Source organism: Tamandua tetradactyla, chromosome 2, assembly GCF_023851605.1.
Source record: "Tamandua tetradactyla isolate mTamTet1 chromosome 2, mTamTet1.pri, whole genome shotgun sequence".
In the NCBI taxonomy this organism is placed as follows: Eukaryota; Metazoa; Chordata; class Mammalia; order Pilosa; family Myrmecophagidae; genus Tamandua; species Tamandua tetradactyla.
Genome location: NC_135328.1, coordinates 159,950,404 through 160,094,582, shown reverse-complemented (window position 1 = coordinate 160,094,582; position 144,179 = coordinate 159,950,404). Strand labels below are relative to the sequence as shown.

General features: G+C 36.6%; 1 long non-coding RNA gene across 1 annotated transcript; it reads left to right on the top strand.

The window, feature by feature from the left end:
* Positions 1-57,979: 57,979 nt before the first annotated feature.
* On the top strand, positions 57,980-120,048 carry LOC143662890 (uncharacterized). The gene is made up of 3 exons (XR_013165662.1): positions 57,980-58,091; positions 69,988-70,047; positions 119,935-120,048. It is a non-coding gene; the product is annotated as an uncharacterized LOC143662890 (long non-coding RNA).
* Positions 120,049-144,179: the final 24,131 nt, after the last annotated feature.

Below are 144,179 nucleotides of genomic sequence, written 5' to 3'. Positions count from 1 at the left end.
ACCAACTTTGACTCAAGAAGACATAGATGACCTCAACAAACCAATCACAAGTAAAGAAATTGAATTAGTCATTCAAAAGCTTCCTAAAAAGAAAAGTCCAGGACCAGATGGCTTCACATGTGAATTCTACCAAACGTTCCAGAAAGAATTAGTACCAATTCTCTTCAAACTCTTCAAAAAAATCGAAGTGGAGGGAAAACTACCTAATTCATTCTATGAAGCCAACATCACCCTCATACCAAAACCAGGCAAAGATATTACAAAAAAAGAAAACTACAGACCAATCTCTCTAATGAATACAGATGCAAAAATCCTCAATAAAATTCTAGCAAATCGTATCCAACAGCACATTAAAAGAATTATACATCATGACCAAGTAGGATTCATCCCAGGTATGCAAGGATGGTTCAACATAAGAAAATCAATTAATGTAATACACCATATCAACAAATCAAAGCAGAAAAATCACATGATCATCTCAATTGATGCAGAGAAGGCATTCGACAAGATTCAACATCCTTTCCTGTTGAAAACACTTCAAAAGATAGGAATACAAGGGAACTTCCTTAAAATGATAGAGGGAATATATGAAAAACCCACAGCTAATATCATCCTCAATGGGGAAAAATTGAAAACTTTCCCCCTAAGATCAGGAACAAGACAAGGATGTCCACTATCACCACTATTATTCAACATTGTGTTGGAGGTTCTAGCCAGAGCAATTAGACAAGAAAAAGAAATACAAGGCATCAAAATTGGAAAGGAAGAAGTAAAACTATCACTGTTTGCAGACGATATGATACTATACGTCGAAAACCTGGAAAAATCCACAACAAAACTACTAGAGCTAATAAATGAGTACAGCAAAGTAGCAGGTTACAAGATCAACATTCAAAAATCTGTAGCATTTCTATACACTAGTAATGAACAAGCTGAGGGGGAAATCAAGAAACGAATCCCATTTACAATTGCAACTAAAAGAATAAAATACCTAGGAATAAATTTAACTAAAGAGACAAAAAACCTATATAAAGAAAACTACAAAAAACTGCTAAAAGAAATCACAGAAGACCTAAATAGATGGAAGGGCATACCGTGTTCATGGATTGGAAGACTAAATATAGTTAAGATGTCAATCCTACCTAAATTGATTTACAGATTCAATGCAATACCAATCAAAATCCCAACAACTTATTTTTCAGAAATAAAAAAACCAATAAGCAAATTTATCTGGAAGGGCAGGGTGCCCCGAATTGCTAAAAACATCTTGAGGAAAAAAAACGAAGCTGGAGGTCTCGCGCTGCCTGACTTTAAGGCATATTATGAAGCCACAGTGGTCAAAACAGCATGGTATTGGCATAAAGATAGATATATCGACCAATGGAATCGAATAGAGTGCTCAGATATAGACCCTCTCATCTATGGACATTTGATCTTTGATAAGGCAGTCAAGCCAACTCACCTGGGACAGAGCAGTCTCTTCAATAAATGGTGCCTAGAGAACTGGATATCCATATGCAAAAGAATGAAAGAAGACCCATCTCTCACACCCTATACAAAAGTTAACTCAAAATGGATCAAAGATCTAAACATTAGGTCTAAGACCATAGAACAGTTAGAGGAAAATGTTGGGAGATATCTTATGGATCTTACAACTGGAGGCGGTTTTATGGACCTTAAACCTAAAGCAAGAGCACTGAAAAAGGAAATAAATAAATGGGAACTCCTCAAAATTAAACACTTTTGTGCATCAAAGAACTTCATCAAGAAAGTAGAAAGACAGCCTTCACAATGGGAGACAATATTTGGAAATGATATATCAGATAAAGGTCTAGTATCCAGAATTTATAAAGAGATTGTTCATCTCAACAACAAAAAGACAGCCAACCCAATTACAAAATGGGAAAAAGACTTGAACAGACACCTCTCAGAAGAGGAAATACGGATGGCCAAGAGGCACATGAAGAGATGCTCAATGTCCCTGGCCATTAGAGAAATGCAAATCAAAACCACAATGAGATATCATCTCACACCCACCAGAATGGCCATTATCAACAAAACAGAAAATGACAAGTGCTGGAGAGGATGCGGAGAAAGAGGCACACTTATCCACTGTTGGTGGGAATGTCAAAGGGTGCAACCACTGTGGAAGGCAGTTTGGCGGTTCCTCAAAAAGCTGAATATAGAATTGCCATACGACCCAGCAATACCATTGCTAGGTATCTACTCAAAGGACTTAAGGGCAAAGACACAAACGGACATTTGCACACCAATGTTTATAGCAGCATTATTTACAATTGCAAAGAGATGGAAACAGCCAAAATCTCCATCAACAGAAGAGTGGCTAAACAAACTGTGGTATATACATACGATGGAATATTATGCAGCTTTAAGACAAGATAAACTTATGAACCATGTAATAACATGGATGGACCTAGAGAATATTATGCTGAGTGAATCCAGCCAAAAACTAAAGGACAAATACTGTATGGTCCCACTGATGTGAACGGACATTCGAGAATAAACTTGAAATATGTCATTGGTAACAGAGTTCAGCAGGAGTTAGAAACAGGGTAAGACAATGGGTAATTGAAGCTGAAGGGATACAGACTGTGCAACAGGACTAGATACAAAAACTCAAAAATGGACAGCACAATAATACCTAATTGTAAAGTAATCATGTTAAAACACTGAATGAAGCTGCATCTGAGCTATAGGTTTTTGTTTTGTTTTGTGTTGTTTTGTTTTGATTTTACTATTATTACTTTTATTTTTTTCTCTATATTAACATTCTATATCTTTTTCGGTTATGTTGCTAGTTCTTCTAAACCAATGCAAATGTACTAAGAAATGATGATCATGCATCTATGTGATGATGTTAAGAATTAATGATTGCATGTGTAGAATGGTATGATCTCTAAATGTTGGGTTAATTTCTTTTTTTCCGTTAATTAAAAAAAAAAAAAAAAAGAGAAGGGATAATTGGAGATGAAGGGATACAGACTGTACAACGGGACTGGATATAAAAACTCAGAAATGGACAGCACAATACTACCCAATTGTAATGCAATTATGTTAAAACACTGAATGAAGCTGCATGTGAGGTATAGGTTTTTTGTTTTTGTTTTTTTTGTTTTTTTTTCTTTCTATTACTGTTTTAATTCTTATTCTGTTGTCTTTTTATTTCTTTTTCTAAATCGATGCAAATGTACTAAGAAATGATGAATATGCAACTATGTGATGTTATTAAGAATTACTGATTGTACATGTAGATTGGAATGATTTCTAATTGTTTTGTTAATTCTTTTTTTAATTAATAAAAAAAATAAATTAAAAAAAAAAAAAAAAAAAAAAAGACAACCCAGTTCAAAGTGGGCAAAAGATTTAAACGGACACTTCACAAGAGAAGATGCATGGATGGTCAATAGGCAGATGTAAGAAATCCAAGGTCATTGGTTATCAGGGATATACAAACTAAAAAAGTACAATGTGATAACATTACACATCCACTAAAATGGCCAAAATTTTAAAAGAATGATACTACTAAGTTTTGGCGAGGGTTTAGAGCAACCGGAACTCTTACGGATTGCTGTCAAGAGTGTAAAATAGTGTAACTGCTGAAGAAATGGTTGGCAGTTTTTTTATAAAGTTAAACATGTGCTTACCACTTGCCCTAATAATTCTTCCCCTATTTTCTAAAGAGAAATTTAAAAATTTTGTTCACAAAACATTTAAACACAAATGTTCTTAGAATTCTTATTCATAAAATCTCCAAGCTGAAAATATCCCAATATCAACAAAACACAAAAGGATGAGAAATAAATTGTGGATCTAGTCATACACTATAATACTACTCAGAAGTTAAAATGAGCATGTCACAGCTTGAATGACTTTGAAAAACATGTTGAGCAAATCTATATACAAAAGAGGGCATACAATAAGATACCATGTATATGAAATTCTAGAATAAGCAAAACACACAGATCAGTGGTTGCCTAGTGCTTGGGATTGGACGTTGACTGCAAAGGTTAATGAGAGCATTTCTTGGAATGTTGCAAATGTTCTGTATCTTAGTGAAAATGTGGTTGGTTATTTTGCTCTGTGTCTTCTTTCGTTTGTCACACCTCACCAACTTGTACAGTTAAAAGGATTGCAATTCATTGTATTAAATTATACTGCAATAAAGTTGATTTTAAAGTAAAATAAAAAATTACTACATTGACAGATAAAGTGATAAACCTGAAAAGATGAAAAGCCTTAAAAGGAATCTTCTAAAACAGACATTAAACATAAAGGTTTTATTATAATTCCTAATAAACATTCAATGATTAAATATTTCCTACATCACATAAAAACTTCAAGATCATATAAAAGATATAAAACTAACCAACTTGTTTTATGAGCCTAATAAAATCCTGATGCCAAAAAGGAACAAAAATATAGAGGAAAAGAAAGATAGATCAAACTATTTTAGGAACATAAATGGAATAACGCCGACAAAAATATTAGAATATTGAATGCACATTTAATGATAATAATAATAACATTATGGTTTATCACAGATATGCAAGTATTGTTTAACTTATTAGAAATTTCTTTTCAATATAACTTACTCCATCAAACAACTTAAAAAAAAAGCAACCAAATCAATCATGTTATTGGATAACTGAAAATTTGATGAAATTTAACACAGCCCTGATTTTAAAAAATTAGTAAGCTTCCCCCAATATCTTAATATAATACAATAAGACAAAATAAGTAAAAAGATGTTTGCTTATAAATAAAGAATAAAACTTTTATTAACTACAGATAATGTGATTATCTACAGTAAAAGTTTAAGGGAGCCAACTGAAAATCTATTAGAAATAAAAAGGAGTTCAGTAAGTTAACTTGATATGTATTAATAATAATTTAAAGAAACATAGCTTTCTTATAACCAGCAAAACAATTAATAAGCTTTGTAAAAAAATGCATAAAAATCTCAAAAGTAAATAAAATCTAAAATACCTAGGATTTAACCTGATTAAAACATATGAGAACCCTCTGAAGAAAATCATAAAGTTTTAATAAGCGATATCTAAGCAGAACTGAATAAATGGAGAGGGATTTATTCAATTTTGTAAAGCTATTAATTGTCATTAAATCAACTAATCTCTATTTTAATGTTTCTGTTGAAGAAATATTAATAATATTGAAAAATTTTTAAATGTGTAAAATTAAAATTTCCATGCAATACACACACACACACACCTTTACATAGATCTGATTAGTTGCAAACTACATTTCCCAATCTCTCTTGCAGTTAGGAGTCACCATGTGTCATTGTTCTGACCAATATCACTAGGCAGAGCCTCTGGGAAAACTCCTTAAAGAAAGCATGTTCAGCTGGCATGCACGTCTTTTGCTTCTTCACTTTCTTATTCTTGCCCGGAACAGAGGTGCAATGCTGGAGATGAAGCAGTCATTTTGTACCCATAAAGTAATGTGTCACCATACTCTGAGGATAGTTGAGTTAAACATGGGAAGCCTCTGTCCCTGGTTGTAATAGGGACAACTTGGACTCTCTACTGGGGGACTTCCCATTATATGAGAATTATAAACTCCATATTTAATTAAGTCACTGTAGTTCATTTTCTGTTACACAAAGAATGCAATCCCTAACCGATAAAATGCTTTAAAGCTACAGTAATTAAACTACTTTGATATTGTTGCTAGAATAGACAAATACATAAATTGGCAGTATTTTTTGATAAAGTAGTCATTTCAAATCAATACCATGTGTGGGGCAGCTTGTTAAAGTAGCTGATAAGTAAGGAAAGATTTCAGCAGATATGGCCAATTTTGAAATTATACACACACTCTGACTGCTGCTGCCTCCTGCTGCACAGCCTCACAGTGCTTCCGCGTTTCTGACTGTGGCTACTCTCTCTAGACTCTGCCTCTCGCATCACACAACATTCTCAGCTCATTACCATCCATTCCTGAATCTGCTCATCCTTGGTTTTCATCACTACCTGCCCCACGTGGGTCTTTGCCCTACCCTACTACAAGTTGGTGCCACACACTCCTAACCATTGAACCTTTCACAATTGGGAAATTCTTGCTGATTGACACCTTAACTCAAAAGTCAATTTTCCTCATAATGTTCAGTATTCCATCCTCTGCAATCCCTTCTGCCATCCATTTATGTTGATTGATTAGGTCAGGAAGCCCAAGCTTTTCATTTAGTTCTTCTTAACACCCTTGTCATTTAAGTCCATTAGTATTTGAATAGTGGATTTTAAAATATTGTATTAACTTTTATTGCTTTTTAACAAAGGCAGCTCAAGAATAATTTCGGAATATCTTTGAGAAACCATAAAATGTCAGAGTTACAAGGGCCCTTAGAGATCATCCACTTGCCTCTTATTTTACAGATAGAAAAGCTGCAGCCTAAAGATGTGGCCATTGTGATGAAGACAAAACTCTAGAACATTTATCATTTTCATTTTAATCTTTGGTTGTTTAGGTTTCCTTTCTTGCGGTTGAAGGAGCCACCATTATTTACCTACCTGTTACCATTAAGGGATTCCTGTTCTCCCCTTATAGGACCGTGTACTATTAAAAAATCACTCCAGTTTTCCTCTCCACCTCTCCCTATCTCACTGCAGGGAAGGAGGAAAAGCATCCTATTGTAGAGGTGGCAAGAATATGACAACTCTGCAACTCCGAACTAGGAACAAAGTCATTGAAAAGGCATCAAGACAGTGTTGGTTCATCTTTCATTCCTTGAACAACCTGGTCACACACCCACTGGGCTCCTGGGTTTCTAGTCCACATCCTATAAAAGGACCAGTCGGAGAGTTGTCTTTGCTTGGACACTACCAGCCACAACCGGGAGGGAAAGTCAGCTTCATTCAGGTTCCAACGTGTAACTTCAGGTATGGAGGTAGGAGACCTTCCCACAATTCTCAATTCAACTTTACTAATAATAAAACTGATACTGTACTATAGACCCAGTTTTGTCCTTTTATCTGTTCCTGAAAGGTATAAAACTCAGAGGGGAGGAGAGGTGATGAATCAGGCTTGCCATAATATCTTATATTTGTTTCTATGTTTTGAGGACCTACCATATTCCAGGTACCACTGAAGTGCTCCTGTGGCATTCCAGGCCCTAGAAGAGTGTCTTCCACGTGGGTGTGAACACCCTAGAGTGTGTGCATAATATGGTTCCCTGTGGGACAGGAAGAACACGTTAGTATATCAATTTTTATTTATTTTTATAGCATGCCTTCTAATTTCTATTTTGCATATTTTATAACGTATATCATCTATTAGCAGAGCCATGCATGCAAATTTATAATTTAATGAATGCACATATATTGGGAGTGAAAACTCAAAAACATTGATTCATAAAGGTAAGTGATACAAGTTTGAAGACCATTCACCTTGAATTTCAAATTATTTGTGTGAATTATGAGTCTATCTACAATCAGATTCCCATTTAACACTCACCTTTCTCCAATCCTCATCTTTGCAATCATTATTTCAGTTAGTATTTATGAAGGCTTATTCTGTTCCAGGCACAGTAAGGTACCTGTTGAACAAGAGAGACAGAGTCCTTTCCCTCAAGGAATTTGCTTTCTGGCTGTGGTTTTTCAGAGGGAATTTGTTCTTGCCTGGGGGATAAGGTAGGCCTCCTGAGAAAGAGGTATTTGAGATCTGAAGGATGAGTTCTTTCCAGTCCTAAAAAATTACTAGAAGTTCCTGGAATTTGTCTGTCTCCACTCAAGAAACCTTATACCAGTTAACCCTGCTGGCTTAAGACTTCTTTCAGCCCTGTTACTAGTGCTTCCGTCTAACTTCTCATTCTCATCTTGGATCCTGTTGGAAGCCTGCTCCTTCTTTGTGCTCCTTTTATTATGACACTTATCTGATACATTAAATTCTGTATGTGTTTATTGACCTTTCATGCTAACCTGTGCCTTGTTCTTATTTCCCATTCACAGGACATTGCTTGGTGTATAGTATGTCAAATTGAATAGCAGCTTCCTTATGTTCAGTCACACAAACTATTTTCTATATTATTCATTTGTACAAAATGTTTTCTGTGGCTAGAAAGTTCCTACCCATTTCTTTACCTGCTTAAAACTGAGTTACCCCACACAATTTCATTCTCTTGGAGAAGCCTCTCTTAGGCCACTTGAGGTTGTCTTCTCTTACTCTTGTCCTAGCTTTTCTAGGTTTCCAGAGCATTTGAACATTCCAGAGAACAAGAAATACATGATATTATAATTTTGATTATGATCTATCTCCAATACAAAATCACTCACAAATTGATGGGAAGATGTGTATTATTACTTCCTCATTCCTTCCTGACATCCGACATTATGGCTAGCACATATGAAATTTGTCTGCAGAAATCACTGTTGAATGAAAGAATAATAGAACAACCAGTACCATACGTCAGTATTATCATCACCTATAAAGCAACATTAACACCACGCTTCATGTCTGAGAGAGTAATAAGAGCACATTAGGAACAGGGTTATCCGTGTGTGCATGTATATTTGTTCATATGTCAGTACTTGGTACCTCCATGTTAGTATGTAACTGTTGGTTAATGGAAAGGAGAGAATCAACTAATAAATATCAACTGTATTTATTTTTACTTATTTGCTATTTGTCTCCCTTACTAGAATTTAAAGCTCCCTGAGGTTGAGGCTTTGTTTTGTTTATTGCTGTTTCTTCAGCTTCTGGCCCAAAATAGGTGAATGACAAAAATCTATTGCATGAATAAATCAATACTTAAGACCTAATACGTGCAAATAGTTTGTCAGTCATGGTGCCTATGCTTCCTCATCAAATCCTCACAATAACCTGGTGCTGGTAATGAATAAACTGAGGTTGAGGGAGGTGAAGGAGCAGGTCTAAAGTCCCATTGGTCTTAGGTGCTGAAGCAAGCACTCAAACCCAGGACTCTCTGGCTCCAAAGTCTACATTAAAATGGAAGCCAAATAACCCTTACATTTTGAAAATTGTCTTTCGGTTTATTTCTCAATTATCCCCTATTCTTGTTTGTAAAAGAAAGAAAGCTTTGAATGGAGAGGAAATTATATTGCCTTGTAAATTGAACTGCAAACTAGTAAACTGAGAGTAAATTAATTGTGACCAGCCAGGAATGGATCTCACAACAACTTGGAGACGACAGAGGATGAGAAATGTGTCCACACTGAGACCAATCTTTCTATACTTTATTTCTGAGGGACTGACAGCAGAACAGCTTTTCTCATGCAGCTGGCTAGACTGGGATCTTGTCCAAATGCTTGAAGGTGATGCTGACTTTGATTTTTGGTTGTTTGGCTTCTATGGGTGTTGAGGGAGAGATGGGCAAGAGCAGGCACCTTGCAGCACATGGTTCAGACTCTTTCTGACTTTAGCACTTTATCCAAGCAACTTTCCCTTTCCAAACAACACAAACTCCTCTAGACTCATGTCCAGAATTAGTTTTGTTCCAGAGCAATAACCAGTCTCTTGATGCTGTCTTGGCTTTTGGCTTTATAACCAAAGACAAATGTTGAAAGAAAAATGGATCCTGGGCAAAGTATACTGTTATTTTCATGGCTGTAGACAATGGATGAAGTGAGGTTTTTGTGGTTTCCTTGGCAGCCTCTGAGCCAGTACTAGGGTGATGGAATTGGAAGAATGAATAATTATGAACATTTACACATATGTGTACTGAGGAAGAAGAACTTTTGAAACAAAGGAAAGGACTAGAATTTTTTCTAACCATCATTACATAGGTTTTCTGATTCTAATACATTTCATGTATTCATTTATTATACTCCTACTACAGTGTATGTAGGTATACTACATCTGAGAGCATTTTGTTTCATTAAAATCTTAATTGGGTGAGCTGCATCAAAATCTGGGGAATGATTTCCAGGTAGGGGCAAATGTAAAGGTTCTGAGGTTAGTGCATGCTGGGATGTCCAAAGGATAGCAAGGAGTCCTGTGCAATTCAAAAAAAAGGCAGTGAAGAGGACAGAGATAGGAGAGGAGCTCAGACAGGAAACAAGGAGTTAGATTATTAAATTTTATAGTCCATGCAAATAGAAAAGCCACAGAAGAAGGAAAGGGGCATGACTTGACTTTTGTGATAAAGGGAGCACTCTGGTGGATAGTGGAGAATAAACCTTGGAAAGGTAAGAACAGAAGTAGGGAGATGAGCAGAGAAGCTACAGCTGCATCCCACGAGAGAGATACAGTGGGCTTGGACTAGAGGGTGGAGGTAGGGGTTTATGGTGAGAAGTAGTAAGATGTAAGGTTTATTTTGAAAGTGAAGCCAGAGGATTTGCCAATATACTGGATTTAGAGTGTCAGGGTAAAAGAAAGGCTGATCTTGACAAGGTTTTTGACTTGAATAATAGTATATTGAGATTCAGGAAAGAGAAGGAGCAATTCTGGTTTGTGGTAGGAAATCAAGAGCTCTTTGAACATGTAAGGTTTGAGATATGTATTAACCATCCCAGGGAGATGTCAAATAGGCAGTTAGATAGACAAGTCCAGAATTCACTTAGGGCTAGAGAAAAATTTAAGAATTGGCATCATATATTTTAAGTGGTGGAACTAGGAAATGAATGCAGGTGAAAAAGAGAAATCCTAGAAAAAGAAAAGGATTGAGCCTTAGGGAACTCCAATAATTTATTTTAAAAGACGTTATTCAACCCCCAAATAATTCCATCTGCCCTTTGCAGGACTATTTTCTATGGCATAATAAGAATTTAAAAATGTATAAGACAAAAACCTTTCCCTCAAGGAAGAGAGTTTTGGTGCATTGCAAAGAACACTGCCAAAGAGCACTAAACCTAACCTGAGCTCTAAATAGATGTGTGATATTGGAGAAATTACATTTTTAAATCTCAGTATTTCTAATTTTTAAGTAGGGCACTAAGAATCTATGTCATAGAGGATTTATGAGAATTAAATAATGTATCAGTGCATGATATTCTATAAATTCCATCTTCCTCTTTCTCTTCCAAGACTCTCAATCTGGTATACGGTTCCCTCATACTTCTTCCACCTAGTCTAGGGTTTTAAATTGCGTGAGGGCAGGGAACACTTTTAACTCATTTCTGTTACATTAGCAATTCCTAGCATTGCAAGTTCTTGATAATTATCTGCAGGATAAACAGAGTGTGCAACCAGTAGTTGCATTTGGATGGTGTCTGGATACTTATATGAGTCAAAATAAATGCAGTTTACTCATCTTGCAATGCCTAGGCATGCAATACAACAATATTCAGAGAGAAATGACAACAGAGGTGAAATACTGACACTCAGATAACAGTATTTTTCCAACATTGTATTTGTACATAATTCAAATATGTTGGATTGACTTTAGGTCATTTAGAACAAAGATGAAACAGATATCTAATTCAAAAAGTACTGCAGAAATAAACTATTGAAATATTCTTAAACATTCAGTGGTGGGGGTATACATCATACAGTACACAACAAAATTTCTAAAATATATGTTTGTATATCTTTGGTGCCCAAGTCTCAGAGCTCAAGGCAGTGGCTCACCTTTTTCCTCTTCCTTGCTTTCTTCTCAACTCTGAAATGCATCTCTTTTGACAAATGTCAGATGAGGGGAGAATTGCAATTGCTTGAGATTTTTTAAAATAATTTTTATAACATGCTAAGAATGGTTGATCACAGTAGGAAAGTCATACTCCTCGAGGAATTGGATCTGAATGAAACCTAGGGTCATGAATGCTAAGAAGTTAAATGGCAGAGGATATGCGAATGTCCTTTTCTCAATGACAAAACTTCTGCACTCTATCTTCTTACCTGCATTCATTTCTTCACCACCATAAGAGGTTTTTCCTACTGCTAACTCCTTCTTGCTCTTCCATCTTGGGAAAACCTGAGATACCCCAAAAGCATAGTAATTAAGGCATGGATTTTTTTTATTTTAATATTTGAGTTAGACAGTCCTTGGTGTGACTACCAGTTGGACACTATAGTGGAAAAACATGGTCTTCGCCCTCAGACTGGTCTTGGTTTGGCCTCCAGCTGAGCCAATTCAGAGTTAAGTGAAGGACAATAGTTAAGTCACTTGATTTCTCTAATGGTCAATTTCCATATATGTAAATTGAAGGCATCTTCTGGCATAAGCATGTTGAGAGGATTAAATAAAATGCTATATTCATAGTATAAGTGGATATTCATAAGCATTACTATTTCCCGTTCTTCCTTTCCTTCTCGTTTATATCATCTTTCTCATATGAGTTATAAGATAAAAAGTTCATAGGATAGTATTGGAGATTTAATTAGATATATATAGTTAATGTTCAATGAATGGAAGCTTTTATCCTTTTAAATTACTGTATGCCAGTGGAATACATTTTTTGGAGTATCCAAGTCAATAAATTCTTCAAGGGAAGTTGGGACTTTCTAGATGTGAAGTCCCGAAGAAGAGCATGGCGTTAAAGAAATTGACTCAGCTCAATAAACAGTCAATGTCTCTTGCTGACTGTTGCAATATTCTTAATGTCTTCTATTTTAGAAACAATTGTCCCTCATAGAACAGTAGTTCTATAAGGCTGGCTGGGCTTGTGAATTGTTATTGTATTGTTATATTTAAGGAAACAGGAACAAAGTAATAAAGCATACAGTCATATGATTCAGTGGTGACAGAAGCAACACCAGACACAGATTCTGAGGTTCCTCGTCCTTCACTTTCTCTACTAGACTCCTGTAGTGGTAGCACTGATAATAGTGATGACTGTAACAGCAGCAACAATAAGATGGCCCCACATTTAAGTAACTCTTTAGTAATGATAAAGTCGTCCACTTCTATGAACTCCTCTCATGGTCACAGAAAAACTACTGAAGTTAATCATAGCAAAAATTATTATTCATCTCCTGCAGATGAAGAAAAAGAGCTCAGAGAGGTCAAATGACTTTCCCAAGGCCACAGAGTTAATATATGTTCACAGCTGTATTTTACTCGAAATAACATTTGTTGAATAAATACGGAGTTGCATAGGTCATGTGAAATACAGATTTTCACTCATACTTACGTAATTCCCCATTTGCCAGAGAAACAGAAGCTTTTTGTGGAAATCACTTAACAAGACAGACCACAGCTGACCATCGAATCAGGGACTATTTGCTATTAAACTAACAATCTTCTTCACTCATTTCCCAAAGCCAATTGGCAAATCTACTGAAGTCAGAAGAATGCTTGAGCATCTGGCATCCTTTTGTAAATCCACCTGCACTTGAAAAGATTACATTGATTTCACCTGAGGGTAAAAGAGAATGGAAAAGAACACACATTCCGATGTTAAATATTATTGGGTACTATGCCAGTTTGAATCTGTGGTGGACCCCAGAAAAGCCATGTCCTTTAATCCTCGTTAAATATTGCTGCCTGGGAGCTTTATGATTGTTTCCATGGAGATGTGACTTACCCAATTGTTGGTGGTAATTTTGACTGGATGGGTTCCATGGATGTGTGTCTCCACCCATTCAAGGTGGGGTTGCTTACTGGAGCCCTTTAAGAGGGAACCATTTTTGAAAAAGCCGCAGAGCTCACATAGCCAGAGATCTTTGGAGTTGAAGAAGGAAGACGTCCCCTGGGGAGCTTCATGAAACTAGAAGCCTGGAGAGAAAGCCAACAGACATTGCCATGTTCATCATGTGCCTTTCTAGTTAAGAGAGAAATCTTGAACTTCATCAGCCTTTCTAGAGTAAAGGTAATCTCTTGTTGGTGCCTTAATTTGGACATTTTTATAGACTTGCTTTAATTGGGACATTTTCATGGCCTTACAACAATAAATTGCAACATGTCAAATTCCCCTTTTTAAAAGCATTTCTGTTTCTGGTATATCACATTCTGGCAACTTGCAAACAAGAACAGGTACCTACTTCAGCTCTACCACCCATTAGCTCCTGAGGCCTCAAATTTCCCATTTGTAAAATAAAGTAACAAATTTTTGGGTAATTGTGAAAGGTAAATGAGATAATGCCTGTAAGATAGTAAACGCTTGAACTTGTGTATTAGTAGTAGTTGTGTGATCTAACATAGGCAAAAAGCAGAGAAATAAAATAACAGAGATAACTGCCTCCACATTAAAGGATCTAGCACATGCCAAGCCCTTAACAAATGTGAGAAATGCTGACAGTGAGGATGGGAACAGTCATGGTGAGCTGATGAGGGTGGCAATGATGAATCTGGTGGCAATGACCTGTCTGGATAGAAGTTTGGAAGTTACTTTAACTGTATTCCTCACCAGGCTGCAAGCTCTGGAATTTATCCTTATGACTCGCAGTTATGAATGGATGAAGGAAGAAAAGAGCCTCTAACTATTCTGCCATATATTTCTAACACAAATTTATTTTTAACCCCATGGACATCAGGAATCTGTTTCTTTTGGGGAGGTGACAAAACATTCCTTATTAAGTTGGAAAATCTCAAAATTAAGCAGCCAGTTTCTTCCCTTTGCCTTGAGAAGTTCTGAGATGAAAAATAGGTCAGCATAAACGAAGGCAATATTTTTAACCTGACAAATTGGTCTCTTTGTGTTCTTTGGCTGTACCCAGTGGCAGAAATTTAAGAACAGTGTTCAAATGAAGGAGGTAACACCCTGTCTGAGTCAAGTTTGGGGTTTGGTTCTGTGTCATTTTTAGAGTGACATTGGCACAGGAAGATATCTTCAGAGGCTGATTGATCAGGATGGGAAAGGGCTAGAAACCAGAATCAATTGAAAATGCTTCACCTGTAAAAAAAAAAAAAAGGACAAAACCCCAAATTATCTCTTTCAACATATTCAGAAGTGTATCGCATGCAAGAGGGAGGAGACCTAGTCTATATATCTCCAGAAGGCAGGAGTAGGACCAGTGTATGGAAAGCTTAGAAAGCAGATTTGGGTTCATGATAAGGAAAACTTTATTTTCTCAATGGTACTTCTAAAGGCGGGAGGAGGGTTATGGTTAATATCAATTTTGCCCTTTTTATGTTTTGGCATTTTCTAGTCTTTTTCGCTAAAGGATATATAATTCATGTTATAATCATTGAAGAAAACAAATAAATACAATAAAATCAAGGGAACCAAGAACTGTTATTTGTTGAAGATGTATTATTTGCCTAGTATTTAATATATGTTATGGGATCAATCACTAATAGTCGCTATATGCATGTGATATTTTTTCTAAAAACTATTCCCAGTTTGCCATATTGAATCCCTTTTTAAACTATTCTTTATCAGTTTATGAGGTGAGTGTTATGACTTTCTGGTCTTTGAACTATAAAAAATTCACTGCCATACAGCATGTTCTAGTTTGCTAGCTGCCGGAATGCAACACACCAGAGACAGATTGGCTTTTAATAAAAGGGGATTTATTTTGTTGGTTCTTCAGAGGAAAGGCAGCTAACTTTCCACTGAGGCTCTTTTCTTATGTGGAAGGCACAGGATGGTCTCTGCTGGTCTTCTCTCCAGGCCCCTGGGTTCCAACAACTTTCCCCGGGGTGACTTCTCCAAAGGCCTGGGCTGAGCTGCAAGTGCTGAGATGAGGAATGCTGAGCTGCTAGGCTGTGCTACATTGCGTTCTCTCATTTAAGCACAAGCCAATTAAGTTAAACGTCACTCATTGCAGCAGACACGCCTCCTAGCCAACTGCAGATGTAATTAGCAACAGATGAGGTTCACATACCGTTGGCTTATGTCCGCAGCAACAAGATTAGGTATGCTCACCTGGCCAAGTTGACAACTGAATCTAACTAACACACAGCATAAAAGTCCAAACTCTTCACCATCCCTCCGACTAATACAACCTTGATCCATGGCTCCAGGGAATTACAGGTGTGTTTGTGGGCGGGGCGGGTGAAGTGGTCTATGCTTTCACACTTTCACTGCTCTTCCTGCTCCCTCTTCTTGTTCTGTCTTCTCAGGGAGGAAGAGATTAGGAGAAATGTAGAAAAACATTTTTTACCAGGCCCTGCAGTTTAATCATCTGTTAGATATAGCTGCTCCTCAGAATAAGACAGATTGATCTGTGTGGCAGGTATCCAAATGCAGGCTTTCTTGTAAGGCTCATAAGTAGTACTTATACAGTTTCATAAGCTGGATATTCCATTTCCACTCAAATTCTTTCACTCATAAAATCTCACCCCTGCCATCGGCAATACACCTCAGCTTCTTGCCGCTAGGTTTCCCATGCCATTCCCTTATCAGGAGTCTCTTGATCCAGGGAAAGTTACCCGTTCTTGCCACAGCAAGTGGTGGACACGCATCTGTTTGATGGAAATCTCCTTTCTTCATCCTGCCATCTCATTCCAACCCTTTTATTTCTTGCTCAAAGAGACATAGCATAGATTTTTTTTTTAATCCACTATCCAGGGAGTGAGATGCAAGTCCCTCATTCTTGCAGGTACTCTCAGAGTTTGCCATTGATTGTCCTGTCACCACCCTTATTGACTCTGAAGTGGGGAGGGGACAGCAACAGCAGTCCCCTCCTAGGTCAACTGCTCATGATGCTCACTTTCCCTTTTGTCAAATTTCTTTCAAAATTCTGGGAAAAGTAGTAGTTGGATAATCATAAGTGTTAACAAAGCTGTTTGTTCACTTCTTAATGAGCACTGAGAGATGGTCCAGTTGTTGGCAGCTCCTCAGTTGCTCTTTCTCTATAATGTTGGGCATTTAATACCCTCTGTTTTGAATTCAGTTCTCCAATTCTAGGACAACAGGAAATTTTCCACTTAACATCTATGATACATGCATGATCTCATTTAATACTCATGAAAAAAAATAGAAATAAATATTAGTGCCATTTTATTGACAAGGAAATTGAATAGCTCCAAAAGCTAAGAATGTAACCAATGTCACTCACACAAAGGGGCAGAGCTAGGGGATGAACTCAGGCTTGGCTGACTACAAAGTAGTATCCACCTTTGTAGCAGAGTTTAACAACATGGCTTTGCTAGAATCCTAATTTTTATCATAGCCAATTAGCTTTTCTGAGAATTAGATTCCTCCTCTTTAAAATGGGGATAGTAACAGTCTCTAGCATCAGAAGTTTATTGTGAAGATTAAATGTGATAATAAATCTAAAGTGTTTAGCTTAATTCTAACATTTTATAAGTACTCGATAAATGCTGATGATTGTGTTCTGCAAAGGGGTCTGAAATCAGGTTTACGGTAGAAAAGCTTATAAATGCAGCACACATGAGGTCGTGGTTCTAATCCCATGGAAAGCTGTGCTCAGGAAGCCAAAGCAGTACTGGATGCACCACAGGAAGTATTCTATTAGATTGTGTTTCATCCCATCAATGAATGAGTGACAGGTATCTGAAGAGCTTCCTTCTTATAAAGGGGTTCAGCCTCTGGCATTTCCTATGTGTAGAGCTCAGGCCTTTTGAGCTGCCTTCATGGGAAGCTACTTACAGGAGTAAAGAAATGAGTTTTCACAGTCATCCTGGATTCATTTCTTCTTGGAAATTACAGCTGTTACTGTAATTTTGTTATAAGTGGTAAATGATACACATGATGATGACAAGAATAGTAAATGCAGAAGTTTATACACAGTGACACTCACAAGCAATGAGCTCCCTATCCCCAAAAAAAGTTCAGTTGAAGGCTGGGTGGTCATCTTTTAGCCATATCAAGAGTCCTTAGAGGTGGAAGAGATAACCTATAGGTTTCCATTCAATTTTGAATTGTTCTCAATCTATGAGTGGCTTGTATTGATTGTATAGATCCAAGGCATTCTTCTTAAATTAAACAACTCCATGCTATTTCCACTTTGAGCCAGCAATGTACCTTGTCCCCGAGGATGTCTGGTCTGTCTGCACCACTGAATGGTAATGCTGACAAAGAAGGAAAACACATTTCATTCCGTAAGCCAAACATACCACATTTGCTTTTCCCTTCCCAAAATATGCAGACAGTTTATTTAGAGAGCCCAACAGCTCAACTTGTGTTATACATTATTCTGAGTAAATGTGCTTGCTCACATCCATGAAACTGTGCTGTAGGGAGCTGTGAGATTATTCCCTCCTTTTCCAGATCATATTTAACACAAATGCAAGCCAGGTTTTTGATGTGTGACATAATCTCATCAGGATGATTAATTCCTTCCGTTCCAGAACGAATGGGTATTCAACTTTCCCTAAAGAAGTGCTAGTTGGGCAACCCTAGATTCCCATATCGCTATTTGTAACCAAAGGAAATTATGCCAGGCCAGAGTCACACGACCTCATTTCTTTGAGTCTACGATGACTTTTCAGGTTGCTTTAGCATGAACTTCTGGGTGAACAACTGCATCTATGAAAGTTAATGTCTTGTACCTTAGCCCAGAACAAATAAATCCTTCTCTTTATTGGCAGCATGAAGAGTTTCCATTTTCTGAACATTTGAAATTACTTTTTTATGCATGGGGAACATTTTTCAGCCAAGAACACCTGATTTCTCAAACAGGGTTCTTGTGTGTTCCCAGTTAAATATAAAAGGCCAAAGATGAAAATTTTTAAAATAAAAAAGAAAGAAAAAGAAAACCAATGAACCACATTGTAAAGCATTTAAATCTTTCTCTTCATGGACAAAATTTCCTCAAACACAGTAAAAGTCAAGAAGTTGGAAGCTTGTTTTTTTTTTCTTTCCTTTTTAAAATATTGCTTTCTTTCAATTTATTTTTATATTGTAGATGATGTGAAACTCATTACATTTTATAGGCCTGAACAAAAATCTTACAATTTCTTACTAATATTATGCAATGACATAATGTCATTTGTAGAGGTGTCACATAAAGCAATTGACTTTTACTGGATTCTGATGGCAGGACTTGCTATTTTATATTCTATTTTATGTAAGCGTTTTCCAAATTTATCGACCTCACAGGATTTCTCAGATTGCTTAATTATGGTAGGAAGAAAACATCTCTGTGACTTGACACAAGAGCCTATTAAATACCCTTTTAAAAAGGGAATGTAAGAAGTGGGAGGTGAATGCAGCTAATACTTAGTGCACAGTTACAATGGGCCTGATACAAAGAACATAGGGATCAAAAGAGGGCACCTACTGTATGCCAGGCACTGCCTTGACAATGCCCTGCAAGATATATTTATTTTCTTAATTTCACAGGTGAGAAAATGGAGGCTCAGTTATCAATACCAATGTTAGGACAGCTATTAGGTGGAGGAGCTATGCTCTCCATTCACTTTTGTCTGATTTCAAATTCATGCTTTGGAAGCACAAAGGAAAGTGATGCCCACATCATGGTGGAACAGCCTCTTGCAGGAACCTTTTGAAAGTAGGTAGGTACTCTCAGAAGGTGGATGAAAGGTCAGGAGTACCTACCTAATGGATTAAGGATTGGAAAGCTTCATTTATACGTGTGATCCCTTTTAGTTTTGTTCCAAAGTTTAACTAAAGAAATTCTATTACACCAAGGAAATGAGGTAACTCTTGGTAGAGTGTTATTAAAAAACAAACATCTATGCAAAATGTGAATGCTTTCATTGTAGCTGGTATTCATCCATCTGTTACTGAGCTCCTCCCCTAGGGAGTCTGTCTTTTTCTTTGCATCTAGTGCTCTAGCCACATCTGGATCAGTCAATATTTCTTAGAGTAGGAGAGAGTGGTATAGTGGAGATACCAGTGGGAAAAGGGATCTAAGTGACAATGAATAATGCAATTGTAATGCTCTCACAGACCTGATATGTTCCCTAATCAAGCTTTGGATTCTTATGCTGGAGGAATTTGAGGGCCTGAAAGGGGAAATGAAAATCTATTTGAAGATTTTGTTTATAATATTTTGCTGATCCACCACTACCGGTTAGAATTAGTGCTTGGTCATTGGAGAAGTAGGTTCTATAGTTATGCATTAATGACCAAGTCACCAACTGTCATTTCTTGGGAAAGGCCATGGTCCCTTAGAATTCTAATCTTGCTACTTACCACAAGGATGTTATGGTTTTGTCTTGCTAGTATCGACCTCAGTGTTTTCTGTATATTCTTCTTGTGCTCTATTCCCTCACTGGTCTCCAGACCATTTTCCCTTCTCCAAGTCTAAAATGAAGCAAAAAAAGGATTCAAAGAAACGTTTTACCTCTGTAGGAGAGGAAAATTCTCAAGTTCTTGTATGCTTGCATGTGGAGTCCCTGAGATCAGATAATTCTGAGACTTGGGGGAATAAAAAAGAAAAAGAGTGATGATTGATACAGGAAAGGAAGAACAGATGAGAGGGGCTGGACACAGATTTCTTTAATTGGGAGGCACGGGTAGCCACTTTTTTTGAGAGCTCAGAGAGAAAATAAAGTTAATACAAGGCAAGCTATCCTTGGGTATGGACACTGTATCAAATGGGCACACTATCTTTCAGCATTATAGAGCATAGTTACCTATCTCCCCTGAACAGATAGATGTTGAATTAGATACCTGGTATGGAGTTAGGGTCATGAGGGAAGATCTGGGCTCCCTGACTAATGTGGGAAAAAAGAAAACAAACACGATGGTGGAAATTATCTATGTCTGGGGCAGTAGTGGACTTGCAAACACCACCACACAGAGCATATGACACTAATCTGTTTTTCTCCTCCTTCTCCATTGTGAGAAAGTAGGAGAACTTATGTCATTCCTTTGTGTACCCCAACCATCTATTATAGTTTCTAGTGCATAGCAGGGATTGGCAAAAGTTGGTTGAATGAGCAAGCCAGTGTATGAAGTAATTTGTCCAAATTAACAAAATGAGTTTAATGACCTAACTAGGATCAAAAGCCAGGGCATCAGATCCAAATTCAATGATTCTTCTAAATATTTTCTGTCTTTTCATAAGCACAGAAGGATGAAAAAATAAAGTAGATAAAGGACAGAGCTGCTCAATTTAAAACACACTTTTCTACTTCAAGTGCTAATTCTGCCTAAATGACAGGACCACCCTTCCCAATCAGTAACTCTGGCTTCCCTGGAAGTATAACTACTTGAGCACAGAATTTCTTTATTCAATTCCTATTGAACAAACAAAGCCTGCATTATGATATTAAAGACAGAGCATAGCAGTGCTTCGAAACCTGTGATTTGAGTTTTTCTTGCTCCAGATTAGAGTTGAGTCTTTATAAGCATATAAGCATATGGCTCTTGAGTTGTAATCATATATAAGTAGCTCCAACATCAACCAGGAGAACTGAAGTTTCTGCTAACTTTGATTTGAATTCAATTTCTAGAAATGAAATGGACATTGAAGACCATATAGTCTCTATTCTCAACAGAGAGCAATTTTGACTCCCAAAGTGCATTTTCCAGTGTCTGGAGATATTTTTGATTGATAACTAGGTCGTACTACTAGCATCTGGTGGGTAGAGGCCAGGTATGCTGCTAAAAATCCAACCATGCCCAGGTCAGTCCCTCACAACAAAGAATTATCTTGTCCAAAATGTTAATAGTATTTCTATGAAGAAATCCTGGTCTAATCCATACTGTGACTGTATTAGCTAGAATTCTCTAGAGAAACATAATCAGCAGGAAATAACTGTAGATATAAAATTAATATAAGTATCTCACATAACCGTGGGAACATAGAGTCCAAAATCCATAGGGTAGGCTGTGAAGCTGATGACTCTGATGAAGGGTCTGGATGAACTCCACAGGAGAGGCTCGCCAGCTGAAGCAGGAAGAGAGACTGTCTCTTCTGAATCCTCCTTAAAAGGCTTCCAGTGATTAGATTAAGTGTCACTCATTGCAGAAGACACTCCCCTTAGATTATTACAAATGCAATCAGCTGTTAATGCAACTGACGTGATCATGATTTAATTCTATGAAATGTCCTCATAGCAACAGAGAGGCCAGAATTTTCCCAACCAGACAAACAGGCACCACCACCTAGCCAAGTTGATACATGAACCTGGCCATGACAGTGCCCAGGGTAGAATTCTTGTTTGGTGGTTCTAAAATGTGATTTTTCTAGCCTGTACCTGAATATATCTAGAGATATACTGCTCACTTTTTCACTGGTAGCTTGTTCAAGTGCTAGACAAATGTTAGCTTAGCTTGCTTGCTCTTGTTGACCCCAGAATGCAGTATGCATACATTTGTATCAGAATTATATTGTATTAGAATAATTTGATTATGTATCTGCCTGATTCATTGGATGAGGATCTGGTAGTTTTTTAAAATCTGGTCCTAGTTCATATTTATTTATGTATTCACAGCTTCTGCACACTCACTGGCCCTAAACAAGTTGTTGGTAAACATTCTGGGACTAAATAAATGAATGAAAGATTAGAAGTCTTATAACTCAAATTATACCATGTTTCAGGACATGAATTATTATGCTTGGGTTCAGCTCTAAGCAATGAAACTTTTCTCCTGGACTGAAGATAGAAGAGAAACCACATGCTGCATCCATCAGGCTCTATGTTTCTTTTTGCTTCTGAGATGTCTTTGGAGTTTTGTAAACTATATATACTCTTACTTTGCACTTTTCTTTCATTTGAAACAAGACTTCCTACAAAAGTGCTGACACTGAGAGCAAATGAAAAATATTTTTATGATCAACAAGTTTAATTTGCTGAGTGCTTTGCCTTAAATTCATTGTAGTGAGTTGTGCTGGCCATTTCCCAATCTCAATTGCTAAGCAGAGAAGCACATTCTCAATCTTGCTTTAAATGACCATAAACCAATATTGGAAGGAAGGACATGAAGAGCATGGAAACCAATTCTCCAGTGTGGTTAAGAAGGCCTAGGTAACTGACTATATTTTTCCAATTACAGTTTCTGAAGTCTGATGATAATAATGGTAATTCACATTTATAAAGTGATTACATAGAACTTTTGCATCTGACTGTTCTTCTCAAGCTATAATACATGTCCACCTAGGAAGTAAGGTGTTTTGGTTTGCTAATGCTGCTGGAAATGCAATATACCAAAAATGGAATGACTTTTAAAAAGGCAATTTATTATGTTGCAAGTCTGCAGTTCTAAGGCCTTAAAATGTCCAAATTAAGGCATCTAGAAAACAATATCTTGACTCAAGTAAGGGCCAATGGCATGCAGGGCTTCTCTGTCAATTGGGAAGGCACATGGCTACATCTGCAAGCTTTTTATTCCTGGGTTCTTTCAAACAACTTCTCCAGGGGTGTTTCCTTTTGCATTTCCAAACTCCTCTGTCTGTGTCAGCTCTAAAGCTTTTTCCAAAATGGTTCCTTTTTAAAGGACTCCAGTAAGTAACCTTGAATGCATGGAGACACATCTCCATGGAAACAACTTAATAAAAAAGATCCCACCCAACAAAATTGAATCAAGATTAAAGAACGTGGCTTTTTTGGGGTACACAACAGTTTCAAACCAGCACATTCCACCCTTTGGACCCCCAAAAGACATGTTTCTTCCATATACAAAAATACATTCATTCCATCACAAGATCATAAAAGCCTCAAATCTATTTTAGTAATATAACAAATATGTACAAATCCAGAAACCATTCAAAATCTCATCAAAGTCAGTTACAGGCATGGTCCATCCTACGGCATAATTCTCCTTTGCTTTTTGACCTGTGAATCTCGGAACAAGTTATCTCCTGCCAACATACAAAGGAGGAACAGTTGTAGGATACATATTTCCATTGCCAAAGGGAGAAATTGAAAGGAAAACAGAAGTCACTGGACCCAAACAGTTCCAAAAAACAGCAGAGCAAACTCCATTAGATTTCAAAGTCTGAGAATCATTTATCCTCGGGATTTTTGATAGCAGCAGTCCCCCTTTCCAAGGGCCTATGCAGTAGCCTTGCTCTCTCCAAATGTTGGGATGAGGGTTGCAAGACTGGAGCTCATTGGGGGGGGGGGGGGAGTCACCTTTTTCTCACCTCCAGCCTCTCCAAACATTGAGGTAGCACCTAAGCTATCTACTATCTCTACTATATACTATTTACTATCCATTATCTCTCTACTATCTCTGGGGCACACACCCAACCCCCTCAGAACAATGGGGCAATCGCCAGGCTCCCTCCAATCCTCAATTTATGCATGCCTCTCTCTCTGAGGCCTAGGGCACCAAAACTCTTCCTTACATTGAGGCAGAAGGCACACCGTTTTCCTTCAGGGCCTCTCCAAGTGCATGCATAGGTCTGCTCTCCTGACCCAAGGTTCCTTGTCTTCAGACCTTAGCTTCCACGGTTCTGCCTTTGATGTTATTTTTCCTTCAATTTGCCCCTTTTCTGTTCCTTTTAGTCCAGACTGGCAGTGGTTCCAGTTATATAGATTCCACAACACTCTTGTTGGTTTTCTAAGTAATATGCGGGGATCATAACCATCAGACAATAAGACTTCCTACAAATCCTTCTTGGATGACTATTTTTCTCTCCATATCCATTTTATCCTTGTATACTCTCTTCTCTCCCATGCCCTGCCTGGGTCCTGTGAGGCTTATTTCCCCCTTCCTCCCCGCCCCCCCCCCCGACTATTTCCCTTAGACTCTCTTCCTGCCTAGTTGAGTTTGGCCAAAGGGAAGCATCAGATGAAGGAAGAGAATTCAGGGTATTTCCTCACACCCACTCACCCCAACTTCCTCACTGCTGGGTTTGACAGCCCTCTGCTGCCCTTGGGTATTGAGGGAGATCAGGATTCTCCCACAGTATAGCTCTTTCACTGGATTTTTGCAACACCTCCTTCCCCTTGTACCTTCAGGCATAGAGGCGGTAATGCTCCTCACTTTTCCTGGTCTCCTGGACTTTTACTAACTCTTGTGGTTCCCTTAATTCTGCCCACATCTCTATGTCAAGTACCATCATTCAATTCTCTTCTAATAGCCCTTGCATGTGTCATTTTTGTCAGAACAGAGACTGACATACCTTTGGCAAGTCTTTTCCACCTCTCTGAGCCTCACTTTCCTCATTTCTAAAATAAGGATAACCTCATGAAATTCACAGGACTATTCTGAGGATAAAATAACATGTGTTAAAGTACCCTATAAACTTAGAAGTACTATCAAAAGCATTTGTATCCATAAATTTACTGCTCGGTTCTATTAGAATTTGCCTTTTCTTTTACCGAATATCTACTGAACTTCTAAATCAGCCCTGTGCTCAATATGAAAGGAACTCTGCTAAGCAGAGATTTAATTAGGTAGAGGAAGAGGCCACTTCAGGCTAAGTGTGGGAGAAGGGGTTCTAACAGAGGAGAAGGGATGATATGGGTCTTAAAGAAGGTCAGGTTTTTGTTAGGGGAAGTAGGGGAGGGGGACTGAAGCCTTCTAGGGGAAGAGAAATGTATGAGTATGTGAGGGGTTGGGCAGAAGTGGGAGAATGCAAGGCTTATTAAAGGCGATTGAGTAAACCAGTTTCACAGAGGATAGGCTGAAACTTCATCATGGGACTGGATTTTCAAGGTCTTTGTAAAGAGTAATTATATTCTCTTGGAGCCTGGATAAATAAGAGGGAAATGAATTCCAATATACTTTAATACATTTTTCCTTCTGCAGCATCTGTCCTCTGAAAAATTACATTGAAAAATAAGTGATCCAGTGGGATTTGGATGTCTTCACAACACGATTCAATTGATTGTTCTAATGGATTTTGTAGCAGATTGGATATTAAAATAGTCAAAAAAGGATTTGATTGAAAATACCTTATTTAGAGCAACTGGTACCACTACCAACAAACATTTATTGAGTTTCTCCCATGTGATATGCTCTTGGGATGAAAGAATGTTAAAAAACACAGTTCATGCACAGTGAACCCTAAATTAAACCATGGACCACAGTTCATAGTACAATTACAAAAATGTGCTTTTGTCAACTGTAACAAATGTACCACACCAATGCAAGGTGTTAATAATAGAGTGATGTGCTGGTTTGAAATGATGTATGTACCCTAGAAAAGCCAGGTTTTAATCAAAATCCCATTTTGTAAAGGCAGCCATTTCTTCTAATCCCTATTCAGCATTGTATGTTTGAAACAAACTGTAATTAGATCATCTCCCTGGAGATGTGATTTAATCAAGAGTGGTTGTTAAACTGGATTAGGTGCTGACATGTCTCCACCCATTTGTGTGGGTCTTGATTAGTTTCTGAAGTTCTATAAAAGAGGAAAAATTTTGGAGAATGAGAGCAATTCAGAGAGAGCAGAGCAGAACAACATAGCCATGAGAAGCAGAGTCCACCAGCCAGGGACCTTTGGAGATGAAGAAAGAAAATGCCTCCTGGGGAGCTTCATGAAACAGGAAGCCAGGAGAAGAGGCTAGCAGATGATGTTGTGCTCGCCATGTGCCCTTCTAGATGAGAGAGGAACCCTGACTGTGTTCATCATGTGCCTTTCCAGATGAGAGAGAAACTCTGACTGTGTTCACCATGTTCCCTTCCACTTGAAAGAGAAACCCTGAATTTCATCGGCCTTCTTGAACCAAGGTATCTTTCTCTCGAAGCCTTAGATTGGACGTTTCTGTAGACTTACTTTAACCGGGACATTTTCTCGGCCTTAGAACGGTAAACTATCAACTTATTAAATTCCCTCTTTCAAAAGCCATTCTGTTTCTGGCATATTGCATTCCAGCAGCTAGCAAACTAGAACAGGTGATATATGGGTATTCTGTATTTTATACACAATTGCTTTGTAAGCCCACAATTTCTCTCATAAAAAATACACACACACACACAAACCAGTTCATACCTTTTTTCCTGCTGTTCCCAATATATGTCCTAGGATTTGGTCTCACAGTTTACTAGAATTTACCTGTGCTGTGGCCTAAGACCTCCCTAGGCCTTAAAATCCTTCACACTCAACCCTCTGGCCGTGCTCCTTGTGTCCAGTCCCTGCCTGCCTTCAGGGCTTGGTTCAGCTCTGTTCTCCCTGAAATGATTGTTAGGTGCCCTCCTTTGCATCTCATCAGGAAATTAGTTTAGTGCCAAGCCCAGGATATGAAATATTTGGCAGGTGAAAAATATAAGTTTACTTTTCTTTTGAGTAAACAAAGAAATGAATGAGTCATTTAAGATATAATCTAGATCAGTGCCATCCAATAGAACGTTCTGTGTTGACAATAATGGTTTACATTTATGCCATCCACTATGGGACTACTGGTCTCACCTTGAACATGTCTAAAATTGTATTTGTTATGTTTAATTCAAAGTTAAATAGCTACATTTGGTTAACAGCTACTATATTGGACAGCATAGGTCTGGAAAGAAGTGTTCATAAGTAGGAAACCCTTATAAAACTAGTTTGTCATATCTCTCTAGCCCTCCACAGTTGATAGAGTCCTTTTCCATTCAACCTAATTGTTACAATATTTGAGCCATGATTTGAGATATATTCCAGGCACTCCCCATGTGTTCCTACTCTGTTGTTTCACTTTTAAAGTATTGTTTAATCCATGTTTACTTGCTTCTCTCCTAAAATGATACCATGGGGGTGGCAGGAGTTTGTTTTTCCAAGTACAAGCATTGTGATTTATTGAATGTGCTTTGGAGCTGTTAGGCTTAAGATGACACAAACTTAACTTAATAGCACCTTTAGTCATTTTAAATTAGTATTAAAAGCTTTGGTGAGCCCATGGTTATGCTCACAGTCACTGTGTGACTGGCCAAACAACCAGGAACTACTTAACTGATAGGATGGGTGAGCATGAAGTATTTTTTATTGTTGTTGTACTGAAAAAGTCATACGTATATAAACAAGGCAGAAAATATAAACATGCAAGTCGTGTCATCCCCATATGAAATATAGGGCCAAGGAAGCCTTTCCTATTATTAAGCAATTTCAAACTATTTATCTCTGATATCTCTCAGGGGCAGAGTCTAGATTGTCTTGAGGTAAGATAGGGAAATCTAGGGAAAAGGAAAACATTCTACCTAGTTTTCTAACCATATTGAAGTACTTTGTGATTATCTGAATACTCCATTTCGTTCCACATTGCCACTTCTGTGCAAGTTCTTTTTGGAGAAAAATTTTGTTGACTGACAAATGTTGGTTTGGATTGTCCTTCAAGACACAAACCACAAATGGTGCCTTTTTGATAGAAATTTCTCTGAATTCCCAACTGATGGACTGAACTACTTTCCCTGGCAATTCATACCTACCTCTATTGGAATGAAGGATTTGCTATGGTTATTTGTTTTTATGCTTGTGCATCCCAAGGACACAAGATCATTGAGGGCAGAGCCTATGTTCTATTAATCTTTGTATGCCCAACAATTCTCACAGAGCTCAGTGATGCTTACTTAAAAATTGTTCAAAAATTAAAAACATAATAGCAACCATTTATAGCTAGAACTTAATTTCAAGTTACTTTTAGATTCTCCATATTCATAAAGAGATGATTTATTGAAATACTCCAAAACAGAGATAATCCCCAAATATCTGGGATTGCACAATCGTAAACATATTATATCATTTAAGGGCTTTTTACCTTTTCATGTGTGTTTTGTTTGGTATGGTATTAGAATTTTTTTATGGTATTAGATTTTGACTCCTCACTCATTGACAAGTAATGACACCTCTAGTCTCAAAGTTTTGAGCCCCCACTAGTTAGATTAGCATGAAATACAGTCTTCTCCACTACCCCTCCTAACATTTCCTTCCAAGGACCTTTATATTTAATTATTTTCTTTCAGTAGTCAAATGTATATAGCATGGAATATTCTGCATAAAATAATCACTTCTAAAACATAAATTTAATGAGAATAATTATTCCCTTCTTCCAGTTTTGATTGCTCACAAGCCTACAGACTAGAACAGAACTTTGTACGTTATAAGCACTTGGTAAATAATTTACATTAATATTAATCAATGAGTATATTCACAGTTGCTTATATCTTTATAACCTTTCCTTCTACCATCACCATCCTATTTAACTGATGACTATCATTCAGCTACTCACAAGTTGCTACTTAAGCCATCACCTGTGTCCCATTGACCTTCTCTGGACTGTTTCACTCCATACCTGGCAGACACCTGTCCATACCACTGCTGACTTTTCCATGTAACCACCACTCAATTCATTCACCAAACACCTCAACTCTTTCACTTTAAACAACGTTTCTATAATAGAGCTGCTGGACCCCAGGAATACTGTTTTTCCTTTCAAATAACTCTTCTTTCCAGAAAATATAAATGCCTCTGGGATAACACAGGATGAGCGAATAATCAAATGTACTCTTCTGGTATGATTGAAGTAACAGCTTTCGCCAACAATCAGGTTCATTTGGCTTTGGCCCATTCTGCCAGACTCCTTAAGAAAGTTTTTCCTTTAGGTATATCTTATATTCTTCTCTTCTAGTCCTGATGCCTTCCTGGACTGCCCCCCCCCCCCCCCCCCCCCAGTTCTTGGTATGGCTATTGATCTGGGTTTATATTTTCTTCCATGAGGCCCCTGGGCCACAGACAAGTCAAAACTATGTGTTTAGATATCTGTTTACATTTTCCCAGAGAATTAAGTTGATACCAAGTATGGCCCATGGAGCAGAACACTTAAAGGGAATGAAAGTGAAAGTCTTTGTTGTAAGGAATTGGTAAGAAAAGTTATTACTGTTTTAGAGCCAGATCAGAATTTGGAGCCAGGTCAGAATTTAGAGCCAGATGTTCCCTGGCAAGGTTTGTCATGAGACAAAATCCAGAACCTAGAAAAACTAGGTTACTGGATAGAAGTTTCTGTAATAGTGATTCACAAACTTGGTGAGGTCTTGGAACCACCTGAAAATCTTCAAGAAAAGATCACATTGCTAATATGCACCTCAGAGTCCCAAAGATCTCTTAAAAGTCTTGGAGCCCTCAGCATATTCTGTGCTTTGGTAGGCTGTTCACAGAGGGTCTGCAGGGTATGCTCTACCAACTTGTATACATATGTCACTCCAGAGCCATCCAGGCTGCCCAAAGAGCTGAGAGGATTGATCTCAGTGCGCTTAAACCCATGATCCACTGCACACCAGTTGGGCAGCTTTAATTTAGCCAGAGCTTAAACCAGTCCAACCCTTTAGACTAATTGTCAGACTTGAATGAGACCAAATGTTTCTTTTATTTGTATTTACTGAACATAACTGCTCAAAGAGAATGGAAGAGAGTTGAAAAACATGTGGAAGGAAACTGACTCCAGAGTAAAATATTTTTTATGGATAAATAAAAAAAGCGAATTCACATGAAGATAAGAATAATTGGAACTTATGTGATAGCACATTATTTTTATATGTTTTGCTCAAAATCTTTTGCACTCTCTAATTTTGGCTTTCAAAATTCTCTATAGCAGGGCCTATCTTTCAAAAAGAATCTCATTTCCTCTTTAAATACCCTAAATGCCAGCCAAAAGACATTCCAGGTGATTACTGATGGCAATTTGGTATTTTTCAAAAGGAGGGTTCGTTTGCTCAAACTTATTCCTCATCCTAGATCAGTCATTCTTCATGAACCAGCTCAATTTTCACTACTCTCATTGAGAATCTTCTCATCTCTCCTATCAGAAATCATCTCTCCTTCCTTTAAACTTCTGTAAACTCTTATCTGGGTGTCTGTTGTTCTACTTATCACATCTGTTTTAGTTTCCTGGATCCTAAAGCAAACACCATGAAATGGGTTGTCCTAAACAATGGGAATTTATTGGTTCACGGTTTTAAGGCTAGGAGAAGTTCAAAATCAAGATGTCATCAAGGTGATTTTTCCTTCCAGAAAATTGTTCTTGGCTGATTGCTGGCAATCCTTGATACTTGGCTTTTCTGTCACATGGCATTGCACATGGTGGCCTTTCCTGGCTTCTCCCTTCTCTTCCAGTTCTGTTAACTTTCCGCCTCGGACTACTCCCTCTGGGTTTCTTTTTCTATGGCTTTCCCTATAAGGCCTTCAGTAATAAGTTTAAGACCCATTACGATTCATTTGAGCTACATCTTAACTGAAGTTACTGTCATCAAAAGATCCTTTTTACAACAGGATCATACTCACAAGAATAGATTAAATTTCAGAACATGTTTTTCTTGGGTACTAGCTACTAGCCACCACAGTATCCTACATTATACTGTAGTTATTTGAATATGATAAGATTAATGGGAATTAGAAAGGCTTACATTTAAATCCAGCATTTGCTACTTACTATGGATGACCTTGTAAAAAAATTTTAATTTGCTGAGCTTCTTAATCCATAAAATAGTGAAATAATATGTCATGCAATGTTTTAGACTGCTTATAAAAAATGGCCCATATTATCGATTATTCCCCATTTTTTACCTTTGCAAAGTGATTTGTAGCTCATTTATCAATGGGTGGACTCTATTTCCCCACTCCGTGAACCTGGACTAGTCTTGAGAATTGCTTTAGCCAATAGATAACAAAGTGGGTGACTGTGTGTCAGTTCTGAACTTAAGTCTTAAGAGACCTTGCCTGCTTTCAGTTGCTCTCCTGGAACCCCGCTCAATGGTCATGTGAACATGCTGCGTGTAACTTCCTGGAGAATGCAAGACTGCTTGGAGCAGAGATGAGCTGTCCCAGCTGAGAATATAGTAGATCAGCCACTTCCCAACTGACTTACAAACAGGTGCACACAGCTGCAACCAGCATAAGTTACTATTGCACAGAATTGAATCATAAGTTTAAAAAAATAGTTGTTATATAGTTGTTCTCAAACTTTAGCTTGCATCAGAATCACTTTGAGCGTCTGTTAAAACAGATTGTTGGCCTAATCTGAAGAGTTTCTGATTCATTGCTTTGGGGTTGAGTCCCCAACTTTGCATTTCTAACAAGTTGTCAGATGCTGCTGATGCTGCTAATTCAGGTGCCACATTTTGTGTAACACTATTTTAAACTGTTAGGTTTAAACAGTTAAACAGCTACCTGATACACAGAGATAATGTGAAGCTTGGTGATTATTTAAGTAAAGTGACTGGCACGTAATAAGCCCTCAATAAGTCTATGTATTATTATCTGTTTTATTACCTCAACTCATCTATGAGTTCCTCAGAAACAAGGACCTTACTAAGTGTGTATCCTACTGTCATCTCTCAATTTACTATACCTTGCAAATTTTAAGTACATATCTTTCAGTCCAATATCTCACACAAATACAAGCAGGCTTCATACTCAATTGCTTTGCTCTTAATCACTGTTATATTATTATTTTTCGTAATTTGGAGATAGCTTCTGATGACCCTAAATTTTTGTCTTCTGTCTTACAGAAGAATGCCCATGAATTTCTTAAAAAAATAATAGGGGTCAAGGTTTTCTCCAGTGGTGGCTGAAGATGTTTAGTGCTGCAGTAGGTTAAGGGATCAGGGATGATAGTAAAATGTAACTTAAATAATCACCCATTAAAAGAAAGAGAGCCAAGGAGAGAATTAACAGACTTAGGGAAAACGGAAAGATTAATGGACTGGAGGTCTCCATAGGTTTAAAGGCAACTGTGGTGAAAATATGAGGGTAAGAGGGTTAGAGGGAAGAGAGTTATGGTCCAGAATGTGAGCTATTAGAACTTAAGATTTTGGAAAGAAACCTTTTCAAAAATGCCCAAGAATCTGTATTTAAAACAGATCCCCAAGTGATTCTGACACACAGTAAGTTTGTTAGTGAATATTCTAGTATAATAAACTCTGTACTGTCACCAAAACCCAGGAAAAGAGGCAAGCATATGATGTCTACTTGTACAAGGGATAAAAAACTGGTATTGAGGATACCACCCATTATATTATTCAATGTTTCCTATAAAATCCTATTTAAAGCATTTCTTTCCAGTTAATGCCAGGAAAAAAAGACAAATTGTCTCTTCTCAAGAATTATTATATTTTCCCTTTATGATTTTGAAAGTTATGAAATTCATCATGGTCCCCTTGTTCTCGTGGCTGTCAAAAAGTCAAAGCCAACCGTGAAGCTCTGTCATTTCCAGGTTGTGCTGTCTGCCTCTCTTTTTTGCTCTCGAAGCCCCTTATGAAAATCTTTGTTGTCACACACCCATCATATTTAAGTTATTCATCCAATGCATTTCTTTGTCATTTTACTGTAACCTCCTAAAGGTTGCAACCACATCTTTTTAAATCAGTCGATCCTCTGTGCCTAGCATTAGTACCTGGTATATGGTAGTTTCTAGGGAAATATTTGCTAAATTAATTAGAACCAAATGATAGTACCTATTAGATAAGTGAATTATATTAATACTAATGGTTGGTAAGTTTGCTCTTTCCTTCTTTACTGGATTTTAATTTTATATGTTTCTTTTATTAATCTTATCATATATGTTCTACTGACATATATGATATATATATGACATATGCTCAGCCCAAATCCTGCACTTTTCTAATTTTATCTTTTAAACCAGGTAGATCTGCATTTATTTGATACATTATCCCTCCATTCATATAGGTCTAGTTTGTTCTCTGAAACCTCAACTCCCTTTGTCAGTAGATTACTCAGCACCTTAATTTCTTAGTACTTTAGTTTTAACCCCTGCCATTTGCAGAACTAAGATTGTTTCCCAAATTCCTATTTTCTCTTCACCTATAATGCATCCTTCAATTATGTTATTTGCCAGTTTAGACTTTTACACTGTTTCTGAACCAGTCTGTTTTCTAAGACTAAGGCATCATAACATATGTCTTTAATGATTTTTAAAATGTTTTTGGATTATTCTTAAATTCATTTTTTCATCTTTCTCTGAATAAGTAAAACTTGCATATCTAACTTGAGAGAGGCTCTCATTTTTTTTTATTTTTCCACTAATAAAATATACTGTATTTAAAAGAATAAAACCGTAATCTGGATCTGCAGTATTCATAAACACAATTAGCAGGTGCTGCATTGAAAAGCCTCAGTGATAATATAAGAGTAAGCAAGCTGCACAACTTCAGACTAGTCTTGGCTTGGCTATAGGTGAAGGTCAACATTTCTGATCTGAAACCCAAAATGTCTCAGAATGGTTTGCAGTTCCAGCTGACAAACATGTTAAGTAGTATAAAACCATTCATCCCTCCATGTCTGAATGTAGTGCACACAAAAGCTTTTAATAAAATGCTATAAGAAGAAAAACTGAGAATAGCCTGATTCAAAGATTTCATGATCCTTGACTTAATCTAGAGGTCTTTGGAGGGGTCTTCAAAATATTATCTGTGCTTGTAGCCCAAGTTCTTATACAATGAGTCAGCATTGTTGACCCTCCAAATTTTTAAGATATAGAGCCTAGTTTTGGGGGTGACAGTAAACTCCTAGTATTGAACCAGATTACACAAGTTTACTGTCCTAGAGCATCTGCAGGTTTCCTCAAATGGGGCACACCCCATTAAACATACAGGAACAGGAACAATGTGTACTCCTGCGAGCTATTAGTCTCAAGAGGAAAAAGGGAGAAACTGAATTGAGCATGCTTTGTCTACTCTCCCCAAATTTACCTATCATAGATTCCACTCTACTTTCCTTGGAATGGAGTATGCGAAGATTGGGAGAAAGTTCAGAACTATTATAGAAACTGAGGCAAAGAGACTACAATCAATCAATAGATTTAATAAAATAATTAGGGTGTCTTAAAGAAAAAAAGAAATTGGAAAGATTCCACCAGGGAAATATATACTTGGATAGGAAAGGTTGTTCTGGAGTTGCCAGGTATGATAGTATAATCCAATTTTAAGTACCAAAATGAAATTGTAGATAACTCTACTTTTTAATACCTCTACTAAAATCCACACAGTTGACTGAGAGTAGCTAAAAGGTAACATCATCATCAAGGTGTAATCATACCCACACATTATATAGAATTTACAATGAAGCACCATGACATTATAACAGCGACAACAGAAGGGCTAACCTTTACCACTCCTTTCTGTGTGCCAGGCATGTGCCAAGTGCTGTACATGTTACCATATTTGCTCCTCAAAATAATTCTATGCATTAGATATTAACATTTCCATTTTATAATTAGGGAAAACAAAGCTCAGTAACATACCAAAGCTTATAAAGCTGAAAGTAGCAAAGTCAGGATTTCGCTCCAGATTGACTGACTAAAAGCTCTGTGTTCTTTTGTATACACCAAAGTTCACACATCTGTAAATATTATGGGACTGGATTACGAGAACACTAGGACCCTTCTGACCTTTCTATGTTTCTATGACCTGACAGTGTGAAAAACTGCTGCTAGTTAAATGCTACCCCAGACCATTGTTTTTCTTCTTTCCTCTTTTCATTCTTTTTTATTTCTTCATTTAAGAATTCCAATGCACTAATTGGAAAGATCTTGCATAAATATAATAAAAGTCATTATGAGGTTATCCAAAGGATAAAATGGGGAGGGAGGCTAAGCTACAAGTGGAAAATTGTTGTAAGTTTGAAACACAGCTTAGTTGGAATTGCTCAGTGCTCAGAAGAGCAAAATTTCATATAAAAAGGTGTTGCTTAATAAGTTTTGCTTTATATTCTAAGATATATAGAAGGCTTTAATTTTAAAAAAATAGAAGCTAAATACTTAACAAACATATTCTTAGATATCATAATTTGAAAGATTAATCCATGAGAAATTACACAGAATTCTGATCATCATCTTAGGAATACTCCAGGTGATTCTTAAAATGTATATGTATTTCTTCAATTTTACTAAGAGTATGCTGAAAAGAAAACTGGGCTTTGAAGTTAAAGATTTGGATCCCACCGTGTGGTTTAGGACATAGAGGTTGCTCTCAGTTGAAATTACTTCATCTATACAAAAGGTAAAAACAATATGTAATTCACAGACTTATTGGGGTGATCAAGTAAAAATAAAACGTAAGGGGTGGGCCATGGTGGCTCAGCAGGTAGAGCTCTCACCTTCCATGCCAGAGACCCGGGCTCGATTCCTGGTGCCTGCCCTTGCAAAAAAATAAAATGTTAGAAAGTGCCAGGTCCATGGCTGATATTCATGAATGATAACTTGTACTTTAGTCAATGAAGATATATCATTACATTTTCTTTAATGTCCCAGATATTGTCTTGACAAATGCCATATACTCACAAAAGGCTGGTGTTAATATCCATTTATTCAATCATTCATTTAACAAATTAGGGTGCCTCCAACATGCCAGGCACTGTGTTAGTCTTTATGAATGTAGAGATTAAAAAAAAAATTTAGGTGGCTTTTGATCAAGTAGAGAAGAAAGAAGAAAATTCATAGTTACAAAACAGTGTAAAATATTATGCGGTACAGGAAATCCTCAAGAAAGACCCCTTGCCATGTAGGAGAAATGATCTTAAATCTAACCACCTTGGAAAGCAACTTGGTTCTTTCTACCTTTGAGGAAATCACATTACTTTTATGTGATTGATTCTTACTTATAAACTGAAGATGCTTGTCAGTAGTGTTGAAAAACACTGGATTGAGGAAGAGAACAATTGAATTTTAGGTTTTGGTTTGTCATTGAGCAGCTGCTTAATGGGCAAGTGAAAATATACCTGTGAACTTTAGTATTCTATTTTATAAAACGGATCTTAATGTCTGTTATTTTGTGGGAATTTAACAAGATGATATTTTCATTTATGTTGTAAAGTCTATTAATTCATATTGTAAAATAACTAATCAAACATTAAGTCTAGGAAGTCTATAGTAGCATTTGGGCTTGACAATTGTAGAAGGTACAAGAAAAATTTAGACGGTCACTCCACACATAGCAGCTAAGCTGAGTGGTCAGCATGGGTAGAAGTTGACTGTGTGTACCATTACTTCATGCCACACAGGAGTCTGCTTCCGTCTTCTGGATTCAATATGTTTCAGGCAGGGAGGACAAATTTAAGGTGAACACGCTGACATACCACCATAGTAGGTGTAGCTCTTTGATTACAATCCTATCATTTACTGAGTACAAATGAAGGCTCGATATCCTTTTCTGAACACTTCAATCCAGAAGTCAATGCTATTGGAATTGACCCTCAGGTCAAAAGTTATTTGTCATTCCAAATTCCTAATCAGATAAACAGTGTCTCTGGTGTGGTTTATGGTGCCTTCTTTCAGTTAATCAGTGTGGTGTTTGGAATATTGCAGTCAGCTGGCAGAAACATAAACAGGAGGCTTTCACACATTCATTCCCAGAACGTTCAGAAACTATAATTAAATGCATACCATGACCAAAGCACTTAATGTCTACAAGTGTCTTTTCAGCTGCTGAGCTGCATTCCAAAACTTCCTTAGTTCCCTGTGAGTGTTCAGGATGTCTGCCCACTACCTAAAGCCATCTGCTGATGTCTTGTAAATATGCAGAGGTTAAAGCCAAACTTATATAATAACTTAGTCATTAAGAGCATAGGCTCTTAATCCCACTGCCTGGGATTCCATCCCAGGTTATATCTAAACCTCTAAAACTTTACACACCTGTACGATGTGTCATTAGATATTCCAATCTCAAGGGATTGTTGAAGAGTAAATGAGTTACACCATCCAACAATCCACATAAAACATTAGCAATATGCCTAAATTGGAGCAATAATGTTACCCATTGTAGATTTATTTTATCAGTTTTATTGAGTTGTACTATATATACAATGCATTCACTCCTTTTAAGTGTACACTTTGATGAGTTCTGAAGAGAGTTTACTATCATATAACCATCACAACCATGATATTGAACATTTCCAATCCCCCCTGCCAATTATATTTTGTCTCTTTGCAGCCAATTTTTTTCACCCACCACTGGTCCCTGACAATCACTTCTCATAAAAATGACTGTCCTTGTAGTTTTGCATTTTCTAGAATTTTATATGAATAGAATAAAAAAGTACGTAGTATTTTGTAATCTGGCTTGTTTCACTTACCAAATGCTTTTGAAATATATCTATGCCAGCCCATTTCATGGTATTTGTTTTAGCAGACAGGAAACTAAAACAGATGTAATTTTAGTTTTTATACCTTTCCTTTTGGTTTAGAATCCAATTAGAGTTAATTTTGCATACAGTGTGAATTAAGGGTCAAGGTTCATTTTATCTACGTGGATATCCAATTTTTCTAGCACCTTTCCTAGGAAAGATTGACAATTCTCTATCAAATTATCTTGGCACATTTGGTCAATCAACTATCAATTTCTGGACTCTCTATTCTATTCTATTCTGTTCTGTCTACATTTCTCTTACTTCTCTTAATTATTGTTTTCTCCAACTTTGTTCTTTTTTATCTTTCTAAATTGCCTTGGATATTATGGATCCTTTGAATGTGCTTACAAGTTTTTTAATCAGCTTGTCAATTTCTACAAAAAAGCCTGTCAATTTGATTGAGATTGTGTTGACTCTAGTTCAATTTGATGAAAATTAACATCTAAAAAACATCAAGATATACATGAGCATTATATATTTTTAATTTCTTTCATTAAGGTTTCAATGTTTATAACATACAAGGTTTCATACACATACATAAATATAAATAATTTACATGTATTTTTAGGCATTTCATATGGTTGAGCTATTATAACTGTGCTATATTTTGTTTCAATTTCCATTATTCATAGTTAGTACAAAAAGTACTACAGCTTTTGCAAATTAACTTTGTATCAGGAAGACTTGCTGAACACGCTCATTAGTTTTAGTATCATTTTAGTATATAACTTAGGATTTTCTACTTAGATAAAATCAGGCAGTCTGCAAAAAGAAAGACTGTTTCACTTCTTATTTTTCAATCTTAGTAGCCTTTTTCTCTCTCTCTTTTTTCTGGCCTTCCTCTGTGGGCTAGGACTTCCACATGATGTTGATTAGGAGTGGTCGGAGTGGGCATCCTTAGTTTCTTCCTGAATTTAGAGGAAAGTAATTTAGGCTTTCACAATAAAATGTGATATTAGCAATAGGTTTTTCATAGATATTCCTTGTCAGTTTGACAAAGATCCCTTCTACTGTTAGTCTGCTGAGAGTTTTAACCATAAATAGATTTTGAATTTTATCATGTTTTTTTCCCCTACATATATTGAGAAGATCATATGTTGTTTTTTGTCACTTATATTAGTTTGAGTTCACTAGAGAAACAGAACCAACAGGAGATATCTGTAAATATGAGTTGTATAAAAGTGTCTCACTCAATTGTGGGGATGCATGTGTCCAAATTCTGTAGGGCAGGCTTCTAGCTGGCAACTCCAAGGTCATTGATGAATGTTCTAGGAGAGGCTGGTTGGCTGAAGAAAAAATGTAAGGTCTCTCTCCTCCCTTAAAAGTCTTTAGCTGATTGGGTTAAATTCAACTGATTGAATTCACTTCTTCTGGTTTATTAACCAGCCATGAAATGTCCTGCAGTAATGGCCAGGCCAGTGCTTGCTTAACCAGACAAGTGGGCACCATCACTTTGCCAAGTTGATGCATGAACCTAACCATCATACTACTCCACTAATATGTTGACTTTTTTTATTTTCACTGTTAAGTGAGTTTACATTCCTGGGATAAATTCCATGTGGCTATAAAGTATTGTACCATTTTATATTGTTGAATAAGGTTTAATAACATTTTATGAAGGATTTTTCATATATTTTATAGGTAACATTGGTCATCAGCCTCCTAGAACCAACGTATCTTGCCCTGCATACCTTATATTGGACAATTGATAGACTTGCTTTAATATGGACAATTTCATAGCCTTAGAACTATAAACTTGTAATTTAGTAAATTTCCCTTTTTGAAAGCCATTCCATTTCTGTATATTGCATTCTGGCAGCTAGCAAACTAGAACAGATTTTGGTACCAGGAGTGGGGTACTGCTGCAGTTTGCAAATACCAAATATGTTGGAATGGCTTTTTAAATAGATAAGGTGAAGATTCTGGTGGAGTTGTAAGCAGCTTGACAGAGAAAGCCTAGAATGCTTTGAAGAGACTGTTTATAGAAATGCGGACTCTAAAGAAACCTCTGACGAAGCTCTAGGCAGAAATGAGGCATGTGTTATTGCAAAATGGATAAAAGGTAATTCTTGTTTTAAAATGGCAGATAACCTGGCAAAATTAACTAGTGGCTTTGGCTTGAAGGTGGATTTTAAAAGCCATGAACTTGGATATTTAGCAGAAGAGATTTCAAAATTAAATGTAGAAATTGTAGCCTGGTTTCCCCTTGCAGCTTATAGTGAAATGTGGCAGGAAAGAAGGTGAGAACTAAACTCTTGGGTACAAAGAAACCAGAAATTGATGTTCTGGAAAATTCTCAGTTTCCAGGAAAGGAAACCCCAGAGAACAGTGCCCCACAGGAGGATTTGGCCAAATGTGGAACCAGTCAGCCATTTCAGAGAAAGCCAGGATTGAACATAGAGTCATCCAGGAAGGATTTGTGGAAATTCCTTATGTCTGATGGGAATGATCCGAGGTTACTGCATAGAAAGCCAATGAGAGTGTCACAGGATTATATAAGGAGAACCACTGCCAGTCAGGACTGAGAAGGACAGAGAAAGGAGACATTGAAGGAAAAATAATTTCAGAGGCAGAGCCATGGAGGCTGGGATCTGAAGTCAAGAAACCTCAGGCCAGGAGAGCACATCCACCCAAGCATGTGGAGGGGGTGAGTTTGCCCCAAAGGCAGAGGATGAGCCTTCCACCTCGTTGCAGTGGAAAAGTCATGCCACTTCAGGCCTTGGAGAGGATGAAGCACTTTCCTTGGGGTTTGGGGAAAGCCTGGCTGCCACCACATGGAGGTGATGTGGAGATAGCAGAAAGCCTGGGTGCAGCCCTGATCCTTGGAGAGGGTGGAGCCGAGAAAAAGGTGGTCTCCCCAATGTCTCCAAAGGGTGCATTCAGAGAAAGGCAGGCCACTGTGTAGGCCTTTGGTAAGAGTGGGACTGCTGCTTTCTAAAGTCCCAAAAATAAATGACTCTCAGACTTTAAAATCTAATGGACTTTGCCCTGCAGGTTTTCGAGACTGCTTGGGTCCTGTGCTGGTTTAAAAGCATCTATGTCCCCTAGAAAAGCCATGTTTTAATCCTAATCCCATTTTGTAAAGGCAGCCATTTCTTCTAATCCCTATTCAGTATTGTATGTTTGAAACTGTAATTAGATCATCTCCCTGGAGATGTGATGTAATCGAGAGTGGTTGTTAAAATGAATTAGGTGATGACATGTCTCCACCCATTTGAGTGGGCTTGATTAGTTTCTGAAGTCCTATAAGAGGAAATATTTTGGAGAATAGAGATTTCTGAGAGAGCAGAGAATGATGTAGCCACGAGAAGCAGAGTCCACTAACCAGCAACCTTTGGAGATGAAGAAGGAACATGCCTCCCAGGGAGCTTCATGAAACAGGAAGCCAGGAGAAGAAGTTGGCGGATGATGCCGTGCTTACCATGTGCCCTTCCAGATGAGAGAGGAACCCTAATCGTGTTCAACATGTGCCTTTCCAGATGAGAGAGAAACTCTGACTGTGTTCACCATGTGCCCTTCCACTTGAAAGAGAAACCCTGAATTTCATTGGCCTTCTTGAATCAAGATATCTTTTCCTGGATGTCTTAGATTGGACATTTCTATAGACTTGCTTTAACTGGGACATTTTCTCAGCCTTAGAACTATAAAGTAGCAACTTACTAAATTCCCCCTTTTAAAAGCCATTCTGTTTCTGGTATATTGCATTCCAGCAGCTAGCAAACTAGAACAAGTCCTATGACCCTTGTGTTCCTTCCTCCCTATGGAAATTGGTATATGTATCCTATGACTGTTACTCCTTTGTATATTGGCAGCAAATAACTTGTTCTGAGTTTTACAGGTCTAGAGCCAGAGGAAAATTTTGTGTTAGGACTGTCTGTGCCTATAACTAGCTTTGATGAGACTTGGTATTGGTTTTAATCTTGTATTAATCTTGTATTTGATTGTTACTGAAATGCTTTTTTCTGATATTGTCATGGAATGAATGTATTTTGTATATGGTGAAAACATGTCTTTTTTAGGGTCCAGAGGTTGGAATGTGCTGGTTTGAAAGGTTTTATCTACCCTAGAAAAGCCCTGTTTTAATCCTAATCAATCTTGTGGGAGCAAGTTTCTTCAATCCCTATTTAGTACTGTATGTTAGAAACTTTAATTAAAGATTATCTCCATGGAGATGTGATTCAATCAAGTGTGGGTATTAAATTGATTAGGTGTCGATGTGCCTCCACCCATTCTACCTGGGACTTGATTAGTTTACTGGAATCCTATAAAAGAAACATTTTAGAGAAAGCTTCAGAGTGCTGCAGAATCACAATGCAGAGAGTCCAACAGCTAGCAACTTTTGGAAATGAAGAAGGAAAACACCTCCCAGGGAGCTTCATGAAACAAGAGGCCCTGAGAGAAAGCCAGCAGATGCTGCCATGTTTGCCATGTACCCTTCCAGCTGAGAGAGAAATGGTGAATGTCATCAACCTTCTTGAAACAAGATATCTTTCCATAGATGCCTTAGTTTGGATATTTCTATAGATTTGTTTTAATTTGGACAATTTCATAGCCTTAGAACTGTAAACTGGTGACTTAGTAAATTTCCCTTTTTAAAAGCCATTCCATTTCTGGTACATTGCATTTCAGCAGCTAGCAAACTAGAACAGATACATATATACAGATACATGCAGCATTAGTTGTAGTGCAAAAAAACACTGGAGGAAAAATGGAATGATCATCAATAGTGGAGTGGTTTATAAAGGTTTAATTAAATGAGAAATACAAGATTAAGGGAAAAGTACATGCTATGACTTTTATTTTGGAGCAAAGACAAATTATTAACTGCTTATAATTCCTTGTTTGAGTATGGAAGGGCATATATTCTGGGTAGTTTTTTTTGCGGGGGGGGACTGAGGGATGATAATGTGAAGTGGAGAAGGATAAGAGCAAAGAAAAGAAAGAGATTTCATCAGAGACTGCAGAAAAATATGAATGACTTTACATTAAGGAAAAAATAGAATATTTTATTAGATCAATGATATTGTGTCATGGGGAAACTAAAACATTGATTTGAAATTAGTTTGGGACTCTAGACAACTTTCTTCTAGCATTTTCGTCATTTTGATAAATCACAAAATGCATTAAAATAAAAAGTACAATTTTCCCTTGAAGAAAATTGCTGGCACAATTATTTTATTGATATATATTCTTTATTTTTGAAAACTCAAGAAAGTAAAGGAGTCCATACATATGCATATATACATATATACCTGTGTATCTTTGTATTATAAAGACCAAGCTTTAACCCACAGAGACTCTGACACACCCTTAATATCAGCTACTGCTCCACCTCCCCCACCTCTGCACTCCTACCCTCTCCGCTGTTCCTAAGAGCATTATCTCCTTTGATCATCTAGACTGCAAGTTCTTTCAGGGCAAACATTTTGTCTTCTCATCCTCGTATCTCACGTACCTATGGCTGGTATATAGTAGATATTCAGTAAATATATGATGAACTGTTCTGAATAGAATTGAATGAATACAATTTCAAGAATATGAAAAGAGAAGATATTTTTGATAAACAAAAGCAGGACACATAGCACAACACGTTTAGTCACTCTTGCCTGGCAATGGACAGTGATGCATAAATTGGTATTATCTATTCGGGGCAGACCTAGAATATCTGAGATAGTTTAGATAGATAGATAGATAAAGAAAGGAAGGAAGGGAGAGAGATACAGATTGCCTTGACAGATGTCTTGATGTGAGTCATTTGCATAAAGACCACTGCATTGTAGAAATGCAAAATAGACTTTCAATGAGACAGTGAGGGCCAAGATGACAAAATATAATTGAACTACATATACTTGGTCCTTCATATTAAAATAGCCTAAATATAATTCACCACATTTAAGTCAGTGTCAGTCCTTCCAAAATTATGAAATGCACTGTAGGACTGCTTTTTTCTACTTTAGTTAGAAATGTGCATAGTTTTTTTTTCCTGCTGCTATCCCTCTACCATTCCCCCACCCCCACTCCCAGCACTGTGCCACCTAGCCTTTTCTTTCAGCTGGCAAACACAAGCTCCAGATGCCAAGCTGTGGAAGATATTTTATCTGCTGCATCTGGTTCCTTAGCAGATTCGACAGGACTCTGTGCTGGCAGCTTCAGAAATGCCTTTAGGCTTGTCACATGGTGAAAACTCCCAACTGGCTGTCTGAATTGGCTGTTGCCTCTTCAGGCAACCATGCTTTGGCTTACAAGAGAGAAAGGAGAAAAGACACTTTTTGTCCACCCATTGATAATGTTTCATGGAAGTTATCAGTAGCTTCCAATCTGAAAATTATGTCCCCAAAGGACAGCGTGGACTTGGTGCTGAAATCCACCCTGCTGACACAAATTTGCAAGTTGTATGAAAGGGAGTTTTGTTTCTTTAGCCAGAGAGGAAATCCCCAGCAATTTGGACTTCAACATGTCTATTCTGAAATTAAATTCGGAAAGCATCAGCATTTTAGAATTGGAAGGAAAATTAAGAGTCAGCTAATCCATTTCCTTAACTTTTCTCATGAAGAACAGGGCTTTTGAAATGAGGAAGGGTTTTGGCCAGTGTACCTAGCAAGGAGGACAAAAAAGAAGAATCACCCTTCAGGAATGTTGGGGGTGGGGAAAACCAAAAGCAAACAGGAGCAGGAAATTGTGCTTATGAAAGAACAACTGCGAAGAAAGAACCCTTGGAGATGGCGTGGTCTGGTGTGGTAGAGCAGTGAGCTCAGCAAGCAGGCAGACCTGTGCTGGAATCCCAACACTGCCTGTTTCAAGCCCCGTGACCTTAGGCAACATCTAAACCGAATCCTTCATCTGAAAATGAGCTAATAACATAATAACAGCTCCTAATCTATTTGATTGTTCTGAGGATTAAATGAGACAACACATTCAGTGGGCATGACAAGGAGTAGGCACATATATACTTTTATTTTTCTAATAAATATTCACTGAGAGCTTCAGGTGGACATGAGCTTTATCAGTGTATCAGGTACTTTATCAGTGCCACGAAGCTAAACATTTGAAACACGGTGATTATCACTAGTTTGGGAGATGAAATAAGTAAATGAGGGCAGCCTGGAAAACTAGAGCAAGAGAGTGAATCTTTGGAGCAATTTCCTGTTGAGATGCACGCAAGCAGTGAGCAAGAGCATTCTCCCACATATATACATGCACACTCACTCGTTCCTAAATTGCTCTAATTTCCTCAGCTGCAGTGAGTTCTGGTTTCCAGCAGGGGACATCCACGGTCCAGACAAGGAAAACCTGGACACACTTAGCACAAGGGATGGTCTCTGCCTTAGAGATGATGAATGAAAATGATAAAGCACGGAGGCACAGGCCTGTTACAATACACATTCCGCAAAGGCCAAAGTTCTGCAAAAGTATGACCCCCACAACCTTCCTAAGCACTGAGCTTGTAGGAATGTCAGTGAATTTCAACCTCTCTTAATACCTTATTTACAAGCTAGAACTCAAGGAACAGTTTTGTTCAAGTTAATGGAGCATAATTCCCTTTGGCACAGGGCAGATCATAAAAGCCAGGTCTCAGTGACTCACAGCGCACAGAAGGTCACCTTGGGAAAACAGGTCCTGAGAAGTACTGTAGGGCTTGGCATCTGTATCAGCTGGAGTCTGGACTCAAGTTTATTTATGATCTGAGCAGGAAACAGAGAGGTGATGATGAAAAAGTCAGTATATATTGAGGGCAGTTGCATGCTGGTAAATATTTATTACTTGGCTTTCTGGGGAAAATGTGTGCATATGTATATGTACATGGGTTTATTTTAAACTTTACTGATCTATAGGATGTGTAGCACACAATTTATATATAAAATATATACATTTTTTATTGTAAATTCCATATAGTAATTATATTCTCACAGAATGTTAGTAGATTTTTGCTAAACTTTTGTATCTATAGCTAACCTATGGTTGCAATTCTACCATGGCTTAACAAAATCGGCCTTCAAATAAAAATGCTGATAACTATTTGATTCAGCAAAGAAGTTACATCAGGGATAAATGTAAATTTACATGTAAATGTAAGGTTACATGACTGATGGTTAATATTTTTATTCACCTTAATGAGGAGATCAAAAATGAAATAACAAAGACGTATGTTGCAACTTTGTTGTTTAATGATGTGAGTGACTTCTTTGCTCAATCCTCTAATAGTGCTTGAATCCTGGAGAATTGATACTCAATTACTTGTGCTGTTCACAATGTGACAGTCACAGACATGACACATTTTAAAGTTTCATCTACCTTGTTTACTTATTTTCTACCACTTCAAGCCTAGAAAATCAACAAAACAATAAATCAAGCATTTATTTGTAGCATTTGCTAAGTTCCATGATATAAGTTCTTCCACCATGAATGATTTTAAGCTTTTAAGATTTTAACCAAGTTAATGTCACTGCATGCAGGGTTGGAAAGAGGTATGCAATAGTATACTATTATAAACAGTTTACACCATTGAATTTTAAGACATAAATAATCTCAAGAGCATAGATAATCACAAAATGTAAAATAATTAGGGAGTGATGGATTTTAAGTAGTTAAATTTAGTTACAAAATGAAGACATTAGAAACTTAAATAGTCTTGTATATGTGTATATTATATATAAACTGAATAGTGTTTAACACATGTAACACTACTATATAATGATTGTAATTATAAAGGAAAGGAAACACCAAGAGACAGATATTTATGAGGAAATTTTTAAAGTGCTATATCTAAAATTCTTAAAAAAATGTATTGAACAATTATGATACGCAAGCTACTGTGCTAAAAGTCTTACATGGCTAAAACCATATAAACTTTACAATACTTTCAAAAGGTGTGCTTTATTATTAATTCTCCCTTGTAAGGATCTCTGTCTTACAAATAAGAAACGGAGGCTTGAAAAATAAAATGGCTTGCTCAAGTCACTAGCTAGCAAAGAGCATGGCTGGTAAAACAGCCTGACTTTAAGGATTGTGCAACAAACAAAGCAATGACAACAATGAAATGTTGAAACAAAAAAAAAAAGGAGAATAAAATTGGTCTGGGAAGGAGCATGAACTTGAAAGTGAGATCCAGCTTAGCTCTGCCATGTGGTTTTGAACAAATCATTTCACATCTCTAGATTTGCTATAGAAAGGAGACTAGATTTTTGTGAGCCTGTGAAATGTGCCCTATTCCGTTTTAAAACCAGGACACTAGAGAGAGAATGGATTGCTAAAGAAGATGATGCCATCTAACTTTCCCAAATTCTGGCTTCTAGTAACAATGTTACCACCACCAATAGCTGATGTGGTAGAACCATATTGGAAACAACTGAGTCCAGTTCTCATTCACCCAAATTCTCATCCTTCTTACTTGTAGCCCTCATCCTCATCCTTTGTATGAGAGTCCAAAAATAACAAATGCTTTATTGTTTGGTTTAAAGGTCAAGGTGTCAGATGTGGAAGTTTCACAGTTAAAGGACCATGTAGGCAAATGTGATTCTGTAGAGGAAGAGTGCTAAGCTTTGGGGGAACAAATATCCCAGGCTTCCACCGCTGAGGAGAAGCACAAAACCATATAATTTCTCTGGGATAGTCCTCTCTGTTTGAGAAAACACTGTGCATTGTTCAAGAGATTAATTGACTCACCTATTCATTGTGGTCTGATGAGGATGGCCCACTGACCACATCAGGGTCATTGCACATTTCCCAGCAATGCATCAACCTCCCAGTATAATCATCTCACAGGGGACAACATTCTCTAGTAAATATCAATGGTCCAGGGCACTTGTAAGCATCTGTAATGGAGTGTGGAGCCTTGGACATAGAAGAGTGATTCTTTCCAGGGCAAAGTAGGACTAGACATTATCAGCATGAGTTCTATTAGGAGACCAGATGTTAGTGGAATGTATCTTGTACCTCCCTCAGCCTAGATAATACTCCACCTCGTATCTAATAATCTATGCACTGAAAAGTCATGTATCCTTTCCATATTTTTTATCATGTATGCACTCCTTGGCACACCTCTATCTCAGCATTTTTTAGAGTCCACTTTAACTGACTCTATTTGTTTTCTTCCCCAAAAGACTATGGGCTGCTTCTGGAAATTGTCTGCATCTTATTTCATATTTTATCTGTGGAACTCAGCATCAACTGGAATATATAAGATGCTAAAAAAATCTGCAAAGGATGAATGAAGAAAATGTATTAATTATTAATAGTATATTCTTTTTACCAATTTTATTAAGATATATTCACACACCATATGAGCCATCTGAAGCATACAATTAATGACTAACAGTATCATCATATATTTGTGCATTCATCACCACAATCAATTTTAGAACATTTTGATTACTCCAAAGAAAAATAACAATAAAAATAAAAAAGAACACCCAAACATCCAATACCCTTTATGACTACCTATTATGTATTTATTTATTTGCTTACCTATTTATTTATTTGATTACTTATCTGCCCATACACTGAATAAAGGCAGTAACAGTCACAAGGTTTTCATAATCACATATCACACCATAAAAGCTATATAGTTATACAATCATCATCAGGAATAAAAGCTTTAATCGCTACTGGATTAAAGTTCAGCAGTTTCAGGTTTTTCCTTCTACTGATTCTAATTCTCTAGAAACTAAAAGGGAATATCTATGTAATGCATAAGAATGACCTCCAGAATAATGTCTCCACTCTACTTGAAATCTCTTAGCCACTAAAACTTCATTTCTTTTGTCCCTTTTCAGAAGGTTAAGAAGACCTTCTCAATCCAACAATGTCAGGGTCAAACTCATTGCTGGGAGTCAAGTTCCCTGTAAGGGGGAAGGGTAGGGAATTTACCTGCAGAGGTGGCTTAGAGAGAGAGGCCACATCTGAACAACAAAAGAGGTTCTCTGGAGTGACTCTTAGGCATGATTATAAGTAGGCTTAGCTTCTGCTTTGCAGGAATAAGTTTCATAAGGTCAAATCCCAAGATCAAGGGCTTGGCTTATTAAATTGGGAATCAGGAATCCCCCAAGTGGGGAAGTTTAATATTTCCACATTTTCCTCCAGTCCCTCAAGGGGACGTTGCAAATACTTTTTTTTCTTCCCCAAAAGTCTGAGATATATCAGGTGTTAATTAATCTGTACAGAATAACAAGGTCTAATTCCCCATTCTAGGTTCCATGTCATTATGTTGTTTAGATAAACTGATCACACAGGATAATTAGATATTGTGCTACAGAAAATGTAAATTTTGTTCCAAATAAACACCCCTTCCTTGAGTCCCACACAGAAGTTAAAGTTTTAAAATATAGTCAATATCATCTTTTACGTTGTATTCTGATTTACTTACTAACCAAATCAGTTTCATTCATATCTCTAATTGAAGTCTGATCTTTTTCAGATTCTTTAACAATTGCTGTGTGGATTAATACTGACTTTCAGAGATGCAGAACTCTAACTCAGTCTCAGGTGTCACACAGATACCCAAATTTCCAGGGAACTACCAGGTTATACATAAGGAGCTCAGCATCTCAGAATTTGGAAATAACAGTTAAAACTCAGAAATAGATATGGCTGTTGTAAGAGCTTACAATCTAGGAGCCTTTATAATAATTCTTATTGAATAATCTGTACTCCTTAATGATCAATTATGTCCACATTGGGCCCACATTCTATCCCTTGATAACCTTTGCTCTCAAATTCAATCATCAGAGTTTGCTCATTATAGTTATTCCCTATTAGTGAGGCCTTACAATATTCGTCCTTTCATTTCTGGCTTTTTCCACTCAACATAATGTCCTAAAGGTTCATTTGCCTAGTTGCATGTCTCACAACTTCATTCCCTCTGTGGCTGCTCAATATTCTATTGTACGTATACACCATAGTCTGCCCTTCCATTAGTCAGTTGATGTACCCCTAGGCCACCTCCTTCTATTGCAAATTATGGAGATGTATTCATCACCACAGTCAGCAGTATGTAAATGACCATTCATGTCCCTGCTTTCATTTCTTACAAGTATTTACCTAACAACGGGGTTGTATGATCACATAGCAAACCTATACTTCGCCTCCTCTGGAATCACCACACTGCCCTTCAGAGGATTTACTTACCTACCAACAGTGAATAGGTATATCTCTCCTCTCTCCACATCTTCTTCAGTACTTGTATTTTTCTGCTCATTTTTAAACAGTTTTATTCACATGCCATACAATCTATCCTAAGCAATCAATGGTGCCTTGTATAATCACATAGTTATATATTCATCACAGCAATCTATATGAGAATATTTCCATTTCTGCCATAAAGAAAGAAAAAGGAAAAATAAAGAATAAAAATTAAAAATAAAGAATAAAAAATGAAAAGGAGAAACAACAACAAAAATTCCATACTCCTCCTTTATTGACATTTAGCTTTGGCATATTGCTTTTGTTACAATTAATGAAAGGATATTGCTATGTTACTGTTAACTATACAGCCTGGTGTGCATTGATTGTACTTTTTTCTATATACCATCCCATTTTCAACAACTTGCAATGCTGACATTCATTTGTTCTCTCTTTGTAAAAACTTTCTTATAATTTTACATTTAATCATCATCATGTCCACTTTAGATTTTGCTAAGTTATACAGTCCCAGTTTATCCTTTATCTTTCCTTCTGGTGTCATACATGCCCCTAGCCTTCCTCTTTCAACCAAACTAACCCTTTTCTCCAAACCTCTCTTTCTTGCCCTCTCTTATCTGCCTGTGGCACACCCTTTAGTATTTCTTGTAGAGCAAGTCTCCTATTCACAACTTTCCCAGTGTCTGTTTGCCTGAAAGTATTTTAAATTCTTCCTTCATTTTTGAAGGACAGTTTTGAAAGATAAAGAATTCTTGGTTGGCAATATTTCTCTTTCAGTATCTTAAATATGTCATACCACTGCCTTCTTGCCTCCATGGTTTCTGTTGAGAGATTGGTACCTAGTCTTATTGAGCTTCCCTTGTATGTGATGAATCATTTTTCTCTTGCTGTTTTCTGAGTTCTTTCTTTGTCTTTGATATTTGTCAATCTGATCAGTAAGCTTCTTGGATTAGATTTATTCCGATATATTCTGTTTGGGGTATGCTGTTCTTGGATTTGAAATTTTACATCTTTCATAAGAGTTGGGAAATTTTCAGTGATTATTTCCTCCATTATTCTTTCTATCCCTTTTCCATTCTCTTCTCCTTCTAGGATACTCTTAACATGTATATTTGAACACTTCATGTTGCCATTCAATTCCCTGAGACCCTTCTCATATTTTTCCGTTCTTTTCCCTCTGTTCTTTTGTAGGTCAGATTTCAGATGTTTTGTCCTCTAGTTCACTAATCCTTTATTCTGCCTCTTCAAATCTGTCATCATATGTCTCCATTGAGTTTTTCATCTCTTGCGTTGTGCCTTTCATTTCCATAATTTCTGCCATTTGTTTTTTTTTTTCTTCAAGATTTTGAGCTCTTCTCTATGGTCACCCAATGTCTTCTTTGTGTCCTTCATCTCTTTTGCCATATTTTACTTCAATTCATTGATTTGACTTCAAAGATTTGTTTGAAAACCTTTAATTAGTTATTGCAACTCCTGTATCTCATTTGAAGTGTTTCCTGGTATGACTCATGATTTTGTGCTGGTGTCTAGGTATCTGGTTTCTTTGATTAATTTCTTCTGGTGATCATTTTCTCTCTTTTACATATGGTTTTCTTGATGGTTGGCTTTGTTCTCTATCTGTTCTTTGACATTCAGTTCTACTTATACTAGACCTCCAGCATAATTTCTGTTTAACTAATCAGAAATTTTCAGCACATTTTTCCTGGTCTTACCCTGCTTCTATGGAAGTTTTTTGAGGATTGTCTCCCCAGATATGATCTACCTCGATCAGATTTTCTGAGACAAGGCAGGTCCAGGTCTCAGAAGAGGGTGTAATCAATATCAAGGTTCCCTGAGGATGAGACCCTTCAGGGTGCTAGTCTTTCCTGTGAAGCCTGTTGATTCTGTGCTCTTACTATCCTGCTCAGCAGGTGGCACCTGTCAACCTGTACTCCTCACCAGCATAAAGCAGTGTGGTGCCATTAATTCTCAGCAGACCCTGTCTATGCTATGAGCATAGTTGAGACAGTAGCTTTGCAGAGGGTGGGCTTAAGCAGTTTCTGTCTTCTGGCCTCTAGGATCTGATTTCTCTGAATGAGAATCACCACTTGTGCTGGGCCCTGCTCCCCAATTTCTTGGGGAAGGGTCACTCTTTTGGGAATTATCTCCTTCACATGACTAGTTACTTTGTCTCTAGTCATCACTTAACTCTTGAAAATTTGGGGGCTTTCATAAATGGGCTGCTAAAAAGTTTTTTAAAAATAAGGGAAAAAATAAATAAGAGAAAGAAAAGGAAAAAAGATAATCCTTTTCAAAGCCAGTCCCCAGACTCCCATATTTGTCAATCAAAACAAGAGTTTGTTTCTGGCTCTATGTGCCCCTTTTCTTGGGATATAGCCCTTTCTCTATATTCTGAGCTTGGCCAACTCCAAAGTCTCTTTTTTGTTGTTGTAGTTATTTCAGTCAGCCCTATATCCTCTCTGCCAGGAGAGACCTCTTGGTTTCTTTTATGCTTGCTCTAAGTTTATCTGTTCTCATAACTTGCATTCAGCAGTCCAAATTTGTTAATTAAATCTGTAATTGGTGCTTGCTTGAGCACTCATTGTCTTGCTCCTAGTAGGGACTGCTTCTCTTTCCCATGGTAAAGTATGTGCTGGTTTGAAAGGATTTATGTACCCTAGAAAAGCCATGTTTTAATTCTAATCAATCTTGTGGGAGTAACCTTATTCAATAATGTAGGTTGGAAACTTAATTAGGTTACCTCCATGGAGATGTGACTCATACACTTGTGGTAATTACCCTTCATTAGAGGGAGATGTGACTCCACCCACTCAAGGTGGGTCTTGATTAGTTTACTGTAATCCTTTACAAGAGGAAGCATTTTGGAGAAATCTTGAAAATGACAGGAGAACAACAGAGGCTGAGTCATGATAATGATTAGAGCTAGAGCCCATGCAACCAGAGATGTTTGGAGGTGAAGAAGGAATACAGCCCCGGGAGAGCTTCATGAAAGAAGAATCCTGTAGAGAAAGCTAGCAGACACCACCATGTTTGCTATGTACCTTTCCAGTTGAGAGAGAAACCCTGAACCTCATTGGCCTTCTTGAACCCAGGTATCTTTCTCTGGATGCCTTATATAGGACATTTCTATAGACTTGCTTTAATCTGGACATTTCCACAACCTTAGAACTATAAATAGCAACTTATGAAATTCCCCTTTTTAAAAAGTCATTCCATTTCTGGTATACTACATTTGGCAGCTAGCAAACTAGAACAGTAAGTAACTCCAAAACAGCTTGCTGTGTCAGTTGGGGAGGGTTGCCAGCCTCTAGAGTTTGTGCTGTTATCTTAGTCCTTCCACCCAATCCAGATGGGTGTATGGTGTGTGTGTGTGTGGTCATGGAGGTGCCCCAAACAATTTGTTCCAGATAGTTCCTAGCTATTTACTAGCTGTCCTAGAAGATGAATTAAATTCTACACCTTGTCTCACCTCTAGTATACTGTTTCTAAAACCTGAGGAAATGAAGCCCAGAGAAGATGAAAATTGCTCAAGAGCAGCTAGTAACAGTGAGAATTTTCTATATATATATGAATACATATATATGCTGAACCTCAGAATTTCAGAATTTTGAAAATGGAGAAACATACTCAGCAAAAAGGAGTAAAATGATTCAAACATGGTTTTCATTTATTCTGCCAAGGGCATGTGTGGTGTATGCAAGGATGGGTGGGGATGGATGTGGGCATACAAGGGCTTATGTATGCTTGTACAAGCATGTATGCATGTGTGGGTATGTCTGTGTGTGTGACTTGGGTTATTTGGTGGTTGGAGTGAATTCTTCCAACTATGTGAAGAATATTTTGATAATGATATGATGTTCTAGTTATGGACCTTGATGCTCCACAAACTGGCCTCTCCATTCAAAATTTCAATCACAACATGTTAATTGTGAATCTAGGCTCTTGCTACTAGATCTAGGAATGCACTTGAGAATTTGTTTGACATGTTATTATGTTTCTAACCATGCTGACATTTAAAATCTTCTGAACATAAGAGAAAAATTGTTATGAATAATAACTTCCAGAGGGGCTTATGGAAAAGGATGGCTTCCCAAATTTTCTTGAGGCTCAATATTTATAGCCTAGCTACGTTCTTCTCCTTTATTTGTGAAGATGCTAGCCAAAGGCCTTTTATGGTAGAAAGTAGCATGGATGAGAATTTGGAATTTGTCTGTTGTTTGGAACAGTGTGGCATAAGGTCAGCCCCTTAATCAGTTATATTAAAATTTTGACCAAGATACTTCCATTCTTTGAGCTAAAAATCAGTTGCATGAAAATGATAGTAATAACAATAAAAGCTAACATTTATTTAATGCTTTCCTGAGTTTGGCATTATGCTAGCTGCTTCAGTTTGGTAAAGATGCCAGAATGCTATATACCAGAAATGGATTGGCTTTTAAAAGGGGGATATATTAGGTTACAAATTTGCAGTTGTAAGGCCATGAGAAAGTCCAAGCTAAGCCCTCAACAAGGGGGTACTTTCACTGAAGAAAGTCTGATGGCATCTGGGGAACCTCTGTCACATGGGAAAGTACATTGTGACATCTGTTGGACCTTCTTTCCTGGGTTGGTTTCAAAATGGTTTCTCAGCTCCTGTGGTTCCTTTTTGCTTATCCTGGGACATTTTCTTTCTTAGCTTCTCTAAACTCTCTGGGCTTTCTTAAAGGAGTCCAGAAAATAGATCAAGACCCATCTTGATTGGGGGGAAGTCACATCACCATAGAAACAACCTAACTGAAAGTTCCCACCCAACAATAGGTTGGATTAAAAGCATGACTTTTCTGGGGTACATATAGTTTCAAACCACCACATTCCATTCTCTGGAGCCCAAAAAGACATCTTTTTCTCATATACAAAATACATTCATTCCATAACAATATCACAGAAGTCTCAAGTTTAAGCCATTTCAGTAATGATACAAATACAATACCAAGTCAAAACAGAACATAATCTTATCAAAATCATCTACAGGCATGGCCTGTCATAAGGCAAAAAATTTTTTCTGGCTGTGGACCTGTGAATCTCAGAACAAATTATCTGCTTCCAAAGGAGGGACAGTAGTAGGATAAATGTTCCCATTTCCATAGGGAGAAATTGGGAGGAAAACAGGGGTCAAAGTTCCCAAGCAGCTTCAGAAACCTGCAGGGCAAATTCTATTAGATTCCCAAGTCTGAGAGTATTTATAAAAAGATGTTTCATCTTCAGGGCTTGAGAGAGTAGCAGTTTCACCTTTTCCAAGAGCTTATTATACAGCAGCCCTGTTCTCTCCAAACACTGGGGTGAGGGATTTAACAAGGGGGAGCACTGGAGAGACCTCCTCATTCTTGACCACATCCACTTCAAACATTGGGTGCCACCTGGACTCCTTACCACCTCTGGGGCACATGCTCAACCCCGTCAGAACAATGGGATAGTGGGCAGACTCTTCCCAATCAATCCCCAGGGAATGCACTCAACACTCTCTGAAGTCTGGAACACCAAAACTCTTCCTGAACATTGAGGTGAAGGCACACCCTCTGCCTCCAGGGCAAATTCATTCTCTTCACATGTATGGGTGGTCCACTCTCCTGTCCTGAGATTTCTTGGCTCCAGACCTAAGCTTCCATGGTTCTGCCTTTGAAGTAGTTTCTCCTTCAATTTGTCCCTTTTCTGTCCATTTTAGTCCAGACTGGCAGTGGTTCTGTTCATACAGATCTCACAAAAATTTTTTTGGCTTGGTATGTAGCATACAGGGGCCAGAACCATCAGAAAATAGGACTTTCTACAAATTCTTTCTGGATAAATACATTTCCAATCTTGGCTTGTGCTGAAATGGCTGTTTGTTTACATGTTTGGTTAAATCTTCACATGGAGCACTATTCTCTGGGAGCTTATTTTCCAAGCACTCAGGATTTTCCAAACCACCAACTTCTGGTTTTTTCTTACCCAAGAGTTCAGTTCTTAGTTTATCCCTTTCTTTTCACATTAAGCTGCAATGAGAAGTCAAGCTACATTTTCCACATTTGATTTGGAAATTTCTTCTGCTAGATATCCCAGCTCATCATTTTCAAATTCTACATTCCATCCAACACCAGAACTCAATTTTGCCAAATTCTCTACCGCTTTAAAACAAAGGATTGCCTTTATTCCAGTTGGACATGATAGATTCATAATTTCTTGCTAAAGCCTCATGAGAAGTATTTTTAGAGTTCACATTTCTATGAATAGGTTGTTCAAAGCAATTCAGGCCTTTTCTATCAAGCATATCGCAACTCTTCCAGAACCTTCCCCTTATTGATTTATAAAGCTGTTCCAACATTTTTGGTATTTGCAACTCACAGCACCCCTCTTCTCTGGTACCAAATTTTCTTTGTTTGTTAAAGCTGCTGGGATGCAATATAAATCTGCTGGCCCTTCTCTCCAGGGCTGGTTTCAAAATGACTCTCTCAGCTCCTGTGGGTCCTTCTTGCTTCTCGTGGGCCTTTTTCTTTCATAGCTTCTATAAGCTCTCTGGGCTCTCTTAAGGGACTCCAGCAAGTGGATCATGACCCACCTAGAATGGGTGGGGTCACATCTCCATGGAAACAACTTAATCAAAAGTTCCCATCCAACAATAGGTAAGCCCCCACAAGATTGGATTAAAATAACATGGCTTTTCTAGACTATATAACAGTTATAATCCAGCACACTGTTTATTCTATATTTTATTTAATCCCCATCTGAAAGCTAGGCAGTGATTTGAATCTCACCATTTTTATAGGTGGTGGAAGTGAAATGTAAAGTGTTTAAGCCACTTATCAAAAGTGACACAGTTAGTTACAAAGATAGGCCTTGATCTTACAACTCCAATATTCTTACCATATTTCAATACTAGTCTAGAAAGTCACACTTCAGATATTGGGAAACATGTTAAAGAGAGCATCCAAATGCACTGAAATCATGAAGAACCTGGAATTTACTATCTGCATGGTTCTAGAACATTAGTTGACTTTCATGGGTTTGAATTTAATTATATGCAGATGGATTAATGGTATCTATCCAAATGTTTGAGATTAAATGTGAACATATAGGTAAATGATTAGCATATAATAGTCCATAAATATAATTTTCTTTCATAATCTAAGTTCCAAAGATTGCATTTTGGTGCATTTCTTTTGGTTCTATTTTGCTTAGAACTAGAGGACAACAGGTATTCAGTACCTGAAGGAATTATGGCCATTCTGCCTGTAATTCCTTCTCTACAGAGCTCTTTCCCCCTTCTCTTAAGTATGCACAGACACACACACACACACAGACACACAGACACGTACACACCTCTGATCTAGTTCCAGGGCTCTCACATATTCTTTTTCTTTGTGAATATAGTAGCAGAATTTCTCTAGAGGAAAAATAATGTAGATAAGCCTCTGGAAAAATGTCTGGAAAGTAGAACTATGAGAAAAAAACATTACTTACATTAATAAGCTTGGAAGAATTGGGAGGTAGTCCAGATGAAAAAAAGGGAACTAGAAAAAATATAGAGGGGGTTAAGATAAGCATGTGAAAAAAAAATCCTAAAGAGCTTGATAAAGCCAAAGTCTTCAAGGCATAGACCTAGGGTGAAACATAGTGAGAAATTCCCAGGCTTGGGAAAGGCAAAAGAACTTCAAAATAGAGAGATATCTTCTTCTAGTTCAGCATGATGGCCTAAGCCAAACATTTGTCTTTATCTCTCTTAATACAGAACTTTGAAAATGAACAGTCTCGTAATACTGAAGCAAAATAGAACATGGTATTTCAAAAATTTCTGGGAGAAAAATTAATGAGATAAGTTCAATAAATGCAGCAGATGGGTGCTATTCCAGGTACTTGGGAGCTGCAGAGGATGCATGTTGTTGGATCTTTCAGGTGATCACTGATCCTATTTCCTCTTTCCTGGCAGTGTGAAAGATTTCATTTTTCTCTCCCTTGTGGATATTGACCAGGTTCTTGCCAGGAGAATGTGTTAGTACTACTGTGTACCACCTGAAACACTCTTAGTTATAGCTCCATGGGGCCTCTTACTTGTTCACTGTTTGAGTGCAGAAAATCCATCAGAAGATTCCAAGGATATCCTAGGATGGTGATGTCACAAGACGGAAGGAGCCTGGATCCCTGATCACTGCTTGAAGAAGAGCTACTCACTTGAATTGGACTATGAGGTAAATAAGCTATAAAGTTTTATTTTAAGACATTGAGGTTTAAAAATAGATGCTAGCATTAATTCTGTAACATAAACTGGAAACCACAACCTAGAAAGGCTGTGTATCATAACACAGAAGAGGATGGAAATTACAAGCGTGGGTTAAAACATGAGTGATGTTAAGGTCCTCAAAGACTATACAGTAAGGCAAACCACTCTCACTCTTCCCACTCCTTACAGAGAGAGCATGGACAACAATATTTTCCCCTGTCAAAATGCAAGACTTTTCTTTAAAGAAATGAAACAAAATGTCTGTAGAAACCCTGGTAGGTTGAGAGCCCATGTTAAAGTATTTGGGATTGGGGTGTTTTGCATTATTGGAACAAGGAGAGAGCTCAGCAGGCCTCACATCGCTTGAGAGAAAAGCTGGCCAATTGATGGACCTTACACAGCATAGTCAGTCCAGAAGTTCTGCTCAGTGGAGACAAATAACCATAACAAATCTGGTTGTATTATAGCAGAGGAAACCCACATGGCTACCCAGTCCTTCCAGCTTAAATATTATTGAACAAACAAGGACCAAAAGGTAAGAAGAAATAGCAACATGAAAAAGACTAATCAGAATAAGCAATGTGCAAAATAACATATTCAACTAAATTTTAAGGAGTATACTTAATCACTAATTTAATGCATATTTAACAAGCACCCATTATGCAACAGGCTCTTTTAGATGGTGAGGATACATTGATGAAGAAGAGGAAAACATGTGATATGGTGATATTTAAGATGAGAATTTATTAATGAGAAAGAGTCAATCATGCAAAAATCTTGGGCACTGTATTTAGGGAGAGGGGTCAAATAGTACAAATTTTATAGAACAAGGAAGAACTTGATAGTACAAAAAACAAAATGAAGGTCACTGTAAAGGAGTAGGAAGAAAGATATAATTTTCAGGGATTCCTCAAAGACCCCAATATTGTGTGTGTGTGTGCATGTGTATAGTATATATATAACTATATATATAACTATATATATATATATATATACACACACACACACACATGCAGTTTTATTAGAGAATTCTAAATAAAATAAGCAATTCTTCTCCGATTTACTGTCAGAAAATCTTGGGCCCGAGAGTCAGAAGAGTCTTCAAGAAAATATCTTATTTAACCTACCCAATTTACAGATGATGAAAACCCAAGAAGGGGTGGGGAATTGTCCATGGTTACCCAGCCTGTTAGAAGCAGAACATGGTAGAATCTCATGAGGTATTCATCCTAGTGGTTCTTATAGGTCCCACCTGCCCTTCTCTATGCTGAATGCTCTGTATTTTGTGAATGGAAGGAACAGGAGAACCTCTTGCTGTAGTAACTAGGCCTCCACCAAAGCTTTCTAGCTCTGGTTTCTATCTATGGCTAACCACCCTCTGAAAATCTAAATAAATGACCAGACATATATCCCACCCCAAGAGAAGTTTATTCAGAAGTTTAGGCAGGTACCTCGGAATCTATATTTTAAATAGAGTTACAGGTAGTTCTGATGATCAAATATATTAAAATACCAAGGCACACTAGATAAAGTCTTATTCTTGCAATCTTAGAACCTAGATTCTCATTCCAGCTCTTCTATGACTAGTCATAGGTCTTAACATCTTCAAGCTTATGTTTCCTTATTTCAATAAAGGGAAAAATAACAGCACTGCTCACCTCCTGGCATTTGGAGGAGAATTATTGTTCACAATAATTTTAAATTTTTGATAAAAAGATCTTTGTAAATAATAGTAATGATAAACTCTCATAAGCATTTATATGCTTTTATTTTGGTTCTCATTGTTTTTCCTATTATTCAGATAAATTAACTGAACTTCAGATGAGTTAAAAAAGCTGACAGAGTTCCAATGTAAACCTGGTTCTTCTCTCTTCATTCCTGTTTCCTTTCTAACACATTGTATCTCCTTTCTTCATAAGAATTTATCATCTATTTAGCTTATGTTTAAATAGAATTCACTCTTTAGAACTACTCATTTGTAAATAAAATTAATAGCTTACGTACTATTGGGTGGAGAGATGCATGATGTGGGGAGTTATTATTTTGCACAATGTTAAAAGAAGATTCAAAATAAAGTCTCAGAAGATAAATGGCCCACATTTACAATTTGAATTGTTAAAAGGAAATTTTGTTTCCATTTACAAGGAAATAATTTTAGAAAGTGCTGTCTCCCCATTTCCTGTCCTTTTTCAGGTTTCCCACCAGGATCCATGAAATAGTGTTTGAGAGCTAAATGTGTCCCTATTGCATCATAGATTCCAGCAAAACTCCAGGCTGGTGAGAGTGGGGCAAAGTAAAAGCACAAATGATGCTGACCAATCTAGTTCAACTTCCCAAAGAAAGTAAAAAGCAAAAAGGGCAAACAAAACTTAACCTGGCTTTATACATTTTGCCTAAGGCAGAAATGTTTTTATCACCTTTGATAAAAGCTGCTTAACAACCGTTTGACTAAGAAACCTAAGGTTGAGTCTTTGCTTAGACTTGAAAAGGATCCTGATTGATGAAAAATAACTACCGTGGACCTAGGAGGAGGGTGTGGTTGTGGCATGCCAGATATTTGCCTACTGTGGAATGAGAAGAAAGTTGTGCTGTTGACAAAAGGAAATCACACCAGCTTGAATTCAGAAGTTCTGGATTCTTGATTTGGTTCTAGAAATTATTAACTTTATGAGTTTAGGCAGTATACTTAGCTTCTTTACTTCTAAAATGAGCTTACTGGTGCTACCTCACTGAGTGAATGAATGAACAGTAAGTTTCATATTATCAAAAGCCTTGAAAATTTAGTAAACAGGATGACTATTTACTTATATTTTCGTTTACATTTCTTCTTTCAATTTTACTGGTGGTTTTTCTTTAAAAGTTGCTTCTTAATTGACCTCTAAGATGTGATCTCTCATCCATTTAGGACATGAGACCTTGGGTAGAATGTAAAGTATTCTCTGGCCTTTCTTCTGTGCCATGATGCCTGTCTCCATTAATTAGGGCCCAAACTTCTCTTGTCGATGTTGTTCAAATTGCCTTCTTTAGTAACTCACGGCTTCTCCCAATTCAATTCCCAATGACCAAAATTAATATCAGATGCCTTTGTCTTGCATAATATATTCCACGTTTGCATTTCCACCTATGAAAACAAATCCAAATTTAATGATATCACTTACAGAAAATCTTAAACCCATGTTAGTTTTTTTAGGTAGATTATTTTCAAACTTCGGAAATTTAACCCCTATTTTAACATATTACTTGTACTGCATCCTACAAATGACTACTGTGCATTACGCTGTGCTCTAGTATTACAGGACATGGTTCTGAAGTGTTTTGGTTACTTCATGCAATGCTGCTGGCGAATTGCACCTTTTTGTTGGGTATCATGGTGCTCTCGTCTTCTGGACACCTAAAATGATCTTAAATTTCAGATTTATATCATAAGTCACAAAACATTGCCATAAAAGGCAAAAAAAGAAAGCATCTCTAAAATCATTTGTTGATATCCCTTACTTCTGTGTTTACTAATCTTAATTCTACCCATCATTATTATAATTATAGCCATAAAAAACATTTAGCTTTCTTATTTTCCAATTTCCCAGATCAATAGCCCTTTCTTAAGGGTCAAAGAATTAAAGCTTAAAAATGTCCAGGTACCACTACTTTGCATAAGGATTCAGGTGACTGCTATCCCACCTTGCATTTACAGACACTCATCTATCCTAACCTATCTAATGGGCTAAAAATCAATACCTATCATAGGGCCCAGGATAGAGAGAATGATTGTTACAACAATTTCCTTGTGTAAAAGCTTCTGCAGAAATTGACATTAAAAATACACCCAGTATGTGGCTGCTATTCTCTCGGGACTGTAACTCACTCTCAAGTCAATTAGTATGAGACCAGGAGGAAACAGGGTCATGCTAAATCATTTGGCTATAGGCTTTAACGGGTGTAAAGAGCACTAAATTCACCCAGAACAAAGTAACATTTCCGACGGGCAGGAAAGTGAGAGTTAACATCCACCGAGTTCCACCGAATCTGTCCAGGCTGAATATTAAGGCATCGTTTTATTGCTTTTTTGTTCTCCTTTCCATTTGTGTCCTTCTCATTTATTACATTGCTCCTAAGCTTGATCACAATGTCACCGGGGATCCTCTGTAGCATACCATATCAGCGTGGACTCTCAAACCTCCTGTCTGTTTCCCAGAGTTCTTAATGCTTGGCGAAGTCTTCTCAGATGTAATTCTTCCTTTCAAGTTGGGCCCCCATGTGTGTAGCATTAATTTCTCTGCCCGCATGTAATTCATTCAGGGACTCACACCAGCTGAGAACCACATATGGGAGTTCAGATTTACAGGATCTTTTTATTTTGTGCCTTGCCAGCCTAGAGGAAACAATTGTCTATTTGAATTTTGGGTTTGCCCCGGTTGCATAGTCCACTAGAGATGGTTGATTAGGAAACCACATTCAACAAGAGGCCCATCCGGCACCCGGTTGAGCCAATCAATAATTTTCCACAACCTCACTGTTGCCTTGCAGTCAGCATCACTGTAATGCTCCTTGTCCACTCCCTTTCAGGTTTTAGATGCTATTTCTTAAACTTGCTGCCACAGGCCCAGATATCTGACTTCCGTTTGCCCTAGAGATTTTTTTTTTTTGATTCCTCCAGTTTTCCCAACTGTCTCGTGTACTATGTGACTTAAGCAAATAATTTCCTCTTTCTGGGCTTCAGTTTCCCCCTTGGTAAAATTAAAATGTATTAAATAAGGACTCTTACATTCCTAAGATGTTTTAAAATTTTTAATAGAATTCAAGACCATGCTCTCACCTCAGTCCTCTTCCTTCTCCTCTCCACTCCCAGGCAGTTTTTAGTGGCAGAAAAAGGGGCCTAGCATTCTGGACAAGAGATAGCTCTCTAGAGTGGAGATGGATCTCATTCCTGTTGGGATACCCCGTACATGCTATTTCTGTCTTCCAAACCATTTCATTCTTACCTCTTCTCTTTATTACAATTCATTCCCAGAAGAAAAGGAAAATAGGAATATATTTGAAATGATATGGAAAACTTCAAATACATCTGCAATAAGAAGGTTTGTGGAGGCTCTCCAAGCAAAAAGAACTTTTGCAAAAACACAAGGGAGGCAGCTCCACAAATTCTTTTTTTTTTCAATTGAAATCTTTACTTTCTCTCCAATTTTTTCTCCCTAGCCTCCCTGAAAGGTGTATTTCTTCTCTGTTCAGTACACCTATTTTTTTTTCTCCAAAAATAAGATGCCAGATTACAACAAGACCATATAAAAGATTACAAATTTGTCTTAGAATTGGAACAGGAGCAACTTCTTCTGCTAAAGCGATTTATATTTGTCATTTGTCATGAAGGTACAGGGAAGTTAAAAAAAAAACAACAACTGCAATGCACAAAGCTGTGGTGTCCCTGGTCTAAAATTAAGAAGCTAATTGAGCAAATGTGACCAAGGAGAGCAGCATGGGTAAGGGGTGCAATTAAAGAAATAATAAGCTATAGAGGTGCTTGAGAAGTAGAACATGGCCATCAAATCACAAGGGGGTAGAGGGATAGCAATAAATCAAGAGCTCTGGATCAAGTAAAATGGGGGCAATGGAAATTACAAGCAGTCTCCCACATGCACAACAAAGGCAATACTCACTTCAATTAAGCAAGGGTAAGAATTGTGAGTCCAGACACGCCCTATTTTGCTTAAGATTCTAATTGAGACCCACATCCTAACTCCAAAGCCAAATAAGTTTAAAACCCTTGTTTAGGTTAAAATAATTCATTAGACTTCTGTTAGTCATTGACCTACAAATTCATTTACATGGTAATTGTTACTGGTCCACTTAACTTAATCATTTGGTTGTGTCTCTAAGCTTCAGAAAAGTGCACTGACTTTTACCATCTTAAAAAAAAACCAGCTTTATGTTACATGGTATAATTGACATAAAATCAATTTCACATATTTAAAGTGTACAACTGATGTGTTTTGACTTATGTATACATCTGTGAAACCATAACAACAATCAAGATAGTCAACATATCCATCACCTCCAAAAGTTTCTTTGTGTCCCTTTGTAATCCTTCCCCCCCACCTTTCCTTGGCCCCCATCCCCTTCATCTGATCTGCTTTCTGACAATCTCAATTAGTTTAGATTTTTCACATTATTATTTAAATGGAATCATATATTATGTAGTATTTTTTGGTCTTAACTCTTTCTCTCAGTATAATTATATTGAGATTCATCTATGGTCTTACATGGACTAGTAGTTCCTTCCTTCTTATTGTTGGACAGTATAAATACCATAATTTGCTTATCCATTTACCTGTTGATGGATAGTTGGGTTATGTTCAGTTTGGAGTTTGGTTTAGTTCCCAGCTTCTAAAACAAATACCATATAATAAATTGGCTAATAACAGGAATTTATTGGTTCATGGTTTTAGAGGACAGAAGGCTTGCTTCCTCCTGGGTCAGTATCTTCTGTCTGGTTGGCAATCTTTTGCTTCCTTGGCTTTCCCATTTCATGGGAATGCACGCAGCAGAATCATCACTTTTCTTCTGGGTTCTATTGACTTCCAACTTCTGGCTGCTCTGCATAGTTTCTTCTTTTTGTATCCAATTTCTTTTGCTTATAAAGATTTCAGCTATATTGAGTTATGACCTATGCTTTATTCTGGTTGGGAACACCTTAACTAATAAGATTTTCAAAGGTTCTATTTACAAATGGGTTCACTCCCAGAGGACCCAAGGGACCCGAACACATCCTTTGTGGGAGATATGATTCAAACCCCAGCAGGGTTGTTACAAAGAAAGCTGGAATAAACATTTGTGTATAGATCTTTGTTGGATATATTTTTCCTTTTCCCTCAAATAAACATGGTGGAGTAGAAGGACTGAATATTATTAAAGGTGCCTGTTTAACTTTTAAAGAAACTTCCAAACTATTTTCTAAAGTAGTTGTGATATTTTATATTCCCAGAAACAGCATAAGAAAGTTCCAGATTCTCTATAACTTCAACTCCTGGTAGTCTTACCATTTTCATTGATGAAAGAAAAAAAATTAAAACATTAAACCTGCCAGCCATGCACAAATTAGTACCTACTATATGGCACTTACATAGTGCATATGATATCTCATGACAACCCTGTAAAATAGGAAGAATCAATTCTATAAAATGTGTAAGCAAATCTGCTTGCTATTATCACAGTCAAATTCTTTGGAGCTAAAGACAAAACTTGGATTCTCAGACTCAAAGAGCCATCTTTCTAAGATGCATTTGATTTTCAGAATATCTAAGACAGGAGGAAAAGGCAAAAACCTTTAAACAGTGGACCACCTAGATTTTATTTGAATCAACAGTTAAAGAGGGTCTATAATAAGTTAATTACTGTTTTACAGACTACATGAATATTATCTGCTCTAAAGCTCACAATAAGCTTATGAAACTAGGGGTTGATTTTTTTTTGTTGTTCATGTAGATAAAAAAACAATGGATCAGGGAAAGTGAAGGCTCACAATAAGCTTGCAAGCACTTGCCCCCAGTGTTACACAACTAGTAAGGATGCATAGGAGAAAAATAATTAAAATGCCAACTTCTAGAATATTTTCTGCATTACAGACTTGGAATTCATGCTTCGGGTTGACTAAATATTTATATAAACTTATCTGTTTCATTTACCCATGTAGAGATTAAAATTGATATGCATTAGAGCAACTATCCAGCATCAACTGTAAGCTGAATAGGACATGTCATGGATCTAGTAAAGGAGTTGACAACTCATCTCAATTCTCTTCCCTATCAGATACTTACTTCCTCCTGTCTGCAGAGCCTGCATCTTTATAGAGAGGTTGAAAATGTTGGGAATTTGCTTTTCCAGGCTTCCTTGCTATTGAAGTATGATGTAATCCAGTATTGACCAATGAGATCTGAGGAAAATATCTGCTAGGAGCTTTTGGTAAAATATTCCTCCTTAATAAAAAGAGATGTAAAAAGAGAAAAAAAAGATATAAAAATTAACAACAACAAAAAAGACATGCACAGGATGAGATGACTCTTATTTTCTGCATGTGGCCATGTCTGTGAGCAATCATGTGGCAGTCAACCTGCTAACTATGAGTGGAGAGGTTATCACACAGGGTGGGGGTGGAGCAGAAGCTTAGAAAGCATGATGACAAGCATTGTTGAGTCATTGAATTTATTAACCTTGAAGATTCCCTAATGAGACTTCTTATAATACGAGTTAAATTTTCCTTACTGCTAATCTACTTTTAGTTAGGCTTTCTGTTCTTTGTGATGAAACATCCTAATTGATACAACTTAAAAACTACATGCCGGGCACCAGATTTAAGTATCTTCACATAAATGATCCCATTTAATTCATAAGACAAGGCCATGAGATAATTATTGCTCTGCTCATTTTGAAAATGAGGAGACAGAGGCTCAGAGAGGTTAGTGACCTACCCAACTTTACACAGATAATGAGTGATACAGAATCAAACCAAAAACTGTTCAAACCTAAGGTCCATACATTTTTTATTACACTATGACAACTCATTGGAGAGATTTTGGTATAAATGAAAATTTAATTAGAAAATACATTAACTTAATTAATTATAAAGACAGCAGCATACTGGCTATTTTATTAAGGTGATACAGTTCAACTGTACTTTTATGTATACCTTGATTCTTATCATAGCAATCTTGAAAAGACCCAGATAAGCATATTCTTCCAGTTATGTTTTCAAAAATTATATCTTTAGTGTCTGCTGCTACATGCCCAACACCAAGCTAAGCTCCATCATTTACAAAAACTTGGGATATACATTGGTAAAAGGCACAATTGCTGCCCAGACTTTGAATTGGGATAAGTCAATAAAAAATATAGAGCAGGTGTCTCAGTAACATTATTGTTCTAAATGTGATTACAAAGTGTTTTGCAAGTCTTTATATTCACATTGTGTTTAAAAGTTCAAAACACTTTATCACACATTATTACCCAGTGTAGAATGACTAATTCATGATCAGGTTTACTTTCTGCAAATAAAGTGTGGAATACCTGAACAGGGGTATCATCCAGGTATAGCCTGGATCAGCTAGGAGGATGTCTCTAGATTCTGGTAGAAATCACTCCTGATGGCAACTCTGAGTCCCTATCCAGGGAGTTTCCCCTGAGCGTCCAAGAGTTGACTAGGATTGATATAGCAGGCAATGAAGTCCAGTAATCTGATTGAACCTTTCTAAGAACAGAGATTCACATTGAAATGAATAGAAAAACCAGTGTGTGGAAGCCTAATTCTCCCCAATATATTAGGATCTTGGTGAAAATAACAAAACAAATAAATTTAAAAGGGAAATTTTTGTACCAAATCAACCAGTTCAAAACAGCCATGTGTATCAGACCGCAGAATACTTTCCCCCAGTGGATGTTATAAAAACCCTCTCCACCTGAGTCATTTAAAAAGTAGCCTGATTAAAATAATTAGAAATTTACTCCAGGGAACAATCCATTACTGGCCAAGGATGTGCGAGATGAATTGATAGGTCTCTTAAAGTCCTACTTTCCATAGCAAACTTTCTGGGTATTAGGTTTTTGTTGTTGCCTTTTTTTTTTTTTTTAATTTTGTTTTCTTCAAGGCACTGACATTCTCTGGCTGAATATAAACACAGAAAATGTTTTCTAATGTTAAAAACAGATCTCTTCTGGGTCAAAATAAAATCCTTTGCTCTGAAATCTCTGAGATGCTACAGGTCTCACTTATTTCTGGCAGGTCGGGGCGGGAAGAAGGTTTGAGCACCCTTATCAGCTCCCCTGGAGGAAACTTGAAGGGACTGGAGGCCCGACTTGATGCCTGTCACCCATTAACTGACTATGTTACGCGGTCAGACCAGCCTGGTTTATCCATATTCTAGCACACTTTTCTCACAGGCAGGAGGAAAACATGAGTTTTGTGGGTAACAGATACCTTTTTTGTGTGTGTGATACTCAGGTGGTTTAGAATAATGCCAACTGTGATAGTCTTAAAACTAACTGCAAACATATCTTTATATTAAAAGATAAGATTCAAATCCAGGATCAGGGCCAGACAAGTAATCTGAAACCTTTAAGACTGCAGAATTCCTCAATGACAAAATACCTCTCTAACTAGTACAGCTAACTGTGGAGTCTAAATTGCAGTAATTAGAAAAGAAAGATGAAAGGTCCTGATGAACTGTTCCCTAAAAACAGCTTTCCTTTTTGTTAACTAGTCATTTTGCTATTTTGCTTCCCACATACAATTTTCCCCTTTCTGTCCTTCCTCTCCTTTCCCTCTTCCACTTTTTTTCTTTCTTCATCAGTCATTTATTGTACACATACCATGGTCCAGAGACCCCCCCAAACGCTGAGTTCAAATAGTGCAAATAGAGTGTGTACACCTGTCATCAACAAAAACTTTAACTCATATTTGTACTTGTTAGACAAAAGTGAAGATGCTGTTAATAAGATGGCGAAATACAGTGGTTTACTCAAGAAAGAATTTATACATCTCATTCAGCAGTTTGAATGTCAGTGGTCCAGGGCTGTAGGGGAGCCTGTGTCCCAGGAATGCAGGGTTTTTCCTAACTATGGGTTTTCCATCTACAAGGAAGTTGTGTTCTTTATCAGAAATCAAGATGACTGAGAAAAATGTAGTGGATAGCAATAATTTCCTTTTAGGAAAGGGATGTAAAAATTGCACATTTACCAGTTTCCCAAACTAGGAAATACAGAATATTTAGTGGTAGGCCACGTGATCTGCTGAAAGCCCAAAAAGAAAGGGAAAGAATGAATATTGGGGAAAATTATCATCTTTATCCAAATGAAAAAATGGAAAATCCACTGAAAAAGAAACTAGAAAACTTCAGACACTTACCTGGTCACTATGGGAGGGTCACTTGGTGCTTGGATTCCTCAGTCATAAATGAAGGGTTGAACAAGATATTTCTAAAGTCCTTTTCAAACTGAGTGTTCTATGAATCACCCTTATTTATCCCCATTTTTATCTATGGCCTCTACTCTCAAAATTCAAAAGGGAAGAAGTGAATTTCAATATATTTGTCAACAATGAGGAATGCTTTTTTTTTTATTTTTCAAACTTTTTACTTCTTTAAATTGAAATGTGGTCACTTTTACCCTGATAAATTGTGAAATACCTTTAACCCCATTTCCCTTGCCCTTAGCTTCCTTTCATATTAGCAGGTAAAGTGATTGTCCCTGAGGAAAAAGTTGTGAAAAGCAAAGTAAGATTTTTTTTATCAAAACTAATAATTAGATGCCATCCCCTCACCTTTCTGGTTCTAGAAGTTTAAAGTAACTCTTCGTGAAAAATGAAAAAAGAAAGAAAGAAACATGGTAGAGATGAGGTTTAGTAATTGGCTGGATGAAAAAAGAGTCAGAGAGAAATCCAGGAGAGGAAAATAAAACCTATTCAAAAACCATTATTGCAATTATTATATGAAATCTAGAGAAATATTTAATTATATCTGTTACAACTATTCTACATGCCAAATAAAACTTTTTTAAAAAAATCTCAAAACCAAATAGATTATTTCATCTACCTACTTTTTTGTAACAGCTTTGCTGAAATATAATTCACATCATAAAATTCAATCTGTTAAAGTGTAAAGTTCAGTGCGTTTAGTTTATTTACAAAGTTGTACAATTGTAAGCACTATTTAATTTTAGAACATTTTAATTATCCCAAAGAAACCCTCTATTCCAGCACCTAATCTACATTGTCTCTATGAATCTGCCTATTCTCAGCATTTCATATCAAATGAATCATACAATATGTGGGGTTATGTCTGAATTCTCAATTCTATTCCATTAATCCATATGTCTGTCCTTAGGCCAATGTCACACTATCCTGACTACTGTTGCTTTGTTTTAACTTTTGATGTTGGGAAATGGTGAGTACTCCAAATTTGTTCTTCTTTTTCAAGATTGTTTTGGCTATTCTCAGTCCCTTGCATTTCTATATGAATTTTAGCATCAGTTTGTTAATTTCTGCAGAAAGGCAGCTGAGATTTTAATAGACATTATGCAGAATCTGTAGATCAATTAAGTCTTTTGATCTTTGAACACAGGATATCTTCCTACTTATGTAGGTTTGCTTTAATTCATTTTAATAATATTTTGTAGTGCATACATCTAACACATCTCTGGATACATTGTTTCTTAGCTTTTTTGATGCTATAGTAAATGGAATTGGTTTCTTAATTTCAATAAGTGAATGTTCACTATTTGTTTATAAAAGTACAACTGGTTTTGTGTATTGATCTTTTTCTCCATCCTTGATGAACTATTTCATTACTTACAGTGGTTTGTGTGTGTATGTATTCATTATGATTTTCTATAAGAAAGATCATGTTCTGTGAATAGAGATAGTTTTAATTGTTCTTTTTCATTCTGGATGTTTATTATTCCTTTTCTTGTCTAATTCTTTGGGTAAAACCACGAGTACACATGCATTCACTGATGTCTATGCTTCGTTAGCTTAGTGGTCAGCTAATGACTAGACAAAGATTACCTTAAATTCTTGGAATCAATAAGTCTATCAGCTTTTGCTGAGAGGCTCTGTGTGTTGAACATATCTTCCATGCTCTAGCAGGCAGTATACAAAGCTCTTTAGTCTTCACTATCTGCCTGTGAAGTTCTCAAGGTTGTCCAAAGGTGAAAGATAAAGGCCTTCTAAGTCCTTTCCAAGACTATTGAACAATCCTGCAATACAGGTGGTCTTCAAGATTCCAAGGTATATGTTAGAGCTTTTCAAAGCACCCTATGAATACCTCATTCCCCAGTACTTCTTTTCAAATTGTGTTGGTCAGCCTCGTATAAGACATACCTGTTACCGCCACCTCAGGCAGCTGTGATGTTAAGCAATTACCACTGATTAGTTTTGACAAACATCCTGGGATAGGACTATACACACAGAATGAGCTGTGAGTACAGTCAAATAAAGACAAGCACTGAGAATGGAACTTTTCAGTGAGTTTCCAGATAGGTCAAATGGTGACAATTCTCTGGAGATGACCTTTTTGGGGGGAATTCTGACCCCTCCAGTGCTTGCCAGGCTACTATTTCTCAGCTGCTATAGCTACAAGGCTGTTGATTTTCAAAGCTACTGTGGAGCTATGCAAGCAGGATGGGTATAGATCAAATAAAAAACACCACAAAGCCTGCTATTATGCCAAGGTTCTGCCATTGTATTAAAATAAACCTCTGCAGATTGTTTCAAGCCTTTGGTTAATATCCAGAGTGATGAAAAATTGATTTTGACAATGTTCTTATTGCTTCTTCAGAAAAACTGAGTTTGGGGGATCCTTACTTCACTACTCTGAAAATTCTTCTCTTCCACCTATTTTAGCAATACATTTCTTACTGGATTATTCAGGTGCTAATTAAATTTTTAAATGTTTGGGGCCAAGCCCCTTTTTGGCTCTCTCAGGATAGGATTATTCAAAACTAATACACTTCACATTTTGTTTCATCTTTCACTGTCATCAGAATCTAAAGTGTTTTGGATGAAACTGGAGCCTTTTGAAGGTATGCTTGGGAGAGTGGAGATCTGGTGGTAATTTCTTGCAGTCTTATTTCCCTCAGCACTCTCTATCATCCATAAACATTACTCTTAACTCTTCTCAAAATGACTTTTTGCTGCAGTTCATTGTTCCTGAGTATCCAGTTTGAGACTTCCCAAGTTATGGTCTCTGGGAGGGAATGACCTCATTGAGAGAAATACAAGTTGGACCCAACTATTTCCTCTTTTTACTATCCCAGATGGTCCAACCAGAGTTTAAGATATCAGGTTAAAGTTGAGGCTCTTCAAAAGATAAGATGTTACAGTTATTTCAGGGATGGCAGCCCTGTCTCTAATTTTCGTCTTTAACATATATTCTATCCCTATTCTAAACACTCTATTTTCCTTTAAATTTGTTTTCTACAATAATTTATTCAGTGTCTACAACATGCAGTCATTTGGGTTGTGCACTATTGAAACAAAACTATATTTACATAATGATTTCCTTAAAAGTTCACATTCTCTTCTCCCAGTATGAGTTAATGTATGCTAGTATTTTAACTGTAATATTCTGGGAACAATTCCCCCTCTGATCCTTATGCTTCTAAAATTTAATATGGCAGATATATTTAAGACATTTTTATTTCCTTGGCTCTAATATTCCATATTACCTTTTTATTCTCATGTCCTCCTCTACTCAAAAAATTCAATAGCATGAGGGAATGAGTAGTCACCTGTTTATTTTTATTTTATTTATCACAGTTTATTGAATACTATACTCCAGGAACTGAAGCCAAACACTTCATATGGGTTATTATATATATACATATATATACACACGCACTGTAGGTAGTATATGTATAAGACATATGACACACACATAAATGTATAAATGCATGTCTACATGTGGTTAGGTATAACCATATAAAATATTCAACTTATGCATTAGATACTATTATTATTCCAATTTTAGAGAAGAATGAACTAAAGTTCAAATGTTTGAATTATTTGTCCAATATCACATAGTCCATAAGTTGTTGAGCTAATAGTCACACTCAGGAAGTCTAATGCCATAGTCTGTCATTAATCATTACACAACACTGCATTTCCATGAAGGGAAATATGAAGAACAAATCATTGCAGTCACCTTTCTTCTCACTACATTATACCACCAGAGGATGCACATATTTAGTAGTCAAGGAGATTCAATTCTTTTACAATTTTGTATACCAAAGCCACTTCACCTTTCAGTAGATGTGAAATTCAAAATAAGAGAGCAGATAGATGTATAGTTTACAATAACTCCTACTTGCCTCGCATATTTCAATGTTGCTACCGAAAAGATATGAGATGTGAGCCCCTCCCTCTTTTCTTCTACTTTTTCCCAGATGTTAGAATTTTGGAGAGATGATCACATCTTTTCCTTTTCTCTCTCCCCAAACAGGTTCCAACAAGTAAGGAACAGACTATAGAAGACAAATAGGAAACATATTATCACATTTATTAATAGAGATAGAGTTAACTTTTTCTTCGCATGGATTCCCAGTAGAACTGGATTGGAGAATTAAGAAGTTACCTGAAGACAGAAAAGGCAACCCTTACCATCTTACCCCAAAGGCAGACCTTGAAGCATTGGGAAAAATTGATGCTTCAAGGAATATGTTGTAGTTTGCCAGCTGCTGGAATACAACACACTAGAGATGGATTGGCTTTCAATAGTAGGGGATTTATTTAGCTACTGTATAGTTCTTCAGAGGAAAGGCAGCTAACTTTCAACTGCAGTTCTTTCTTACATGGGAAGGCACAAGGTGATCTCTGCTGGCCTTCTCTCCAGGCCTCTGAGTTCCAACAACTTTCCCTGGAGTGATTCCTTTCTGCATCTCCAAAGGCCTTGGCTGGGCTATGAGAGCCAAGATGAAGTATGCTGAGCTGCTTTGGCTGTGCTATGTTGAGTCTCTCATTTATGCACCAGCCAATTAAATTAAACATCATTCATTCCAGCAGGCACACCTCCTAGCCGACTGCAGATATAATCGGCAACAGATGAGGTTCACATGCCATTGGCTCATGTCCATAGCAATAGAACCAGGCACCTTCACCTAGCCAAGTTGACACCTGAACCTAACTACCACAGAATACCAAGCACACTTTTCCAACCATTGGGGTCAGCTGTGGAGGTAAAGGATTGTGGCCTGAGTTAGAAACACAATCTTGGTAAAAATAGAGAATGACAGAGAGTTCAAGAGAGAATGAAAGAGGGAGGTTGCCTTTAAATGCATTGACCTCAATGTACCCAATGGATGACATACTCTTGCAGTATGTATAGTTTGACCTACTTCTTTTCCTTTTTTGGTGAAAAGTTAATAAGGGCCAAAGAGCCATAGCTTAAAAGCATAGCTAAGAGAAGAAAGATCCTCATCTAATGTGTACTATTGTCACTAATTTTCTAATTTTTTAAGGGTCAGTTCAAATCACATCTTCCCTATAAACTTCCCACTAAGTAATCCAATGACTTCTTCCTTCTTTGACTTTGTATAATGCTGAAGTCAATATGACTAAATTGTATGTTGTTCTGTTCCAATATTTAACTCAGGGTCTGGTACAAAGCCAGAAAGAGCATAAAGGGAACTAAATATATTCACCAAAAATATTCTTCAAAAATGAAGGCAATAATAAAGTTAATTGGTGATAAAAGTGTAAAGAATTTGTTTCCTGCAAAGTCTGAATTAAAGGAAAAGCTAAAAGAGGTTTAACAGGCTGAAGAGAAACAATACTGCAGGGATGCCTCAAAATTCAGGAAAAAAGGAAGGAAGAGCAATATATTTTAAATTTATATAAAAGAATTAACTTTTTAACGTAATAATAATAGTTATTATTAATAGTTCACTTGTATTAATAATACAAGTGAAATATGTGATCAAACCACAAATGGCAAGACAAGAATGTAAATAAGTGGCACTATATTGCTGTAGGTATTAAATTAATTGTGAAGAATAATATTATTTTAATATAGGCAGAGATGTGTTAAAATTTCATGCTCTAATCTCTAGCACAATTACTAAAAATAACACAAAGAGGTATGGCTAAAAAGGTAAGACAAGAGATAGAATGAAATACTAAAAATATTTGACTCACCAAAAAAAGCAGGGGAATAACAGGCATAGAAGAGATTTGACAACTGAAAAACAAAATAAGGCAAAAAGTCCCAAAGCACTAGTCTCTAACCAAACTGTATAAATAATTATATTAAATGTAAATAGACTAAGGCAGACAATGGTGGTGCAGTGGCAGAGTTCTCGCCTGCCATGCCGGAGACTGGGTTCAAGTCCCGTAGCCTGCCCATGTGTAAAAAATTAATGTAAATAGACTAAACATTCCATCTGAAAGGAGCGATTTCCAGACTGGGTATAAAACAAGACCTATCTATATGCTACTTATAAGACACAGATCGGTTGAAAATTAAAGGTTAAGGAAAGATATACAATGAAAACATGTACATGAAATCTGAGGTGGCTGTATTAATGTCAGCCAAAATAGACTGCAAGGGACAGAGTACTCACAGAAATAAATAGAAAAGTGACATTTATATTCATAAAAGGATAAATATATCAAGAAGACATAGCAATTCTAAATATGTATCCACTTAATACTAGAGTTTCAAAACACAAACTGACAGAAATAAATAAAATAATAAGTAAATCTACAGTCTGGTGATTTGAAACCCTTTTCTTGGTAATTAACAAAAGAAGTTGGGGAAAAAGTCAGTTTGGATATTTAGAAGACTTAAACAACACCATCAATCAACTTGTCCTCATTGACATGTTCAGAACATCAAATGTGCAGTGTATTACTCTTTTCAAGAATGTATATGACATTCATCATGAAAGACCAAATGCTTGACCGTAAAATCAGTCTCAATACATTTTAAGGGATTGAAATCATAAAGATATGCTCTCTAACCACAGCAGTATTAAATTACAAATTAGTGACAATAAGATATCTAACAATTAAAACATTTTAAAATTGAGGGTCAGTTTTTAAATAATAATGGTCAAAGAAAGAAATCAGAAGAGAAAATGGAAAATACCTTTGAATTAATAGAAAGAAAGTGCAATATATTGAAATTTGAGGAGCATGTGTATCTCTCATATATTCATACATTACTGGTGATAATGTGTACAACCACTTTTCAGAACTATTTAGCAGTTTCTTATAAAGTTAAGTACACATGACCTAATCCAACAATTATACTCCTAGATATTTAACCAAGATAAATGAAGATAGATCCTCTCAAGATGTGTACATGAATATTCATAGCAGTCTTATCCTCACTAGCTATAAGTTGTAAACAACCTAAATGACCATTAACAGATCAAGAGATTTTTAAAAATATATGCTGTGTACCTAAAATAGAAAACTATCCAGTTATTAAAATGCATGAACTAATGAAATGCACACCAGTGTACATGAGTCTCAAAAACATTATGTTGGTTAGACAAAGTATCTTTTGCCAGGCATAAAAGATGATTCCATTTATATGAAATTCAATTACAAGCAAAATTAATCTATGGCAAGAAAGTCAGAAAGTAGCTTCCTCTTGGGTGGATTGGTGGGGATTGACAGGAAAGGTCATGAGGGAACTTTCTGGGATAAGGAAAATATTCTATATTTTGTTTTGCTTGGAATTTACATGAATATATGCAATGATCAAAACTCAACACATGGAACGCTTAAGATGTTCATTTTGTGGTATTTAAAATTCAATCTTGAATAAAAGGAAAGCATTCTTTAAAAAAAAAAAAATAGCCCAACTCCTGAAATCAAGAAGCTAGAAAATAAACAATAGGCCAAACATGATGAAACAAGAAATGATAAAGAAGACTGCTGATGTCCAGATCTTTTTGCTCCAGTGAATTCTTCTTTATAGTCTTGTTGCCTTATCTAGGAACAGTTTGTCTTCGTAAAGAAGCCATACCTCCAAGTGTTGTAGATTGCCATCAATCCATTTTTCTGCAATCTGACAACATCAAAGTTGTGAGGGGTGGACATTTCAACTGTGGATGAGAGTAGTCCTTGCTCAGGCACTTGGATTCTCTCATGTCTTCTGAGATCCCATTTAATGTATTTTATTGTACACCCCACCCAATAAACCTCTCATGGGCTTGAGCTTCAAACAGGTCTTACTGTCCTTACTGCTTCTCTAGTGCTGCACCATCTAATACAATAGCCACCAGCCAGCCACACTGAGTCCTTGAGATGTGGCTAGTTCCAATTAGTATGTGCTGTGAGTAGAAAATACATAGAAGATTGAAAAAACAAACATAAAATTTAATTTTTTATGTCAATCATATGTTGAAATGACAGTATTTAGTATTTAGGTTAATGAAATATTAAATTTTCACCTGTTCATTTTTACTCTTTTAATGTTACTACTAGAAAATTTTAAATTACATATGTGGCTAATATTATATTCCTATTAGTGAAATTCTTATGGTTTTATGGAGATATATAGAGACATCTACCATAAAGATGATTTTCCTGACTTCTGGAGCTTCCTGCTCACTGGATTCTCACCAGTCTGCTTCTCTCTAATTTGGAATATATGTAATAAGAGTTCTCAGGGTTGTATCTATTTAATTTCTTTCTTCATTGCTGCTTCTAAAGTTTGGGGACAAATAAGGAACCATACCACTCAGCAGGATACACTGAATCTTCTATATCAGCCCTTGTCCACACTCTTTTGATTTGCAACTTAAGATTCTTATTCTTTCTTATCTGCTGGCTTCTGCTGCTGCTGCTGATGATAGTAATTTCTTTGGCTATTTTAAATGTGCTTCTGTTTTGCTTTGTGGTTATATTTAAATTCCATTTACTAGATACTGGAGAGGAAACATTCTTGATCTAACTTTATTCTGCCTTTTTTAACCCGGACATCTCCTTGAGTATTTAATTTTAAATGTTCTTAGTGTAATAAAACTTTATTCTTCTTATCTATCTTCCCCAGATGACTTAAGACAAACATAGTCTAAGTGCTCTATTAAATGTTTAGGTAGGCACATGGATAGCAGAAAAGTATTATACACAGAAATAGCTGTTTTATTCACCTTATGTTTTTTAAGAGTATCGAATGAAATATTGTAAATGAAAGTGCTTTAGCTATTCTCAAGCATTATACAGATTACAGGAATTGTTGTGTGGATGATATTAATGATGATGGCAAAGACAATTATGATGAATTGTTTTTCAGTAATAGGGAAATGAAAAATCTCAAGGGACAGTATCAAATTGCCCTTTTCTTGTTGACATTTATCACGACAGTTGTGACATCATGGATTTTTATTGTAGGGGAGATCTTAGGTATTAAGTCTCTTCCTTCCAGCAAAATGGTGCCAAGGCCTGGTTGAAACAAAAGAAACCAATGAGAAATCCAAGATGGCTGCATTTGCAAAAAGCAGTCACAGTTCATTTTTAATTAAATTATCCCAAGTCATAATCAATTACTAAATGCAGTAAGTTTGTTCATTATGAAGAGAAGAAAAATGCAGAGTCATCTCTGTTATTTTTAATAGCAGTGGAAAAACTGTATACAAAGCACCATCTTACTTTTCTCTTAGCTTTTGTTTCTCTGGGTGGGTGTTCACAGATGAAAAAAAAGACGCTGCTGTCTTTTATGCAGGTTATATTTTCCCAAGTTTCTAGGTTTTTACTAGGACAGAGTTCCACCCATCTTCCATGACCTTCCAACATGACCACTCTCACAGCAAAATTTGGGATAGTCTGGGAAATATAGAAGGCAATTTCCTGGGAAAATTAAGTCAAGATTTTCAAACATTGTTAAAAATTAAAAGAAGAGTGGAAAAATGTCAACTTTCTGGAATGCCATGAGAGACAACCTTTTTCAGTCACACTTCTGAGTTCCAAGTAATCACTGTTCCACTTACTGCTAAGCTTCAGGACGTGTACTAACTTTCCTAAGCTTCAGTTTCTTTACCTATAATGGGAATATGATAGAACTTCCCTGATGAGGATTGAATCATGTTTCCCAAAAAGATATGTTCCAGTCCTAACTGCCAGTTCTGTCAGTGTGAACTATTTGTAAATAGGAGCTTTAAGATGCAATTATAGTTAAGGTATGGCCAAACTGAATGATGAGGCTTGATCCAATATGGCTAAACTCCTTATAAGCAAAGGTAATTGGACATGGAAATAGAAGCCAGAAGTAGCAGAATCCAGAAAGAGAGATAGTCATGTGATGAAAAATTGCCAACACCAGAATGCTACACACTTTGGATAGAACATGGCCTTGCCAGCACCCTGATTTTGAACTTCCTGCCTCCAAGACTGTGAACCAATAAATTTCTGTTGTTAAGCTAACCAGTGTACGGTATTTGCCATAGCAATCCTGGAAGACTAAGATATCTTTTCATAGGGTTATTGTGAGTATTCAATGTATTCATATATCTAAATAGTTTGAAAGTGACTGGCACCTAAAATAATCATTCATTCAATAGTAATGATGTTAACTAGCTAATAATGATGTTGTTAGGCTTCATTTACATTTTTGCTCATTCATTCTACAAACATCTTGTTGAGTGATTTCTATGCATCAATCCTTAGGTTAGAACTTGAAGTAGAAATGGAACTGTTCATTTTCTTCTCTCAACCTCCTACCATCACATCCAAGTTACATCAACTCTTTATCTTAAGTATCTTGAGATTCTATTTCTCTCTTTTTAAATCACTACCTCCAAACCCCATTCTGCCTTCATTTTATATCTTACCTGGTGTGCTTTCAGACTATGTAACAGTTTCTTTTATTCTAATCTGACCCGCTCCAATTCATCTTCCACTCTGATGCAAGAGAAATCATTCTAAAACCTGTTATTCTGTCACATTCCTACTCTATTTTCAATGGATTGACCCTATCTAAACTAAAAGAGAGAAGTCTTCAGATAGAGAACATGTTCTTGGAAAGCTTGTTTCAGCAATAACAGATTAAAACTAGAAAGCCTTTGATTCTGCACATAGTATCTGACACTTCACCAAACCTGGCTTTGAATCTTTTGTGAAAGCCCATCTCATTTCCTCACCTTCCCTCACTGGCTGAGTATCACCTTATTTCAATGGGAACAGCATAAAGAACCTGTTAGATTCTAAAAAGATATTGCACTGGATACCTTAGTTTATATAATTCCACTGGACAAGTATTACTAACCATGACAATAGTATTCAGTTTCCAATGTGAAACTTCTCAATCACCATGTTGTTAATCAGATAAAATGGTACGATGGTTAGGTTCAGGTGTCAGGTAATGGTACTCAGTTGTCTAGTCAGGCAATAACAGGTCTAACCATTACTGCAAGGATATTTTGTGGCTGGTTAACAAACCAGAAGGCTGGTTTATTAAATCTTCAGTCAGTTGATTGCATCTGTGGCCGATAATATCTATGTTAACTAAGGGTATACCTTCCGATATAGCAGAATCCAATCAGCTGCATTTAATCAAATCAGCCGAGCACTTCGCAAGATTGAGAACTTCGTTTGTGTTGTAAGCCTGCTACTCACACAATAAGACTCTGGGTCTGTTTTTCAGACATCTCAAGTCTGTGACTGCGGAAAATAAGGTTTTCTTTCAGGGCACTCATAGAAACTTTTACATCTTTCATATGGCACTTAAGTTGCAAATTTGAAGCCTTCAGTTCATCTCTTCTTTCTTAACTGTATCCAGCATATCTAACTAGTGTCATTATACCTCTTTACTCTGCAAAACTTGGTTAAAGTTTTAAAAACATCGTCACTCAAAGCCTTACCTCTTATAGGAGTATAATTAGGAGATACAAGTGGTGATATTTTGCATATCTATATTGCCAGTACATGCCATGGACTGTCAGTGTCAGCTTGATTGTGAAAATAGAGTAATTAGTGCCTTTGAATCTAGTCAGAGTATACAACCAATTGTCAAAAGCTATTTTTAAGATTCTTTTTCTCAATAATCACTCCCAGTACCAAACCAAGTGGATGCCACTAGAACTTCCACTACCTGGCAAAATAATAAATCAGAAGTAAGACCATATTTCTGGAGAGACATCAGAGATTAGTGTCTTTTAAGGATTTGAAAGATGCAAGGGTGGTGAGTTCCACCACACTCCCATTCAACTCTCATAGTTGAACTGTATAGAAAACAGATGGGTCTTGGACGATGACTGTGGATTATCATAAACTTAACAAGTGATAACTCCAATTGCAATTGATATTCCAGATGTGATATCATTGCTTGAGCAAATCAACACATCCCTTGGTACCTGGTATGCAGCTATTGATCTGGCAAATGCTTTTTTCTCAATAGTGCATAGATTTCCCCATGCATTTGGCTAAGACTTTTCTGTGACTGTCATTCCTTCCCTTTTCTTTCAAGTATTGATTCCAAATGCTTCCTAATAAGCTTCTTGCACCTATTCTCTGCCTCAGAGTCTATTTTCTAGGGAATACAATTTAAAAAGAATTTCTTCACTCTTTCCACCAGTGGTTTTATTAACCCCAGCATGGGGAAGGAAATATGAAGGCACTCCATTCTACAGGTCCCTCTCTGTCCATGACACTTTTCATGCAGGGAGTGGGGACAGGCTACATAGGCAATGGCCCACAGATGAGATTGTTGGAAAGTGGAATGAATATTTAAAAAAAAAATGGAGAGAGAGCAGGCTTAAGAGTCAGACAGACCTAGGTTTGCTTCCAGACCTAGATTGCTGTGTGGTCTTGATCCAGTTACCAAACCTGTCCAGGCCTTCCTTTCTTACATTGAAAAATAGCATTAATACTACATACTTCATAAGGCTGTTGGAGAATTACATGACAGCATGAAAATCTAGAGTTTAGTGAAGTAAAAGGCTAAATTATTGGTAATTTCTAATAGTAGCCAATGTTTGCTTGATTCATTTTTTACATAGTGGTGCAGCCAGTGGAGGAACAATGTGTTTGAAGAATTTACCACTTTTCTAATTACCTGATGGAATGTGATGCCAATTAAATGTGTTTCAATTATGCTGCACTTGAGTAACAGGAAGGTTGGGGACTTATATCATGACCAGCAAAATCATATTTCCAATCAGGGTGTGTGTGTGTGTGTGTGTGTGTGTGTATGTGTGTGTGTTTGCACTCAGTGACAGTCTGTGCTTTGCTATCTTAAAAGCTTTAAGTGACTTGAGTTCATTTCTTTTGCCTAAAGTCCTTTGCACTGACTTAAGCTGCCTTCCATTGTATTCGTGAGGTAAGACACTGTATAGTATAATTGCAAGAGCCCAGATTTTTGAATCAGAAACATTTGGTTTCAAATTCTTGCTCTGTTATCAGTTGTGAAGATTTGGACAAGTGATTTAACCTTTCTGAGCATTAGTTTCTCATCTGTAGAGGGGGGCAATATAATGGTTACTTAAGAGGGCTTGTTGGCTTCAGTCTTAACACCTTTAAAGTCATATGCCAATCCATTCCAAGAACAATATTTCTGAAATATAAAGCAGATAATGTTTCTTCCTTGTTAAAACCCTCAAAAGGCTGGCTGAATCAGTATTAGCTGGTGGTGGCAGCAGGGTGGGGATGGGCCAGCTTGTTGAAAATACTGTTCTTTGTTCCCACCTGGATTTACTGAATCATAATCTCCTAGTATGAGACCAGTTATCCATAATTTCATATAGCCTAGCCTCTCCAGCATATGTTCACCAGTATCTCATATCCCCCAATATCACAGGCTAGCTGAATCTAGACCAACTGCTGACTGCTTTCCTAACACGTTATGTGTCTGTCCTTGTTTGCATCACTTCCTTTGGTAAAATGACTTTCATATCTCTCTTTTCTACCCAGTAATCCCATAAACAGTTTACACAAGTCAGGTAAACTCTACCTCTCTATGATGGTTTATCTTACCCCACCCTCAGTAAGAATTGACCACTCTTTTTTGTTTTTTGTCTTCCTAATATGCTGCACAGACTAAAAATCAGGTGCACAATTCTGTATGTAAATATCTGTTTTCTTACCTTTGAGCTTTTACATGGCTCTGCTCAAGTAGTCTTATTTGTCTTTGTAAAATCAGTATCTGCACATAATACATGGCCAACAAAATTTTGATGAAGGAATGAAGCCCATATTTTGAAATTATGAACGCTGGTACAGGGATGTGTAGCTTCATTGAATGAGGTCACAAAACCATAAGTTGTAAAAAAGATTTCTTTGCTTTTGATATGATAAGAAACAAATCAGTCTCTTTTGGCCTTTTAACTTGGACCATTTCATCTGAGACTTTAAAGAAGCTCTTTCTATTGAATACTGTCTCCTATTTTTCATCATAGTCAGTAGTTTGCTATGTTGGTCTGCAGCTGTGGCATTAATACAGATGCTGACATGTCAGGACGCCCAAGGAGTAGACATTTTTTAGGTGGGCAGAGTACAAAAGCTTTTCATTTCAGTTCAAGCTGCAGGCTCAGGGATGATCTAAACGGCACACTGTTTTATCCATCTGCGATTGCCCAGGGAAATGTGCTATATTTTATGGGTAACCTGGTAGCAGGAGATATATTGCCCAGTGGTTTTTCTATCTGCTATTTGATTCATGATTGAAGGTCAGATATATTATGGCTCACCTGCCAATGCTGACTACGTTTCAAAAAATTATGACCCTGCTGAATGGACAAATACTTCCTAGTACACACTTTCCATTAGAGTTTTGTAGGTAACAGTTCCTGATACCAGTTGGCTTGGCAACAGCATTAAACTTCAAGCCATATATGATGAGGACCTTTGCACTTTCTGATGTGTTGCTCAGGTCTTATGCTCTTCACAGGGAATACAAATGGTGATGGTAAATCAGGTTGAACTTTCCCCTATCCTCTTTAAGCTTCTTTTCCTTTCCAATGTCATGTTCTGCTGTTGTAAAAAAGCTAAAGGTCTGTCAAGAAGGTATTTATTCTTTGCTGAGTCAGGAACTTACTCTATAGCCACATATTTTTCTTCCTTTTCTATCTAGGAGCAGTGATTGGGAGCTCAAGTTAGGTGATGAATTCTGCTGAGAAATCCTTATATGAAGAAGGCATATATACATTACACTCTGAAGTGGATGGTTGGCTGTTACTCTGGAAATGGGATGCGTAGGTTCACATCCAATAAATCTTGTATTCTTACAGTTCTTGACTTTCTATGAGGTGATCCCACCTGTGTTCTCGAGATGGTACTAAAGAAGCTGGGTTTGATGTTTGCCACTGTCACTTACAAAATGCTCAGCCTTTGGGCGGGTTACTTGACCTCTGTGCTCTTCAGAGATAATGGTAATGAAGTGCTGTGTACAATACATATATGTGCTCATAATGGTAAAATTTAGCTATTATTTGTATGATTTATTTATTTAAATTTATTTCATTATTTTTAGCTAGTCACTTTATCAATGTCCACCTTCTCTTATGGCTATCAACAATAATATATTAATCCTCAGTGGATGCTTCAACAATTTATCAAAGTAAGAATTCTCTGAAGGCTGAATCACCTACAGTTCTTCAAAAACATGCATGTGGGGTTTTTAGGAAAACATTTATTCTACATTGGTATGATTTTAATATTTTCCTCCAAACATGTATGTTTCCTGGAAATGGCTTCTTTGGTCATATTATCTTAAAAAACACGTCCTGTTAATAGTTTCTTACTGATAGGACTTTGGGCTTTCCCTATGATGTAGCAGGATGAAGTGGAAATTAAAAGTGAGTTTAAGATATAGCTAGACTTGCAATATGGCCATGTTTTAGCTCTTTTAATTATATACTATATGACTTCAGGCTAATTAACCTGTCTAACAATAAATGTCTCCTTTTATTTTTAAAATGAGAGTAACAAAATGCTACTCATTCACAGGAATTTTCTGAGAATGGATTGAAAGAACAAATGTGGATAAAACACTTAGAGCAGTGTCTGCCACATAGCTAGAACGTAATGAATGCCACCTCCTTTTGCAACAGTAAACTTGACCTGAAAATATCTATAATCTAATATATAGGAAGATATGCAAAATAAAAACAAAAAAAATTTCTTAGCAATGAGCAGGGATCTATAGGAAACAGCACTATTTTTTAGGGTCATTTCAAAGAATGGATGTTCACTGAACAGTGTTAGGGACAAGTGCCATTTGGAAGTTGTCCAACAAACTGTATAGATAGTATAATACATGATCTCTTCGAGACATTTTTCATCCACAGCTTCTCTAATAGAGATCACCCAGGGGGAAAGTGAGGCAGTACAGCTCAGTACTGCAATCATCTGATTTCCACGACCATTGCTGACTGAGAAAGGAATGGAAACTAAACTGATAATTGATAGGAGGGATTTTCTAGGTGTAAGTAAAAAGAGGCTGCCTAGTTGAGGCTCTTTAACATAACCAAGTAATGACACTGAGAGTAAGTAGTCTGGGTTTTTAATCTAGTAAAATTAATGATGGAGTCTCTTGAGTACACAGATAATCTCTTCTTTAGCTTAGCATAACAAAGGACAAATCTCACAGTCTCATAAATTGCTCTGACTAGATAGATGAACGAATGAGTAACATTTGAAGATTGTGGCAGTTAATTGTATGCATCATCTTGGCTAGGCATTGATGTCTAATTGTTTGGTCAAACACTTGCCTTGTTGCTGTAGACATATTTTGTAGATGTGATTAGCATTTACAATCAATTGAGTTAAGGTTATTACCCCGAGTAATGCACACAGGCATCATCCAATCAATTGGATGTCTTATGAGCCAAGAACTGAGGTTTCCAAAAAAAAAAGTAATCCTGCCTCAAGACTAAACTATCTACTCCTTTCTGAATTTCCAAACTGCTGCCCAACCCTATGGATTTTGGACTCAAGTCTTCAATACCAACCTAACCAGAATATGTAGCCTCATGGCATACCCTATTGATTTCAGTCTTGCCAATCCCCACAATTTCATGATGAAACAACTACTTAAAGTAAATCTCTTAAATTTGTGTAAGTGTGTGTATGTGTGTTTGTTTATATGTACATAAATACACACATATCTTGTTGGTTTTGTTTTTCTGAAGAACCTAATACAGAATTAAAAAAAAAAAAAAAAAAACGCTGCTTCCATCATATGCCTTCCTCAAGAAATGGCTTGGAGATAGTTAAGGTAATTCATTCTTGAATGCTAGTGACTCAGGAGTAATTGCAATTCTTCCTCAACATCTCAAAAATTTGTTCAAATAATCTTTGCTTTCCTTAATGAATGAGTTTGAGATTTTTGCAATTTCTTATGGTCATAAAAAGTCAGCATCTTTTCTACAACTTGACCAAAATTATAATATGTAGAAAGAAGGGAATGCCAATGTTTAAATGTAGTGATAGAGGATCCCTGTAGGAGATTGGGTCACACCAATGAGTCTTGACTCTTAATTATTGAGTGGTGTGAAGAATGTTTAAAGTTGAAAATAAATATATTTATCTTTTTGTTCTAATACTAGCCGTAGGGATTTGCCTAATTCCTGCTTTTAGTCCCCTAACAAAAGTTTCATTATATGAGTAGACCAATGATATTTTGACTACTTATTCTTTCCTCTTTTAGTTTTTAGTTCTTTTGGAGATTGCAGTTTCATCATATAGAGGTTAGGCTGTCTTTAAGGTATGGCATTCCTTCAGCTATTAAAAATGGACATAAACCTTTCAAGTTACCTTCAAGCATCTGTGGGAACATTAACTATTATATATAGCAACATATCATAGATATATATCTCATCAGGACTTTGAAAATGGCTAAAGGAAAACACTATGGAACTCCAAGGCAGGCCATCCCATGGGTGCTAACTGCTAAAGAACCATATTTGCTTTCAAGTACAGTCACTAGAATTATAAAGCTATGTAGTTCTAATTGTTTTCCTTACAATAATAGGAATATTTTCCAAGAGAACATTCAACAGAAACTCCTGAAATTCTGTATCAGTTTCTGCTATTGTGTTTTGAGTTGTATTATTGAGTTAATTGGGTTTTCTTACCCTTCAAGAAAATCCTATTGACTAACCTCTTTCATATGAAGAATTTATTCATGCTACATTGTAAGGGCCCTGTATGTTTTATGGGTCCATGGTTTCCAGATTTACAATTGTTATCTAAATGGTGGATTCTTTCATCTCTATAGACTCTAGAGCAGTACTGCCCAATATGTCAGCCACTAGCCAAATGTAGCTATTTAAATTTAAATTTAATTTAGTTCAAAATAAATAAAATTAAAAATTCATTTTTGCAGACACAGTTGCTACATTTCATATGCTCTATAGCTACAGTTGGCCAGTGCCTACTATATTAGACCATTCTGTATGGAATATTTCCATCATAACTGAAAGTTTCATTGGACAGTGCTAACCTAGGACAACCAATGAAGATACCCAAAATAAAACAGACTTCATTCATGTCTAAAGGATAAGCCACATAATGTTGTACTCATCAGTAAGTTGTAAGGAGATGTGTTCCATGGACAACATGGAACTCTTCCATAGTCAGTTACTTGGTTTGAGTTTCAGTAATGTGAAATTCCGTCACTATTTCTTTGTTCCCTACTCTATCCTTATTTCCCCCATTAACTCTTTGTTTTTCAAGTATGTCTTTAAGAATGGCGACATACTGTCTGGTAGGGAGTAAGGAAAGAAAGGAAAAAGGATTAGAGGGTGCACTGATGTCTAAGCAATAAAACCCTGGGTTTAGAAGTTCTCACATTGTAAGAAGTTCTAACATTTCACTTTGGAAAAAAAGAGGGAGTCTTTAAAGGGTTGATTTCCGCTTTTTCTGGCAAACCTTTACTTCCTGGTTCAAAGAAAAGACATGAATAAATGAGACCCACAAGACTTCTTTGACATCAAATCTCTCTTACAGAACAACATTTTGAGAGTTAAATGTAAATGAACTAGAAACATATGGATTAAATTTCCCCCATGATAGCTAAAGGTTAGATAAATTGAGGGAAAAAAAGTGCCTGGGAAAATGTATTTGGGAGCTTGAAGAGCCCTCAGTGCTTAAAACCCTGAGGCAAAATAGAATTTAGAATCAGCCAAGCTATTTGCACTTTGTTCCCGGTGCAGGGCTTCTTGTAAACAATGTTTGGGTTTCCCTTTTAGTTGAAAAGATGGCAAAATAGAGAGAAAGAGAGCTCCTGGTCATACCTGCATAATGGTGAGGAAAAGGGAATCGGTGAGCAGGAGCCGGCTGGGGTGGAGGCTGATATTCCTTTTCTTGTGTCACTGAGCAGGAGTCAGCTAATCAAGTGCAGTGGCCTTAAATCACCAAGGACACTTTGTGCCAGGCACTGGGTTAGACACTTGAGATAATGGTGCGGAACTTGAAGATGATTATTGCTCTTTCAGGAAGATTAGCTCACCAGTTATCTTCGGATGTGGTCTTCCAAAGTCATTTTTGCAGGCAAACCAGAAAATCAGAGAAACGTAAGCCATTCACATTTCGGCTTGACTCCTTTAGAATCTTTGCTATTATGCTTTGGCTTAGGGTTTTGAAATAAGCTCAGGTTGAGGCAGAGCTGCCTACTTTCTCTAAATCAGTCTGCTAGTCTCAAAAGAAGCTCTTGGCCAGAGTCATTTGGCAGACAGCAATATTCTGTTTTAGAGGAATTTGCTACTGTTAATGCTTATAGGCCCTGGTAAATCACCACCTTCATGCAGGGTCTTAGACTGAAATGTACCAAGTCATGTTATTGCCCCAGAAAAGCAACTTACTCTTTCAAAGGGGTGGTAGATACTTTTCCTTTGTCGAAAAAAACTACAGACCTTCCCTCCCTGTCTCATCTTGGCTGGGAAAAGAGCATCACTCTGTTCCTTTCAATTCAAAATCTATGGTTTGATTACTTGTTACTTGATGAAAGCCTGTTTAAAATAAGGGCTGAAGAGATCAAACTGGAAAATGTTAGGGTAACTTTCTAGAACTTATTGCAATGACCCCCCATACACACACACACAGAGCTAGAAAATGGTAGAGTTAGGTTTTAAATCAAGGTCCTGTCTACCTCCTGTGTCAATGTTCTTTCCCCACCAACATTAGTAAAATTGAAGGCAAGGAAGTCTCATAAATGAAGTTAATCACTTCTCCAAAGGGTCTCTGCCAAAGGTGCCACAGAGGAATGGGGCAGGAAGGAGGCAATCTGCAGACTAATGAGTGAATTTCTACACAACAAAATTTCTAACACAGGTAAGGCTTAGATGTAAAAGAAACGATGGCCTCCGAATATATGATATATTCCTTGAGAAATTTGTGATAATGTGGGGACATTTGTATTCTTGATTGGGACTTGCTATGTTTTGATTACTTCCATCATCATAAAATATCAACTGCTGAGTTCATATGTTATTATTTGCTTGCCTTCTATAAGGAGGATAAGAAACTAACGAAGATCCTCCATTGTTTTCTGAAAAAAGTTTAAGCCTTTAAAGTGGCTCAGCCCTTATGAATGGTCCTCACAAGAGAAAGAACGCAGACTCTATTGGTTCTGAATAAGCTCTGGAAACACAGGAAAGTCATGTAAACTTCCTGCAGCTCTGTTTTCTCTTCTATATAATGGGAATAACAATATTATTACCCATGAAATTGTTTAAGGATTAAATGATTTAATATATTTAAGGTCTTAGGGCAGCACCTGACCTACAATAAACAAATATGGGATATTATCATTTTCTCTCCTGTAGTAACTACAAGCCCCTCACCTAGTATTCTGGGTTCAAGCCTAAGCAAACTAGTTACAGTTCTTTTTATGCTTATCTTTAATGCTAGTCTATAAATGATATTTCATTTTGACACATGTTAATTATTCTTAAACTCAAGAAAAGACAGGCATTTTTAAAACAAAGGTCTTCATTAAATTAACTCTTCTGTCCATGATAGAGATTTCCTTAGCGTTTTTTTTTAACTTTGCATCTTTTCTATACTTTTAACTTTCTTTACAGTATAGTAAAAAAAAAATACTGCTCTTTGCTCCTTTACTATTATCCCTACATCTACAGCCATTGCTGCTGCTGTAGTTACTATTTCTAGGGAGCTTGCTATATGTCAGGCACTGTGCCAGGCATTTCTTATGCATTATACAGCTTAACTATTATAACAATTTTAAGAGGTAAGTATCTGAACCTTGTGCAATTTACAGAGTAGCAGAAGTAGCAATCGGGCTAGAGGCTAACCGGTTCTAAATCACCTTTGTAAGGTGTCATAGACACTTTGTTCTCCCCCCAGTTTCTCTTTCCTTCTTTCCCTTCCCAACATCCTGCATTTTTCATTTGTACAGTCATGGGTCTTGAGAAAGTTGATTTTATCCTAGCTCCATGGAAGACACGTGTGATCTAGTCTAAGGGAACAATATGACTAAATCTGCAGAGCACAAAGGTTGTTTTAGGAGTGGGAATGTGGGCTAACCAGATCAAACCAGTGAATCCCAGTGTCTTTTCTGGAAATACAGGGAGACAGTACTCTGTCTATGTATAGCATATGTGTATATTAAGCCTGGAAATCCTACAGCTGTTTCTGATTCCCTGAGGGAACGCAGCAAGAAAATGAAGTCAACCCATGAGTAAAGCAGAGCCCAGGGAATTATAAAGAAAATAAGGCAGAGTCCAAAAATGTTATGAAGGTTTGGCTCAAACTAAGTCTGAAGCTGCCATATTTCTGGACTTGAGGGTTACAAGCTAATAAATTACCTTTTACTAGTTTGATTTGCATTGTCTGTTGTTTTGCTGTGCTTTGTAAGTGAAAGCATCCTAAATGATAGACAAAGTAAAGGTCAGCATGACTTCTCTTTGCCCATGTTTGTTACATCCATATCATTTTTTTCTTCAGTGATTTTTTTATTGAGCTATAATCACCTAAAGCGTACAGTCAGTGGTTCACAGTATCATCATAAAGTTGTGTATTCATTATTACAATAGATTTTTGAACATTTTCATTACTCCAAAAACCATAAAAATAAGTAAAAAATAAAAATAAAAAAGAACACCCAATATCTTACCCTAAATTGGAGCTGAAGGGATACAGATTGTGCAACAGGACTGAATATAAAAACTCAGAAATGGACAGCACAGTAAGACCTAACTGTAATACAATTATGTTAAAACACTGAATGAAGCTGAATGTGAAAATGATAGATGGAGGAGGGCTGGGGACATAAATGAAATCAAAAAGGATAGATGATGAAGATTGAGATGGTATTCCTAGTCTAGGAATGCCTAGAGTGTATAATGATACAAATTTGTAAATGTACAAATTTTAAAGATGTTTTTGCACGAGGAAGAACAAAGGAAGGTCATCACTGCAAGGTGCTGAAAATAGATGGTAATTAATATTTTAAAATTTCAACTTATGTGTGAGACTAAAGCAAAAAATGTTTATTTGGTACAAAATTTATATTTTGACTAGTACATTTCCTAATATAACTTATGTAAATAGCTTGGTTGAGCACCATAAGTACATGGAACTTTGGGTAGGACATGAGATGTTGTTGATTTGTCCACAGTGATGCCCCAATGAATCCCAGAGTGATTTGATCAGTGAGTGGAAAAGTATTCACAAGGTCCCCTTCGGGGAATGGTGAGAATGGGGGAAAATTTAACTTCCCCAAGTTGAATTCTTGATATTCTCACAAGCAGTGTAGACAACCAAAGCTATAGGCTGAGCCCCCAGTCTTGGGGTTTGTTCACATGAAACTTAACCCCACAAAGAATAGGTCAAGCCTGCTTCAAATTAGGCCTAAGAGTCACCCCCAAGAGAGTCTCTTTTGTTGCTCAGATGTGGCCTCTCTCTCCAGCCAACACAACAAGCAAACTCACCACCCTCCCCCTGTCTGCGTGGGACATGACTCCCAGGAGTGTGGACCTTCCTGGCAATGTGGGACAGAAATCCTAGAATGAGCTGAGACTCAGCGTGAAGAGATTGAGGAAACCTTCTCGACCAAAAGAGGGAAGAATGAAATGAGACAAAGTGTCAATGGCTGAGAGATTCCAAACAGAGTCGAGAGGTTATCCTGAAGGTTATTCTTATGCATTAAGTAGAGATCACCTTGTTATTCAAGATGGAATGGAGAGGCTGGAGGGAATTGCCTGAAAATGTAGAGCTGTGTTCCAGTAGCCATGTTCCTTGATGATGATTGTATAATGATAAAGCTTTCACAATGTGACTGTGTGGTTGTGAAAACCTTGTGTCTGAAGCTCCTTTTATCTACCTTGTCAACAGATGAGAACATATAGAATAAAAATAAATAATAGGTGAACAAATGTTAAAATAAACTTAGTTTGAAATGCTAGTGATCAATGAAAGAGCGGGGTTAGGGGTATGGTATGTAAATATATATTTTTTCTGTTTTCATTTTATTTCTTTTTCTGTTGTCTTTTTATTTTTTTTCTGAATTGATGCAAATGTTCTCAGAAATGATCATGGTGATGAATATGCAACTATGTGATGATATTGTGAATTATATATTGATCATATATGTAGAATGGAATGATCAAAATAGGAATGTTTGTGTTTATTTGGTGTTTTATTTGTATTAAAAAAATTAAAAAAAAAAAGAATACCCAAAACATCCCATAACCCCCAGACATCCCTATTGTTTAATTTTTTTTTTGTCTTTTTTTTCTTATTCCTCTGTCCATACAGTGGACAAAAGGGGTGTCAGTCATAGTCACAAGGTTTTCATACTCACATGTTCACACTGGTATCATACAGAAGTTGAAGTTTTAAAATAGTTAGTATCATTCTTTACCCTTTGTTCTGATTTACATTAGTCATACCCAGATCAGCTGCATTCATATCTCTAATTGAAGCTTGATCACTTTTTCAGTGTTTTTAACAGTTGCTGTATGGGGTAATGCTGACTTTCATAGCTATAGAACTCTAGCTCTGAGTCTCAAGCATCACTCAAATACCCCAAGTTTCATGGAATGACTAGGTTATATACAAACAGCTCAGCGTCTCACAATTTAGAAACAAGTTACAGCTACAGAATAGCCATGAATTCTACAAGAATTTATGGTCTAGGAACCTTTATAACAGGGCTTCACCTGAAAACCCATGCTCTCAAATTCAATTCTCAGAGTTTGTACATTATCGTTAGTCCATATTAGCGAGACATCATAATATTTGTCTTTTCATTTCTGACTTACTTCTCTCAGCTTTACTGTCCTCAAGTTTTATTCACCTAGTTGGATGCACAGGACTTCATTTCTTCTTCCAGACACTTAATAGTCCGTTGTATGCATATACCTAGTTCCCTCTTCCAGTCTTCAGTCAATGCATCCTTGCAATTCATGAACACTACTGCCATAAACTCCAGTGTGCAAATGTCCATTTATGTCCCGCTCCCAGTTCCTCCAAGTACACACTTAAGTACAGGATTGCAGGGTCATATGACAACCCACTCCTAGCCTCCTGTGGATACATCACACTGCTCTTCAGAAGGGCTGCACCATTCTACTTACCTACCAACGGTGAATAGGTCCAGCTCTCTCCACATTTTCTCTAGCACTTGTATCTCTTTGTTCATTTTTAAATAGCTTTGTTTCACACACCCAACCAAAGTAAAAATCAATGGTTCCTGATATAATCACATAGCTATGCTTGCACCACCATGATCAACAGGAAGATATTTCCATTTCTTCAGCAAAGAATCTCATACCTCTCCCTCATATAACCCACTTATTGACATTTAGCTTTGGCTTATTGCCTTGTTACATTCAATGGAAGCATATTACAAATGTCACCGTTAATTTTAGACTCTAGTAAGCATTAATTGCTTTTTTCCCATATACTATCACATTTTCAATACCTTGCAATGTTGGCAGTCATTTGTTCTCCCTCATGAAAAACATTCTTATATATATATATATAAAGCATTCTTATATATATATATATATATATATATATATATATATATATATATATATATATATATATATATACATTTAATACCATCATTGTTCATGCAAGGTATCACTAAGTTATACCATCATAAACTCTATCCTCTATCTTTCCTTCTGGTGTCATATTTGCCCCCAGCCCTCCTCCCCCAAATATACTCACACCCATGTTCATTCAGTGTACTTCCAATATTGTGCTACCATCAGATAATATTGTACAATTCATTGCTGGGTCTTCACAATCTGTCCTGTGGTACATTCTGTACTCCTTCAGCATCAAATACCCAATATCTACCATCTATCTCTTGATAACCTAGTCCTCAATTTTAACTCTCAAAGTTCACTCATTATATTAGTTCATATTAGTGCGACCATACAGTGTTTGTCCTTTTTTTCTGGCCAATTCACTCAGCACAATGTCCTCAAGTTTCATCCACATTATTACATGCCTCATGACTTCATTCTGTCTTACAGCTGTGTAATATCCCATTGTATGTATATACCATAGTTTGTTAAGCCACTTGTCCATTGATGGACATTTCAGCTGTTTCTATCTCTTGGCAATCATGACTAGTGCCATTATAAACATTAGGTGTGCAACTGTCCATTAGTGTCCTTGCCTTCAGTTCCTCCAAATATATACCTAATAATGGTATAGCTGGGTAATATTGCAATTCCATGCTTATCTTTTTAAGGAACTACCAAACTGCCTTCCAGAACAGTTGCATCATTTACATTCCCACCAACAGTGAATAAGTGTGCCTTTTTCTCCACATCCTCTCCAGCATTTGTTATTTTCTTTTTTTTTAGATAATGGCCATTCTAGTAGGCTTGAGATATCTCATTGGGGTTTTGGTTTGCATTCCCTAATAGCCAATGACATTAAGTATCCTTTCATGTTTGTGAGCCATTTACATTTCTTCTTCAGAAATGTGTCTATGTCTTTTGCTCATTGTTAAATTGGGTTGTTTTTCTTTTTGTTGTTGAGTTGTAAAACCTCTTTATGTATTCTGGATATTAAACCCTTATCTGATATGTGGTTTCCAAATATTGTCTCCTTTTTTACTTTCCTGACAAAGTCCTCTGATACACGGTTTTGGAGAAATCCAATTTATCTAGTTCTTTTTTCAGTGCTTGCGCTTTGGGTGTAAGGTCAAGGAAACCACTGCCTATCACAAGTGGTTTACATTTTTGTTCTTAAGATTTTATGGTCTTAGCGCTAATGTTTAGCTCTTTGATCCATTTCAGTTAAGTTTTGTATAAGATGTGAGATAAGGGTCCTCTTTCATTCTTTTGTATATAAGTATCCAGTTCTCCAAGCACCACTGTTGAAGAGGCTGCTGTGTCCTAGTTGAGTTGGCTTGATCACCTTATCAAAGATCAACTGGTCATAGATATGAGGGTCCACCTCTGAACATTCAATTCTATTCCACTGGTCAGTACACCTATCTTTATGACAGTACCATGCTGTTTTGACCACTGTAGCTTTGTAATATGCTTAAAAGTCAGGTAGTGTATGATGTCCCACTTCATTTTTCTTTCTCAAGATATTTTTAGCTATTAGGGACACTCTACTCTTTCAAATAAATTTGATCAGTGGTTTTTCTATTTCTTTAAAGTAAGTTGTTGGAATTTAAATTGGTTTTGCATTGGTTCCATAAAGCAATTTGGGCAGATTTGACATCTTAATTATATTTAGTCTTCCAATCCATGAACATGGTATGTCTTTCCATTTATTTATGTCTTCCTTGACTTCTTTTAACAAAGTTTTATAGCTTTCTGTGTATAGATCTTTTATGTTATTGATTAAATTTATTCTTAGATATTTGATTCTTTTGGTTGCTATTGTAAATGGAAATATTTTCTTGAATTCCTCCTCAGATTGCTCATTGTTGGTTTATAGAAACACTACTGATTTTTTCACATTGATCATCTATCCTGCCACTTTGCTGTACTTGTCTATTAGCTCTAGTAACTTCACTACTTTTCAGGATTTTCTACATACAGGATTGTCATCTGCAAACAGTGAAAGTTTGATTTCTTCCTTTCCAATTTGGGTGCCTTTCATTTCTTTTTCTTGCCTAGTTGCTCTAGCTAGAACTTCCAACACAATGTTGAATGGTAATAGAGACAATGGGCATCCTTGTCTTGTTCCTGAACTTAGAAGGAAAGCATTCAGTCTTTTCCCATTGAGAACGATGTTAGCTGTGGATTTTCATATATTCCTTTTATCATGTTGAAGAAGTTCCCTTCTATTCTTATCCTTTGAAGTGTTTTCATCAGGAAAGAATGCTGAATTTTGTCAAATACCTTTTCTGCATCAATTGACATGATCATGTGTTTGTTCCACTTTAATTTACTGATGTGGTGTTTTGCATTAGTTGATTTTCTTGCATTAAATTACCCTTGAGTACCCAGGATAAAGCCTATTTGATCAGGGTGTATAATTCTTTTGCAGTGTTACTTAGCTTAATTTGCATGAGTTTGTTTGAGGATTTTTGCATCTATGTTCATTAAAGAGATCTGAAATTTTCTTTTCTTGTAGTATCTTTGTCTGGATTTTGTTTTAGCATGATGTTGGCTTCATAGAATGAGTCAGATAGCTTTCCCTCCTCTTCAATTTTCTTGAAGAGTTTGAGCAGTTTGGGCACTAACCCTTCCTTGAATGCTTGGTACAATTTACATTTGAAGCCATCTAGTCCTGGACTTTTCTTTTTTAGGAGTTTTTGGTGACTGCTTCAATCTTTTTACTTGTGATTGGTTTGCTGAATTAATTTACTTATTGTTGTCAGTGATGGTGGTTCTTGCTTTTCTAGGAAGTTGTTGATTTCATCCAAGTTTCCTGGTTTGTTATAATACAATAGTTCACAGTACTCTCTAATTTTCTCCTTTATTTCTGTGGGGTCAATAGTTATGTCCACCCCCTTCATTTCTGATTTTATTTATTTGCCTCCTCTGTCTTTGTTTCTTTATCAGCTTAGCTAAGGGTCCATCCATTTTATTGACCTTTTCAAAGAACCAACTTCTGCCTTTATTGATTCTCTCTATTGTTTTCATGTTCTAAATTTCATATATTTCTACTCTAATCTTTGTTATTTTTTCCTTCTGTTGGCTTTGTGGTTAGTTGTTGTTCTTTCTCCAGTTCCTTCAGGTGAGCAGTTAATTTTTCAATTTTTGATCATTTTTCTTTTTTTTTTTTTTGTATAGTGTATGGTGGGGTCACATTTCATTATTTTTTTCCATGTGAATATCTTGTTATTGAAGCACCATTTTGTTGAATTTTTCATTTGTATGTTTGTTTGTTTTTCTTTCTTGTTTGTTTTTTGGGGAACTGCATGGATCAGGAAGTGAACCCAGGTTTCTCATATGGCAGGCAAGAATTCTACCACTGCACCCCTACTTTCTTCTTTTTTAATATTGATATTGCTGGCAATAAATTTCCCTGTCAGCACTGTTGTTGCTGCATCCTATAAGTTTTGATATGTTGTGTTCTCATTTTCATCTGCCTTGATACTTACTGATTTCTCTGGTAGTTTTTTCCTGGATCCACTGTTGTTTAGTGTGTTGTTTAGCCTCTATAAATGTGTGAATTTTCCAGGTTTCTGCCTGTTATTGATTTCCAACTTCATTCCATTGTGATCTGGGAAAGTTCTTCCTATAATTTCAGTATTCCTAAATTTACTAAGACCTGCTTTGTGCCCCAACATTTAGTTTATTCTGGAGAATGATCCGTGAGCACTTGAGAAGAATGTGAATCCTGCATACAAGAGAATCTTGATAAAACTAAGTGATCTCTCAACAGAAATCATGGAGACAAAAAGGCAGTGGGATAATATATTTAATAAATTGAAAGAGAAAACTGCCAACCAAGGATTCTATATCTGGCAAAACTGTCCTTCAAAAATGAGGGAGAGTTTAAAGTATTTATAGACAGACACTGCAAGAGTCCATGAACAAGAGATCTGCTCTACAATAAATACTAACAGGAGCACTACAGGCAGATAGGCAAAGATGGGAGAGAGAGGTTTAGAGACGAGTGTAGAAATGAAGATTAGCAGGAAGGGTAAATAATAGGGTTAAAAGAGAGAAAAGATTAAGATACAACAGATACCATCTAATAGACACAATCTAAAGGAAAAATGGTTGAATAAAGTACAGCATTTACAATAATAATATTAAATGTTAATGGATTAAACTTTCCAATCAAAAGACATAGATTGGCAGAACTGGTAAGAAAAAAAAAAAAAAAGAAAGAAAAGAAAACAAACCAGTATCTATCTTTATGCATTCTACAAGAGACTCACTTAAGGCCAAAGGAAAATAAAAGGTTGAAAGTGAAAGGTTGGAAAAAGAAATGCCATTCAAACAACAACCAGAAAAGAGCAGTGGTAGCTATAATATCAAACAAATTAGCCATCAAATGTAAAACAATTAAAAGAGACCAAAAAGGACACTATGTATTAACAAAAGGAACAATTCATCAGGAAGACATACCAATCAATATCTATGCACCAAGCCAGAGTATTCCAAAGTGGATGTAAACACTGACAACACTGATGGGAGAAGTAGACATTTCTACAATAGTAGTTGAGACTTCAGTACATCACTCTCGTCAATGGATGGATCATCTAGACAGATGTTCAATAAGGAAAGAGAGTTCTTAAATAATATGATAAATGAACTAGACTTAACAGGCATTTTCAGAATATCCACATCATTTTATTGTATCTATGCTTATTCTTGTCTTACACTTTTTTTCTTTTATCATCTCTTTCCCACTTCCCTGCCTTTTTCTTTCCCCAGGTTCATTTGGCTCTTCTCAGCACTACTGTAGGCACAGTGATAGACATAATAATGGGATTCTTAAATGTGAATTTCATAGAAAAAGATGTCATTACATTAAATCTGGAAGGCACTTTGAAAAATAATGTGTTACAGTCCCTTCCTTCAGGTGGGTAAGCTATTATCATCATGAGGTAAATGAATACCAGAAATACAAAACAACATGCTCAAGCTAATTTAATTTTAGACTGGGGAACAAGCATAATAGGGTCAGAGAATTACAGTTCTTAAAAATACAAGGATTTCAAAGATCACCTGAATTCTACTCACTCATTTTATAATTGAGAACACAGTCTGTGAGGTTTAGTGACATGCCCAAAGTCACACTGCTAATCTGTGCAGACCTAGAGACAAATACATGAACTTTCTCAGTCCTTCTTTGGTGCTATTTCCACTACATTAAACTCATCTGTTTTGTTTTCTTTTTCATTAATGAAAAAAGGGGTGAGTAATTATTGAAATTAACTTGTCAGGACTTGAGAAGGTTCTGTGCTCTATGCAAATCAATTGTAATATCCCACATATTTCCTTGATCTCTGTGGGAATGATTATCCTTTCATAATGTAGGATCCTGGGACTCAATAATAACTTTAACTATAAATACTTTTTTCTCTTTGTTGAAATCGGTTGCTGTACATGCAAAAAATGTATTGCTAATTAATTTTAATACAATGCTGTCTTCCTCTTTTAAAATCAACTATTAGTATTCATGGTTGGAAAGGGGGATTGACACTAAAAATGTTGCTTCCCTAATCTAGATTTTATTATAAAAAGCTTTCTCCACTAATGACTACTTGAGAAGTTTCCTGTCATCAGTTTTAGACCCCTGTTTTATAGCTTCTTTGGCTTTATTGTCCAGAAATAATCTCATCCCATGTCATTCACATAAGCAAGTACATATTTTTCCAGACCAGTGGAATAGGGCTAGTGCCACCAGCTTGTGGAAAGACTCTTCTAAGTGTTTATATTTCTTTCAGGTTCAAACTTGTCTCCACTTCTCTCCACTCTACTTTTATCTGAGATTAACACAGCCATGGGTCAAAGACTTCCTCTCTAATCTTTATAGTCCACAACACTCAGTTCTCTAGGGAAGAGAGTCCTCTCTTCACAAGCCTTCCTCGTGTTCTTCACACTTGAAAATGTTCTCTAAGAAACAAATTTTAATATGCACCATTGTATCAATTAGGATTTTCACATTATGCTTCCATACAAAAGTTCCAAACTCTCAGTTGTATAAAGAACACATTCATGCTGCATGTGCCACATGAGTTAGCTATGGTCTCTACTTTCTTCTGTACTTATTCTACCACTCAGTCTAAATGGGAATCTCAGTGGTACCATGACAGAAGTAAAAGAGAGTTCTAGAGGGTATAGTATCATAAACACAAATACTCTGTCCAGAAGTGACACACAAACACTTGTGCTCAAATTCATTGGTCAAAGTAAGTTATATGGCCACACAATTTCAAGAGGAACAAGAAGTGTAATCCTATTCTCTGCCATGGTAGAGAGCAATGATACTGAGCTTATCCCTAAAGGGCACCAGTACAACATTTAAATTAAAGTTTCTCTTGGAGAAAATGGATAGACCAAGTAAGAAAGAGGAGACAAAGAAGAAGAGGAGGAGAGCTAGCGAACTTTGAGGATTTAGATGTGATGCAAAAGTACTGGTGTCTCCTCGATTGCCTTGACCCTTCAGTGGCATTCACATGAAATAACAAGAGGCAGAATCAAAGTATCTAACTTACTACTGTAAAATTATCATGTTTCCTGGGAGGCGTTAGGAACCTGCAGGCTAAAACATCTTTGTGTAACCAATAAAGATCTTCATGATTTGGGTCTTGTGCATATCTTTTTTTATAATATTTGATATTATCCCTTCAAACGAAAATACTTGAAAACTTTATTATTTATAATATTATTCTATATTTTTCAATAATCATTTCTTTAATTAACTGGCAATGCTTTTTATTCATCAACTGAATTATTATATTAAGATCAGCCCCAAACTCCTGCACCTGAAGTTATCCTTTCTTAGTGCTTTATTTGTTTTATAAACCTGTATTTCAGCACAGATTTCAGTAAAGCACTTAGGATCTTTCTAGATTATTTTGAAGCCATTGAACATACTATTGTTGGGAATATTATAATTTTGAAATAGAAAAAGTCCTAAAGTTTATAGACAAAATCTAATGCTTTTCTATCTCCAATGAAGGAGACAGATCCATACCCCAGTACCAAGAAGGATGCTTGGATTCATCCCTCTTGCTATATTGAGACATATTCTTGAGCTTTGAACTCACTTTATTAAAAAGTTCTTTTTCTGGCACTTCCTCAACCCTAATGTAGACCCCTTAATCTTTGGAGATCTGTTTAAATTAAAAACAGTTGTGCAAATTACAGCCATAGGGACAAATGCTTTTTGTGTCAGTAAGATTTCTCCTTTAGGGGGTGCTTGGTTTCTTGACTATCAATTACCATTGTTGTCCAACTTTTCAGGTTAAATAACTGCTTTTCTATTAACTGGACTATAAGCCAAAAGATCTCTTCCTGAAGTCATTTCTAACTTTTAAAAACTAGAATCTATTTGACATGTAATCATGGATTGAAAGAATCCTTGTCATTATCTTTTCCAAACTCTTATTGATGCAGACACAAATTATTTAACATGAGAGTGAAATAGATACCCAGTCCCTTGAGAATTCTTCCAGTGATAGAGCATTTACTTACTCGCTAATTTAAGTACATTCTTTTATGGAAGATCAAGGGGTTTGCAGATAGATTATAAAGTTGAAATGGTTTGAGATGGCACAATACTTACATTGAACCAGAATCTATCTTCATTTTTTTATTATGCCTCCTATGAATTAATTTTATTTCTACTCTTTTTGAACATAAAAAACAAAATAAGTCCCTTTTTATATTTTTTCTTCACATATTTGAAGTTAGTTTCCATTTATTTTCTTAAGCTTATCATGTCAAGGGTGTTCCTTATATGGGATGGATCATAGTTTTTATTGCTCTCCTATTGACACAGTCATTTGTCACTATCACTCCTTAGGGCAGAGTGCTGTATGTGTGAATCTTCTATTACTGGAATTGCACAATATGTTGCATGATGAGTTAGTCTCTCTCACGTGTGGAGTACATATACCTTGGACAAATTAGAAGTAAATGTGCCTTGGGCAAATTTTTGTGGCTGAGTGGGAAATAAGCACACTCATTTGTCTTACAAGTGTGTGAGACTGGTGTATGCCCATTGTATGCAAGTATACAAATGGGACATGCATAATATAAAGATCAGTCCTGTGACTGAGCCTTATAAAAACCAGACCTCCTTTAAGGCAGAGTAATGACTTCAGTAGTCAGATGACACCTCTACTTATTCAACAGGACTTCGGTTCTCTGTAGTTCTCTTTTTTAAAAGCAGGCTTAATTCATTTTTACTTTGGGGCTCTGCCATTAATATAACTCAGCTCTTCTCCTATCTTTGCTTTTCATTATGGGTTTCTTTTTCTTCTACTGCTGCAATCAGTTAAATAATATTTAACTGATATTTATAGTTCAAATTCCTGGAGGAATCTATTTGGCCAATGTAATAATCCTTTTCTGTTAGACAGTGTTTTATAACAGTGTATATCGTAGATTAACATGAATCTATCAATTGTCTTATCTAGGTCAGATGGCCCGCTCTGGACCAATCAGACATGATAAAGAGAGTGTTAGCACATATGATATAAAATGAGGCTTCCTTTCAATAAAGAAATGCCCAGAGTTTCCATCTTATTAAGAGCTCTGGTCACTGTGGCACCAAGATTTTTATGGATTCTTCTTTGGTATCAAAGAAAAATGAACAAGAAGAGAGAGTCAAATTATTCACATAGATCAACTCATTAAGTGAGATAAGGCAACCTTTCAGAAGGCAGTTTCCTCAGGGTTTATAATTTGGGAGCCTCCTATGTTGTTAAGATGAGCTATTGATTAAGAAGACTAGGGGACTCCATTTCCTAGAACATGGAAAATTTCATGAAGTCAGGGCCAATGAGATTTACTTCTTCACAAACTAGGCCCAATATCGAGTATATGGTAGAACTCAGTACATATTTGTGAATTGGTGAGAAACACTTGAACAATGGTGAGAGACCCTGAGATTGCTTTAGCTAAAGATCACTGAAAAAAGATAACTATTTCTCCCAGAAATTATTGACATCGGCCCACTAGAAAGCAGGAGACAAAACTCAAAAACAACTGGTTATTTAGCTTCAATAGCATCACTTAGCTAAATAATTATTTTATATATTTATAGAGGAAAAAATCTAAGTTAGTGTCTTCTGGACATGTTTTGTGGCTATTATTTCATCTAAAAAGAATTAAGCTTTCTATTTACATCCCCAAAAGTACAATTTGACACAATGGAAAGTAAGTCTGCTTCTTCACTTAAACACTTCCTATGGTTAGAACTGTTAAAAGACAAAATGAGTATTTTAAGGCCAATGTCTTCAGAGTACTCTAGTGGATGTGCAATTGGCAATGGTTTGTACTATAGCAGATGTACTCAATTGGCATGGTTGCTGTTAAGTGAATCCCAGCATCAGATGACTTTTAAGTCCTTCCCACACTTCAGTGATTAATTTTCTACTCATGCATAATCATACAACTTTCTTTTTGATCAGTAATGACAAATACCTGGCCCAAATATTATTAGGCCCCTTTCTATTAATACCTGTGGCAGACATCACTAACCATGTGCAACCTTCTCATCTACTTAAAAGCCACTAGTAGACTGGAGTTAGTATTGTTAATGAAACCCATTTTACAAATGAGAGAACTAGCCCTGTTAATTGATGGCAAAAAAAAAATAGTAATTAATCAACCAACTATTTTTAAATGCATATTCTTTCATCAAGTAAAATCTAGCATCCACCATGAGTTCAGGGGCATAGTTTAAGGAAAATGAAGAGTGAAGGATGTGATAGAAACTGTCATCTGTTGAAGCAGAGTAAATGGTTATTCCAACAGTTTGACAAAACATTTCAACCAATCAGTTCATTCTAGCCATTGAGACTCCTTCCCAAACTGGGGAGGCAAGGTGCTTGCCCTGTGAAATTCAAATAAGACTTGATGCTAAAGTGCTTTGTAATGTGTTAAGACCTAATGTAAATGTAGGAAATTATTACTAGCATATATATATATTAGGCACAGCTGATCAGAGGACATCTTGAACATTCTTTTTTTTTTGAAAGATTATATTTAGAAACAAGTATTAAGTGTTAAGAAAGGAACAAAAAGTCTGTAGTTATATAAAATAGCATACTAAGTAATTGATTTCAGTAGAAATTTATGAACAACTTGGCAATGAGCAGAGAATCCCACCAAAATTACATAACAAATTATGATTTTATTTTTTTAATTTTTTTATTTATTAATTTAAAAAATTAACAACAGAAATATTAACATATCATTCCATTCTACATATTCAATCAGCAATTCTCAACATCATCACATAGTTGCATATTCATAATTTCCTAGAACATTTGCATCAATTTAGAAAAAGAAATAAAAAGACAATAGAAAAAGAAATAAAACAATAACAGAAAAAAAAAGATTATACACACCATACCCCTTACCCCTCACTTTCATTTATCATTAGCATTTCAAACTAAACTTATTTTAACATTTGTTCCCCCTATTATTTATTTCTATTCCATATGTTCTCATCTGTTGACAAGGTAGATAAAAGGAGCATCAGACACAAGGTTTTCACAATCACAGAGTCACATTTTGAAAGCTGTATCATTGTTCAATCATCATCAAGAAACATGGCTACTGGACACAGCTCTACATTTTCAGGCAGTTTCCTCCACTACATCTTGAACAACAAGGTGATATCTACTTAATGCGTAAGAATAACCTCCAGGATAACCTCTTGACTCTGTTTGGAATTTCTCAGCCATTGACACTTTGTCTCATTTCACTCTTCCCCCTTTTGGTCGAGAAGGTTCTCTCAATCCCTTGATGCTAATTCTCAGCTCATTCTAGTGTTTTCCTCAATCTCTTGATGCTGAGTCTCAGCTCATTCCAGGATCTCTGTCCCACCTTGCCAGGAAGGTCCACACCACTGGGAGTCATGTCCCAAGCAGAGAGGGGGAGGGTGGTGAGACTGCTCGTCGTGTTGGCTGGAGAGAGAGACCACATCTGAGCAACAAAAGGCTCTCTTGGGGGTGACTCTTAGGCCTAGATTTTAAGTAGACTTGACCTATCCCTTGTGGGGTTAAGTTTCATATGAACAAACCCCAAGACTGGGGGCTCAGCCTACAGTTTTGGTTGTCCACACTGCTTGTGAGAATATCAAGAATTCAACTTGGGGAAGTTGAATTTCTCCCTGTTTGCGCCATTCCCTGAAGGGGGCTTTGTAAATACTTTTCCACTCACTGATCGAATCACTCTGGGATTCATCAGGGCATCACTCTGGACAAACCAACAAAATCTCATGTCCTACCTGAGATTCCAAGTACTTATGGCATTCAATCAAACTGTCTACATAAGTTATATTAGGAAATGCACTAGTCAAAATATAAATTTTGTACCAAATAAACATTTTTTGCTTTAGTCTCACACATAAGGTAACATTTTAAAATATTAATTACCATCTATTTTCAGCACCCTGCAATAATGACATTCCTTTGTTCTTCCTCATACAAAAACATTTTTAAAATTTGTACATTGTACATTTCACTATTATTGTACACTCTAGGCATTCCTAGATTATACCATCTCAATCTTTAACATCTATCTTTCTTTCTGATCTCATTTATGTCCTCAGCCCTCCTCCCTCTATCATTCACACATGCAGCTTCATTCAGTGTTTTAACATAATTACATTACAGTTAGGTAGTATTGTGCTGTCCATTTCTGAGTTTTTGTATCCACTCCTGTTGCACAGTCTGTATCCCTTCAGCTCCAATTACCCAATATCTTACCCTATTTCTATCTCCTGATGGTCTCTGTTATCAAAGAAACGTTCCAAGTTTATTCTCAAATGTCGGTTCACATCAGTGGGACCATACAGTATTTGTCCTTTAGTTTTTGGCTAGTCTCACTCAGCATAATGTTCTCAAGGTCCATCCATGTTGTTACATACTTCATAAGTTTATTCTGTCTTAAAGCTGCATAATATTCCATCATATGTATATACCACAGTTTGTTTAGCCACTCGTCTGTTGATGGACATTTTGGCTGTTTCCATCTCCTTGCGATTGTAAATAAAGCTGCCATAAACATTGGTGTGCAAATGTCCGTTTGTGTCTTTGCCCTTATGTCCTCTGAGTAGATACCTAGCAATGGTATTGCTGGGTATATGGCAATTCTATATTCAGCTTTTTGAGGAACCACCAAACTGCCTTACACAGTGGTTGCACCATTTGACATTCCCACCAACAGTGAATAAGTGTGCCTCTTTCTCCACATCCTCTCTAGCACTTGTCATTTTCTGTTTTGTTGATAATGGCCATTCTGGTGGGTGTGACATAATATCTCATTGTGGTTTTGATTTGCATTTCTCTAATGGCCAGGGACATTGAGCATCTCTTCATGTGCCTTTTGGCCATTTGCACTTCCTCTTCTGAGAAGTGTCTGTTCAAGTCTTTTTCCCATTTTGTAATTGGATTGGCTGTCTTTTTGTTGTTGAGTTGAACAATCTCTTTATAAATTCTGGATACTAGACCTTTATCTGATGTATCATTTCCAAATATTGTCTCCCATTGTGTAGGCTGTCTTTTTTACTTTCTTGATGAAGTTCTTTGATGCACAAAAGTGTTTAATTTTGAGGAGTTCCCATTTATTTATTTATTTATTCAGTGCTCTTGCTTTAGGTGTAAGGTCTATAAAACTGCCTCCAATTATAAGATTTATAAGATATTTCCCCACATTTTCCTCTAACTGTTTTATAGCCTTAGACCTGATGTTTAGATCTTTGATTCATTTTGAGTTAACTTTTGTATAGGGTGTGAGATACAGGTCCTATTTCATTCTTTTGCATATGGATATCCAGTTCTCTAGGCACCATTTATTGAAGAGACTGTTCTGTCCCAAGTGAGTTGGCTTGACTGCCTTATCAAAGACCAAATGTCCATAGATGAAAGAGTCTATATCTGAACACTCTATTCTATTCCATTGGTCAATATATCTATCTTTATGCCAGTACCATGCTGTTTTGACCACTGTGGCTTCATAATAAGCCTTAAAGTCAGGCAGCGTGAGACCTCCAGCTTCGTTTTTTTCCTCCAGATACTTTTAGCAATTCGGGGCACCCTGCCCTTCCAGATAAATTTGCTTATTGGTTTATCTATTTCTGAAAAGTAAGTTGTTGGGATTTTGATTGGTATTGCGTTGAATCTGTAAATCAATTTAGGTAGAATTAACATCTTAACTATATTTAGTCTTCCAATCCATGAACACAGTATGCCCTTCCATCTATTTAGGTCTTCTGTGATTTCTTTTAACAGTTTCTTGTAGTTTTCTTTGTATAGGTCTTTTGTGTCTTTAGTTAAATTTATTCCTAAGTATTTTATTCTTTTAGTTGCAATTGTAAATGGAATTCATTTCTTGATTTCCCCCTCAGCTTGTTCATTACTAGTGTATAGAAACACTACAGATTTTTCAGTGTTGATCTTGTAACCTGCCACTTTGCTGTATTCGTTTATTAGCTCTAGTAGTTTTGCTGTGGATTTTTCAGGGTTTTTGACATATAGTCTCATATCATCTGCAAACAGTGATAATTTTACTTCTTCTTTTCCAATTCTGATGCCTTGTATTTCTTTTTCTTATCTAATTGCTCTTGCTATAACTTCCAACACAATGTTGAATAACAGTGGTGATAGTGGACATATGATTTTATTTTAAGTCTTTTACTCATTGCTAAATTAAACTGTTTCAATCCCATATATGTCTATATGTCAATTTCTTTATTATTTATCAGATTATACTTAGTGATACCTTAATGATTTTAGAATAACCATCTGTATCAGTCATTGTTCTTAGAAAAACAGAATCAATAGGAGATATCTACAAATATGAGATTTATAAAGCGTTTCACACAATGAATGAAAGAGTCCAAAATTTATAGGGCAGGCCATGAGGCTGGCCACTCTGATGAAGGTCCTAGATGAAATCTGCAGGAGAGACTGGCTGCCATGGCAATGCTAGAGTCCAAAATCCATAACGCAGGCCATGAGGCTGGCAAGTCCAATGAAGTTTTATCAATGTACTACACAGGAGAAGCTGGCTGACTGAAGAAAAAAGTGAAAATCTTCCCTTCTCCCTTAAAAGTGTTCAATTGATTGGATTTTCTCATTGTGGAAGACACACCCTTAGTTTATCCTATATATAGTCAGCCAAAAATGCAATCAACTGACTGAGGATCTAACAAACCAGATTTCTAGTTTATTAACCAGGCAAGAAATATACTTGCAATAACAGTTAGGCTAGCGCTGGCCTTACAAAACAAGTGGGTACCATCACCTAGCCAAGTTGGTGCCTGAGCCTAAGCATCACAGTCCAGTCATTGTCAACTTGGCAGCTGTTCACATCACCTTAAACCATATTTAATCTCTAAATAGAACACAATAACAGACATGTTTCACCTGACAATGGTCAATCATCTTGCATATAACCAGAAACACACTAAAAATTTCCAGAAAAGGGTACAATTCCTTAGAAAACATTCCCTCTTAAATTGGATAATCTATAACTTAAATACTGTTTTATGTCATATGATAAGAAGAAAACAATGTATTTGCTTTATGTACAAATACAAACATTCTCATAACAAAAGAAGCAGGAAGTATGCATACCATCACAGTCCTCATTTCTATTAACTGGTTACATGGTTGCAGTTCATAGTTAGCATTATCTTCTTCCCTTTCATGTTCCCTTTATCCTCAGTAAGCACTTCAGCTGGGCATGGTTCTTTGCTTAGTGGGATGAGCCAAACCTTCATTCCTGAAGTTTCTGGGTCATTGGTTGTCCTACCTGGATTGGGTTGTTGCAGTTTTGAATTGACTCTAGTTACAGGGCATGGTGGTAATAGGAGACCCCCAGAGGATCTCCTGTATTTCAAAGAAACCCTTCTTTACCTCCATTGTGTAGTTATAATACCATTTCCCCTCGATGATCAGGATCAATCACCCTGGAGAGAACAATGATCCCCTTCTTTGCCTTTTGGTTCAGAGGCATGAGAAGCCCAAAGTGGCCAGGTGGCAATCTTAACTTCCAGTTCAATTTAAACGTTGTCTTTTCTGGTAGGAACACTCCTTCTTTTGGAACGAAGACTTATAAACCAGCAGAGCTTAAGGTTTCAGGGACAGGAAGCAAAAATTTAATCTAGTGGTTCCTAGTGATGGTAGTGAGTATCACACCCATGTCCACCCCTTGGTTCCTGGACCCATGAATCCTGGCTATGGAAGAAACAGCACTATAGAATGGACACTGATTCAGAGCATACACAACCTCCTGGAAAACACTGAACCAGGGCTGCGAGATATTGCCACAACATAATCGGGTCTTCAAAAAACTATCCACTCTTTTATCAACCTAGCTGCCCCTGGATGATGGGGAACATGGTAAAACCAGAGAATTCCATGAACATGTGCCCATTCTCATATTTCATTTGCTGTGAAGTGGGTTCTTTGATCAGAAGCAATGCTGTGTGGAATACCATGATGGTGGATAAGGCATTCCATAAGTTCATGGATGGTAGCTTTTGTGGAAGCCTTGCTTACTGGGAAGGCAAACCCTTCCTTGAATACTTTACATATCCAAGTGTATGTCTATTCCAGTTAAAACAAATTTCTGCCCCTTCCATGGTGGAAATTTTCCAATTTAATCAACCTGTCACTAAGTAGCAGGCTGATCACCTCGAGGAATGGTGCCATTTCAGGGACACAGTGTGAGCCTCTGCTGCTGGTAGACTGGGCATTTAGTAGTGCCCATAGCCAAGTCCGCCTTGGTGAATGGAAGTCCATATTGCTGAGCCGATGCATAACCTCCATCCCTACCACTATTCCCACTTTGTTCATGAGCCCATTGGGCAATGACAGTAGTTGCTGGGGAAGGAAGATGACTTGTATCCACAGAACAGGTCATTTTATCCACTTGATTATTAAAACCTTCCTCTGCTGAATTCACCCTCTGGTGGGTATTCACATTGGACAAAATATCTTCATGATATTTGCCAACTCAGAAAGGTCTGTTCACATACTTCAAAAACACACAGCTTATAGTTCACCTTAGGAGGGCTATCTCAACACATCCCACACCACTGAACACCTAGAATTTCACTTAGATGGAAAGCCACGTATATATATATATTTTTGGCATTACTTCCCATCCCCTGAAATGTACAAGCATTACCAATAAGTCTAGAGTAGTTACCACTTCTTGTTCACTAGGTCCCATCAACATGATATCATCAATATAATGGACCAGTGCAATGTCGTGTGGGAAGTAAAATCAACCAAAGTCTCTGTTACAAGATTATGACATAGGGCTGGAGACATTTTAACCTCTGAGGTAAGATAGTGAAGGTATACTGCTGGCCTTGTCAGCTGAAAGCAAACTGTTTCTGGTGATCCTTACTAACTTCTCTCCTAAGAGGGAACTTGGGAGGCTCAGTACCCTGTCTGCTACAAAGTCATATTATGTTCTTGGTCCTCATGTTCTTTTTTTCCCTCTTAGTTTGTTATAGTGGGGATTCCTTCATCTTGGAAGGGACTTTCAGTTTCCAAGGACTAAGAAATGCCATATAGATGTGGCACATTGGTCATAGCCTGATCAAGCTGAGAGTGATATAAGCTGAGTATCTGAAGGAAAAAGATGGGGCCAAGCTGGCAAAGCCACTTTTCTATTTCATGTGTGAACATTAATATGAGAAGTGTAATATATCTTGTCTCATCACTCATGGTTTGATCAACTTCTGTTTATCCATTCATTTATTAATTTTAACAAATCAGTTATTTAACAAATTGGTTATTTACTTTCACTTATCTAGACAAATATAAAGAGTATTAAAGAGCAAACCTATAACAGTTTTTAAGTCTGCTGATGCCTAATGTGATTGTAAGTGAGCAGGAGTAGTAGTATATAACCTTTAGTGCATCACAGAAGTGTCCAACAGCTTTCACAGGCATTTGAATTATTGAGAAGGTCTGTGGATTGGTGAGTAGGAGAATATTTAAAGGGAACTGAGAGCTAAAGTCAACACCCACCTTTTAAAGTCATGGACAGAGGCTGTGTCATAGGGATACTTGGGATATGGAAGGGAAGAGTAAATATGCAGGATGAAATAACCTACATTCCAGATGGAAGAGCCACTATAGTTAGGGACAGGATAACAATCATCACAGAGTTGACACTGAGTTCTTTGTAAGAGTGGGATGCTGCCATACAGAGAAAGCTGGATCAGCAAGCCATATGCACAAAAGCTTCAGATATTAAGATATTCAGAGTGCATTTCACTTTGGTGAACACTGAGGAGACTATGAGTGCCAGTCTATTTGTACTAAAATGTTACCTGTAGCTTTTATATTTGTCACAAATTGGGACATTTTTATGTTGATTCTATTTTATTTTTCTACTAATATTAAGGGTGACAAGGGTAGGGTATCAGTTAGGGTTCTCTAGAGAAACAGAATCAACAGAAAACACTCACAAATATAAAATTTATAAAAATGTCTCATGTGACCACAGGAACACAGAGTTCAAACTCCACAGGGCAGGCTGTGGAGCCAATAATTCTGATGGAGAGTCTGAATGAACTCCACAGGAGAGGCTCACCAGCAGAAGCAGGAAGAGACCCTGTCTCTTCTGAATCTTCCTTAAAAGGCTTCCAGTGATTAGATTGAACATCACTCATTGCAGAAGACATTCCCCTTTGTTGATTACAAATGGAATCAGCTGTGGATGCAGCTGACATAATCATGATATAATTCTATGAGATATCCTCATTATAACAGACAGGCCAACACTCGCCCAACCAGACAAACAGGTACCGCCACTTGGCCAAGTTGACACATGTACCTGACCTTGATAGTCCACCCCTTGTCAACTTGGCAGCTATACATATCACCTTAAACCATATCTAATTTCTAAATAAAAAACACTAAAACACACATTTTTTCTTTCACCTAACAATACTCAACTGTCCTGCATATAACTGGAAACACATTAACTCTCTCCAAAATAGGGTGCAAGTTCTTGGGTAATATTCATTCTTAATCTTGATATCTTACAACTTAAATAGTATAACAGGAACAAACCAGCATCACAGTCCTCATTTCTCGTAACTGATCACGTGGTCATAGTTCATATTTATCACTACCTTCTTCCACTACCCATTCCATGTTCCCTTTCCCCTCAGCAAGCACTTCAGCTGGCCATGGTTCTTTGCCTGGTGGGGTGACCCAAACCTTCATTCCTGAAGTTTCAGACCCATTGGTAGTCCTGCCTGGATTGGGCTGTTGCAGTTTCCCATTGATTTTAATCACAGAGCATGGTAGTACTAAAAGACATCCTAGGGGATCTTGTACATTCCAAGAAAACTCTTCTTTGACTCCATTGTGTAGTTGCAGTCCTATCTCCCCCTGATAGTCAGGGTCAATCACCCCAGACAATAATGCAATCCCCTTCTTGGCTTGTTGATTCAGGGGCATGAGTAGCCCAAAGTGACCAGGTGGCAGTCTCAGATTCCAGTTTAATGGAACCATTATTATTTCTCCCAGTGGAAATACTCCCCTTTTTGGAATTAAAACATGTACACCAGCAGAGCTCAGGGTCGCAGGGACAGGAAACAAAAATTTTCCTAGTGGATCACTAGGGGTAATAATAAGTGGTGCCACTCACATTTCCACCCCTTGGTTCCTGGATCCTGGCTATGGGAGAAACAGCACCATACAGCGGACGCTGATTCAGAGCATGTACAGCTTCCTGAAGAACATTACCCCAGCCTTTCAAGGTATTGCCACCTAGTTGACGCTGTAATTGAGTTTTCAAAAGGCCATTCCACCATTCTATCAATCCAGCTGCTTCTGGATAATGGGGAACATGGTAAGACCAGAGAATTCCATGAGCATGTGCCCATTCCTGCACTTCATTTGCTGTGAAGTGTGCTCCTTGATCGGAAGCAATGCTATGTGGAATACCATGACAATGGATAAGGCATTCTGTAAGCCCATGGATGGTAGTTTTGGCAGAAGCATTGCGTGTAAGGAAAGCAAACCGATATCCAGAGTATGTGTCTATTCTGGTTAAAACAAATTGCTGCCTCCTCCATGAAGGGAGTGGTCTAATGTAATCAACCTGCCACCATGTAGCTGGCTGGTCACCTCAGGGAATGGTACCATATCGGGGGCTGAGTGTGGGTCTCTGCTGCTGGCAGATTGGGCACTCAGCAGTGGTTAATAGTCAAGTCAGCCTTGGTGAGTGGAAGTCCATGTTGATGAGCCAATGCATAATCTCCATCCCTACCACCATGACAGCTTTGTTCATGAGCCCATTGGGCAATGACAGGAGTTGCTGGGGGAAGAGGCTGACTAGTATCCACAGAATGGGTCATCTTATCCATTTGATTATTAAAACCTTCCTCTGCTGAAGTCACCCTCTGGTGCGCATTCACATGGGATACAAATATGTTCTTATTTTTAGCCCATTCAGAAAGGTCTATCTACGTACTTCTTCCCCAGACCTCTTTGTCACCAATTTTCCAATTATGGTCTTTCCAAGTCCCTGACCATCCAGCCAAACCATTGGCAACAGCCCATGAGTCAGTATACAACGCACCTCTGGCCGGTTTTCCTTCCAAGCAAAATGAACAACCAGATGCATTGCTTAAAGTTCTGCCCACTGGGAGGATTTCCCCTCACCACTGTCCTTCAAGGACACCACAGAAAGGGGTTGTAGTGCTGCAGCTGTCCACTTTCGGGTGGTACCTACATATCATGCTGAACTATCTGTAAACCAGGACCGAGTGTTCTCTTTCTCAGTCGATTCACTGTAAGGAATTGTCCAAGAGGCCATAGCTCTGGTCTGGGAAAGAGAAGGTAATGTGGCAGGAGTGGAGACCATAGGCATTTGGGCCACTTCTTCATGTAACTTACTTGTGCCTTCAGGACCTGCCTGGCCCTGTCTCGTATATATCATTTCCATTTTACAATGGAGTGCTGTTGTGCATGCCCAACTTTATGGCTTGATGGGTCAGACAACACCCAGCTCATGATAGGCAACTCAGGTTACATGGTAACTTGGTGGCCCATGGTTAAGCATTCAGTCTATACTAAGGCCCAGTAGCAAGCTAAAAGCTTTTTCTCAAAAGGAGAGTAGTTATCTGCAGCAGATGGTAAGGCTTTGCTCCAAAATCCTAAGGGTCTGCATTGTGATTCTCATATAGGGGACTGCCAAAGGCTCCAAACAGCATCCCTATTTGCCACTCACACTTCCAGCACCATTGGATCTGCTGGATCATACGGCCCAAGTGGCAGAGCAGCTGGTACAGCAGCCTGAACTTGTCACAGAGCCTCCTCTTGTTCAGGGCCCCACTCAAAATTAGCAGCTCTTCTGGTCACCCGATCAATGGGCCAGAGTAGCACACCCAAATGAGAAATATATTGTGGCCAAAATCCAAAGAAACCAACTTAGGCATTGTGCCTCTTTTTTGGTCATAGGAGGGGCCAGATGAGGCATCTTATCCTTCACCTTAGAAGGGAGGTCTCAACATGCCCCACACCACTGGACACCTAGAAATTTCACTGAGGTGGAAGACCCCTGCATTTTTGGTGGTTTTATCTCCCATCTTCTGACACGCAAATGCCTTACCAATAAGTCTAGAGTAGTTGCTACTTCTTGCTCCCTAGGTCCAATCAACATGATATCATCAATATAATGGACCAGTGTGACGTCTTGTGGGAGGAAGAAATGATCAAGGTCCCTGAGGACAAGATTATGATATAGGGCTGGAGAGTTTATATAATAAACTTATCCCAGGATAATATGGACAGGGGGAAAGAATATGTCCTTCCTAAATCATCTCCTGAATGTTTTCACAGAAAGAGTTTACCTATTACAAATCCAGAGGGTAAGAGAAGCTTGCTTTGGCCAAACTGATAAATCTTCACATTAGAATTACATCTTCCCTAAATTAAGAGGAATCCAATAGATTTCAACCTTGGTGTCAACTGCATTTAATTTCTTCATGCAATAAATACTTATTGAATAACTATCATGACCCATCCCAGGAAAGACACTGAGCAAGATAGAGAACCTATGGCTAAGGAGGTTCATTCTAGTAACTGCTTGGCCCAGACTCAGCAGCAAGAGTACAAGTAGTCACACCTGATTGTATATATGAATAAGAAAGGTACAGAGGCCATATATTTGTTATCTTTAACTCAAGTCACAGGTTCGTGCAGGAGAGAAAACTGATGACATTTAATTTTCCTTCCCTAGTTCTCAACAAAGCCATGCACACAGAAGTTAATCAATCAATATATATTGAATGAATGAATGACATGAGGGATGTATGCATATTTTTGGCAGAATGACTCTCCCTAATATCAACCAGTATACCACTTTTCATGAGATTTGGTCCTCAGGGAGATTTTTGCCTTCCAGTTCACGGGGTCCCCTAGAGGGAAAACAACAAGAGATATGCATAGAGACTGTCTTCTTCTAAAGGTCACTACATCCAGGGCCTTTCAGATCCTCAGATGCCTGATTCTCAAAAACACCCACAGCAGACATTTTGAAACAGAAGGCCCATTTTCAAAAGCCATTCAATGCCCTTCCAAAAAGAAGTGCTCCATTCTTCAATCATTCCACTTCTATTGATCATCCACCATGTGAAATGTGGTACTAGACACTGAACAATTCAATAGTGACCAGCGATATACATGATCACTATTCTTAAGGACCTGACCAGCTAATGGGAAAGAAATAATCGAGAACGCTAACACTGGCTGAGTGCAGAACATCTGAGCTCCATTAAGCCTTTAAAACCCTTGTGAGACAGATGGCATTATCTATACCATGATACTGGTAAGGAAACTGCATCTCAGGACAATGGGATAATTTGGTTAAGGTCACATAGGCTAACACATGGCAGACCCAGGATTATTATTTATTGATCTAACCATACCCAATGTACTTAACTGGAATTATATAGCTTCTTACTAACAATTCTACAGTTACATTTTTAGGCACACCTTCTTAAGGGCCAATTGGTCAAGAATCCAACTGCTTGGGTTCAAACCTTGCTTCTGTCACTTGGCAGTGCATGTAGTCTCTTTGCATCTGTTTCTGTATCCATTAAGTGGACAATAATATTACCTACTTGATAGTATTGTGTTTAGTGACATGAGTTAAATTATGTGCAAAATATCCAGATGTTCACTTAGTAAGTGCTATATAAATGTTAGACTTCGTTATTAGAGCAGTGATTTTTCACATTACTGAAACTGGTTTTGCTGATCAACTGTTTGCAGGGGTAAAAACCCTAAAAGCAAGGGTGGTTTCTCTCCTCTGCAGTCAGGGATATGAGTTACTAATTCTTCATAAATTTGAAAGGATCATCAGACTCACCAATATTCATGCATAGAAGCAGTCAGGGAAGAGAGGCAATTTAGTGTTGTCTCCAGCATTTTATGCCTTAAACCTGGCTTGCACATCAAGAACCAATATTACCACTCAATCTTTCCTTCCATTGATTTTACCACTCAGTAGTATGTGTGCAAAATACTGACTGAGAGGACACCCAGAGCAGACACATATTTTCTAAGAAAAGGTCAAAGCACTTCACCAGCTCATGCAGTTTTACAGAAAATTGGGGAACATTTAACTCACACTAGAGATTTAAAACATCCAAGAAACCTCATATCATTTTTAAAGAACATTAATTTCACTTATTTATAGACTACTTCTCAAGGGTTTTTTTAAAAACTGGGGGTATATATTTGCTCTCTCAATGTGAGTCACTGAGTTTTCACTCCTCTGTGGAACTAAACAATAAAAATAAACAACCTAAAACAGGGACCAGTAAACAAATGAAAAAATTTTGTGCAGGAAGCTGAGCAGAGACTTTCACTGAAAGTGTGGGTAGAGATAGTAGAATCTTTAGAACATTCATGCTGTGGAAATTAAACTGTGGTTAATTATTAATGGAAGAAAAATTGTGTTTGTGTGCATGTATGCATGTTTGTGTGTATGTATAGGCACACACACTTCTATATGCATGTAAAACTGTGCACAAGTGCGTGTACTTTTAAGTCAGACTTTATCAAAGAGCCCTTTTTCTGGAAGAAGGAAAGGAGCCAGATCTCATGGCTCAAGTATACCAGCAATATGATCCTTAAAATATCCTGGGTTAGTAAATTAGATGGGCTTTCCTGAAACAATCATCAGACTTGCTGTATTTTTACTGGGCATTTACTCAACTACATGCATTGTATATAAATATTTTCTAAAATTTCATGTTATAGTCATTAGTTTTCCCATTTTACAGATGAAGAAATTGAGTCTCAAAAAGATCAAAGACAGTACTTGAAACAAGGTTTCCATAGCTCCAAAATTCACTCTTTCTATAAAACTTCACTGATGAAGTCTGTTTCAATTTCCTTAAGAACTGTATAACATATGGTACTGGGAAATATTTCTGGATGTAGTCTTTTGAAGGTCTGATATATGGGAGAGAAAAACTTTTTTTTAAATTAGGTATATTGTATCTAATAACCTAATTACACACCTAAAGCGACTGCTATAGACTTAAAGGTAGACACAATCATCAACCGTGCTTTGATAAATTAGCAGATTTTCATGAAAGCTGTTATAATAAACCCTAGGGTCTAAATTTTCCTTGAGCACTACTTTCCAATTACCAAATATGGTATTTCTATCTGTTTTTTAAAATGTATTTTTATTAGTCCTCTCCCAAATAAGGTGCTCAATTAATATTTGTTGAATGGAGGTAGAAAAATAATTTAAGAATCATGAAATAGCCCAATGAATTTTACAGTTTTATTTGATTGATCTTTCTAAGAAACACTCACATAAAGACAACATAAATGACACTAGATGCAAATGAATGAGATTTGGCAGTCCATGGAGAAACAGAGCAATAAACCCCAGGATAGCACAAATTGTGTTTTTTCAATGAGATCCCAAGGAAGGAGTCATTGCATATTGTATTAGTTAGGGTAATCCTTGCTTCAACAATCAATAAATCCCAAATCTTAATGGCTTAACACAATAAAAATTTATGTCTCACTCATCTAAGAGCCCAATGCCACTATTCCTGGTTGGCATGCTGTTTTCCTCCATGTAGTAATTCAGAGACTCAGTCTCCGCAATCTTGTAACTTCAAAGAGCTTTGGAGTCTTTTGATTCTAGCCAGAGAAGGGGAAAGAGAAAGAAAAACACATACCTGTTTCTTAACAGTCCTTGGTCCAGAGTGATACATATCCCTTCCACTCACATTCCACTGAAGAGAAGGAGTTCATGGCTATTTCACATAAAGGTTGAAAAACAGGATCTGACAACCACCTTCCAATAATAACTCCATGCCATGGAAGGGAAAATACTATTTCCTGATAGATTCTGCCATTCATGAATTCCCTACATATGCTTTGGCTCCAAAGAAGAATGGAGTGTATCACCTATTCCAGGCACTGTGTGAGATTATTCTTATATATCATACCATTTAATCATTCTAACAGCTCTGTGAAGTATTATCCTGATGCAGCAGCAAAAGAAACTGAATCCTAAAGAAGGGATGTGACTAGGTATGGTGATGTAGCAGATTAGTGGTAGACCATGGATTTAAATCTAGTGCAGTCTTATTTGAAAGCCACCTTCTACCCACTGATATGAAAGGAAGATTCACGTTGCTAAAAATTTGCATGTTTTTAAAAAATAATCTGAATATTAGCTAAATCAGTGCTTTAACTTGTATTGGACTAAGTTTTCAGCTGTATTGGACAGTTTTTCCCCCCATTCTTATCAGTGGTTGGGAAGTTGACCAGAGTATATGTTTAAATTATTTATAGACAAAATAACTATCTGCCTGAATTAAATAAATTAAACTTATGCTCTGCAATGCAATTAAATGAATATTTAAATTATAAAATTATAGAAAGGACAGAAGTATAACTAGGTTTCAGAACAGCAGAAAGTAAGAATGCAAATGTTTCTAAGAAATCCTCACTCCTTCCCTCCATTTCTCTCTCTCTCTCTCTCTCTCTCTCCTCCCTCCCTCTAGCTCAGCTTCTTTTACATGTCTGCCTTAGTCACCTTTACTAAATAATGGTTTCCTTATATGATTCCATTTGTATGAAATATCCAGTATAGGTAAAATCATAGAGATAGAATGTAGATCACTGCGGGGAGGAAGGAATGGGGCATGACTGGTGAATTTTATGGTATGTGAATTATATCTCAATAAAGTTGTTAACCTTCACAGGTTAGGATAAATGGTCTCTGACAAATTCCAAGTGTCAAAAATTGTGAGTTTTAGCACCAGAGGCTGACTGATTTTTCCCAGCCCCAGCCCAAAGAAACAGAACAAATCACATCCAGAGGGATGAAGAACTATTACTGGCCTAGGTTTTATCAGAAGTCCATTCCTAGACCAGACAGCTAAGGGCAAAGGGGCAGGATCGCATAGCACAGATTTAACCATTGGAATGTCACCCTCACATGTGGAAACTATTCTATGAGAGAATAGAATTCTATGATATTCTGTTCTATGAGAAGGAGGGAATCATTGCAAAGCAATCAGCTACCAAAGATATATCTAACATCATACTATGACTGAGATAATTATATATGTTGTTTATTTATTCATATTTATACATATATACACACTAGCATATGTTCATATATACATGTACACATATGCATGCAAATATTAATGTGATGGGTATATGTATCAATGTCTCAGGCCATAGCCACACATATACATAATATATTTAAGGAATCATGATATATGGTAACTGTATAAGCACTGGACTCAGACACACCGGTGTTAGAATCCTACCACTGGCTAATTCTAATCACCAGACAATTCACATCAAGGCGTCTGATTCTATTTCTGTAATAGGAAAATCAATATCTCTATCATTTGGTCATTGTATGTCAAAAGATGATGTTATGTCTGTGAAGCACTTAGCACAGTGCCTATGCATCTAGCCTATGCGTATAATAGGTGTCTAATAAATGTTAAGGAAACAGTGGTGCTTTCACCAATTTCAGAACAGTGATAACACATAAATGCTCATGTGAGAAGAAAACAGAATGGCCACAAGAGCTGGCTTTCCTCATTTTGTTTCTGACCAATTGATAAATTAATATGGACTTACTGTAACTGCTGTTTGCAAAGTCTAGAGCAGCACAGTGTAAGTAATCTGTCATGGTTTCACATTTTGTCAAATATTTTTATATCTACTCTCTGTTTTTCTAATCCTTTCTCCATATAGGGAGATCCTGTTGATACCTCAAGACTTGGCTCATCTCCTCTCTGAAGTCTTTGGTAACCGTCCACAACTCAGACAGAATTAGCTACTATCTTCTCTATGTTCCCAGAGCAATAAAGCCACATTTTTTTTATCGTATAGTATAACACAAATACAAAGCAAAGAAAGAAAAAAGCAACAGTTTTCAAAGCACTCTTCAACAAATGGTTACAGGACAGATCCCAGAGTTTGTCATTGGCTACTATATGATCTTCTCAGATTTTTCCTTATAGCTGCTCCAGAATACTTTTTGTCATCACAAGCAACATTTTTTCTTTTTTGTGAAAAATAACATATATACAAAAAAGGAATAAATTTTAAATCACAGCACCACAATTAGTTGTAGAACATATTTCAGAGTTTGGCATGGGTTACAATTCCACAATTTTAGGTTTTTATTTCAAGTTGCTCTAAGATACTGGAGGTATCAATTTAATGATTCAGCAATCATATTCATTTGTTAAATCCTATCTTCTCTGTATAACTCCATCAACACCTTTGATCTTTCTGTCTTTCTCTTTAGGATCATTTGGGCAATGGCAATTCTAACTTTTTCATGTTGGAAAGATCTGTCAATAATACGGAGTTGGGTGATGGAACTATCTGATGCTCTGGAGAGGTTGGGCCATTTAGGTTTCAGGACTTATCTGGTCCAGGGACCCACCTGGAGTTTGTAGGTTTCTGAAAAGTTACTCTAGTGCATGGAACCCTTGTGGAATCTTATATATTGCCCTGGTCTTCTTTAGGATTGGCTAGAATGGTCTTGGATGGGGTTTGGTAAGTTATGATAGGTAGAATGTCTAACTGAAGCTTGAGTGAGAGCAACCTCCAGAGTAGCCTTTCGACTCTATTTGAACTTTCTCTGCCACTGATACTTTTTTAGCTACACTTCTTTTCTTCCATTTGGAAAGGATGGAATTGTTGATCCCATGGTGCTACGGCTGGACTCATCCTGGGAGTCATCTTCCATGCCATCAGGGAAACTTTCACCCAGGATGTCATGTTCCACATGGGGTGGGGGGGGGAATGATTTCACTAGCAGAGTTGTGTTTAGGGAGAATGAGGCCACATCTGAGCAACAAAAGAGGCCCTTCAGAAGTAACTCTTAGGCATACCCATAGGTAGGCTAAGCTTCTCTGCTACCTACATAAGTTTCACAAGAGCAAGCCTCAAGATCAAGGGCTTGGCCTATTGATTTGGGTGTCCCTAAAGTTTGACACAATGTAAAGGGATTCTCTGATGGCAAAGTTTAATAGTTTCATATTTTTTCTTCCATTCCTCAAAGGACTTCACCAATACTTTTTGATTATCTGTTAAGCCACACTTTTATGCTAATATATAAGACAAAATATTAGATTTCATGCATCACCCATTATAGATTGTAACTTATATGACAATTGTCTAGAACCCAACACAATGTCTACCAAATAACAGATAGAAGCAAATATCCAAATATATGCTTTTTTAATATAAGAATGAAAGAATCTAAAAGGAACAGTACCTGACACCCAAATATTTATTAAATGTTTGTTAAAAACAATTAAATGTGGTTACCACAAAGTCCATATGAATTACATAGGGCATGGAAGTCTTTCTCATTTTTACCAAAATAAAAAAGCAGTCAGAGATTAAATGACTTGCCCAAAGTAACATCTTAAGAAATTGTAATGCTATGTCCTGCAAGGAAGTGTTACTTCTGATTTCTGGTCTAATGGTTTTCTTCTTTCAACATACTGCCTCAAAAAATAAAATAGAATAAAAAGGTAGAACTAAAATGAAAATGAAAATTTACAATCAAATTAAAGGTTGACTTATATGGCTTTCTTCTCATGACATTTATCATCAAATGAGCCTAACCATATTGCTTTTAGAACCATCATTATTCTCATAGCCTGTGAATCTCTTCTAAGATCTCTCCCTTAGGTGCTCTAGAATATATTAGGTAGGGAGGGGTATTTCTTGCACATGTCCTTGTGGCTTTGAACAGAAAAGCCATCTTAAATTCATGCTGTTTGTTAGGTGAATGCTGCAACTTGACTGAGGCACATGCCTATACAGAACAAAGCAAGGAATAGACTTCAAATTCTATACTACCAGGAGAGTGTTCTCTCTGATTGATAGGAAACAACAACCTTTATATGGTGACAGATGAACATGTATAACTAAAGGGGAGTCTGTTCATTTAATAGTTAAAGCAGAGGTGGCATAAGAAACTCCAGGGTGCTGTTCCCACACAGAATGTTGAACAACTTATAAAACTGGCAAGTCACTTTCCTTCAAAATTAAAAAAAAAAAAAAACAGTTTAAGGTTTACAGTAACTAATTGTGTGCTAAATCAAAAGGAGAGTCTGTTCATTTAATAGTTAAAGCAGAGGTGGCATAAGAAACTCCAGGGTGCTGTTCCCACACAGAATGTTGAACAACTTATAAAACTGGCAAGTCATTTTCCTTCAAAATTAAAAAAAAAAAAAAGTTGAAGTTTTGCAGTAACTAATTGTGTGCTAAATCAAGAAAAGATAGCTTACAGAATGATAGAAGAAGATGTGTCATGCTTTCTGGCCCCTTCTGCACCCTTATTGGGGTGGTTTGAAACCAGCATGTACTCCCACTGTGGGTCCCCGGCCATATTTTGGAGGGGGCAGAGTATCCCCTATGTACCTTCTGGAGTGCCTGCATGCAGGTGCCAATCTATTGAGAAGCAGCCTGAAAGACAATCAAGGAATTTGTCCAGATTTGATTGCCCAGAACTTGGCCTGCAGACAGAAGCACCTTGTAGACAACTAAAGCTGTGTAAGAAACAAGTTAAATCCACTCAGGGCAAAAGATTACCTGCTTTAAGTCATGTAAAAGAGCACCCAGGAGGAAGAGAAAATCTACTGTATAGGTAGTAGAGAAGGCATTAGAATTTCTGTAAATGGGGGAATTTCTAAAGCCATGATCAAACACAAGCCCAGAAAAGACATAGGCACAGAAAAGAAGGTGATGATGCTGAATTTCACATTAATCTAAGGCTCATCTTCTTGATAGGAAGGATAAAATTGGAAGGAAGCCATCAGCCAAAGCAGAGATCATTTTGAGGGGTAGTAAAAGTTGTTTTTTGCATTTGTTTGTTTGCATTTGCTCCTGGTATTCAAGAAAACTGTCATATCACTAGCTGGACATAAACTTGAGAAACAGAGAGTTCAAGGATTAAATCCTAGAGTTAACACTTTAAAATATTAAAATGTACAGTGTGCAACAAAAGATTACAAGACAAATAAAAAAACAGGAAATGATGGTCAATCCAAAGAACAAGGTAAAAATCCAGAAACAATCAAAAAAGATCAGACACTGGATATATCAGGCAAAGCTTTAAAAAGAGAGAGCCTCAAAGTTCTCAAGGAGATGAAAGAAAACACAGATAGAGAATTAAGGGATATCAGGAAAACAATGAAGGGACAGCATAAAAAACCTAAATAAAGAGATAAAAGTTTTAAAAGACATAAAGCAGAAATACTGTAATTAAAAATAACAATAAGTGAAAAGAAAAATTCCCTAGAGGGTTTCATCAGCAGAATGAGGTTGGCAGAAGAAATAATCAGTGATCTTGAAGACAAGATAATTGAAACAATTCAAGGTGAGGAGTGGAAAGAAAAAAGACTGAAAAAGTGAACTGAGCTTAAGAGACCTATGGGACACCATCAATATACTGGTAAACATAATTGGAGTCTCAGAAGGAGAAGAAAGAAAGGGACAGAAAGAGTATTCAAAGAAATAATGGCAGACAACTTCCCAAATTTAATGAAACACATGAATATACACATTCAAGAAGCCCAAAAAATCCAAACAGGATGAACTCAAAGAGAACTATAACCAGATACATAATAGTCTGACTGTCAAATGCTAGGACAACAAGAGAGTTATGAAAACTGCAAGAGTAAAGCAATGTGTTATGTATGAAAGAGTGCCAAGATTAAGCACTGATTTCTCATGATTAAAAAAAAATGGGGCAAAAAGGAATAATTTTATATCTGGCAAAACTGACTTTCAAAATTGAGGGAGAGATAGAAACATTCCTGGCTAAACAAAAGCTAGTGAATTTTGTCACCACTAGACCTGTCTTATAAGCAATGGTTCTTTAGACTAAAAGGAAAGGACACTAGATAGTAAAATGAAAGAATAAAGAAATAAAGACCTTCAGTAAAGGTAATTATATGTGCAATTATAAATTCCAAAGCTATTGTGTTGTATTTTTTGTCATGTAACTCCGTTTTTCATTCTTATAGTTTCTAAAATGCAAATGCAAAAAATATGATAACTATATGCTTTTGGATGTACAATATATAAAGATATGATTTGTAATATGTAAAACAAAAAGATATGGGGATGGAGAGCTATAGGAACATTGTATGTGTTTGCTATTGTCATTAACTTGATATCAAATGAAATGTGATTGTTATAGATTTATGATATAAAATATAAGCTTATTGAAACCACAAATAACATATATGAAAAATATATACAGTAAGAAATGATAAGCCACTCAAAATGGAACAATACAAAAATCAAATAAAAATGAAAGTATGAATTAACAGAAGAATTGAGGCATACAACTTACAAAGACGAAATAGCAAAGGGGCAGAGGAAAGTTCTTCATTATCACTAGTTGTCTTAAATGTAAATGAAGTAATATCTCTAGCAAAAAGGCATAGATTATCACCATGGATAAAAAAGCATAACCAACTATATGCTGTTTACAAAAGATGCCCCTAAAATCCAAAAATGCAGGTAGGTTGAACATGAAAGCATGGAAAAAATATATCTATCACACAAATAGTAATGAAAAGAACTTGGAGTAACCAAACTAATATCAAACAAAATAGACTTTAATTTAAATTATTACAACAAAGAAAAAAGGCCACTGTGTATTGACAAATGGGTGAATTCAACAAAAAGTGATAATAATTCTAAGTACATTTGCAGCTAAACCCAGAGCCCTAAAATATATAAAAAGTCACATGCAAATAATTAAGGTTGATGCTGACCTCTTGTGCATATAAAAATCAATTTTAAGTGGATCAAATTCCTAAATATAAGAAACAAAACTTTAAAATTCCTTGAAGAAAATTTAGGTAAGTATTTTTAGGGCATTGTGTTAGGCAATGGTTTCTTAGACTTTATACCAATAGCACAAGCAACAAAAATAAAAGAGATACATGGATTCCATCCAAATTGAAAACTTGGTTTAATCAAAGGACTTCATCATGAAAATAATAAGAAAACTTATAAAATGTAAGAAAATATTTGGAAACCACATATCTAATAAAGTTTTAATATGTAGAACATATGAAGAAATCCTATAACTCAAAACAAAAAGATAACCCAGTTAAAAATAGGCAAAAAATTGAAGATATTTCTCTGAGAAGATATGCAAATGACCAAACACACACGCACACACACAGACACACACAAAAAGATGCTCAGCATCATTAGCCATTAGGGAGATGCAAATCAACCTCAATGAGACACCATTTCACACCCAGTAGAACGAATATTCTTAAAAAAAAATAAGAAAATTTCAAGTGTTGGAAAAGATATGGAGAAATAGGAGCACGTTTCACTGTTGGTGGGAATATAAAATAGTGCAGCTTCTGAGGAAGACAATTTGTCAGTTCCTCATAAATTGTGTATAAAAATACCATATGACCTGGCAATTCCACTTCTAGGTATACACCCCAAAGAATTGAAAGCAGGGGCTCAAACGGATATATGTACATGGATGTGCATAGCAGCATTATTCATGATTGCCAAAAGATGAGAGTCATCAAAATGTATATCAATAGATGGATAGATAAACAAAATGTGAATATTATCATAAAAAGGAATGGATTTCAGATACTTGCAACGCTTCTGGGTGAAACTGGAAGACATCATGTTGAATGAAACAAGCCAGACACAAAATAATAATGTATAATCTCACTGATATGAATAACTAGAAATAAGTAATATCATGCAGTTGGAAACTAGAATACAGGCTTCAGGGCTGGTGGCAGTGGGGAATGGGAATCGATGCTTAATTTGTACAAAGTTTCTGTTTAGGGTGACGGAAAAGTTTTGCTAATGGATATTGATGATAGTTGCACAATAATGTGAATGTAATTAACATCAGTGAATTATGTATTTGCGTGCAGTTAAAAGGAGAAGTTTCAGGTTGTGTACGTGTTACTAAAATACAGGTTAAAAAAATAAAACCATAGGACTATACAACACAAACTGTGTACCCTAATGTAAACTATGGACTATTGTTGATAGTACAATTATCTTAATATTCTTTCCTCAATTGTAGCAGGGTACCACACTAATCAAAATGTTATCAATAGGGAAAACAATACATTTAAGAGGTGTATATGGGAACTCCATTTCCTGCATGATTTTCTGTAATCCTACAACTCTCTAACAAGAGAAATTGAGTTAAAAGAGAAATAGTTCAAAATGTAAAGACTGTTTCAAATGAAGCACATTAAAATTTTAATTCTTGCCTATATAATTGGTAGAAATGTCTACAGCTATACTGACCTTTCAATACTTTGTTTCCAGTTGGAGTCCTTCAGTTTTGGCTAAGTTCACAGATATCCTTTTAACTATATATATATGAACCTCTCTTAATTTATAAAATGCAATCAAGCTACAATTACAAAATGTTAGAACTAGAATGGATTCTATTTTTGTCATCTCCATCATTTTCCAGGGAAAGAAACTGCGACTCAGTAAAGGCATGTAGTTTATCCAAGATCACACAGTAAAGTAGTGTTGGCAAAGGGCTAAACTTCTAACTATTGGTCCAAAGCTCTAATAGTTTGGAAATGCTTTCTGATCCTGGCATTAATTTTCCATTTGAAAGTTGTACATTTTTTACTTGAAATCATTAAATATTCTCAGAGGAATAAAGAAGAGCATTTCCCACTAAGTTGCTCATAAATATTTTCAGTGTTTCAATCATCACCATTTCCTTGTGACTATGACAAACTGAAAAATATGAAAGACATGTTCCCATTTTGCTGATAACTGACTAAAGGAAACAATAATCCTCACAGACATTACTCTGCAGTAGTATTTCAACTTAACTAGATCATTTAAAACCCACAGCACTATGAAATGGATATAATTATCCTTATTTTACAGATAAGAGATTGAGGATCATAAAAGCTGACATGACTTCTACAAGCCTGTATATAGAAAGCCCAAGGATATTTAAACTATACCTCAATGAAAGTGGGGTTTTATAATATATAAGACAACAAAGACAATTAAAACAGAAAGAACCTTAGCAGAATATATCTATTCTCTAGTCTCCAGTTATCCTCCAGTGGCTATTTTCCAGCATTATTCTATCAGTGAACTTTATGAACAACACTAATTCATCAAATTGTTTGCCCTATGCTATTTATTCATTCATTCCAGATATTGAGTGCCTTAAGCTTTGTGCCAGTGCTGTAGGAAAAGACAGTTAAAAAAAAAAAAGGAAAAGAAAGTCACATACAATGAAAAGGAATCTTCTGATGTGAATTCATTCCCAGATACTGTCAGAAATACTATGTAAAATCTATATCCTACCCTATAACCTCTTAAAAATTCATACCAGCATATTGACTCTTGACAGACCCCATATTATCTTTGTTGACAAGAGTTTGATAGTAAAACAAAAGTGAACCATGTTTTAGAGATATATTAAATGTATAACGGGTTTTTAAAAGAAAACAAGAAAAGTCCAAAACTTTAGCAGTGTTTCTAATCTGGCAATATACTACCAAATGTTAACTTAAAATGCATTCACTCATTCATCTCCTCATTCAACCAACTATCATTCACTCATTTAACAGCTAATAAAAGTAATAATTGCTAACGCTTTCTGAGATTTTCTATGTACCAGAAATCGTTCCAAGCACTTAAAAGCATTAACTCATAGACTCCTCACAACAAGTCCCTTAGGGAAGAAGTAACACAGGGGTTAAGTAAGTTACCTAACTTCATGCATTGGCATAAATTGAAGCAGTTTTATTCCAGGACATGTGCTTATACCACAATACCATCCTGACATTTAAAGGCTTATTAACATCTACTTTACATCAGGCACTGTGCTAAGTTAAAGGGAAAACGTCATTAAGAAGACAGATATATTCCCTTTTTCAGAGAGCTGTAGTCTCTGAAAGCAGGGAAGACATAGAATCTACAAACAATTGCAACCCAAGATGACAGGTGGTATATAGAGGAAATTCAAGATATAGTATATAGCAAAATAAATTCAAGATATAGTATATATATATATATATAAGATATAGTATATTCTTTCCATATGTATATATTTCCATATATATATATATATATATATATATATATATGGAAAGAAACAGATACCAGAGAAGATCTAGGGGAGGCCAGAAGAGTGTTCTATAAGTAATGTAATAGCCTTCCACATATGTGGTACATGATTGTTGTTAGATAATAAATTGGACCATTACTTTGATCCACACCTGAGGCCAGGCTGTACAAAGTAAAATCTAGCTGTGAAGATGTCAAATGATGGGACAGGTCTTTGCCTCAGCACTTTCTATGGAAGAATTGTGCTGTTGGGGTCTAGTTTGTGGGGAAGGTCCGGATGGGGATGTATAGGAGCGACATTTGCAGTTGTAGAATAGGGAGGATGGAGCCAAAGAGTGATAGGCAAATGAGAGTCAGGAATGAGCCATAGAAGACTTGCAATCATTGATATTGTTAATACTAAACTTCTGCTAGAATATATTGTATATGCTTCCCCAAATAAGGATTCTTCACGGTGCTTGAAGAAAATAATACAAGATGAGATAATATTAATTTTACCTAAGTTGTATGTGTGTGTGTGTGTGTGTGTGTGCATTTGTGTGTGTTCCTTTTCTTCCATAATCTACTTCAAACTGAGGCTACCATCTTATTTGCAAGTTCATTGACTTTCTCAAGTTCCTTGGTCTCTCTTAAGAAAACTGATTTAATCCTACAATCATAGAACAGAATAATTGGAAAGGACCATGCAGCCCAGTTCCTTTATTTTATAAATGATGAAAGAAGAAATCCAAAAAGTCTGCATAAAACCAGAAACTAAGATATGGTGCTTGAAAAAAATAAAGGTACATATACTCACACATCATTCATTTCCTCTCTCTCTCTCTCTCCTACTTCACGAATAAAGAAATTGAGGCTCTGAGTTCATAAATTACTAACTTATACTACTAGCAAATGACTGATAAAGAATTTGGATGCAGGTTTTCTTATTCCAAGTCTAGTGTCCTTCAAATGCAACACAGCTAACTCTCAGCACCAAAATATTTGTGGAACACATGGCATAAATGTAAAGAAAAGAAAAATTAGATTGGATGAGAAAGTGAACCAAAAAATAAAACAACAGTTGAAAATGAGCAAACCCTAAAGCTTATAAATGATAAGCATTGGCAATATTATTTTGTCAGGCGTCTTCCCATTTTGCTGGACAAGAAGGCATAAAATATATTTTCTAATTATTAATCAGAGCTAATAATGTATTCTTACTCCTCCTAATCTTCATATGGTTTGATTGAGCCATCAGACTTGAGGATGTCTCTGAAATAAGGAGGCTCCTTGTACCATGGAGATATGGCCCTTGCTGGAGTCCGTATCTAATTTCAAAGATCAAATTCTTTACCAGGATTGTTGGCTACTCTTCTTTGGGAAAGAAGGTGATTGTGTATGTGTGCCAAGTACCGTGCTTCTCACCACAGATGCCAAGACAACTGCACAGTAGGTCACTTCTCATGGCTTCATCTTTCATGCTTCTAACTGTGAAAATGAAGCTTGCCTCCTGTACATAAATCCATGATGAAAAAGACCATATGCTGTTATATATCAACATAAATTTTCCAAACAAATGTTCATATCTTTGCAGACACAAGGCTTCTGTTCCTCCATCCACAGTAGGGAAATAATATTTTTATACAGGCATACGGTAATAAGACCTAGTTACCTTCAAATTCTTACACTTGTAGTTCACTGCCAACTGTTTTCTGCTCCACCACCAACAGGTGCTCAAGCACAAACCATTTGGGTGAAGAGACGTTCACCTAAAATGCTATGCGCTGGATAAGCTTGAAAAACAACCCTTCATTTAGAAGAATTGACTGCTCCTCACAAATACCCCAGCCTTTTAATGATATGTAAGAAGGGTTGTGACGGAAGACACCAGTGTACAATGAATTATGTAAGGCAGCGAATACCTTTGAGCACAGTTTACTACTCAGCTTTGACTCCAGCTAGCCCTAACTGAAGCACATGGAGGCAAATTTATCCAAATCTTAAACATAACATCAGAATTGTATCTTTTATGGCTTCCGGATTATTCCATGAATTTAAGAGGAAGGTATAGAAGTAGCAAAAGCAATGTGGGTTTTAGAAGTCATGGGTTTTGGTTATTTCCGAGTCATATGACCCTTGAGCAGTACGTCACTTAAACTTCTTGATCCTCAGTTTTCTCATCTTTAAAGTAAGAGAAGCAATTGTACCTCAACTAGTTTCACAATTTCTGAGTAATTTCAAGTTTATGTAACACCTCATCTCAGAAATCACTCCACTTTTACAGGAACTAACAGCTTCCCATAATCATTCTAAATAAATCATATTTGATGAGGATTTGGGGACCAAGGACTCTCACACATTATAAATTAGGAGGTATGTTTGTTTTATATGCATGAAAGTGCTTCTATGTACATGGAAATATTCTGGTGTTTTAATGGGCAGAATGGAGTTTTAACTTTTTTAGTTGTATACGCTATATATCCTTTCGCACTTGTATTACTTTTAACTCTTTTTTTTGTTTGTTTTTATTTACACTCCAGTGTATTTCTTTGTCATTCCATCAGAAATCCTTGTTACAGTCATTTTAAGGATTTTTAAACACTGTTTTTTTCCCAGAGAATTTTTATTTCAGATTAGTTTTTTTTTTTTTACCAATTTTGTCCATTTTAAGGGTACAATTCAGTGGCATTAATTACATTCACAATATTGTGCCACATTACACCATTCCCACCATCCACTAGCAAAACATTTTCCTGTATTATGTTTTAATGAACAAAATGCCAATTTTATTAGAGATAAAGCTATGATGGTGAAAATGGCCTGGACATAGGCCAAAATTTTGGTGGAGAAGAAGAAATATTGGAGTATCCCCAATATTTCTAAGAGGTAAGGGACTCTTTTTTTTTACGCTAAGGCAGGAAAAAAAGAGAAAAGAAGAATAGTATTTCCTGTAATTCCTGAAATCATTGATTTTAACACAATCCCAAGTCAATTCTCAGCCCAGTGGGCTGTTCCTCTTGAGACCAAAGCTCAATGTTTGGCAAGACAACACTCATTGAGGTCTTCCTCCACAAAGAACAACTTCCACCCCTGGGATAGTGGCAGGCAATTTGGCTTTTATTCCTGGAAGCAGACTGAAAATGATGGTTGCTCTCTGGTGGACATTATTCACATGATAGTATGAATGAACACTGCTCTCCATCCCCAAACTGTGTAGTCTGCATAGCAGCCTTTCAATCAGAAGGATCATGGATATAGAGTAGAAGTGTACATTAATCACATTGACTAAAGGCCACAGTCCATCCTGAGTTGGAAGTTCTTTCCCTGTTCTGAATCCCATTGCAAGTTTTGCCAAGACACATTGTCCAATACAGTACACCAGAGGTTACATAATGAGCCCAAATACCAGCATAAAAGTACTTAAATTAATGCAGTGCCAGAAATACAAAAGTCTTCCAATTTGGACAATATGAATCAATTATTAAATTCCCAGAATGAAAAGGAAGTCCAAAAATTAAATCACCATTTTAATTAAAGTTCAAAAAAATTCAAGTCCAAAATGTTTCCTCTACTAACTTTATTTTCCTGTTCAGATTCAGTTGGTTGGAGCTCAATCCATTGGGATAGAATGGTATTCCTTCAGTAGTGGCAGTTTCAGAAGTTTTGAAGTTGAATCAGTATAACCCCAAATTTTTCACAAGTTTCACTTTTAGACTCCAAAGCTTAAATAGGGTACCAAAGATCATTTAAGCATCAGAAGAACACTTCAGATTCTTTTTAAATTCTACTCACAAATCCCCAGTCTAGTTATCCCAACAAAATAACGTTGACAGAAACATGTGCATAATTTATTTTAGAAACATTTCTATCAGCAGTCAAAACCAGAGTAGAAACCAGTAGCTCATGAGCGGGCTGGGGTCAGGAGGGGTGGGGAAAGAAAGAGAAAGCGAGAGAATGGCAGAGATGTATTATATTTATAAAATTAAAACAAAACAAAGACTGGTTATTAAATATGGATTTCAACTTACTGGGAAGTGATATCATAGTTAATATCAAAATGGTTACTAAGATGTAAACCTAGAAATTTTGGTAGAATTGAATTTCAGACAACTTGAGGTCAGATTCTCCAGCTGATTGATTTTCCTGAAATCCACAATGCCTAGAAAGGTGTTTTTACATCTTTAGTAACTTTTAAATTTTTCCTGCAAAATGCCTTTATGAGAATGCATATTATCAGCTTCCTCACGCATTTAGGATCAAGTCAAAACCCTGTACATGCTTATTAACCAAATTAAAAATAGTAAAATCACTTAAATCAAGACTCTTGAGCATGGTCATAATTTCTCCCAAGTTCTTAGTCCCTTTTATTCTCTGCTCATAAAATGTACTGTACTTACCCTCAGACATTCCAGCCAGCCTCATAATTATAATTATGTGCTAGACATTTTGACAATTGCTCACATATATTGTTATATATTGTTCCTATATATTTGTTCTAATTGGCTAGCTGCCAGAATGCAATATACCAGGAATGGAATGGCTTTTTTAAAGGGGGAATTTAATAAATTGCTAGCTCACAGTTCTAAGGCAGAGAAAATGTCCCAATTAAAACAAGTCTATAGAAATGTCCAATCAAAGGCATCCAGGGAAAGATACCTTGGTTCAAGAAGGCCGATGACATTCAGGGTTTTTCTCTCTCATCTGAGAAGGCACATGGTGAACACAGTCAGTGTTTCTCTCTTGGCTGGAAGGGCACATGGTGAACACGGCGTCATCTGCTAGCTTTCTCTACTGGCTTCTGGTTTTATGAAGCTCCCAGGAGTTGTTTTACTTCTTCATCTCCAAAGATTGCTGGCTAGTTCTCTCTGCTTCTCATGGCTATGTCGTTCTGCTCTCTCAGAATCTCTCTTTCTCCAAAATGTTTCCCCTTTTATAGGATTCAAGTAAACTAATCAAGACATGACTCCACCTAATTCACCCTAACAACCACTCTTGATTAAATCACATCTCCAGGGAGATGATCTCATTACAGTTTCAAACATACTGTATTGAATAGGGATTAGAAGAAACGGCTGCCTTTACAAAATGGGATTAGGATTAAAACATGGCTTTTCTAGGATACATACATCCTTTCAAACCAGCACAATATTATTGATAATTATCCTATGAAGCAGGTATGAATATCCTCACATACCAATAAGGAAGCCAAGGCTCAGAGAATGAAGTAACAAGCCAAGATCACACAAATGGGAAGGAATTTTGTGGGAATTTGAACCTAAGGTCTGGGTGAATCCAAAGCCCACTCTCTACCATGTTTTTAATGGGTAATGATGGGCTGTGTACCTGAGGTTTGATACCTGTGCTGGTTTGAATCTGTGGTGGACCCCAGAAAAAACGTGTCCTTTAATCTTCATTCAATATTACTGGGTGGCACCATTTTGATTGTTCCCATGGAGATGTGACCCACCCAGTTGTGAGTGGTAACTTTTGATTAGATGATTTCCATGGAGGTGTGTCTCCACCCACTGAAGATGGAGTTGCTTACTGGAATTCTTTAAAAGAGGAAAATTTTGGAGAGAGTCCCTTTTGGTAGAGCCATGAGAAAGCCAGCAGACACCACCATGTTTGCCATGTGCCCTTCCAGCTGAGAGAGAAACGTTGAACGTCATTGGCCTTCTTGTACCAAGGTATCTTTCCCTGGATGCCTTTAAATTGGACATTTCTATAGACTTGGTTTAACCGGGGCATTTTCTCAGCCTTAGAACTGTGAACAAACAACTTATTAAATTTCCCTTTTTAAAAGCCATTTTGTTTCTAGTATATTGCATTCCAGCAGCTAGCAAACTAGAATGATATTAAACCTTCTGCTCCTCCTCTCAGTTTATAAACTACACATGTCAATGGTATTTAATTATAGTTATTATGTGTTTCACATATAGAATGGAGAATGAGTTCATTTTTATTACTGGCAATATAATGGAATGAATAACAAGTAAACACTGTCACTACAAAATACCTTGATACTTCTTTGCATAAGGGGATAGAAGACACTTTAAATTACTTAGTCTGGCAATAATGTGTAGGAAGAATTAGATTAGGGTCAAACAGGATAAAATATAACTACCCCACAAAATATTTTTGTTTGTTTTCCAATAGTATAACCTAGAAATTTTTCCAAACTTTCCAGAGAATAAGAAAGTAATAAGGTTGTATATGTAAGCCTATGAATGCGTGTGCAAGTGTATCTCACTTTTGAGCAAATTCTCCTTTTTTTAATATGTATTGGAATGCCAGTTCTCTCAACCTTGATCATTTGAAAAATACCTCTTGCGAAACTTCACAATTTGTGTACCATTTCCCAGATTGTCTCCTGAATTTTCAAATTCTAATACACATGCATTATATAGGATACCAGATAAAGGTCAATAAAAGTTATTATAAAAATATTATAAGAAAAGTGGACTGTCTCTAGCTGTTTGTTAGCATGATATGCAGTGATTCACTTTAAATCTCTCAATGAGGGAATCATGTGGGTCAGTCTACACATTGGCTGGTGAGTGCATTATTCCTGCCAAATCATCCAGTTGAGATGGGAAGATTAATTTATTTAAGCAGGCATGTGTTGGTGTGGCTTTAACAAAACAGCCATATGCTGCTCCAGTAAGTAACATAACAGAGAAAGCACAATTAATGCCAGAACATATCCTAAAATGATTGACAAAGACCATGGAAATGTTCTTAACCTTATTTTTCTGTGACATTTCATTTGTTCTGATGATCTTCTAGACCAGTCTAATCCAACACATATTGCCCCAATTAGAATGTTTTGTGTTATCCCTAGGTTTCCTTCCTTCCTTTAATGGATTTTGACTAAGAGTTTTAGAGCATAGCCATAGTTCCTTGTGCACAGATTGATTCTCAGTCCTTCCCCAGTACCTTATGGGGAGGAAGTTTCCTTGTTATGGAAGTTTCCTTGAGTCCCCTGGCCAAATACAATCTTTAATAATAATTAATGAGGTAACTATGATCCCAAGGCTAAGCCTATACTTTGTAGGTATGTATAGTTTTTAATATTAACAATGGTGACATTATTTTCATAAAATTAAATGCATTTCATTACAACTATAATACATACTTATTATATAGAATATTCAGAAACATAGAAGACTAGGAAAATGGAAAATCCTTAATTGAACTACCCCAAAGTGACTAGTCATAATATTTCTGAGTATTTATTACTGTAATCATTTTTTGTATATTTGTAAATAAAAATGGTCAAATGAGCATGGATATATTGTACATGTTTTTTTTGTGCTAACATGATAATATAACAATTTCCCCACATGATTATGACCACTTTTAAGTGCAAATATAATGGCTACAATAATGGATAATTGTATAATCTAAATATGTTCAGTGTTGGGTGGCTTCCAGTAATTTTCTGTGATAATAAATGCAAATGGCAACAAAATTGTATTTATTGATACCTGCTGTTACTAGTGCTTGTGTGTCTTTCTAGAAATGTCCATTAATTTAGAAGCATGATAGGTATGTGTGAATAAAATGCAGATTTGCTCATGATAATCATATTCTGCACTTTGCTTTAAAATATTATAATTGGAATCATAATTTTCATAGGCATTGTAGTTTGTGATTAAAAGCACAGATTCTGGAGCTAGATTGCCTGAATTAAATTTTGACCATTTGTAATAGCTTTTGCAACCTTGAACAAATTATTTAACCTATTCAAATTAATCTGTTCATCTGTAAAATAGAAATTAATGGTACCTACATCATAAGATTTTTATGAAAATTAAATGGCACCTTGTAAGCACAATGCAGGTATCTGTCATTTCTCTTATCTCAATCTTTTTAGCAGCAGTCTAGTATTCCACAATGTGAATATACCACAATTTATTTTATTCATTGTTTCCAGTTATAGACTATTTCTACAAAGCTAGAATAAACATCCTTGTAAATATGTGTGTAAATATATATTTCACATGTTTTATACATAGTTTTATACATAGTCAAAATTTCTAAAAATGAAATTGATGAGTCAAAAGAGGTGCATTTAAATGTTAATAAGGATTGCAAAATTGCCCTCCAACAAGATTGCACCAATTTTACTTCTAGATCACACGATCTGTCTCCTTTCTCCTTAGCCACCAGTGATTTTATCAAGCTTTCTATTCTTTGTTAATTTCATGGTAAAATAAAGTTTGGGCATTAATTTGGTTTCCTTAGTTATGTGTGATAGATTTTAAAATCATTTGGAATTCTTTATTATTTTCCTTCTAAGAACTTCAGAGTAATATCCTTTGATTATTTTTTAAAATGATTTGCTCTATTTTTAGTTGTCACAATATTAGAGCAATTAGGGTTTGAAAAACTTTCCTCGGTTAATCATTGTCTGTTAACTTTATGATACTTATCTCATTGCAAATTTTCTTTTTTATTTACAGAGTAAGATTCATCTATCATTTTGTTTAAATACTTAGAATGTCATAATTAGAATGGGTATCCCTACTCTAAGATTACCAGATTTTACTGAGTAACCTGTAATTTACGATTATTTAATTAAAATGTCACCCATTTTATCCGTTAGTACTTTTTATGTTTTTACATGTGTATATTGCACAGTTGTCTCCCTAGAATTCATTTTGGTAAAATAATTGATGCAGAATTTTAATTCCTACCCCCAAACCCTTCATTTATGACTGGCTTGAATTGCTATCATTTACTTCGAAACTTTCTAGTTCCACTACTCATTTTCATTGTTCCATTTTTGTTACTGCCTCTTTTAAATAGTTTGACTGTGATTTCTTTTAATAACTAATGAAACTAACACTCCTTATTAATCTTTTCTATACAATTGACTTATTAGATTGTTTTTAACTATACTTTTGTGCTTATTTTCCAGAAAAACTTCAGATATTAGAGTAATTTTGCCACCATTCTATTCAAATTGGTCATTGAAAACATTCTACCACCCCACCACCAATGTATCATCCATATTTCATGGCACCATCACTATGAGTGAACATAACCACTGAGAAAGAAAAAAAATCTTTCAAAATTTGTCAAATAAAAAAATTATAGCTTAATTTAGTCAAGCTTTTCTTCTAAGTATAATCAGCTCCAGGTATTTTCCCACATATTTATTAACTAGTTGTTTTTCCTTATTTCTCAATTTACTATTAGTGTGTATTACAGTGTGAGATTTTACACCTTCCAAGTATTTTGATATTTTTGTATATCTTGCAAATATTTTACCACTTTAATTGTGCTTATGTATTTTAACTTAGAGTTTTCCATTTTATGTAATCAAATGTATCATTTTCTTCTTGTAATATCTCTGATTTTTAAACTTAGAAAACTTTCCACATCTGACAAGGTTTTTTAAAAACACCTACATTTTCTTTTTAATTTGAAATTTGACTTTATATTAAATTTATATATTCAATCCAGTGGGAGCTTATTTTGAGATGTATGGAACCTCCCAGGCCTTTATTTTATTAATGTGCTGGCCTCATTGATATTCCTTGAGAGGTGAAGGGTTCTCAGACCATCACACGTTTTTTTTCTCAAACATTTCATAACGGCAGTATACTTATCAAGTTTCCTTCTAAATTCCTGATTGTAATCAATTCTTAGTATTTATACCAAGTTAACACAGTTTTTGTGTGCTGCTATAGGGTGTGTTATCATTTTTATCTGAATGGGAAGGACCTTTGGTAATTAGGATTAAAGAGGTCTCCAAGGCATTTATGTTTACAGTACTATTTTGCTTAGAATTCTGGTTGAGTATATTTTGAGCAAGTTACTCTTCCTAAATTCACTAAAAATTTAAATATAAAACAGCCTACAAATATGCTAATATGTATTAATGTAATATTTGTATAAATATTCTTATTAATAACATATGGATCAAGCATCTGCAAAGATATGCAGGTATGTCATCTACCAAGGACATATTTATTCCATAAAGTATGATTGTTGTTCAGGAGTTTGACTGGGGAGATCAGAACTGAACTGGAGATTTTAAGATATAACTGAAGACATTTTGATCAAACTATAGCAGATCCAAGAACTTCTTTAACAAGAGCTCCCACTTATGTGCGAGATGCTGAAGCCACGGACACAGACACATTTTTACCCTTTGTCTCTGCTTTTTCTAAGCTACAAGCAATCTGTCTTCTTTTGTCATTATTCCTTCAAGGAGTCAAGCTATAATGCAAAGGAATATATTTGAACTCCTTTGGTTAAAGTCTATTTGTATTGGCCTTGCATACAAATGAACCTAAAAGCATCTGTATTTAGAAGTCACCCATTCTCCCAATCATTAATTATTTCATTCTTTCATGTATTCAAAGGTTTTGTTGATCACATACTAAGTCAGAAACTGTATTCACTATTGAGGATAAGATGGTGAGTTAAACACATTCCCCGTCTTTAAGTAGCACCTAGTCTAGGGAAGTAAGCAGCAAGTAAGCATGCAATTACAATACAAAAAGTTAAAACGGAAATCAGGAGTAAGCACAAAGTGAAGAGTGGGGTCAGGGAAGGTACCCCAGAAGAGATATAATCAATGCTGGACTAGAAGAATGAGTGGGATTTAGTAAGGTAAACTGGGGCTTTGAGGTGGGGGTGGGGGCGGTATGTGGTAGTTAAAATGGTCCTCCAACCACCAGCAAGGGCAAAGTTTAAAACGAAAGAATAGCAAATATTTCTTGAATTTCAACCTGATAATGCATTATCTAGGATTCTTGCAATTATTTGCAATCCATGTTTCAGGCTGTGTTTTAACTAGAAAAAAAGTCATTATCTACTTATTATGTGTTTGTTTGTTTACCATAATCATTCCCAGAAAAAGAAAGGAGCTAAGGAGGTAAGAGATGCTGAAAAGTCACTTAATCTTTACAACAGCCCTTTTCTACAGACAGCACTATTATCCTTACCTTATAGATGACTCAATGAAGCTCCAAAAGTCAAAGACCAAACAAGTAATAACTGATACCATCAGGATTTGAATTAGCTCTGACTGTTCAACTTCAAAATCATATACCTTCTCTCCCACATCACGTTCATCTCCTTGTATGATTTTAGACAGTACCTGATATCTTTCTCCAGGTTCCAGAGGTACTCTGATTGCTGTTTCCTTTCCTTCATTTGATATGTAAATGAGGATAAAGAACTAAGTAACAGTTATAAAATACAATTCTTTTATAGTTCAGCTTAGCAGCTCAAATTTTTACACAATGAAATGTAGTCGAGAAAATGGGAAAAGTTTTCCTGCAAATATATAATAACTATTTAAACTGATTTTTTGTTTGGTTTTTAATCATTTTCTATTGAAGTGTCTTCCCTAGAATTTATCTCTTTTTTCTGAAAAATGATTCACTAAAAGTGATTCAAAAATGAGACATAACTTCTACAATCCCATGTTTCTGCCTTCATCATTTGGGGTTGGCTTTAGTTGCATTAGCAGAAACTTGAATACAGTAACATATTCAAATAGAAGAAGGTTTTTTTTTTTCTAGTAATAAGAGTTCTGGAGGTAATCCAAAATTGGTGGAAGGAAGTCATCAAGAACCCAGTATGATTGCAAGACAGATACTGCGCTTTGGGGCATTGAGGCCAAATTCCAGGCAGTCAGTTGAAGACCAAAAGGCTAAGTCTACCCCTCTCATCAGGGGAACAATAACTTTCCCAGAAGGCCCAATTAATATTCTTCAGTGTATGTTGCATGGCCATCTTAACTTCAAGGCACCCTGGGAAATCAAGATCATCAGCTGGACAAATAATGTCTATATAAAATTGTTTTTTTTTTATTAGGAAGAAAGAGACAATAGATATGCCGCACCCTACTAAATCAGCACAGGAAAAATCAGCAACACAAACCCAGCCATGTGATTGTCCTAAAGAAAATCCCAAATCATAAAAATGTCACTACCCTTATCCCGATAGGTTTTTGGAATCTATTAAAAGATAAGAAGAAAACAAATTCATCTGTAAAAGGAAAAGAAATAGTAAGAATATAAATACTTATGAAGTAAAAGAGAGCTTTCTTTGTTTTATCAATGAAATCATGACATCATAACTTAAAAAGAGCATGGGTCCATACTCTGTTCCTTCTTACTGTGTGATATTAGATATTCACTTAGTCCCTCCTCTCAGGAAAGTTTAGTTTCATTGTCATAAAATAATATCAGATAAATAAAAATGGGTACAAATTAGATAGGAATTTCACAGAAAAGAAAACATGATAGGCCAATAAACCAATGAAAGGATTCTTATCCTCAATAGTAATTAGGGCAATATAAATTAAAATGAAGTGAGACATACCTTTGTGCCCATTAGATAGGCTAAAATTAGAGTCTGAGAACATCAAGATTTGACAAGGATGTAGAGCAAGAGTTGACAAATTCCAGCCTGTGGGCCACATCTGGCTTAGTGCCTGTTTTGTACTTGCCATAAACTAAGAATGACTTTTGCATTTTTAAAAGCAAAACATTAAAAAGAATACTAGCCTTTCAGTGAGAATATTGCTCTATTTTGCTTCTTGAACCATAAACCCTAAAATAAGTACTACCTGGCCCTTCACAGAAAAAGTGAGCTGCCCCTGATGTGGGCAAGGGAATTCTACACTGATGGTCACGGTGAAAATGGGACAACCACTTCAGAAAACAATTTGGCCTATCTAGTAGAATGAATAGCACAAGTTCTAAGACCTAGCAGTACCCTCAAGAAACTCTCCCCATTTGCAAGGGGAGATGTATAAGAATGTTTCTAGTAGCACTGTTTGTAACAGGAAAAAAATGCAACAAATCCAAATATGCATCCACAACGAAATGAGAAAATAAACAAGTGAAACACAGCACACAGTGAACACTGCTACCGACATCAACATCAGTGTCTCTGATTAAGAAGGTACCAAGCAAGAAAAGCAACTTCTAAAGTAGCGCAGCTACAAGAAATATGATGCAAGCCACAGGTGCAAAATACACGTGTATTTTCTAGTAGCCATATTAAAACCACAAAAAGAAATAGGCAATGTTAATTTTAATAACTTTTTTCATTTAACCTCATATATCCACAATGTTATTTCTACATGCGGTCATATCCTCAAAATCCGGTGCATACTTATACTTACAAGACATTCATTCAGACTAGAGACCTTTAAAGTGCCTCATTTCTACTGGTAGCAAGTGGCCAGCACATTGAACAGCACAGTTCAAGAAGATGCAAACAGTATAATTATATCTATATTCAATATTTCAATATATGTGAAACAAAATGCTACATGATGTGTGGTAAAACTACAGTGAAAAGTTAAGGAGATATAAAACACAAGATCCAAATGGGTACAGCCTCTGGGGAAGGGGGGAGGGGGAGAAGAGGGGGGGTCCTACAACAGCTCAGAGGTGCTAATAATTTTTTTTTCATAAGTTGGATGATGAGGGAATGGACACTTGATTTTATTTGAAATTAAATCTATTTATAATTACTATCTTGAACATAATCATTCATAGATAATTTTAAAATAAATTTCTGCATCAAGAGCCTACCTCAGAGAGGTCAGCTTGGGCCAATACTTCTCGAAGAGTAAAGCAGTATGTAAACAGAGGCAAGTTAGTAGCTATTACCATGACTTTTATTGTATAATTGGAAGACCTATATGCGCAGAGGAAACAGAGGAGTTGCCACGAGGTAGGAACTTTAAATAGAGAGAACTGAGCAATATAACAAAATGTAAACTGTTAGCTGATACCTACAAAACAGAAGAGGAGACGTGGAAAAAAATCAATAATGAGGAAAAAAAATTTGTGTAAGTGGCAGCAGAGACATGTGGAAGTCTTGAAGGGTGACCAGCTGTTGCATCTCTGAGATTTGTCAAAAAAGACTTGTGGGGGAGAGTCAGTTGACAGGAAGCTGTCGCAGAAGGTTGGGAGAGGAATGGGGGAAGTGACATCCTCGGGGTGGGATGCAGAGCATCAGCTATACTGGGAAAGAGCCCCGGGCAGATGCAGAGCTTGAAGTGGGCCTAGTCTGCAGCACAGACTGTCTAGATACAAAGAGTTGGAATTGGCAGCAACAGCAAGCGCTTGGCAGAGTCGAGGCGGCTTCTTTTTCCGGCTCTGCCACTCTCCCAACTTGCCATCTCTGTAACCGGCTTGAGACAGAAGTGATGATCTCTCTGCAGTTTGTTTTTTTTTCTCTTTAAGAGGAGATGAAGAGAAAGTAGTAGGACAGGCTTGGCCCTGACTCCGGAGTGAAAGTTGTGTAGATGTCAGGTGTCCCTTCCGTGTCAGTTCTCCCACCATCTGTGTGTGAAGGTGGAGGCATGAGAGTCGGGGATTAGACCCTCAGGACATGCTTGAGATAGAAATTATTCCCCCCAGTTTACGGATGGGGAGAATGAGGCTCAGAGAGGTGTGTCTTGCCTCCCATAAGATGCTGAACTGGGAGTTGAACTCTATTGAATCTATGAGATTCCAGTGTTCATGTTTGTCCTTCTGCATCATAATCTCTCTAAACTTTATTGAACCTGAATTCTGTGCTAGGGTTTTACATACATCTAGTTTAGTCTTTACAACTACGCTGAAGAAAATGTACTCGTAATTTTATGCTTATTTTGTTGGAAAGATGATGAGTGAGGACAGGAGATGTTATTTTTAAAAGCTAGTTCCCCATGGAGACAAAGACAATTATTTTAGTAATAGCACACTTATTGAAGTTTTAAAATGTGGCAGGTATTTCTCAAAGTATTCCTATATATTTACTCAGTTCACCCTCAGAACAATTTTTTGAAATAGGTACTATTATTATTCCCACTTCTCAAGTGAAGAAAAAAATGGCAAAGAGAGGTGAAGTAACTTACCCAACATCATCCAGCTAGGATAGAGTGGAACTGGGAGTCAAACTCATGAAGTCTGATTCCAGCACCCAAACCCCAAACTGCTACACCATACCTAACAAATGCCAAAATACTTCCACATGAAGAGGTGATGCTTACTGCTTTCATTGGAGAGAGTCCCTAATTAATTACTCTGATCCTCACCTCCCTCCACCACATACACTCCTTTCCTAAACGCATCTCTGTACAATTGCACAATCTCTGCTGGAGTTGCTTGTGGGAAAAGATACTGCAATCTCCAAAAAAAAAAAAAGGTACTTTCCTCAGGATGTGGCTGCATCTTGACATGATGCATGAAATCTCATTACCAGTCTGCAAATGAAACAACCCTAAGAATGATAAAGAAGAGACATGGAAAAAACCTGAATCTTTTTTTTTTTTGTATGCTGTATGGTGGGTTCACATTTCATTATTTTTCCATGTGAGTATACCCTTATTGTAGCACTGTTTGTTGAATTTTGGTTTGTTTGTTTGTTTTGGGGAAGTGCATGGACCGGGAATCGATCCATGGAGTCCTGGACGGCAGGCGAGAATTCTACCACTGAACTACTCTTACATCTCCAAGGACCTGAATTTTGATGACATCGCTGAGCTTCTGAAATAACCAACATCTCCCTACCTCAGAGTTTCACTTACTAGAAATAAAAATTTCCTTATCGGCTAAATTACTTTGAGAAGAGCTTCCTGTTATTGCTATTTGCTGCCCAAAGCATCCTCACTAAAAGGCCATTCTCAAATAGAAGGTGGAATCTGGAATGGAAAATTAAGCTAGAAGGAAAATATCCTTGATGTACTGTTGGAGCAACCTGCTTCAGCTCATATGGGGCTTCCTTTCCCAGTGGCAAGTAGGGACTAAGCTTCCACTTGGAGAGGGAATACATTAATCAATGTAGGAAGTTGAACTAAATTACCTTTAAGGTTTCTTCCAACTTTAGGCATTTATTCTTCCATA